Source organism: Parambassis ranga, chromosome 21, assembly GCF_900634625.1.
Source record: "Parambassis ranga chromosome 21, fParRan2.1, whole genome shotgun sequence".
NCBI classification, from domain to species: domain Eukaryota; kingdom Metazoa; phylum Chordata; class Actinopteri; family Ambassidae; genus Parambassis; species Parambassis ranga.
Window position 1 is genome coordinate 3,564,946 of NC_041041.1, and position 125,633 is coordinate 3,690,578.

Below are 125,633 nucleotides of genomic sequence, written 5' to 3' on the forward strand. Positions count from 1 at the left end.
CTGGTCACACAGGGTGACCGTGCCTTTGCTGTCTATGCCTCCACAACCTGGAACCCCCATCAGTGTTCTAAAAAGTGTTTTAAAAACTCCTAAAACTCACTTTTATCGCTTAGCTTTTTTAACCCCTTCCACCCCAAGCCCATTTTTTAGAAGTGGTCAAGGTACTAATTGAACCTGATTTTATTTTATTTTTTACTTGTTTTATTGTCCGGTTTTATGTTATTAACCTGTTTTTACTTTACTTCATCTTGGTTTTGTTTGTTTTGTTTTATTGTATTAATCCCTATACAGTGCTGTTGTATCTAACTACTCATTCATTGTCATTTTACTTTGCTATTTTTATATACTTACTTTGTAACTGCGAGATATGAAGTTATTATTATTAAATGTGCATAATGCTAAATAACTGTAGTCTTTCTGTGTTGTTGTTGCTGGTAATACAAACCAAACAGTTGTTGTCCTCAAAGGAGTGTCCTTTGTCTTTGAGGTGGAGGTGAACAGCTGAGTCTTGTCCTGAGGAGGTGGCTCTCCTGTGCTGAGCCATTCTTCTGTGGAGTGGTTGTTTAGTTTCTCCAATGTACAGATCAGAGCATTCCCCACTGCACTGGACTGCATATATCACATTGCTGTGTTTCTCCCTGGGAATCTTGTCCTTTGGGTGAACCAGTCTCTGTCTCAGTGAGGGCGACCGGGTAGAAGGTAGAAATAGGACTGACCTTAGAAACACATTCATGTGTTCATGTTCATGTTAGGCCTCTTATCTTTTTGAGTTCATGCTGTAGTGCGGCAGTGAATCTTAACAAGAAAACAAATTGTTTTATGAGATGTACGCAGTGTCTTTTCATCTTGTTTGCACTTGTGATGTTGAACATAGATTTCTCACTACATTCACCACTCATCGAAGTTGGATTGGTTTGACAGACAGAGAGGAGGAAGGCACCTGGAAATGGATAGATGGGACTCCTCTGACTCTGACGTAAGTCTTTATTTTACTAATAATTATATTTTCATATGAGTACTTTTTGTGGACAGATTTGGGGCATTCACAAAGTACCTTGTTTGTGTCATGACCTTGTGTTTTGTTTTCCTTGTTTTGAGTTTCTGTTTTACCTTGTGCTCACTTATTGTTATTATCCTGGTAGTTGTAGGCTTGTGTTTTGTTTTTCGGGGCTCTTGTTAGTTTTTGTTGTCCTTTGTGGTGTTTGTCTTGTCTTGTGCTTCCTGTTTTACTTTGATAGTCCTGTCCTCCTTGTGTTTTGTCTTGGGCTTTACTTCCAGTGGTATCACTGTGTTTACATAATTTACTCCTGTTTAAATGTGCTTTGATGTCAACAGTCCAAATAATGTCTATAAAATGATCTTAACAATTGATCCATTTCTGAAATCTTCCTAAAAATCAACTGTACATTTCTGTAAAGTCCTCACAGTACTGTGATCTAAAAGAGAAGTTAGAGGGTTCTGGGGCTGATTAGTATGCAATTTATATTTATCACATTTGAAATGTGTAACTTCCTGACTGAAGTCAAACCTAGCAGAAGTTTCAGTTAAGACCTTAGAGTCAGGACAAATATACAGCAGTCTGAGCTGCACAGCTGTTCTAGATCTGATCTGCTCTCCTACACGATGGAAGATATTTATGTTAACCTGGACGAGGCTAAAGGTGTCTCTTCAAACCACACAGGTAGGAGTTAACAGAAGAGGTGAGCAGATGTTATTATTTGTCATCATTACAGTTTCATTGATCTTTACTCTGTTCAGGTGTGAGGAGCTCCCATCGACGTTTCTATTCTGTCATTCTGTGTTTGGGGCTGCTGAGTGTTTTCCTGCTGGTTGGACTCATCACACTCGGTGTCCACTGTGAGTCTGCTTTATATTATAAGCAGTGTAAACACACTCTGACCTGATTGTGTGGAAATCCTGCCACTGTGCCTCGCAATTCAATTTATACCCTTTCTGTGGTTTTATCTGTCAGATGACAAACTCTCCTCCATGACTGAGGAGAGAGACCGACTGACTGCCAACCTCACAGCAAAGATAGAAGAGCTGGACAGGCTTCAGAGTTTACTCAAACAGAGTGAGTCTTCTGCATTTATAAAGATTTCATTTTTTTTAAATATTATATTTATTCATTTTTTTTTTTTTTTTACAAACAAGAGAAAAAACACCCAGTTGAACAAGACAACAAAAACTGCCAGACTTTAAGACAAAGTGTGCAACAAAATTCTGACCCATTCAATAAAGTTAGTGTAGTAAGAAGGTATGGCCATTCTATTCTCTCAATGGTTTGAGCATCTAGCGACAGTATATCTGCACCTTCACCATCTTTGTGATCTGTGTATAGAACATCAAGAATTTTGCGTACGTTGCAGAAAGAGTATCTACCCGGAATGAAGCCCGTTTGATCTGGGTGTACAGTGCTTGCTCTGCATTTGCCTAATCGTGTAGCTAAAATCTTAGTGATTATTTTCAGATCACAATTTAATAAGACAATAGGCCTGTAGTTGCCTGGATTTGTTTTAGAAGAACACAAACGTTGGCATCACCTAGAGAGGATGGCAGCAATTTACTTATAAAGGTTTGATGAATCATTCTTAATAATTAAGGTGCTAACATTTTTCCAAAAGCCTTGTAAAATTCAGGGCCATATCCATCCGGGCTAGGAGCCTTTCTGGTAGGAAATGCCTTTATGACCTCCTGTATTTCCAAAACAGTGAAATCTGAATCTAGATATTCCCTAGATGATGCGTCCAACTGTGGAAGGGTGGGTGATCTCACTGCCATCAAAGACAACCTGACTGAACGTCTCCAGACCAGTGCTGACAAACTCTCCTCCATGACTGAGGAGAGAGACCGACTGACTGCCAACCTCACAGCAAAGATAAAAGAGCTGGACAGGCTTCAGAGTTTACTCAAACAGAGTGAGTCTTCTGCATTTATAAAGATTTCATTTTTTTTAATATTCTATTTATTCATTTTTAATTTTTTTTACAAACAAGAGAAAAAACACCCAGATGAACAAGAAAACAAAAACTGCCAGACTATAAGACAAAGTGTGCCACTAGTATTGTACAGTAGAGTAAAATAAAAATAAAATATCATTATTGGATAAAGCATACAACGTTCCTCTCTTCCAGATCATGTTTGATAAGGCACTGAGCCAAGAAGGGTCTCTCCTTCCATCTGTATTACAGACACCATTTCCTTAAGCCAGTGATCCAAACTTGGGGAAGTGGTAGATTTCCAGTTGAGTAGCACAAGGTTTTTTTTTTAGACACAACAGAGGTCTAAAGGTTCACTGAAAGTGGTGTTTTAGAGCGATGAATGGTCGTGCCATGAGGAGCTCCAAAAAACACATCTACTCAGTGGGCATCCCTCTAGCGCCCCCTAAAGATTTCCTTTTTAACTAAAGTTCAGTCTTGTCTCTTCTAAGTCTGGGTCCTTAGTTTGTGATGCTTTACCCACAGGGTGGGCTTTGGTTTTCAAGGCGGCTACAAATCTACATGGACTCACTTCAGAAAGACTTGTTTATTTGTATTGTCTCTCATTTGATGTCTTCTAGAGAAAACGTGTCCCTCAGAATGGACCATGTTTGGTTGTAGCTGTTATCTCGTCCCTCCTAAGTCTGGTTCCTGGGATGAAGGCAGAGCGGACTGCAGAGGAAGAGGAGCTGATCTGGTGGTGATCGACAGCATTCAAGAACAGGTACAGTGAGTAAATGTGTGCTATTGTATTTACATGAATATTGACCTTCATACGTTCTAAATGTTGTGAACATTAGTCTTTCTCCTGTGGTGGGGAGTCAGGATACATTAAATCTTTAATGCCAGTGTCACCAACTAAAAAAAAGTAATTAAATAAAAAAAGTCAACTGGCACTATTGCAATGATTGCAATATTTTATATTTTTTAAAAAGTTTTCCACGCAGTATAGGTCAGTCAGTTTGTTAACAGGCAGCTGTTAATTCCTGGTGGTGACAGAGTACCAGCTGCAGGGTCTTCAGCTGGAAACCATCCCTCACCGACGTTTCGCCCCTATAATCTCCAGAACATCTCTGGATAGTGGGGCAGTGGACAGGGACGTCTCCCTGCAGCTGGATTTTGGTGTTTAGGCTAACGCTGGAGTTCCTCTTGCCTCCCCCAACTCTTGTCATTTCTTCTCAGCCAGAGCCAGAAGGTTCCGTTCTCTGCTTCTTCTGAGAGATCCTTTATGACCCTCTTGGCCTTGGCTGATGTGAATCCAATGTCCTTCAGGAAGCATGTAGAACAATGATTGTTCTCTTTCATAGCATTCGTTTCGTGTCTCACTATGGGAGAACGCCCCCTGCGTGATCCCGACAGAAGCTTTAATTACACTACACCAGCCCTTGGGGCTGGTATCAGTGACGTCTATGTCAGGAGGGACCGCCCTCCTCCTATATAATAGGCTGACATAGCTTCAGTCGCCTTTCAAACACCTCTTCTCGCTTCTCACAGAAGCCTGATGACAACTGTGTTACTGGGTGCCTAGCTAAACTGCCCACTGATTCGAGTGAAAACTCGGTCACCGGGCGCTTGGTCCCACACGACACGGTTGCTTCACAGCTGAAGAATAGTAGAAATACTATTCCACGCTATCGGTGAAAGTAGAAATACTCTTGCCTCAAGTAGCAATACTTGTCACAGCCGAAGTAGCGATACTTCTGCTAACAGCGGGTGCGTTAGCATCGTCTGTAGGTAGCAATACCACTATACAGCTCACGCTAATAATACCCACAGCAGGTAGCGATACCTCATCACAGGCTAGCCAGGAAAATAGCCATATTTCCCTGAACACAACCAGTAGCTGCACAAGCTAACGCTAGCGCCCTTGAACCCTATGCTAGTCATGGCCACGGCTAACAACCCCGCTGAAGTCGGGAAAAGCCCAAAGCTTTGCCCCTGCGGCAATAAAATGTCTAGCTGGGACACTCACCCCGTGTGTGCAGCATGTCTGGGCGTACCTCACGCGCAGGCGGCTATGTCCTCCACGGACGATTGTATCCACTGCGCTGCTTTCCCACGCAAGTTGCTCCGCCGACGGCTAGCTCGCCAGGCTAGTTTGTCCGGCGGTGACCCACTGCTGTCGGAGACAGCCTCGCCGCAAGGCGGGGTGGATATGTCGGGTGGGGCGGCTGAAGCGCTGCCGCCCGGGCTGAGTTGGGCAGACGCAGTTAACCAGACTGCAGACTCCTGTTTCCCGTCAGAGGAGGGATGGGAGAGCCTTATCCGTGTCGACCCGAGACGAGACGCTGATGACGAGGAGGGAGAGTCTGCCGACTCCGAGCTCCTGTTATCAGACGGTGACGAAGAAGAAACTAACTTCAGCGTCACCGGCGGGGCTGCAAAGCCGGGCGTCGCGATGGGAGAAATCCCTTCGGCGCTTTCTCCCCTGGATCTCGACATGCAGGACATGTGCAAACGTGCCGCTGTAAGGCTCAACATCCCGTGGCCCACGGTTCAAGCCGAGGAAGTCAGGTCTCGCTTTGATGGCAAGAAGCTGCCCAAAGCAAAGAAGACGGGGAAACAAGTGCTGCCAATTTTCCCAGAGCTGCTTGATGAGATAGCGGCTACGTGGAAAGCTAAACCATACAGCGAGAAACACCCCATCTCGGGGAGCTCCCTGTTGGATTGCGAGGGGATGGAGGCTAACGGCATCCGCCAAATACCTCCCATTGAGCCGCTGGTAGCGACACACCTTCACCCGAAGACGTCCCTGTCCTCCTCGGTTTCATCTTTTCCCTCCAAGACAGACCGCTTTCAGTCCAGCCTCACTGACAAGTGTTATAAGGCGGCGGCTCTGTCGACCAGAGCTCTCAACGCCTCCTCTATCCTGACGGCCTACCAGGCGGAATTAGAGGAGGACATGACGGCTAAACCAGATAACTCCCTGTGGGAAGAAATCTGCGTCATTACGGACCACGTCCTTCGCCTCCACAAGGTGGCTATCCAAGCCACGGGAAGAGCCATGGGTCTTATGGTCCTGCAAGAGAGAGCGCGCTGGCTGGGGCTCACCAACCTCACGACTAAGGAGAAAGAGGAGCTCCTCGACACTCCGGTCGTCCCTCATGGGCTCTTCGGCTCGGCTGTTGCCTCCATGCAGAAGAGATGTGAGGAGAAAAAGAGAGATGATGAGGCGCTGAAACTTTGCCTGCCGAGGAGGGCTCCACCTGTTACTCCCGGCACTTCGCGTCAGTCATATGCTCAGGCTGTCTCTCACCCGGCTCCTGCTTATCGGATCCCCAAGGTGTCCAAGACGCAGGCAGCCCCTCCAGCCCCTAAAAGCGCCGGCAACCCATGGGCTAGGAAGCAGTCTCCCCATGCTCGGCAAGCCGCTCCACCACCTCAACCCGCTACCGCGACGGTGAGGAAGAGGAAGCGGCAGGCCTGACCGCTTCTCCCCAGGTGGAGGGCCGACCCAGGCTGCCCCCCCAACGGGTCGCCCTGCCCTTCTCCAGCTCAGTTCCAGAGCGGGTTCTGCGGGACGTTGCCCGCATAGAGTGCAGCACTTGGGCCGGTGTTCACGTTCGAGTGCCCAACAAACACAGACAGCATTCTCAGTGTTGCACAAGCACTTCTGTCTTGCACTCTGTAATAAAACAGTCCAATGCGCATCCAGGCAGAGAGCCGAGGGCGCTGTTGACTATGACTATGAAAAAAATGCAGAAAAAAGATATGTTAAGACACACAACTATCTTCTCTGCTATAACACAGCCCGCGGGGACCAACATCCCCGCGGCTGTGACGCGGTCCGCCCGGGCACCTCCATGCAGCAGGCAGGAGTCACCGGGGCGGATGGGCGTTGGGTGTTACGCACCTCGACCTCAAGAGGGCGCCAACGTACCACATATGACAGAGTTGCCGGTCAGCCCGCTTTCTCTGCACACAGAGAATTGGGCGGCCTGCACACGGTCAGAATGGGTGTTGAGAACCGTTCAGAAGGGTTACAGACTTCAATTCAGAGCCGTTCCACCTCATTTCAAAGGGATGATTTTTTCTCATGCTCAGGGAGAATCCGCAAACATTCTCCTAGAGGAAATTTCCACTCTGAGGGAGAAAGGAGCAATAAGAGTTGTCCCGCCCGAGGAGGCCCACAGCGGGTTCTACTCGAGGTATTTCCTGGTTCCAAAAAAGGGGGGGCAGGGGATGAGGGCCATCCTGGACCTCAGAGCCCTGAACCACTATTTAAGGAAATACAAATTCAGGATGCTGACACACGCCTCTCTGCTGCGTTTCGTGCGGGCAGGCGATTGGTTCACATCTGTCGACCTGAGGGATGCATATTTCCACATTCCAGTGTATCCTCCACACTGGAAGTTTCTCAGGTTTGCCTTCCGAGGGACAGCATACGAGTTCATGGTGCTGCCGTTCGGCCTGTCATTGAGTCCCAGAGTGTTTGTGAAATGCACAGAGGCAGCTGTAGCCCCACTCAGGGAGAGAGGCATCCGCGTGGCCACTTACATAGACGACTGGCTTGTCGCAGCCTCTACACCCCGAGAGGCGGCCCACCATACAGATGTTCTCAGGGAACATCTGGTGAGTTTGGGGTTTCGCCTGAATATGGAAAAAAGCATGTTGACACCTTCTCAGTGCATCACCTTCATAGGCCTGACTTTGGACTCTCTCCAAGGCAGAGTTTTCCTGTCTCAGGACAGGGTGGTGGCAATGAAAGGATGCCTTGCACTGTTTCACAGGGGCAACACAGTCACACTCAGACAGTGTCAGAGGCTGTTAGGCCTGATGGCCTCGTCTGTGGTGGTGATACCCCTGGGATGCCTGTACATGAGAGGGCCTCAGCGTTGGGTAGCCTCCCTTGGCCTAGATCCTCTCCGAGATGGTCATCGACGGGTGAGGGTTTCTGTGGACTGCTCACTGGCTCTGCGCCAGTGGAAGAGCCCAGGGTTTCTGACCCAGGGGGCTACCATGGGAACTGTTTCGGCCAGGAAGGTGATCTCTACAGATGCCTCTCTCACAGGCTGGGGTGCTACACACGAAGGGAGGACAGTGAACGGGAAGTGGGGCCCTCACATGCGCTTCACCCACATAAACTGTCTGGAGCTGATTGCTGTTCATTTGGCTCTAAAACATTTCCTCCCCTGGCTGCGGGGACACCATGTCCTAGTGAGGACAGACAACTCCACCGTGGTAGCCTACATCAACAGGCAGGGAGGCTTGAGATCTCTGCGGTTGCATGCGCTGGCACACAGACTGATAGTCTGGAGCAATGTGCACTTTCAGTCACTGAGAGCGACTCATGTTCCAGGCGTACTGAATTGCGGGGCGGACCTACTCTCCAGGGGGATCCCTCTATATGCAGACTGGAGACTTCACCCAGAAGTGGTGAAGCAGATTTGGCTGCGGTATGGACGGGCGGCAGTGGACCTTTATGCGTCAGCGGAGAATGCCCAGTGTCCGCTGTTCTTCTCCCTGCACGACCGAGTGGCTCCGCTGGGGATCGATGCACTGGCACACGAGTGGCCACGTGCTCTCCTGTATGCTTTTCCCCCAGTGGCTCTCATCCCTCCAACTCTGGCCAGAGTGAGGGAGAAGGGGCTGGTCGTAATCCTGGTGGCTCCGCACTGGCCAGCGAAACACTGGATGGCGGAGATTTACCAGCTTCTGGCGGGCACGCCTTGGCAGCTGCCATTACGCAGGGACCTGCTATCCCAGGCACGAGGGGAAATATTTCACCCTCACCCAGAGAGGCTGGCTCTGTGGGCCTGGCCCGTGAGTGGTTTAACCTGAACTCAACAGGACTCCCAAACAGTGTCATTGAGACTATTCAATGTGCTAGGGCCTCATCGACTAGGAAGTTGTATGGGCTTAAGTGGCAAGTGTTTGAGAGCTGGTGCTCGGAGTCCCAGGCCATTCCTTTTCAGTGTTCTGTGGGGGTGATTTTATCCTTTCTGCAGGACCTCATTGAGAAGGAAAAATCTTTTTCAACCATCAAGGTGTACCTGGCGGCAATCTCTGCTTGCCATGTTGGTTTTGATGGTAAATCTGTGGGTCGACACCCTCTGGTGTGTCAGTTCATGAAAGGTGCACGACGTAAATTGCCGGTATCTAGGTCTCTTACGCCGTCATGGGACCTGCCCACAGTGCTGGATGCTCTTTCTGGTCCACCTTTTGAACCACTGGATCAGGTGGACTTGAAGGTGGTATCTCTTAAGACAGCGCTGCTCCTGGCCTTGGCCTCGGCTAAGCGCGTCGGTGAGGTTCATGCCCTGTCTGTGCACGAGGCTTGTACCCATTTTTCACCAGGGGGCGAGAGGGTCAGTATGCAGCCTAACCCAGCCTTTATCCCAAAGGTGGTTGGGTCTCTCTCCCCAATAGAGCTGGTTGCTTTTTATCCACCGCCTTACTCCTCTGAGGAGCATCGGCGTCTGCATACGCTGTGTCCGGTCCGTGCACTAAGGACCTATCTGGACAGGACTCAGGGTGTTAGGCAGAGTGACCAGTTGTTTGTGTCCTGGGCTAAGCCATGTGTGGGCAAGCCAGTCTCAAAACAGCGGCTTTCCCACTGGATTGTGGAGGCTATTGCTCTGGCTTACACGACCAAAGGTCTTCCGCCTCCTGCTGGTCTGCGTGCGCACTCCACTAGGGGCCTTGCTGCTTCCTGGGCTCTCTTTAAGGGGGTTTCAGCCCAGGAAATTTGTGCAGCTGCAAGTTGGGCTTCACCCCACACTTTTGCTAGGTTTTACAAGTTGGATGTTACAGTTCCAACCCTGGCACATTCAGTTCTTGGGGTAGGGTTTTCACGGGGTACAACCCACTCTTCGTGAGGCCCCTCTGGGACAGTTGTCATTTTTACAGGCATGTCTGGCAATCCGGGAGTCAGTATTTCTCCCATAGTGAGACACGAAACGAATGCTATGAAAGAGAACTGGAGGTTATGGCTATAACCATGGTTCTCTGATTAGCATGAGTGAGTGTCTCACCAGACCACCCTCCTTGCTATGGAAGCGAGGAAGAGGTGAGCTTGTTTGAATGGCGACTGAAGCTATGTCAGCCTATTATATAGGAGGAGGGCGGTCCCTCCTGACATAGACGTCACTGATACCAGCCCCAAGGGCTGGTGTAGTGTAATTAAAGCTTCTGTCGGGATCACGCAGGGGGCGTTCTCCCATAGTGAGACACTCACTCATGCTAATCAGAGAACCATGGTTATAGCCATAACCTCCAGTTTATGCTGTAAATGCATTTGTCAGTCTTCCTCTTGAAAGCTTATTTGGCTCTAAACCTCTTTCAAAAATAGAATTAGTAGACCAACACCGCTGATGTGAAGATGCAGGGTGAGGGCAACTGGGTAGGAGGTAGAAATGGGACTTAGAAACAGTGCAGGTTCATGTTAGGAGTCATCTTTTTTATTCCATGCTGTAGTGCAGCAGTGAATGTTAACAAAAAACAAATTGTTTTATGAGATGTACAGTGTCTTTTCATCTTGTTTGCACTCCTGATGTTGAACAGAGATTTCTCACTACATTCACCACTCATCTGAGTTGGATTGGTTTGACAGACAGAGAGGAGGAAGGCACCTGGAAATGGATAGATGGGACTCCTCTGACTCTGACGTAAGTCTTTATTTTACTAATAATTATATTTTCATATGAGTACTTTTTGTGGACAGATTTGGGGCATTCACAAAGTACCTTGTTTGGAAAATGTGAAAAATATTAAAATGTCCCAAAGAGCTCAAAGTTTGATTTTTAATTTTTTTTATCACCCCAGATCTGATTTCTGGGTTAAATTTAACAGTGTAGTGCTTCTCTCTTCAACTCTCCAGGGATTGGGCTCAGAAGCAGCCTGATAATGGCAATGGAGAGCCACGGTGGGGTGAAGAGGACTGTGCTCATATTAGAACTGAAGAGAACTCTCATTGGAATGATGTGTCATGTGCAGCTCAGCTGAAATGGGTCTGTGAGCTGTGACTTTGTTTGAAGGTCATACATATGTAAGTGTTTCACAGTTAGACTCAGATTCATGACTTTTCAGAAATTCAGAAATCTATTTTTCCCCCACTGGCTCTGAAATTCATCAATCTGAACATGATTCCTTTTTCATGGGAAAATTGAGAAGAACCAGTTCAAATGTGTTTAGAGCCGTTGATATGTGATGACCTCAAATGGTGTTGACATGATGGCTTTAAAGCCATGAATGGCCTGGCCCCCTCTTATATACAGGACCTTTTAATTCCTCCTGAGCCTGAACACAGCCTGAGTCCCTCCTGTCAGTCCCCAAATCCCAGCCGGTCACACAGGGTGACCGTGCCTTTGCTGTCTATGCCTCCACAACCTGGAACTTCCTGTCAGTGTCCTCTTTTAAAAACTCCTAAAACTCACTTTTATCGCTTAGCTTTTTTAACCCCTTCCACCCCAAGCCCATTTTTTAGAAGTGGTCAAGGTACTAATTGAACCCGATTTTATTTTATTTTTTACTTGTTTTATTGTCCGGTTTTATGTTATTAACCTGTTTTTATTCTGCTTTACTTTATCTTGGTTTTGTTTGTTTTGTTTTATTGTATTAATCCCTATACAGTGCTGTTGTATCTAACTACTCATTCATTGTCATTTTACTTTGCTATTTTTATATACTTACTTTGTAACTGCGAGATATGAAGTTATTATTATTAAATGTGCATAATGCTAAATAACTGTAGTCTTTCTGTGTTGTTGTTGCTGGTAATACAAACCAAACAGTCACCAAACAAGTGGATTCATGGTAAAGTGGGATCATATTTCCTGAGCTGATGTCACCAGTCCAACTAACGTTCCTGTATCCATCTACAGTTTATCTTTTTATTAGGTCATTTTCGTTAAGACTGAAACCAGGCGTCTGGACTTGTAGACTTTACACAGGACTGTGAGCTAAAACAGAAGTTGGAGAGTTCTGTAGATGACTATTCAGCAGATTATATTTGCCACTTCTGAAATGTGTAACTTCCAGTTTCAGATAAGACCTTTTTCAAAATAAATGTACAGCAGTCTGAGCTGCACAGCGGATTGTTGAAGTAATCTGCTCTCTTGCATGATGGAGGACATTTATGTTAACGTGGAAAAGACTAAAGGTGTCTCTTCAAACCACACAGGTAGGAGTTAACAGTAGAGGTGAGTAGTTCTTATTCTTTGTCATCATTACAGTTTCATTGATCTTTACTCTGTTCAGGTGTGAGGAGCTCCCATCGACGTTTCTATCCCGCTGTCATTCTGAGTTTGGGGCTGCTGAGTTTTTTCCTGCTGGTTGGACTCGTCACACTCGGTGTCCACTGTGAGTGATTTTTTTTATTTATTTATTTCTTTTTGCATGGCAATGTTTTTAACGTTGTGGGCACGAGATGGAACCACTGACTGAGGCAAAGCTATACTGAGAGACACAGGAAGTCCTGTCTGTCTCAATAAAACTACTGAACTCTGAACTGTAACAGTCACTCAGACACTGTACATTCATGTCAGGCTCTTTACTATGTAAAGGTTTTTATACAGTAGTAAATATGTTCTTCTTCAGGGATTTAAATGCTATCTAGGTATTTAGATATTTATTCTATATTTCAATTTCATTTTTCAATGTATCTTTGACTTCTATTTGTCTGTTTCCTCTCTGGGATAAATAAAGTAATTCTGATGATTGTGGTTCTGATATCTGTGCCATTCTACTTGTGCCAGATCATATAAGAAAGCCTGTCCTAAAGTCATCACACACACTGGAAATCGTGCTGCTGTGCCTCATGATTCAAACTGTTTTTTGCCTTTCTGTATCTTCATCTTTGTCAGATCACCGTTTGGGTGCAGATCTCACAGCCATCAAAGACAACCTGACTGAGGAGAGAGCCCGACTGACCGCCAGCCTCACAAACCTCACAGCCAAGCTCCAGTGTTTGACTGCACAGAGTGACTGGGGTGCTGTATATGTTTCGTTAACACATGTTGTTGTAAGGTATACTTATAGTCAGTTTAACTTTAGATATGACTTTAAAACTGAAACTTTGTCTGACAAGTTGTACACATTGGTTAAAAATGAACTTTGTTCTTCTCGCAGCATTTTTTTATTTTACCCTGCAGCTGGGGTTATTCTCACTTCTGCTTTTGAAAAACTTTAAGCTGATCCGTACATAATTGTCAGCAACTTGGTATTAAAACTTGTTACTAAGCAACTTGCACACTTTTTGCTGAAAAAAGAAATGGTCACTTGTTTCAAATCTTTCTGTTTTTATTTATATTTTTCAGACAAACATTGTCCTGCAGGGTGGAGGTTGTTCAGATGTGTCTGTTACTTCTTCTCTGCTGACTCTGCTTCCTGGGAAAGAAGCAGACAGGACTGCAGAGAAAAGGGAGCAGATCTGGTGGCCATAGACAGCTATGAAGAGCAGGTAGGTTATCAGTTTGTCACTGATGGTGTCCATCACTCTGAAACAAGACTAAGCTGGAGTCTAGGTTTTATCCTCCAAAGCAAACAGAAGCTTTTTTTATTAACTTCAGTCATAAGTTTGTTTTTCTTGTGGGTGCAACTCCTGTTGAGTTCTCTTCACAGCGTGCATGAGGAACTGATTACAAAAGTACAACTGTGTACAGCTGTTGTGGGTTTTTTAAATGTTCACACAGTAACACCATTTTAAAGAGATTGTCTTTAAAATATCTCTCTTAATCCATCCTAGCTTTCTATAGGTGAGAATCTCTCTTCTGGTATGTACATTAGGTTTTTTTTTCATCCTAAACAGGAGTTCCTCACTACAACCATCAACCAGACATCATGGATCGGTTTGAATGACAGAGACCATGAGGGCACCTGGAAATGGTCTGATGGGACTCCACTGGACTCCACTCCAGCGTACGATTATTATGTGATTCAACGTTCCAAAACTTAAAAACAAAGATAATTGGTTAATGTTGTTTGTTAACCTCACAGGTACTGGAAACAAAAACAGCCTGATAATGGTGATGGAGACCCGCTGTGTGGTGAGGAGGACTGTGTACACATCGTAGCTGATGAAACGACTAAAAATAACTGGAATGACCTGAAGTGTGATGCCAGTATCCGCTGGATCTGTGAGAAGATGGCGAAGGAGTTTTAAAGCAACATGTGTATTAATACAGTCAGACTTCTCACTTCTCCTTTATTTCCACTGTCGCTGCACATTTCTAACACATCTAACACATTCTTAAATGTCAGAGTTCTGAGAAAAGAAATCTTCTTTTGTTCTGATTATATATGGAATGTGAGGAGAAAGGATTTATTATTCTTTATGCCACTAGATGGCGGTATTTAAACACATATTGTTGTAAAAGGTAGTGCTGCACAGAATCGAAATAATGATGATGATATTATTAATAATATATGAATTGCATAAGATTTAATCAATCAATTTTTGTTTTGTTTCACTTGTGTCACATTTGCCTGTGCTGTTTTCCTTTAGTTAAACATAAATATTCTTATATTTTCCCTTTTGGTTATTTGTTTGTTTTTGTGTATGTTAGCAGGTGTATGTGTGCGTCCATATGTGTTGTACATATAGGAGTACTGTGTGGCCCTTGTGGACCCTTTGACATGATTGGGGGGTCCAGCAGGAGTCTGGGAGCAGGGAGCAGCAGCACAGAGGAGCTGATAGAGTCCTGAGCCCGGAGCCAGTTTCTATTGTCCGCAGTAATTGGATTTGGTCTGCTAGGAGAGATGGCTGCCCGTGAGAGGCTGCGATCATTAGGTGTGAATGAGACACTTGGTGCCGGGGCTGAACACACACACACACACACACTGTGTACTGTGCTGGACGTAATACACACACACACACACACACGTGTCCACACTAATCCAGATTTATGACAAAAAGCAAAAAGCAGCAAAGATCATTTTTTTGATGAAAGACGTCTTCCTCGCTGCAATGAATAGAAATGATAGATCTCTTTATTAACTTCCACTCATGACTTCAATTGAGTAGCTGCATCACTAGCTTAGCTTATCTGTATTACCTACCTGTCAGGCTACCACTCCTCTAATGTCTCAGCTCCTGTACGTTGTAGTTCCAGCGTCATTTATTAATCATAAATGTCTTTTATACACCTGTGTGAATCATGTTTGCTAACCCTTATGATGTCATAAACCCCCGCTTGTCCACAGCTGGCTAAACCATAGACATCACTGGTATCCGTTCTTGGACTTGGTCTGTGTCTACCTGCCTCTAATTTGAAAATAGGTGAAGTGTTTGTAGAATTTAGGTAGACATGTGAAACCCGCAGCAAAAGATGGCATCCACCTGTCACTTAAAGCCACCATGCTATACAAAACAGCCTTAGTCTAAATATGATCTAAATGGATGGAGTTATGTTGAAATTGACATGTTTTTTCTGCTGTAAACCTGGACGTTTTAACATGGATGTCTATGGGGATTGACTCACTATTGAAGACAGCCCCTAGAGGTTGTAGTGTGAACTGCAATTTGTTAACACTTCTGCATTGGCTTCATGTCTGAGCCCCCGCTGAGTGAGTATTCACTCACTTTTTGGAACGAGCCCCCAGTGGCCATTACAGGAACTGCAGCTTTAAAAAATAAACATGTCGGCTTAGTTTCTTATTTAAACTCATGTTTCATCCAAGTTGTATTAGTTCTCATTTTCCATGGTATTAATAAAAAGGCACCGCCCTTTTCCGCAAAGGGGTGTGGTCAAACTGAGCTCATTTGCATTTAAAGTTATAGATACTGAAACAGCTGGTTAAAAGGCCTGTCTCCCACCTGTTGATAACTGGGACATGCTCCACTGACCCTGTGCAGGACAAGCAGGTTCAGAAAATGAGACTTGTTTAACTTATTAATAAAAACATAGCACCTTTAAAGCTCCTTAAAAAAAGAAGAAGAAATAAAGCAGGCAATGAATCTTAGAGCACAAGACTTGTGCTCTAAGTCAACCCAGTTAACCCTTTCATTTAATCTTAAACTGTGATACACTGGTTGCATCAGAGCTGAGCAGATTATTTGCATATAAAAACATTGTGTGTTCATTTATTTATTGTTTTATTGCGCGTGCATGTAATTTGACGAGGGAGAAACATTTACTGAACACACACATACATGCGCTGCGTTTCCATGGGAACCAAGCAGCCACTCTGCTCTTCAATGGCAGGAGAGTGAGTCGAGGTAGACGGCTATTGTGTTGCGTGTGTTTGGGGGGTCAGGGTGGTGGTTCGAGAGGGGTTAGGGGGAGCAGTATTAAACAACGCACTAGACAGATGAAAGCGCAGCACATCCTTAAATCTAATCATAATTTAGTCATCACGGCAGGATGGCATGATCAAAATAAAGAAGGAAAGAGGCAAGACTGACAGGACGGAGCAGAGTGCATGAGTCAAGGGAAAGGGGGCTGTGAGATTGCTCTTAGATGGGAAATGATGGAGTCTCGTGGACAGATGGTCTTATTCTTAAGGCTGATGCTTATTTGTGACATCAGTCCCCATATTCAGGCACGGCCACTTAAGTCTAAAAGGATTTCTTCAGATGCAGCAGCACCGCTGTAAACAGACAGTATCCTTTCATTCATGCAATGCAAAAGGACGACAAATGAAGGTAAACGGAAAAAGCAACTCAAACAGCTGAAATGTGAAACATGTTCCTTAACAGAGAGGAAAAAACAGGACGATTTGTTCCATGTCTAAAACTGGAGATGTTCCTCAAACAACAAAAGAAATCTGAAATCTGCCAGACGTGCAGGAGGGCTGTCCTGCCACGATGCTGCAGAGGAGCCCATCAGGGTGGCCTGGCCCTCCTCTTCTTCACTTTTTAAACAAATTCAGACAAAGAGGAAGAAAGAAGAAGAGAAGGGGGGGGGGGGGTCAACTGGGGTTTTTTCTAACAAGCTCTTAAAAGCTCATAATGATATTTCTCAGATTTTTGCGGCTGATAATCAGTCATTTGTGCTGATGTTTAAAATTAAATTTACTCTTTGACAAAAAGCACAGAGACAATGACTGTATGTTCCTGAGCTAATTCAAGAGTCTCTGACAGGATTTTTTTTGGTACTAACATCATAAGTGTGACATCACACATTGTTTCATTTTGCTTTTCAAAAGCAGGTCTTGTTCTTTGCAGATAAGCTGATTTGATTGACACACATGTTGGCCCTGCTCTTCTTTAAACTTGGATGATTTAGTTATCCAGATCAGAATGATGATAATATTACAGGTGTTTGGATTCACTCCAAGGCTGCTTTTTGTGACTTTTCTCAGATCATTTTGTGGATTCATACATTTTATTTCAAACTAAAAACACATTTATTAAAGTGATCTCAACAAATTCAACCTCAAAAATCACATGAATCACATGATCTCTATGGCATCGTATCAGCCTGGTATCAGAATGTTAGCCTGCATGTGAGGTCCAGCACTTCCTCATGAAAAAAATAATGAACACATCCAGTCCAACACGTGCTTTTAATTTTGTGTGATTAAATGTAATGTGTTTCTGGATAGGAAACTATTGATTCACAAATATGTGTTTTTTAAGAGGCCATATATTGATTCATCCCTCATATGGATGAGTAGAGTTTTGTGGTGTTCCTCTCTCTGTTTGGAGTGACACATGGGTCACCTTCAAGTAGCCCATTAGCTGCAAACTATTCTCCACCTCTGCTTTGTCCTCGTCTCTCCACTCCTCTCTTCATCTCTGTTAAGATTTCTCTGTGTCACCACCTTTCTTTTGTAAATGCACTACCTCCTGCTGCAGGGTGTGATATTGATCATGCATTTTAGGTTGTTTTTTTTTACCCCATTTCATGAAAATGAAAATAATGGAAAGGCCCAGTGTGTAACAGAATTGGTTTAATGCAGAGCTAAGAAACACGGAGAGTGGTTGTTAGGATATCTAAAAAGCACCTAAGACTTCTTTGGTCCCTGCTCAGTTTAAAGAGTAAAACAAAAGGTTTTTTTAAAAAAAATATAAAATACACATGCACACACAGTTTGCTTCACACTAACAATGCTGCAATTTTAATTAACTGATTAAATGTGAGGATAGCTGGTGTTTATCAAGTGTTTCATTGTGTTGTGTGTTTGTTTTTAATTATTCCATTGTGTCATGTGTGTGTTTTATACATGTACTTATTGTATGGAGACAAGCTTTAGAATAATGCTGAACATTACATTAAACATGTAACACTAAATATATAGGCCTAGTGTTTAGTGTGTGTAGTCTTTAAAATTACTTAGTTAATATGACCATTTAATTTTTTATCATTATAATTATAGATTTTTTCTTAAATATTACTATGGTTATTAATGTTTTGACTTAGATTAGTGATTTATAGCTGCTTGTATAGTATGTGATGTGAACGCACACCCGGAACCTTTCCCCTGTTGCCTCCGTTTCACTCCGAGGACTTTATTGCTGACGGACTGCCGATGACATAATGGTAAACACAGAAAGGTAAGTCTCAGTTTATGTTCTTACAGCGAGTGTGTGGCACCAGTTTCACCAGCAGACAGAATCATTGCGGATTCAGTGCAACGTGATGGTCCAGATTTAAGTGAGCGAACAGTTTTATCTCCCAGTAAAATGACATTGATCAAGGATGGAGAGCTAACGTTAGCTGCTAGCTAACTAGCCCCCGGCTCGCATCACCTCAACCAGGGAAATAAAACGGGCCTCATTCAGTCAGCTTTATTAGCACATAATCGATTTTATATACTTATATATTTAATGGGTTTTTATGATAAACATGGTGTCTTAACATGCTAGCTTTTGTAGCAAAATAAAGAAGCTGACCGTGGCTTCACCTCTGCCAGTGTTTACCGCTGAGATGCTGACTGTGTGTTTATGTGTTTAACGGAACAGAGGTACACACAGATAGCAGTGCTCGGGTGTAAATCGTCAACACAGATAACTGTTGCTTTGTAGGTTTTGGTGATATAAATGTGGAAACCTCTTTACAAATACTATGCTAATTGATAAAGACTAGTGATGCATTCAAAGACCTCATGAAAGCTGTTTACTATTTACACTTTATGATGTGTTGAAGGGGAGTTTTAAATGATAGAAAGTACAGTTTGTTTCAGCAAAATCTGCACAAACCCTCATCACAGACTTCTGAACTGCTGCCTAACCCGCTTCTCAACATGTATGCAGACAGAGGAATGTAAACATGTGTAATTATTGAAATAAATAAATGCTTTATTTAGTGAACATAGTTTGGATACTTATAGTGTTTTCTCCTCCATCTCCATGGAGTTTTTCCAATGAGGATCTTGCAGGAGTTCCTATATGCTGACTTTTGTTTGCACTTTTGTTGAATGCTTCCCCCTCACTCTGCAGTTCAGCCCATCCCAGGGATCTCAGCAGGGTTTAGGTCAGGTGATTGTGGTGATGCAGCACTTGGTCACATTAGCCTGGAGCCATGTTGGCTAAATTGTTCCATGTTAAAAAAGAAAAGATGGTCCCACTAATGACAAATCAGGTGAGATAGGATGCTGCAGTGATGGTCATGCTGATTAAGCGTGGTCTTGTGTGTAAATAAAAGTGTCACCTGCTAACCACGCACTTACCATAACAATTCACCACCTCCTCCGCGTCTGTTTATTATACGCATCATGGGGTTTCCTGGCTCAGAATGGGCCTTTTGGAGTTGACTATGACACTGAGCATGATGGTTCTCTGTAAAGACAATAAGCCTGTGTTGCTTTGTTTGACGGAAATCTTTGCATTTTCCTGTATTTTTTTAGCTTAACCAAAGTGATTTTGTGATACATTTCCTGGCTGTTCAGGCTTTTACAGCATGTGTAAGTCAGGGGGAGTTTCAGTGGGACACTCGATGAGTAACTAAACCCGATGACGATGCACAGTTAGGTTAGAACTGTGTCTGCAGGCAGATGATGTCACTGTAAATATGTTGTGATACGGTCACACCAGGTGTGACAGTAAAAATGTTTATCATCAGTTTTACACTGAATACCTCAGCAGAGGTTTACAAAATGTGTAAGTATAGAGTTTATTATGATATCGGGAACACAAACATTTTAAGGAAACATCATCGCAGGAGGAAGTGCAATTAATAAATACAAAATTACTAAAATACTGATGATAAAATCCAACAAATGATGATAAATGTGTACATATATTCAGCTATACTAGGCGTCTAAACGCAGTGATGTAATGGCATTTAAATAATTTAGATGTGGAGAAAAGTAAAAGAGGCTGTGCTGTGGAGGACAGGAAAATCAATGAGAGCGAGACAGCATAAATGAGAAAGAGAAGCATGCTTATACATTGTGTATATAGGGAGAGAAAGCCACAAAGGAGCGGAGAGAATCAGGAGAGACAGGCGGTCGGGCAGATGGATGGGAACCCCACCCAGGCCCGCTTCCTCTCTGTCTGCTCAGTTCAGTGATAAGCAGCAGAGGAGGAAGTCAGGGATTATTTCATCTGGACGTGGTGAGGAGGATGATTGTCTTCTATTATCATGGAGGGGTCAGTGAAGCCTTGGTGTCAGGGGGATGTTGGTGAGTTTGATGCTTAAAGTTAATGTAAAAGCTTTATTATTGTCTCAACTGACTTTTCTCTAGAGATGTGACTAAAGCATGCAGAGGGAGAAGCGGGTTTAACTGTAACTTCATCAATGTCATCTGTGTTTCTGTTCGTCCAATTTACTTCCTCTTTATTGTTTCCTCTTTCTCTTTTTAATACTTAACAGACTTCGTCTGATGACCATACAGCCACCTTTTCCACACGAGTGGAGGATTTTACAGCTTTTTTCCTCAAAGTGAGTGTATCTGGCTGCATTACAGAGTTTGCCACCCAGATTGGATCATATCGGAGAGTCCCAGGCTGCTGCCAGTCTTGTCAGCTCTGCCACGAAGCCGCAGTGGCTCCACCTTCCTCGAGTAACAGCAGACTTTGACTGTGACTGTCAAGGAGCTAGAGGAACCTCACTGAGGAGAAACTCAGGGCCCTGTCTTGAGGACTTGGCTTCAGCAGACTGTATGGCTGTCTCTGTAGTTTTTCAGAATAATTAAACAGAAGCCCTTTGTGTTTGTTGGACATGTGGATGCTGCTAAAAAAGATTTTGTGCCGATTTTGGAAAACTATCTAGCTGTGAGGTTTCTGGCTCAGGGGACAGCCATGGAGGGTCTGGAGCAGCTTGATGTGGTGGGCGATATCAGCCCGGCCCTGGAGGCCACAGAGGACTTCATCCACTGCATGGATAGGATACAAAGTCAGGGACCGAGCCAAGCTCAAACGGTGAACCTCCAGCCTCCAAGGCAGCCGAAGCAGCTGCAGGAGGTATCCAGTGCTGCGTTGGGGAAGCTGAGCCCCACTGGCGTGTGGAGCCTTCTGGCTGGAGAACAGCCGGAGGTGGGCCCTCTAGGCCTGGCCTGGGCGGACAACTTTAGTGTGTTAGGGCTGGGGATGGGCTTGAGACACGGCAAGAGAAGCAGAGCACGCTCCACCAATGACCTGGCAGCTCACTCCAAGGAGTGCACCAACAACACCTCCAACTCTGCCTCCAACTCGGCCTTTAAGAAGGGACACAGCCGATCCAGGTCAGACGTCAACTACCGTCCGTCTGCCTACACCGACAACGGACTGCCCACAGTGGACTGCAACACCCTGAAGAACATGATCCTCAACCACCAGCAAGAAGGTGAGTCCACAGTGTGCTATCACATGACACTTTATGACTTTGTGTGTGTTATTCATTGTAATCAGCTTTATTAAAACAGGACTGCAATAAATTATGAAAAGGATGCGAAAGGCATCATTAAATAGAGGTGGGTTTAAAATCAGATGGTAAATGGCCCAAAACACCTACTGCAGAACTTTAAATGAAACTATTTAGTGGTCTATAGTGTTGTCCAATTTCATAATATCTCTAGTCAAATTAAGACTTTGCAGGAAACAAACACAAACACATCCTCACAAAAAATGCCTGATTTAGTTGATAATGCATGTGTCAGATACAACACATGGTTATGTTTATACTAATGGAAAATATGATCGCATTCCACGATGTCATGGGTGATCGATGGGTGTTAAGTTCAGTTTTCTTCTTAGTAAGTTTAATTATTATTTCTGGCTGCATGTGGCATTAAATTAAGGTTAGGCATGAACATGTAGAAATGTGGCTGGAGAAATATGCTCACATGATCCACATGCAAGGAGTGAAATATCTACCTCATGTCATGTTTTCTTGGTGAGGATCTTTATATCCAGGTTCTATCCAGATGTTTAATCTTAAAGTTTTTGTTAAATCCAACAAAAAACCACAATATAAACACACATGAGTTTAGAATTTAGAATTTTTACATCAGTATTCCCTACACTGAGGAGGTCATAGACATTGCATGTGCTGAAACGTGTGTGTTGTGTGCAGATTGTTTTGAACTAAAAATGCATCTGGGCGTGTTGTGTGAATGCAGTTAAACCCTTTCAAACTAAAAGCCACGTAGTATCAAGCTCCTTTCTTTTGTTAATCCATTTCCTGCCTGCTAATGTGTGAACTATAATTTGTTACAAACTGTGTCCTTGTATGTTTTCTTATTTGCGTGAACTGACCCTTTTAATTACATTGGATTTGCCTAATTGGGCCTGTGGCGAGGAGAGTCACTGTGACTCATGGGGGATGATGTCATGTCCTCTCGTGACCAACCTATTAAACCTGAAGTATTCCTAATTCTAGCCTGAAGTCCATTACCTGTCATAGACATGGACACCTCCTCCTCCTCCTCCTCCTCCTCCTCCTCCTCTTCCTCCTCCTCCTCCTCCTCCTCTGTATCGACTGTCCATTCACTGAAAAGCTTTCTCAGCCTTTGAGAGGCTTTGGGAGGACAGAAGTCCTGGACTATTTGTGCTGCAGATCGGGGCGTGTGCTGTACTTAGGTTGAAGCATCCTCAGAGAAAGCAATAATGATAGAAGATGATGATAACTTGAAATGACACAGCTGTGCTATGACAGTCTGTATTCAGGCAGAGAGCCCAACACACACACCCACACTATTTGTTTGTGTGTTTTGGCTATCTGAAGGCCTAAGGAGATCCTAAGGGATCCTAAGGGATAATAGCCTGTAATCCTGTCAGCAAATGGACTCAAATGAGGCGAGAGAAGAGGCAACCCAATTACCCAGCCCCTGATACTGGCAGGATTATTTAGTATTAGCATATGTGTGAAAAGACATCAGGCTATTTAGTTTGGCTCGATGCGTATTGAAAGGAGAGAAGCAGGAAAAGGACGGTAATAAGCAGAAGGCAGAGTGATTTAGCTCAGCCTCGCTATGTCTCACATTAGAAAAAGTGGCCTGTTTGCCTTTCCATTAGTGACAGCTGGGGATGTTTAGACGGCAAATGGAAATGATGATCACTATTATAAACATGCATATGTGCTGCTTTGTTGAAGTTCTATTGTGTTTTGTATCAGTGTCTGCACTCTGAAAGCCGCATTGATCAGAGAACATATCACCCTTTGCTCTGGAAACTGTTGCTGAAGATTAATTGAAAAAACACTAATGTGGATAGAAACTGTTGGGTCTGTTCTCACTTGTAGTTTAGTTGCAGAAAACTATTTTTTAGCTCTTGGCGCTTAGTACCGTAAGATACAAAGCACTCACTTATCGGCTTCAGTTTTTGGCTGATGCTGCCCGGTTATTAACTTGTGGGTTGAGTGCAGCATCAATAATGTCAGCAAAAACTGGAGAGGGGCTTCTGCTTCTGTTTATGTTTTTATTTGTCTTTCAGCTGAACAGCAGTTCCGGTTTTATTTGAATTCATGACGTTGTTCCCTTTAACACCCACGAAACGGCAAATCCACATCATAGTGATGGAAGACTTTGTAATGTGGTGCAGAAGTTTGTTGTGGTTGACTTGAAGGCACCGGTCCCGGAGAGTAAAGTCTTAATTCTGGTGGAAGGCTTGTGTGTGTGTGTGTGATGTCAGAACCTAGTACCAGGTAGAGATGAAGGCAAATTGAACAGAGCAGTTTATCCCGTCACAATGCCTCATTCTCATTTCGACCCTCCCAAGCATGAAGACCGGCCAATCAGCCTCACTTGATTCAAACTACGCCTATTTGCATATTCATTTGTTCTTTTAGCAAAAAACCTTTGTTATTATGCAAAGTCCAAGACCTGGAGTGACACCATGTCTGCTGCTGCTGCGATAAGATTGATGAGGCACCAGACTCGCTGCCCTTAAGTTAACAGGAGCTGTCACTGTGTGCGTGATTCAGTTGAAGAAACACAGTGCAAAATCTGCCAATTATGCTTTTTATGGAGGGGGTTTGCAATTAAACCTCTTTGTCAGATTGATTTAGAGTTCGAGTGTAAGTGATTGTTGTTATTTCAAGTAAACTTGTCTGGAACGCAAAGACTAGCATCAACATATTAAGGTCTAAAAGGGTTTAAACATTCCCACTTTAGAAAATTGTATGATTCTAGGCTTAACCGTTCCTGCAACAGCAATAACTGCATTATTCCCTGATGAAATGATGCAGAAGCCTGAACATTAACACTTAAAACCTTCAAATGTAACTTGTTATCGCTTGTGGCTTCTGACCCGCTCTGTGCAGAAGGTGATTCTTTCTGTTCCTGTTCCTCTTTCTGTTGTAGCTGCAATACAGTGTAGATATTTGCATCTGTAGGCGATGTGAAACTTTCTAAATGTTCACACTAAGGCCATTGTGGTATGTGGTAAATTTCCTCAAAGCGACACCTCAGAATTGTGCTTTGTATGCACTTTAAAGTGCAAACAAAACTCTAATGTTGCTGTTGTTGTTCTCACAGATTAGACATCATAATCATTAGGGCCTGATCCATACATCAAGAAGCCGATATCAGCTTTTTCTCTGATGTCAATATGCACAAATATGATGGCAGAAATGCAGATTATTTACTCCACATAATACCTTCTGTGTCATATAAGTCATGTTAGTCAGTCAAATGTTTAAATCGGGAAATATTTTTACATGCTATTTATAAAATAATTTGAAAAGACATTTGTGCCTTGGCCTTTAAGAGTGTTGTGTCCATCAAGGTTTAATCAATAACAAATATTTTGTCATATAACTAATTTTCTCCTAGCAAAGACTTCCATGTTTCGGAAGTGTTTGCCAAAACTACCACTGAAGATGTGGCCATTTTCTGATGGACAACTGGAACTAGAAGGCAGAAAGCAAAAAAAAGCCAAGGCAGGACAACAAGTGTAGCATTAGATTTTGTTCACTACATCCCATAATTTTCCATTTTATTTTTGTCTGATAGTTTAGATTTGATCATATTTGCAATCGTACCAATTTACAGACATTCTTCAGGTTGGGCAGTGAATGTGCTGTAAACGCACATAATAAACGCTGGCCCAGTTCTGTGTCCAGACAGAGGTCGGGCCTATTGTCTACTCGAGTCTGAACTTTCCTCAGTCAAAGAGAAAATGCACCATAATCACAGAGAGGAGGAGGAGAGAGGGTCGGAAATGAGGGTAAAACAGACTTTACGAGCAACAGACGGTGAAAGATCGGAGGGACAGGGCGAACCTCTGTATAACAATCCTGTTTCTCCCTGTGAGCCGCCACATCCAGGTCTGAGCTGTGACGTTAAAACCTACATTTTTGAATCCAAGACAAATATATTTGACCACATTTTTGGTAAATTTGTAAACATCATAACATCAGTTGGTAGATAAAAATAATTGTATTATAATCATATGGATCTGTGACAAGGCAGCAGAACCTACAGAGAAGCTCTGTGAAGATGTTACGAATAAATAGCTTACCCTGATTCCTCTTCTCTCTGTTCCTGTGCAGCTGATAAAAGCAGCAGTAGCAGTGTGGTGAAGCAGGGTGAGATGGAACAGCGCGAGGGGCCCCGGGGCCGTTGGACACCCTGCCACGTTGAGCTGACGCCTTGCGAGCTCCGGCTGTACACTCTGGACAGCAGTGCCAACCGCCAGCTGGGCACCGCCTACTCACTGTCACACTGCCAGAGTGTCATCTCTCCAGCACCCTGCAGCCAGCCGAGTCAGATCGCCCAGCCCGTCGACCAACGCACGCTCCAGGCTTTGTTCTTCAACAGCACGCGTCTCCAGCTCAGGGCAGCCAACCAGTGGGAAGCCATGGAGTGGAGGCGGCTGATGTGGGAGAAGGTCCAGGCTGCCAGACCCGTAAGGCAGGAGAACCGTCAGTACAAGGCCGGAGTGGAAAAACAACAGGTCGCCAAGTTTCCCGCACCCATGTCACCCTCCTCATCGCCCTCTCCGTCTGGGCTTGACACCAGGCCTGATGGCGACAGCAACACTCCCACCTCAGCAGAAGCGTCGCTCTCTCTTCAGTCTAATTCTGGCCTCCTGAGCAGACCCACCACCTTGCCTTTATTCACTCAGCGCTGCCAGGACGTCCTCAAAGCTGGCGTGCTACATCAGCTGATGGATCAGAACAACTGGCGGGCCTTCACGTTTGTCCTGACCCGATCTGTTCTCCAGGCCTTCCCTACAGAAGGCCGTGGGTCTGTATCTCAGCCGGTCCTCCAGTACTCCTTGGCAACCTGCTTGGCCGTGCAGTATGACCAGGAGCCAGAGAATGGAGAGCCGTGGAGCGACAGAGGAGAATTTTTTCAGGCGGTTTTTGCTAAAGAGGTGCTCAGACTCCGGGTGGACAGTCAGCTCCAAGCCCAGGAATGGGTGGAGGCTCTGCGGGAGGCGGTTGGAGCACAGAGGCCTGCACAAGATGAAGGAGGAAAAGAATCAGGAGAAGGGCCTCCCAGCCTCCAAGGGGTGCTGTTGAGATCAAAACCATCCAGGGACCGGAGGCAGAGGGAGGCCCAAAGAGCCAAGCGCCAGTCGGTCACCACCAGTTTCCTGAGTATTCTCACCTGCCTGGCTGTGGAGAAGGGGCTCACCGCTCAGAGCTTCAGGTGTGCGGGTAAGTGGCTGGTGAAGACACACACACACACACACACCTGTTGAATAAGATGAATACATGGCAGTAGGAAACTGTATTCATGTTTTTCCTGTAGCCTAATTAGGCTCTGTGCATATTTCCAACACAAAAACTTCAGTGCAATCACAACCAACCTTCCCTAATTGGCTCCCATGCCGTTGTCACAGGTGTACTGGGTTTATTTGTTTGATTCTGAAACAATGGATTGGACCTTCACCCTGCTGGTCTGCTTTCCAGGCTTGTTCTAAATCACGGCCTGCTCAGAACAATATACTGTATGATCAGGTGTGATGGCAGGAATGCCCACAGACCCAGTGGTGTTCATGTGTGGAAGGAGGAGCGGGAGAACCCTTTAAAGGTCGGGTAGGAGATTTTGAAAACTCAGTGAGAGTCAGCCAGATTTTGAAAGTAAACACACGCCCCTTTCTCTCGGAGCTCACCCCGAAGCCACGCCTCCCAACCAGTCTGTGACTTCGGCCATCATGCACGTACCTCTCTGGTGTGCGCAGAGCAGGAAGAGAGTGACAACCAGCCAATACTCTGCGCAGGGTCCACCCAGAGGATTGGCTGATGTTTTTAGCCTTTTATAGCTTCCACAGATGATTCATATTCTTCGTTTTAAAGTGAAACTGCCAAACTAACTAAGAGAAGTTACACTAATTTAACAAAAAGTGCATCAGAAGGAAATCTCCTACCCTACCTTTAAAGCATTTTTTTGCCCTGTGTGTCTAATTAATAGTTTTAATGGGAGTGAACTGGGTGCCGTCTTGCATCTGTTTATGGTGCATTTTGTGTGTGCATAACATGTGCACACACATGTGTATTGCATACATTACATAAGTGTTGCCTTTTTTGGACTTAAATGTTGGAGATGTATTTATATTGTTGTACTACATAGGTGATAGTGGGTGACTAGTTTGTTATGCTTCAGTTTAAAGGGAACATTATGTAAAACGTTCACATGTTTGTCATATTTGTACGTTAATGGACAAGTATTTACTGACATCTAATAGTAAGGTTCAAGGTGGCAACCAACTTAATATGCCTCCTCTATTTCCAAGTGACTGATACTCTAATAAAAGTTGTCTCTGTTTGGTTTGTCTGTTCTGGGCTACTGCATAAACAACAACAGTACAACATGGTGAGCTCTGTGGTAGAGGAACTCTACTCTCACCCAGTGGAATCAGAACAAATCATAGTTACAGATAATTATGCCTTAATGAAAACATAGTTGAATGCATTGAATTCTTTTTTTTAATTTTAATATTCCAACCAGCATGATGCATATGTTTGCTGCCACATATCTGAATAATATAATTGTTATTGTCCATCAGTATCTGCCTCTTGCTGGAATGGACATGGATGAGATTTGTAATGGACATAGATGCACCAAAAAAGTGGCAGAAAACACCCAGCTGTCATATTTGTATTGCTGCCAATTGGAGCTTATGCTGGAGCTACTAAATGTTGTTCTGTTTCCCAGTGAACACTAGGTGTATTTTATAAAGATAATATTGTACTAAAGGTGGTTGTTGGACAAGTTTTATGATCCTACCTGGGTGTTTTTCAGTATGTAGTCTATCTAGAATCATTACAGCCTGCCTCTCCTTTATTATTATTCCTGCTAGTCTTCAGGCCCTTGGTACAGCCCCATAAATGGCAGGCGGTGCTTTTACTCTCCCTGGGTGTGAAACATGGGCTTCCTCTCTCTCAGGAGGGCTTTGAATAATCACTGCTCACCTCCCTTTTTATTTGTAACAACTGGCTTATTAATGCAGGGCTGTTTGAAAGGCCAGCTGAAACAGGAACAAGGACAGAGGCCGTCTGGGGGCAACTGATGATAATTGGTAGGCTTAAAGCACCGGAGGAGAGGAAAAATGGATGAATGAATGAATGAATGAATGAGAGGGAATGAAAGCGGCCTGGGGATGCAACAGTGGTCAGCCGTGGTCGTAGTTGTTTGTTTGAAGGGGTTCTAGGTAGAGCTGGATGGACGGGACAGCTGGATACGTCCATTTTCTATACAGAGCACACCTCTGCTCGCTCGTTTCCCTCGTTTTGCTCCCCCATTTTTTTCTTCTTTTTTTTTTTTAATGCATTCACACTCGTAGCCTGTCCCTCTTTTTGTCTCCCTTTTCTCCTGCTGTCACCCCCTCATTTATTTGACTGTATCCCTTTTGCTGTCTCCTGCAGTGTTGCTTAGCAGACCCTGAAAAGTTTTTTACACCTTTCAAATTTTAGATTTTAATATCTAATTCTAAGTTTTGTTGGTCATGTGTTCTTTATAGTTTTTCTTTTTGTCCTCTCTGCTGCCTCTCTCATTGAAATGTTTTTTTTTTTTGTTGTTATATGGTGCTTAACAAAGAGAGAAAATGGAGAAATGGTCGGTAACGCACAGCCACAGGAATTTCTGGTAGAGAGGAGGAAGGATGGGGCAGCTAAATCTTACATTTTCCTTGCATAAACCGTTGGCTTTTAATAATCAATAACAAATAAATATTTAATAACCTGCAGCTGGAATTTTAAGATCAATCTGCAAACATTTTGTTTATAGTTTGTGTATTTTCTTTAATCATAAGATTAAGATTAAGAAACTTTTATTAGTCCCACAATGGGGAAATTGCATTTTTGCAACGGCATACAGACAGCTAGGGATAAGTTAAAAAAAGATATATACATTATAAAATAGACTACAAATAAAATATAAAATAGAATCAAAAAAACAGTTTACATATTAACAGTTATTGCACAAAATAATGACAGACTGCTGCCCCCTGCTGGTATGGAGGTACAGAACACAACATGCTGAATTGGTCTCGACCCTCACACAGATAGCCTTCATCTATGGTTCCTTGATGTTGGTTTGATGTGTGTGGATCATCTTACACTGTTGGGCACACATTGTCACTTTAGATCTAAACACAATACTGACTGATCTTTAGATCCAGCCATCAATGGTATACACTATTGACCATCAAAACCCGGCTGTATGCCTAATTCATCAAAAACATTGATCGTCTCTTGTTACATTAAAAGGAAATCTGATTATTCGTTTAGTGGCCACCACTCTAAAGACATCTCTTGATGGTTGCGCCCACAGCGCCTAATGTTCCGTATGCTACTTTAGTTTCCACTGTTGTCTCTTTGAACTTGTTTCAAGTCTGCTCCTTGCATATGCATGCTACTTCTATCCATACATATCGAGTGATTAGTTATTTAACATCAAAATGTGAAATGTATTCAACTAATTACATATGGGAATTGCTGCTTTTTAGGTTCCTTTTGAAAGAAAATGGTGTTCTTTTGAAGACTGTGACTCCCCATCACCTCATAACCCCTCACTGCACACACACACAGACACACACACACACACACACACCGTGCAGAATGTGTCCTCAGGTTTTGGTGACCCCCGTTGTTGAACTGGAGCACATTCTCAGGCCCCCACAGACTGAGAATCTGTCGGATGGGGAGGGCAGGGGGGACTTTGGGTGAAGTGGGAATCAGCAGATATGAGGGAATTGTGGGTCCACATCAAAAGATGGACAGTTTCTGTCTCTCTCTCTCTCACAGACACACACACACACACAGACACACCTTCTTACTCATAGTACTCTCCATTTGTCCACATTTTCATTTGAGTGTTTGGTCGGTGTGAATGAGACACATCAAAGCTCAGGATTCTCTTGTCTTTTCAGTTTTAATTCACACATGTACATAACACACACACACACTTACACACCAGTGTCCTGTCAGAGGTGTGGTGGTTTGAACCAGCGGCGGGCAGATGAAAGCGTGAGTCCCTTTTTGCTGTGAGGTCATCACTCTCTCTCTTTCTGTACCTCCATGTCTCTCTCTCTCTCTCTCTCTCGCTCTGTGAGCAGGTCAGAGTGACCCCCTCTCACTACAGAGAGCCGCAGTACAATCGGTAGACCTTTGAGCTATGTTTGAATTCCCATTCATCTTTCCCTGTGTCCCTTTTTCTCTTCATCCCAGAAAGACACATAAAAGATCAGAGAGAAGAAAACACAGTTGTTACTCTGCTGATAATGGAGGAAGTGGTTAGCAGCTGAAACGGTTAATAGTTGCAATAAAAAATAAGAAAGTAGCAGATAAGGGTTAAAAATATTAAATACTATACAATGTTCAGGATCCTTCCTGGTCATGGTCTGCATTTTATTTTACTGTGTATTATTGTAGGATGTAAAGATGCATATTTTCTCTTTCTCTTTCTTCCTATATTCTTTAATAGCGCTCTAAAGGAATTAAGTTTAAAAAGCTTAAATGAAAATTTTTAATGCAACACAATGGAGGTTAATGGGGAAATTGCTTGATCGTTGGGTGCACAATGGGAGCCTCCGGTGTAATAATTTATTCACATGCTGATGGAAAAGGAAGCGGCATATCCTGGAAACATCATTTACAGATAAACCGCTCTATGACTTGAATAACTTGGCTGATAAAGCATAAACTGAGGAGTGGACTGCTTCACTAACACAGCCCAACATCAAATTAGCTTGTGACAGAGCAGCTCTGTCACTTCCGAATACACATATATACACTTGTCCATGTTACTCATTCATACAGACACACTGTCACTCATTTCATCCACACGTTCACTTTTAACACTCCTGATTTATCTTCATACATTTGTAGCGCGCTCACTCACTCACGCCATGCAAACACACTTTTTTTATCACTTTATCAGGAAGGACCTTTCTCACTGTTATGAATTGATGATAAAATGATTTTATACACATTATTTTAAGGGGCCACCCAGTGGGGAAAAAAAAGAAGATAATTATAATGTACAGGTCGTACTGCAGAATATAAGATGAGATAAGATAGGATAGGACCTTATCGATCCCTGCAGGAATATTTAGTGGTTACAGCAGCAAACGGTTTATAAAAACAACTCCTGAAGCTGCTGAGACAGCAGCCGGATGTTGTTCACATTCACATTCACATCTGCTTAAGTCCCGGGTAAAGATATTGATGGCAATTTCCAATAAACTGCTGACAATCAAGAAGGTGGAAAAAACCTTTAGAGCGAGTCGTCTGTCAAAAACCTCTACATATTTTATTATTATTTTTTTCTAACTTTCTTTCTGTTATACACACATTTATTTATATATATTTATACACACTTAGGTAAGAATTAAGAATTAAGAATACCTTTATTAGTCCCACAATGGGCACTCTCCGTTGGTGCCTGTATATGAGACAGGCTTTCTGTGTTATATGGTGTACGTGTGTACACAACAACTAACTGCTGCATGTGTTGTGCATTCAGACGTTGCCCTTCTCATGCTCTCTCGGCCCATATGTGAGCCATCTCACAGCAGCTTGTGAGTTTTGAGGTTGTTTTGCTGCTTGTTGAGGTTTTGGTCAGGAGCGGGTCAGCGTCAGATTTATACACTTTGTGTTATTTTGTCCTTTGTCGCCTTCCACAGTCCCCCCGCTGCATTTCCTCTGAGGCTTTGCTGCCTGTGTTACTGAGCAGAGCAACATTATAGAGCGCCTCTTCTGTGGTGGATTTGCCGCCATGTGTCTGTACGTGTGGGTGTGTCCTCCTCTTGCGCTCATGATATAGAATTTGAGGTTAAGGTTAAACGTTGTTTTTCAGTTTGTGGCTGCATACGTATCTTTGTTCCTCCGGTCCCAACGGCAGCAAACCAAATTGGAGGCCACGGTTGGCCATGAAGCCGGTCTGGTGGTCAGCCGTTTCCTCGAAGTGACACAGTGTTTCTCTGACTGTTGACCATCACATCAGCATGCTGGCTCCCGACCAGAGGACTGTGGTTTTTTTTAAAGAGCATCCACCCCAACAACAGCATGAGCTCATTGCTGTAATTAGCCTACCTACATGTAGATGGGAGTTACACATATGTATTCCATCACAGGGCCTTCAGTGAGATAAGAGGGTATTTTTGTCCCTTTTTTCCCCCACCATGAGCAAAAGTTACAGAAAAAGAAGTAAAAAACAAATATCCACTGGTTGGAATGTTTTGAGATTATTTACAGATTATTGGTGGCACAGCTCTTCAATCATTTTTAAAAGCAGTTCCTAATAAAAGTACAGTTGTGGCTTCATGAATTGAGGCGATTGCAGCTTCCAGTCCAGTCTGCACTTTTTGCAGTGTGTCTCCTTCTCCTCATTGCTTCCTGTCTTTATGTGCACTTGTCAATTAAAGACTAAAAAAAATCTTATTGACTGATCCAGAGGTGCACATCTGTGAAGGATAAATTATTTCAGGTGGCACCAGCGCTGTACATACATTCATAATTTATTCATAATATTGAAAGAGTTGCAAACTTGAAGGCCAAAATAAGTGACGTTGTACAGACATTTTTACTGTTTGATACAGAGGTCGTCTGTTCAGTCTGTGTGGCGCCAATGTGAGTTTTTATTTCTCATTTTAGGTCAGATAAAGACTGCTGTGAATGCTGATTAGACCATTGTCTGTCTTTCAGACGTCAGATGGTTGTTTGTGATAGCCGGACTAACTTTTTTTCATCTGTTCTCTTTTGATCTCATTCATTCTTCTCTTCTTTCGGTCCATCCTCTCCATAACCTTCTACTCATTTGATTTTTTTTCTTTTCAGCCTGTGTTGTTTTCTTGTGTGGAAGCACAGCTGACAAACATGCTGACACACGTCCCTCTTCTTCTGTCTTTGCTTTTTCTTTCCAGTAGTTGTAAGCCTCTGCTTTTCCCCAACACCTAGATAACAATCTTGTTTTTCTTTTCTTGTCTGTCTCTGTTCGTTTGCTGTTTTTCCTTCAGGCCCCGTGTCCTCTCAGATAGTGTGGATAAGGGACACCTGTTGCAGCGCTGCGGTACTCAGCTGTTTGGGTGTGTGTGTGTGTGTGTGTGTGTGATCACAGAGCAGGTCCGGGTGTTTGGGTGACGAATTAACTTTAAAGAGTCTGGAAGACAAAGCAGGGTGGAGAAGTTATAACCGGCTGAATGGAGCAGAGGATTCGTGGGTCTTTTAGGTCCACAAAGGTTTTTCTTCTTGAAGTCTGCTTTGTTGTGACTACCGGAGCTACCAACACAATGATCTTTTTTTTTTGCCTCTGTGCTTCACCATGCTGAACTTTCTGCTTTGAGGATTTTGACAAAAAGACAGCTTCATTATAGCCATTTTCATACACATACACATATTTTGGTGGCTATAAAAACATAAGGATTGCCTTTAATACTTGGATGAAAACGCTTTGCAGTCAATGACTGAGTTTCCTCTGTTGCGATGCTTTTCAGGCCTTTACTGTAGCTGTCTTCAGCTATTTTGCTAGCTTAGCAGGTAGCATTCACTTCAGTCTCTCTCTGATCCTCTGGAAGGTCATAATCATAAACATTGACCCAGAAGAGTTCACCATGTTGTGTTGTGGGGTTCAGAGTTGTGTCTGTCTACCTTCAGTCTTATGAACAGCACCTGGTGACTAACTGAGCACCAGTACACAACCTCCCAGTTCTTTAGGGTAGATGTGGCTACAAGTTTTGGGCAGTTATCCATCTGCAATATGAAGCCTTGTCCTACAGGTTTTGCAGCATTTGGCAGAATCTGAGTCAGAGTATTGACTTGTATACTCCAGAATCCACCCTGCTGCTTCTGTCACATCATCAAAACAGCAGTCACTTCACCTTGCAGTTTTCCCATAGCAGGAATATTCAGACACATCAGATATTATATTGCATTGCATTTATATTCAGAAGGTGTAAAGAGTGCGCATAAACTTACCTCATTATTTTCCCTCAAGGTTGTCAGCGTCCAGTCGGTCTATCCAAAGGGAAAGCAAAGGTCTGTTACTACAGCGGCTGGTACTACTGCCAGAGCTGCCATCAGGACAACTCCTTCCTCATCCCAGCACGCCTCCTGCACAACTGGGACACCAGCAAGCACAAGGTGAGAAAAGGCACTCACAAATAAATGGAAACACTCACTACTATGCAGTCTTATATAGATATCTGTGGCCCCGTTGCTGTTCCAGGTGTCTAAACAGGCGAAGGAGTTCCTGGAGTTTGTGTATGAGGAGCCACTGCTGGACATCCAGCAGCTCAACCCCTGTCTGTATGAACACTCTGAGGCTCTCAGCACGGTGCTGCGTCTCCGTCAGCAGCTGCAGTCGCTGCGGGCCTACCTGTTCAGCTGCCGAGCAACCGTTGCCGAGGACCTCAGGCGAAGGTATGTTGGTGGTTTCTGTATCACTGGGGTACCAGCACTTCTTAATGCTTGGGATGCATTTTTGGGGTTTACTGACCCTTTAAAAAAAGGCAAGTAATGTTCTTTAGGGTTAGCAGATGAGATGCTGAATCTGAATCACAGTGAACATCAGCAACTTGTGTCATCAGACTCACACTGACCGATGCACTTAAATATTTGTAGTAAGCCTGTGATCTGTGTGTGTGTTTACACATGCGTCTGAGTTCATGTGTATATATTTGCCGTAACTTTTATCTGCATGCTTTCCTTTGTGTATATATACATTAAAGACATGTATGCTGTGTGTGTGTGTGAGATGGTCGGAGGGGATGACTGTTTATCTGAGTGGGGTCCCACACTGAAAGCCTTGTCTTTGAGCTGATGGATGCTTCTCGCCCCGGTGTGGGTCACGTATCTATTCTGATCTAAAAGATAGAGAGTCAGCAGCAGGTCATTGTTGTGGGTCTGTGATATTATGTGTCTATAGCCTGTGCTTTGTTTGATGATTGGGTGATAAATCAATGAGAGTAGCGTAGTTTTAGGTTGTCAGATATGAATTTTTCTTGGTTTTCTGAGACTTTTCTGACTGAATATTTGGATCGTTGATGGTTGAACTGTGTGTGCTTTCATCCTGCTATCAGTCATGCAGAATATACAGTACAGGCCATGATTTCCTGCCGGTAATAATCTTCATCTGAAGGCTGACTACAGTATCAGTAGTGCAACATAGTGTTAACGTGGCTTTCTACTTTTTGAAACTGCTGGTATGTCTGTCAGCCATGAAAAAAGCACATTAGTTGCACTCTGTTGGAAAGCAGAGCAGCATCACGGTGTTCAGTGTTTACTTCGGTCCCATTAGCGAGTGCCGGCCGGTGCCCCGCCACTTCCAAACAGAGCAGGATTGATGAGGGCCATGGCGCTAAAACCTTCCTACAGTCATCAGTCTGCTTCAGAGGGGGACCTGAAGAGAGAGGTCTGCTGCTCTGCAGGCAGAAAGCTGCACACAACCACACGAGGGACTCACATGTTGGAAGTTAGACGCACTCTGTGCGGATCTTTGTCCTGTGTAGCAGAGGCTGAATTTGATAAGGTGTGATTAAACTAACAGGTGTTTGTGGCGAAAGAGGCCGTTTACCCGACACTTGATGAACCCACAGGGGGAATGTGCTCTAATAAGACAAAGCAGCTGGTCTGTTTACTCTGGATAAATCACTTTTTTTTATTTCGCTGTTTTTAACCAGGTTAGTCCCATTGAGATCAAAGATCTCTTATACAAGGGAGACCTGGCCAAGACGGCAGCAGCATAGTTACAGTAAAAACAATAAACAACTTGCAGACAGACAGAATGTAGACTGCAGAGATCTCACCAAAGCCTTAAAAAACTTAAGTCCTTCCTTTTTACCTTGGCTTTTAGTTAATCAATTGTTTGATTCTGTTGATTACTTCGGTTTTATTGGGTTGTTTTTAGGTTTTATTTTCATTTCCTCAGTGTTTCCTCACACTGCAGACCTTGGTGAGAGTAATACCAGCTTTTACTTGGTCTGTGTTCTTATCCTGTTCTTATTTCTTAGGAATATATAAGTTAAATTGTGTTCGGAGTGAGGGTTTCCAGGGGATTTAACTTCTTTTTTTAACTTTGTGTTGCAAAGGATTTTGTGTGAAAGGTGCTATATAAATAAAGTTTGAGTGGTTGTTGTTGCTGTTTACTGTGCGTTGCTTGTGGGAGTCGGTGCAGTTAACTGTTTGTAGGACACTGCTTGGTGTTTGTGGACGTGGCGCTGAATAATGTGCCGATAGTTAACAGCTGCTCAGTCGTTTCTAGATTTCTCTGTGCTCAGCATTAGTCTTTTACTTTTGCCAGTTTTGCGATGATATTGAGTTGTTTACGTGCATTATTATTATTTTTTTTTTATTCATAAACGTGAGCTAATTTCTGGAATTCTTTAGTGATGTCTGATTGTGTTTGATAGGACAGACCTGTGGGTGTGTGGTGGTGCACTAAATGGGTCTTTGGAGTCAGAGCCTATCCGTAATGACTCTTAGAGTTGAAACCAATGTCGGTAAAGAAGGTGAAAAGGCTGTCCTGTGTGTCTGAAGCTCCCTTCACAAACCGCTGACATCTGGCTGTTAGCTGTAGTAGGAAAGGGGTGGGGGAATTGATCGACTCCAGCGCCGGTCAGCAGTGATGGAAACATGACACTCAGGTGGACCTTCCATCTCACCTTCAGTCCTCCAGGGTGCATCAGCACGGAGTATGATGTGTTTAAAAACCGACATATTCACAGTGATTTTAGTGTCATTGTGATGCTGATATGCCTAAAGATTGATTTGTGATTGACTGCTTTGCTTGTCTTTATTAAGAAATTGTGTTGTGGTAGTTAAAGAGTGTGAGTGGTCCTTAAATGTTACAGCTACCAGAAAGTTGTATCAGCAACACTCAACACAGACTGATTCTGTAGTAGGTTTGTCAAAGATAAGATTTTCTTGCTTTGGTTTGTATCTTTGTATTAATAAGTTTTTCTACCACACACACACACATTTTAGAACACATTTTCTACATACACACACACATATATATATATATACACAGGTCAGACCCTCCTTCAGCACACATTATAATCACTAACTGATAACAGAATTCTAATGAAGGGTGTGTCTGTGGGAGGGGAAATACACATGAGGATATAAAGGAATAAAATGTACAAACATTGTCAGTTGTTGTTGTGTGTGTACATTTGCATGCATGTTTGAATGTGTGTCTGCCCTTTGTAATCTAATCTTAAAATGTGTTAGTACTCAAGTGCTTTTATCAAGATTAGCACACACTTTCAGGGGTGTGTTCCTCTGGGTGTGTGTGTGTGTGTGTGTGTGTGTGTGTGCTGTCTGATGAATGTGGTAACCATTGGTAACGTGCCAAACAGAGTAGTCTGTCAGCAGTGCCTATCACCATAAGGTGTCTGGATCTCACACACACACACACACCCTGTGTTGTAGTGACACTCATCACAGCTTTCAGCAGGTTTTAGCATGGTGCCGTCCGTCTTTGTGGTCTGAGAGCAGGCCTCACAGCACACACACATATATATCTATCTATGTTTCTGAGGACACAAACACACTCTATCCCCTCAGCCATCACAGCTAAAAACAGTGATGTGATGTTGCCCTCACATACTGAACACATGCAAACACCTGAGCCGAGCTCTCCTGTCTGTGCTTAATGTTAGGTCACACTCGGGTTAATATTGTTGCATGGTTTGTCAACAGGAATGGAAACAGGTTAAACATTAAATGCAGTGTGGTCATTGTTTGCTGGCCTGGCCTGCACAGAGACGTTATTCATGATGGTGCATCATACAAATCTGTTTGTTATGAGAAATAATTTAAGACATGTCAACGAGCAGTGTTAGGGTTTAATGCCTTCTTCTGCTCCTTCTCCTGATTTTCCTTCACCTTCTCCTACATTGATTTTTGTTTTCGTCCCCTTCTCTTAGTCTTTCTTCTCTTTCTCTATTTCCTCCTCCTTCCCCTCTCCTTCTATGGCTTCTCCTTGTTCTGGCTCTTTTACCTTTTCGTTGTTCCTCTCAGGCTCCTCCTTTTTCTCCTTCTCCTACATTTCCCCTATTGTTGTCATCAGTGTCATGGCTGTCATCTTCGTCTTCCTGTTTATCTTTTCTCTTTTTCCTCCTTTTACCCTTTTCTTGTTTTTTCTTACTCTTCTCCTCTACCTCCTCTTCCTCCCTCTCTTCCATCTTCTCCTCCTCCTTCGCTGTCTAGCATTCAGTTTAACCACAGTCTAAGGTGAACAGGTGTTCAGGAGCCACAGCTGAGTGTATATTCATAGATGTGCTCAAATTAAATGAGGCGGAGGGTTAAGGTTACATCCTCATTTTAAGTCATGAAGGTTATTGTATTGTAAAAATAACAACGTCTGAACTTTGTGTGTTTGTGTCTCCACAGGATTTTCCCCAGAGAGTACCTGCTACAGCACATTCACCTGTACTCCATGGCTGACCTGCAGCAGGTACACAGATACCTTTAAATCTTTTAAATCAACAAACACCTTACAGTTGCTCAGTTCAAACAGGATCAAACATGATTGGCCGCTCTTTATGATCATACATTGTTTTTTATGTGTAATAAGGTCCCATGCTGGTCCACTTGGGGGGGCGGGACTTGACGTCTCTATTTGTGAGCTAAACTCCCTCATCAGGAAAGATGACTCACACATTGTTGCCTAAATGAAACATACCAATTATTCTTCAAGCCTCTCCTTTGTTTGGTTAGCAAGTGTGGATATCCTAGCAGTGATAAGAGCAGGTAATACCTTCTAATAGCCTCATTTGGAACAGGGTTAACTCTTTCAGGTGTCCAGGACAACAAAGGTCTTATATGGAAAGAATTCATATCTGGCTGATTTTCTTATCATATTGCTAAATTCTCTGCCCTCCTCTGAGAATTGAAATGATTTTCAGTTTCAGCTGGAAGTGGAGGAATTGTTCTCCGGCCTTTCAGCAGCTCAGTGTCGAGCTGTGGAGCTGAGTTGGGGGTCAGAGGAAAGCGACCACAAATGACTGAAAAGTTCTTTTGTTTGTCATTATGTTCATTATGTTGTACCCTGCCCCATTTTTTTTCTTTCATGCCGCTCTGACTCAGAGCTCGGCCACAGACTCTCACGGTGAAAGGGATTGGACCCCCTCCTTCCCTTCCTCCCCCACCTCCTCCACTCCCACACTCTGGGTCTCTCTGCTTCACTAATTGGTCACATTCAGAATCAACAGGCAGAAAAACAAAGCGTGACATCCCTCCATTCTTCCCAACATCCCCTTGGCCTCACACACGCTCAGCACACATGTGTGTGTGTGTGTGTGTTCCCCACTCTCTCTTTCCCTGCTTAAACTCTACAACTCACTTGTAAACCTCAAACCTAGTGCTGATTTCAACAAAAGGTGTTCTTTGGTAGTCTGCACAGCTCTCTCTCTCTCTTCTCTCCTTCCTCCTCCTCGTCCTCCTCGTCCTCCTCGCCCTCTCTCAGAGATTCTCAAGCACTCTGCCTCTTAATTGGTTTTCCATATTAACAAGCTTGTTTCTTTTGATTCACCTCCTGAATAAAATGACGCTCTTAATCAACATGGCTTTTTTTGTTCCAGCTTAGAGGTCAGTGAAGGCGACCCTGGCTAAAGCCTGGACCTCACTAGTCTTTTCACCTCCCGACAAATAGCCTCCACCCATATCCCCCTATTAGGAGCCGGATGGTTTTGTAGGAGCCATATGTGTTTGTCTAGGGACACTGCCCTTTTTAAGGATGCTTTGGGGCTAACGTAGTAAAGGGAAAGTGTTAGTGTGTATGCCATGCTACAGGCTTCCCACAGTGACACCCTGGCATTCCCTGTATGCCAGGCATGCCTCTTCACTCACACTTGTCCAGACACACAGAGGCCTCTTGAGCAAATGTAAGATGTTCTTCTCAGAAAGATGTCGGCTTTAACTGTAGGAGGAGCTTTCACCATCTAAAGCTTAACACTAAATTATCTGATTAGGAGCTAATAATAGATGATAACATAGACTAAAACAAAGAGGTATGTGTGTAGATTCTGTGTACATATGTAATATAGTACAGACTGTAAGATCTGAGTGCTGCTTGATCTGCATGAAGACACATCGTCTGATGCTGACAGGCGGGGGGAACAGTGGAATTGTCAGTGGTCAGCGAGAAATTTTGAGAGATTTAATTTGAGAATGTTGTTTGAAAACCAAAATTTGATTTCCAGCTGGCAGTCAGAAAGGGAAGAGGGTGGGGGTGTGGTTATGGGCTTGGTGGATGGGGAGAGCTGGGTGTCATCTGTGTAGCTGTGCAGTTGGAACTTTGTGTTTTCTAAAGATATGACCAAAAGAAAGTAAGTAGATGATGAAGATGAGGGGCCCCAGGACGATGCCCTGTGGCACACCACTACTCACAGAAGTAAAATGTTACTTCATAGCTGAATGTGAGGCGTGAGACATCTCAGGGGACTAAACACTAACTGTATTAGGTGTATTATTGGCTGCTGTCCCTGTTTTTAGAGTCACCTTCATGTGGCTAATTGAGGTAATTCACCTCTGCTTATTCAGCCTCAGAGGTCACCCCCTGCAGGACACCTTCTCTCGTCTTGTAGTGCGTCCAGCTGCCATCTCTTCAAGCAGCACACACCCATATCGTGACCATTTTAGGCACTTTTTGGTGATAATTGGGGATTAGCATGGGCTATCATAGCAAAGATAAAGGTTTTCAGCTGTAGCTTCTCTTCACTGGTTCCTTCTTGGGCCACTGTTGGCTGAGTATTGTCTGTGTAACTCAGAACCTTATGCTAGCTTCTGCTTGATCATCAATAATAATCACTTATCCTATCAGTGTAGTTCATGTTGTGGCTGATCTTTGTAAATATTGGGGGAAAATAACAAAGTGTAGAATAAATTTTTTTTTACATTTCTTCATTCCGTCATGCTGAAATAAGACAGCTTGATGTCTTCTCTGTTCACCTGGTGAATTTCTGGTGAACACTCAGAAATGTGGTGAACCCCTGACACACCATACACACTTTGGCATCCAGCATACATCAGTGTTTCTGAGTGTGTGTGTGCCAGAGAGAGGAGAGGGTGTTATCCAAACAGAGCTCGCCCTGGTCTTTCCAGCCATGTAATCCCAGCTGGCTTTCTAGTTTCTCAATGGAGCAGCAGTTGTCTGTGTGTGTGTGAGGGAGGGAGGGAGAGAGAGAGAGAGAGAGAGAGAGGGCAGGGCAGGCGAACGGCTGTTAAACAGCAGTTTTAGGGGATTAGGAGGTTTTGGAGCACAAAGACTCTGCATGGAGCAAAGAAAGAGGTCGAACTGGAGGGGGAGGAGTTTAAGAGGATGGATAGAGGTGAAAAGTGTGTGTATGTTTTGGGAGGGTTTTTGGAGGGAAAGAGTTGACCCTTTTTAGGCGAATCTAGGAAGGAGTCCTGTAGGCTGAAATAGCACTTTCAGACCGTTTCATAGTTACTGTTAGTTTTAGCTTCTAATTCATCTTTGAAACGTGTTTGTTTCTGTTATTGGTGTTTTTCCACTGCAGAAACAGGCGGTGCAGCCTTTTACATATTAGACTGAAACATTTCTGGATTTGATCTTCAATGTTATTAAAGTCTCATTTTCAGGCCTCAGACGTTCCTGCTAGGAGTAGACACCTTCATCCTAACAGATGTAGATGAATGTGCCCAAAGCCCTCTATAAAACAACCTGTGTTTCAGCAGTGGAAAAACACCATTAAGGCTCAGGAACTAAACTCAGGAGCTCAGAACGTCCCGTTTGCTCAGTCCTGATTGTGTTTGCATCAAATGATCATTCAGATGACCAGAAGACTCTGATGTTTGAGTTGCATTTAGTGAATGAATGTAAAGAGGATGTGCGAAAACATCAAAGTAAACAATCTGCAGAGTGTTTGATGGCCTCTGCTTCACAAGGAAGCTGCAATTAAAATATATATTCCTCCTCACTCATTGCTGAGACAGACATTAGCACGACTCTGAGCGACCATCAGAACTCTGACAGATTTATTGGTCCAGGGCATTGTTGTCCTCTTCAGACTGGAAGTTCTAGTCTGAGTGATTGTCCCAGCGTGGCCCTGCTGGCCTGATGTAGCTAATAAAATGGTCCCTGAATATTTATAGCCAGCAGCTATTACAGCGGGGATGTGGGAATTTTAGCGAAACTAATGAATTTAATTCAGTCGGGTTTTATTTACTTGTAGGTTTCTTTATATTACCCTGTCCCCCTCCCCGTCCAATGAGCTGTCACTCTCCATCCATCCATCTTTCTGGCCTTCCTGCTTCCTCCACCTTCGTCCCTCCAGAGAACCAGTCAGCCACCAGAGCTGTGCTGCCAGTCGTTTGATTCTGCCCAGTCCAATTATAGTGGGCCTTAATTACTGAGCCTGTCAGCCTCCATCAGGAGAGCCATTTGTCATGTGGACTGGGCTGGACTGGACTGAGCAGGCCTGCTTAGGTTTTGGGTGTGGGTGGAGTGGGACACATACATCTGTTTACCACTCTTAGTACCTGCAGGCTTTTACAACATATATGTGTGTCTGATGAAGGCCGGTGACCCATGTGGGTGTTAAATTCTCTATAACGACCATCTCTCAGCACATTGTACACAAGCGCCCTTCTTCACTGCCGAAGTTTGACTGTGTTTTTGGCTGGCAATGCTCTACAGTGGGTTCTGGGTCTGTGGTCTGTGCTGAGGCGTATATTTTGTGACCCAATCTATCCCAGAATTCTTGGGAAAAGATTTGAGGAAGCCCTTGCTCTGGTCTTGATGAATGAAGACACAGCATTCGTCTAAAAGCATCCCTAAAACTCCTGAGTTCCTGGGATGGTTCTTGTTGTTTTGAGAGAATCTTCGCTTTCCTCCATGCTGCCTTGAAAGGATCATCAGCCGTGTGTTAGTCGATACAGGTGTTTACACTGCTGGTGTTCAAGGCATACGTTTAGGCTTTCAGTGCATGTTACTACAATCATTGTGTTGTGGACTTCTAAAATCGAAGTGACCTACGCTCAGCATAGGACTCTTCAGAAGAAGAAGAAGAACATGTCGAAACTACGACCATGTACTTGTTTTTTTATAAGCAGAGCACCTGTATATACAGTATATAATCCTTATGATGCTGTTTCAGTGGCTGGTGTGAGGGATCCTGTTTATTAGTCTAAAATAGGACATTTGTTATAACACAAAGTAAATACGGGCTCAGTGTGAAGCCTGTTGAGCTCAGTGTAAAGGGTAGCAGTGTTTGGCCCTGCTGTATGATTTAGTGTAAACAGGTTTACTGTGTGTGTGTGTGTGTGTGTGGGTTTCTTCCTCCTCTCTCCATCTCACGTCCTTGTCGTCTAACAAACAGCATGAAGGAGGTTATAATTGGGAGGTCCAGAGCTCTGCCAGGTGGAACCACTTGTATCTGAATACAGGCCCTCGCTCTCTCTCAAGATCTCTCTTGTATATTGTGGCGACTCTTTCTCCTTCTTCATGCTCTGTTTTCCTCTTCCTCTCTCCCCGTCTGCCTCATGTCTGTGTCTGTGTTATTAACACAACACTGCTGCAGCCATATTGAGTTTTCGTGTCTGTACTGTCCCCACCTCAGTGTTGTTGTTGTGTTGCCATTAGAAGGCGCTCACTGTATACCGTCTCCTCCCGCATAACAGAGGTCCACTTTATGGTTTAAAAAGATTATAGACTGTAAACAAAGAAGCATGAACCCACTGTGGCATCACCCACATCGTGCTCACAGTTTGAAACCACCCTCAAGTGGCCATTTGTGGAACTGCAGGCTGTGGTACCTCGCAGAGGTTTCCACTGGCTACCTGTTGATGATGTTGTGTTGTTGTTGTGTCCACCCAAGACTCATCTCATTCTGAAAGGCTTCTCGGGCAAAAAATGGCTGATTAGTCACCTGATGGAGGTTTTTACCACCATAAAGAATCAAAGGCGCCTCCTCTCTGTATGCCCTTGCCAGTGTTCACTGTCAAAAGTCGGATCATTTTGTTGATCCTGTTTGAACTGAGCTGTGAATCTCGCACACTATTTATTTTATTCATATGATCATTGTGTGCTGTGAAACTCTTGCTGTGAAAGCACCATTACATGCAGGTGTTTCTGGTGGGAAAACGTTGCCTCTTCAGTGATTCTTATTTTATTTTTAAGGTGATTGATGGAAAACTGGCTCCCTTCCTGTCCAAGGTGATCAAGTTTGCCAGCTCGCACGTTTTCAGCTGCAGTTTGTGTCGAGAGAAAGGCTTCATCTGCGAGCTCTGCCACACGGGACAGGTCATCTACCCCTTCCAGGAGAACGCCACCCGCAGGTAGGACAGTGAAACAGTCACGGTTGATCTGCAGGGCCTCCTTTTCTTTTAAGGTTAAAATGCGCTTTACCGTAATATATTATGTCACCCTGGACGTTTATGAATCTGAACTAACCCTTCACTGTTAAACTCATGTGTGACGTGTGAGGCTGCTGTTTGTCAGTAACACTGCTTAGCTTAGGAGCTGTGTGTGCGTTTTTTTAATGACACAGTCCAGACCCTCATCTTCATCAGTGACAGACAGCAGACAGATAAGAGCTGATTCTTAAAGACTTTGGACACACACACACACACCTTAGTTGTTGATCTGTGTTTTATGACTTGTGAAGGAAGTGTGAAGTGTTGACTGATAGCAGCTGTATCTGCTGTTCTTACTGGAACAGAGCTGTAAAGATTCACAGAGCTGCACGCTGTGTTGATTCAGTGTGTGTGTGTGTCAGACTTCAACTGTTTATTACAATCATGTTTGAATGGGAGTTTGTAGCTTAAGCCCTCTTCCTTCACAGACTGATAGGAAGATGTACCCATCACTTTATACTGGTTAAATGCAATTTCCCCATTGTGGGACTAATAAAGGTTTCTTAATCTTAATCTTAATGAAACAACAACAACAGTTCAATTCAGTTTTATTTATACAGCACTGTTTACAATCAAAATTGTCTGTAGAAACCCAGAGCCCGAGCAAGCAGACAGTGTCAGGAAAAACTCCCTTTTAACAGGAAAAAAACAGCAGAACCAGGCTTACAAGGGAGAACCACCCTGCTGATAGAGGGAGAGAGACAGAGAGGATGAAGAGGAGGTAGGGGAATAGAGATGGTGGTGGTGGTGTTGAGGAGATGCTCAGTGGACCCCGGTCTTAAAGGTAGGGTAGGAGATTTCCTTCTGATGCACTTTTTGTTAAATTAGTGTAACTTCTCTTTACAATCCGATAGCAACCGATTAGTTCGGCAGTTAAAACGAAGAATATGAATCATCTGTGGAAGCTATAAAAATGCTAAAAACATCAGCCAATCCTCCGGGTGGACCCTGCGCGGAGTATTGGCTGGTTGTCACTCTCTTCCTGCTCTGCGCGCACCAGAGAAGTACGTGCATGATGGCCGAAGTCACAGACTGGTTGGGAGGCGTGGCTTCGGGGTGAGCTCCGAGAGAAAGGGGCGTGTGTTTACTTTCAAAATCTCCTACCCTACCTTTAAAGGTGGTGTCGGCCTCTAGAACCCAGATTGGCAGAAAAACAGCCAATAACTGTTCCGGGTTATACTCGCTGTGGTGAACTGAGACTTCCTGATGACTCACATGTGTCTTCGTTGTGCAGGTGTGGCGGCTGTGGCGCTGTTTTCCACGCCGAGTGTCGTCAGAAAGCTCAGCCGTGTCCTCGCTGCGTTCGCAGAGAGCTCCACCACAAGAGGCCGTCGTCTTTCTGGTCGCCTGATGACGACAGTCCAGGATGTTTTCACCTGCCCTACCAGGACACCTGAGACAAACACACACACAGTGAGAACCAGGCCAGACTCTGGACAAAGTGCCTGACTTTTTGATTTGTGTGTGTCCAGAGCACAAACTTGGTTGGTACCTGCCAACACACACACACACCTGAGCTGAGCCCTGTAAAGAGCAGGAGGAGACCTGCCTGAAGAACTGCTGCATCAGGCTTTAACTCATAGAACTGCTCACACAAGTCGTCCCTCTTCATCCCTGCACATCTCCCAGGAGTTAACCTGTTAAATCACAGCTGATAGACTGAACAAATGAGGTTTGTCAATAAAAAGAACATCAGTGAAGTTGTGTTCTGACTGAAGAAAGGAAGGTTTGCTGCTCTTCTTCTGGTTTGTGCTTGAAATGAGCAAACTTTTGGAACTTTGTTTACACTCTAACCCTGATGGATGGTATGACAGTCTCACACTGTAGCTTTGAAAGGCTGTAAAGGGTTAACCGTCTTCTTCTTCACAACAAACAGCTGTCAGCTTGAATTCCAGTGAATTAAAAAGGTGTTGCTGTAATCGTTGACCTGTTCATACTGACTGTTTCAAAAACAACCTGCAGCTCTCGTTCTGTTTAACAAGAAGAAACTTTTCTCTGACATTAACCTGTTTTAGCAGAGGAGGAACGTTTTTAACCAATCAGATCACTGCTGCTAACAAACCTAAAACACACCAGCAGGTCCCCCACAGTAATGTTTGGATACGAGCACAAAGTCTGTCAGGATGGCCGCTTTGTGTGCTCAGTAAACAGGGTTACTCTCTGTCAGGTGAAGACCTGCTGCAGAAAACAGGCAGCTAAAGGTCTGGAAACATGCTCACAGATCGATCTGATATTCATGAGGCTTCATCAACATGTTATCAGTGCTATTTACACAAAAACTGTAAAGTCAAAATACTTTGAAAGCTCCTCTTGAGGTCTCATTTCACCTCCATAGAAAATGGAATATTTATTTGTACAGGAGGACTGCAGCTTTGTTATCTTTAAATGAGCAGCGTGGACAAGAAGAGAAATTACAGCAAACAAACAGTGTAAATATCTGAATGTCATCAGCACACACCCATGATTTGACCCGCACTGTGTCCCAAACATCATGATCAGTTCATCACCTGCAATACGACTAAATAAAGACATTTGTAGTGAGATCGGCTTACCTTCCGAGGCAGCTGGATGCTCCTGCAACAGGCCGTCAGCTGCTGCTGTGAAGAAGAACAGGTTACAGTCAGGAGGAGACTTCAGATCAGGATGTGTTACCAAAAACTCACTTTAAAATAATAATAAAAAAAGCTGTGATTGATGCGTAGAAGTCCCTCCACCTCCATCTTTCCTCTCACATCCCTCTCTCCTCAGACTTAAGTTATTTAACATGTAGATGAGACAGACGTTCGTTTAAAAAAAGGGACTGTAAAATAAAAAGGGGCAATAATAATATACTGTAACTTATTCTTTCAGTGTTGCCTTTTTCCCCTCTTCTCTTCCTGTGTGATTCTACTTCCTGTTGTGCTTTATTCATGCAGAATCTATCCAACATGATGGTGGCTTTAGCTTTTAGTATCTCTATGCAACCTAGACGGCCTTTATGACCCACTGCTTTCCTAGTCTCACTGCGTTTTTATCCAAGGAAGATTTCAAGCAGCGTTGTTTTTTTGTTTTTTTAAGTTCTAAAAACCCCTAGCACTCTTCTTATCATTTGCAGCATCTGCAAAGTTTATGTTTGTTAAAAATCAACAAACGCGGATCAGTCTGAATTTTCGTGTGGCTGGAGCTGCAGGTCCTTCCTTTTTTTTTTATCTGTCCTTTCTCACCCTCCTCACCTGTCAGCTTGTTTGAGCCATAAAAAAAACTAAACATGCTAACATTGAATCAGATGTACTATGTGGGGATTATCAGCTGCTGACTGGTTTTATTCAGGAATATGTATTTTTGTGATAGACTGACAGTTATTCATGTTTATGAAGCATGCAGGAGACTGAACGTAAATATTAGTCAAATATATGGCAAGAAAAGTGCACTGATGTGTGTCCAGATTTCATTTTGAAGGTTAAACTTGAAGAGTTTAAGTTGTGACATAAAAAAACAAGTGTTTGACTGTGAAAGGTTTATTTTACTGTGGAGCCCAGCAGGTGTCAGAGAGATTTATTTTTAAAAATTGTTATTTCTCTTGGTCTTTTTTTTTTTTTTGAAAACAAAATATCCATAATTATCTTTTTTTTTTAAACGGTGCTTTTGTTGTGTCCTAAAATGTGATATTTTGTATGTAGTTAGCAGTTAGATCCATGGTATCACATTAGCTGGTTAAGCTAGCCAGCTGTAGTGTATGTTTTGGGAGTGATAACATTGAGTACAAACTTAGCTTAGCCAGCTAGCTGTGTCCTTGGTGGAGGTTATGTCATGATAACAGTCATGTCCTAATATTGTTATATGTGACTATTAGGCTGTACACTGCACACTTAATAAGACTGAGGATGTCATAATCTGCAGATTAGAAGCATGATTAGTAATTTATTTTTGTTAAATTACAAAAAGTAAATGTCCTCCGAACACCTGCTGAGCTCTGAGTGTAGGTACACTTTAATTTAATTTGATTGTCTGATGAAACAATGTGTTTATTTGCTGCTGTTCATTCATACAGGTGATGACGTGAATGTTTGTGTTGATGCAGTTTTCTCCACATCTGTGTGTGTGATCGGTCATTTCTTTGTCCACCTGTTTTTTTTAGGTTTCAGGCACATTATGATCATGGCAGTATGTTTTTGTACAGTATTTAAGCAGAATAACTGGACTGAGAGTCTCATATGCAAGTTTTTTTTTTATCATGTTTATTTTTAATTGCAGCCAAACTCTTATGCAACATACAGGGAGTCCATTAGTGTTGGGTCTGTTCAAATTTGTCCACTTGCCACTGATGCCAATAAAAAAAATTAACAGTAAATTAAGTTTGTTTGTTGGGTTGACTTCAAATTTTTAAAAGCCCTGAAAGAAACAGAAAGATTCATACTTTATACAAAAAACACATCTAAACCTGAGCCCAAGTGTTTTATCACCTAATATATTCATTTAATTTATGCTTTCTTCAAAAAAAGACCACATTTATATTTTAATTGGATGTTTCTATTGCTAACAATTGATTGTTGATTTTTATTTACATATAGAATAAATTGTTTTGAAATACTTCAGTTTTAGCTTTGTTGGAAAACACACAGTAGTAAATATGAAATCTGATGATTGTTTTTACAGTTACTTTCTGTGATAAATGTTTTTTAAAACGTTAAATGAGACTTCTGATGACTCCCTTCTCTCTTTGTTGTACAGATGCAACAGCTGTGGCACTGTTTTCCATGCCAAGAGTCATCAGAAAGCTCAACGGTGTTCAAAGCTGCAGCAGATATGTCACTGGATTATTGTTAAAGAAGGTCTTCTCTATTTCCACGGTGAGTTTCATGAATATCTACTGCAGGATTGGGGGGAAATTTGAAGTTAAACTGGCACTAAAATCCCATAGACTCCCATTGAAAAAATATATTTTAAAAAATCACTATAAATAATACATCAAAGCTGCAGCACATATTTCACTGGAGTATTGTTAAAGAAGGTCTTGTCCATCTCCACAGTAAGATGCATGAATATCTACTGAAGGATTAGGGGGAAAGTTGAAGTTAAATTGGCACTAAAATCCCATAGACTCCCATTGAAAAATAGAATATTTTAAAAAATCACTATACATAATCCATCAAATCTACAGCATATATTTCACTGGATTATTGTTATAGAAGGTCTTCTCTATCTCCACAGTGAGAATCATGAATATCTACTGCAGGATTGGGGGAAATTTGAAGTTAAACTGGCACTAAAATCCCATAGACTCCCATTGAAAAATAGAATATTTTAAAAACTCACTATAAATAATCCATCAAAGCTGCAACAGATATTTCACTGGATTATTGTTAAAGAAGGTCTTCTCTATCAACATATTGAGAATCATGAATATCTACTGCAGGATTAGGGGGAAAGTTGAAGTTAAATTGGCACTATAATCCCATAGACTCCCATTGAAAAATAAGGTTTTATAAAAAAAAATCTATGAATAATCCATAAAAGCTGCAGCAGATATTTCACTTGATTATTGTTAAAGAAGGTCTTCTCTACCTCCACAATGAGATTCATGAATATCTACCTCAGAATTATGGGGAAAATTGAAGTTAAACTGGCACTAAAATCCCATAGACTCCCATTGAAAAATAAGGTTTTATAAAAAAAAAATCTATGAATAATCCATCAAAGCTGCAGCAGATATTTCACTGGATTATTGTTAAAGAAGGTCTTGTCCATCTCTACAGTGAGATGCATGAATATCTACTGCAGGATTGGGGGTAAATTTGAAGTTAAAGTGGCAGTAAAATCCCATAGACTCCCATTGAAAAACAGAATATTCAAAAAAATCACTATAAATAATCCATCAAAATTGCAGCAGCTATTTCACTGGATTATTGTTAAAGAAGGTCTTCTCTATCTCCACAGTGAGAATCATGAATATCTACTGCAGGATTGGGGGGAAATTTGAAGTTAAACTGGCACTAAAATACCAGAATCAGAATCAGATTTATTGCCATGTAAGTGAAGGGGGTTCACATTACTAGGAATTTGCCTTAGTGATTGGTGCATACAAAGAACATATAGCAATTAACATGCAATAAGATAAAAACTAAGATAAAATTAAGTAAATAAACTAAAGTAAGGCTAATTTTACATGACAGACATGGCGTAACAGACATACAATGAACAGAACATAAAATACTGTGCAGATGAAATGGTAAACATAGACCCTTATATGATCGAATGGAACAGTGTAATAATGTAATAATGTAACAGGTACCACATGGATCGGTGAGGTGGTACTCGTGTGCAAGTAGTGCAAGATGGAGTAAACAGTGCAAATAGTCGTCATTGTGCAGTGACTATACTAAAGTGACCTTCTGAAGACAGTGCAGAGCAGTGCATTAATTACAGTTTAACAGTCCAACAGCAGAGGGGAAGAAGCTGTTCTTGTGGCGTGAGGTTCTGGTCCGAATGGACTGTAACCTCCTGCCTGAGGGGAGTGGCTCAAAGAGTCCGTGTCCAAGACCATAGACTCCCATTGAAAAATATATTTTAAAAAATCACTATAAATAATCCATCAAAGCTGCAACAGATATTTCACTGGATTATTGTTAAAGAACTATAAATAATCCATCAAATCTGCAGCAGATATTTCACTGGATTATTGTTAAAGAAGGTCTTCTCTATCTCCATATTGAGAATCATGAATATCTACTGCAGGATTGTGGGGAAATTTGAAGTTAAACTGGCACTAAAATCCCATAGCCTCCCATTGAAAAATATATTTTAAAAAATCACTATAAATAATCCATCAAATCTGCAGCAGATATTTCACTGGATTATTGCTAAAGAAGGTCTTCTCTATCTCCACAGTGAGAATCATGAATATCTACTGCAGGATTGGGGGGAAATTTGAAGTTAAACTGGCACTACAATCCCATAGACTCCACTTGAAAAGTAAGGTTTTATAAAAAAAAATCTATGAACTGTTAAAGAAGGTCTTCTCTATCTCCACAGTGAGAATCATGAATATCTACTGCAGGATTGGGGGAAATTTGAAGTTAAACTGGCACTAAAATCCCATAGACTCCCATTGAAAAATAGAATATTTTAAAAAATCACTATAAATAATCCATCAAAGCTGCAACAGATATTTCACTGGATTATTGTTAAAGAAGGTCTTCTCTATCTCCATATTGAGAATCATGAATATCTACTGCAGGATTGTGGGGAAATTTGAAGTTAAACTGGCACTAAAATCCCATAGACTCCCATTGAAAAATAGAATATTTTAAAAAATCACTATAAATAATCCATCAAAGCTGCAACAGATATTTCACTGGATTATTGTTAAAGAAGGTCTTCTCTATCTCCATATTGAGAATCATGAACATCTACTGCAGGATTGGGGGGAAATTCGAAAATAAATTAGCACTAAAATCCCATAGACTCCCATTGAAAATTAAGGTTTTATAAAAAAAAAATCTATGAATAATCCATCAAAGCTGCGGCAGATATTTCACTGGATTATTGTTAAAGAAGGTCTTCTCTATCTCCATATTGAGAATCATGAACATCTACTGCAGGATTGGGGAGAAATTCGAAAATAAATTAGCACTAAAATCCCATAGACTCCCATTGAAAAATAAGGTTTTATAAAAAAAAAATCTATGAATAATCCATCAAAGCTGCGGCAGATATTTCACTGGATTATTGTTAAAGAAGGGCTTTTCTATCTCCACAGTGAGATGCATGAATATCTACAGCAGGATTATGGGGAAATTTGAAAATAAATTGGCACTACAATGCCATAGACTCCAATTGAAAAATAAGGTTTTATAAAAGAAAAATCACTATAAATAATCCATCAAATCTGCAGCAGATATTTCACTGGATTATTGTTAAATAAGGTCTTCTCTATCTCCATATTGAGAATCATGAATATCTACTGCAGGATTATGGGGAAATTCGAAAATAAATTAGCACTAAAATCCCATAGACTCCAATTGAAAAGTAAGGTTTTATAAAAAAAAATCTATGAATAATCCATCAAAGCTGCAGCAGATATTTCACTGGATTATTGTTAAAGAAGGTCTTCTCTATCTCCACAGTGAGAATCATGAATATCTACTGCAGGATTGGGGGAAATTTGAAGTTAAACTGGCACTAAAATCCCATAGACTCCCATTGAAAAATAGAATATTTTAAAAAATCACTATAAATAATCCATCAAAGCTGCAACAGATATTTCACTGGATTATTGTTAAAGAAGGTCTTCTCTATCTCCATATTGAGAATCATGAATATCTACTGCAGGATTGTGGGGAAATTTGAAGTTAAACTGGCACTAAAATCCCATAGACTCCCATTGAAAAATAGAATATTTTAAACAATCACTATAAATAATCCATCAAAACTGTAGCAGATATTTCACTGGATTATTGTTAAAGAAGGTCTTGTCCATCTCTACAGTGATATGCATGAATATCTACTGCAGGATTGGCGGGAAATTTGAAGTTAAAGTGGCACAAAAATCCCTTGGACTCCCATTGAAAAATATATTTTAAAAAATCACTATAAATAATCCATCAAATCTACAGCAGATATTTCACTGGATTATTGTCAAAGAAGGTCTCCTCTATCTCCACAGTGAGATTCATGAATATCTACTGCAGGATTGTGGGGAAAATTGAAGATAAATTAGCACTACAATCCCATAGACTCCCATTGAAAAATAAGGTTTTATAAAAAAAAAATCTATGAATAATCCATCAAAGCTGCAGCAGATATTTCACTGGATTATTGTTAAAGAAGGTCAAGGTCAAGGTCAAAATCCCATAGACTCCCATTGAAAAATAGAATATTTTAAACAATCACTATAAATAATCCATCAAAACTGTAGCAGATATTTCACTGGATTATTGTTAAAGAAGGTCTTGTCCATCTGTACAGTGAGATGCATGAATATCTACTGCAGGATTGGGGGGAAATTCGAAAATAAATTAGCACTAAACTCCCATAGACTCCCATTGAAAAATAGAATATTTTAAAAAATCACTATAAATAATCCATCAAATCTGCAGCAGATATTTCACTGGATTATTGTTAAAGAAGGTCTTCTCTATCTCCACAGTGAGAATCATGAATATCTACTGCAGGATTGGGGGGAAATTTGAAGTTAAACTGGCACTAAAATCCCATAGACTCCCATTGAAAAAATATATTTTAAAAAATCACTATAAATAATACATCAAAGCTGCAGCACATATTTCACTGGATTATTGTTAAAGAAGGTCTTGTCCATCTCCACAGTAAGATGCATGAATATCTACTGAAGGATTAGGGGGAAAGTTGAAGTTAAATTGGCACTAAAATCCCATAGACTCCCATTGAAAAATAGAATATTTTAAAAAATCACTATGAATAATTCATCAAAGCTGCAGCAGATATTTCACTGGATTATTGTTAAAGAAGGTCTTCTCTATCTCCACAGTGGAATTCATGAATATCTACTGCAGGAATGTGGGAAAATTTGAAGTTAAACTGGCAATAAAATCCCATAGACTCCCATTGAAAAATAGAATATTTTAAAAAATCACTATACATAATCCATCAAATCTACAGCATATATTTCACTGGATTATTGTTATAGAAGGTCTTCTCTATCTCCACAGTGAGAATCATGAATATCTACTGCAGGATTGGGGGAAATTTGAAGTTAAACTGGCACTAAAATCCCATAGACTCCCATTGAAAAATAGAATATTTTAAAAACTCACTATAAATAATCCATCAAAGCTGCAACAGATATTTCACTGGATTATTGTTAAAGAAGGTCTTCTCTATCAACATATTGAGAATCATGAATATCTACTGCAGGATTAGGGGGAAAGTTGAAGTTAAATTGGCACTATAATCCCATAGACTCCCATTGAAAAATAAGGTTTTATAAAAAAAAATCTATGAATAATCCATAAAAGCTGCAGCAGATATTTCACTTGATTATTGTTAAAGAAGGTCTTCTCTACCTCCACAATGAGATTCATGAATGTCTACCTCAGAATTATGGGGAAAATTGAAGTTAAACTGGCACTAAAATCCCATAGACTCCCATTGAAAAATAAGGTTTTATAAAAAAAAAATCTATGAATAATCCATCAAAGCTGCAGCAGATATTTCACTGGATTATTGTTAAAGAAGGTCTTGTCCATCTCTACAGTGAGATGCATGAATATCTACTGCAGGATTGGGGGTAAATTTGAAGTTAAAGTGGCAGTAAAATCCCATAGACTCCCATTGAAAAACAGAATATTCAAAAAAATCACTATAAATAATCCATCAAAATTGCAGCAGCTATTTCACTGGATTATTGTTAAAGAAGGTCTTCTCTATCTCCACAGTGAGAATCATGAATATCTACTGCAGGATTGGGGGGAAATTTGAAGTTAAACTGGCACTAAAATACCAGAATCAGAATCAGATTTATTGCCATGTAAGTGAAGGGGGTTCACATTACTAGGAATTTGCCTTAGTGATTGGTGCATACAAAGAACATATAGCAATTAACATGCAATAAGATAAAAACTAAGATAAAATTAAGTAAATAAACTAAAGTAAGGCTAATTTTACATGACAGACATGGCGTAACAGACATACAATGAACAGAACATAAAATACTGTGCAGATGAAATGGTAAACATAGACCCTTATATGATCGAATGGAACAGTGTAATAATGTAATAATGTAACAGGTACCACATGGATCGGTGAGGTGGTACTCGTGTGCAAGTAGTGCAAGATGGAGTAAACAGTGCAAATAGTCGTCATTGTGCAGTGACTATACTAAAGTGACCTTCTGAAGACAGTGCAGAGCAGTGCATTAATTACAGTTTAACAGTCCAACAGCAGAGGGGAAGAAGCTGTTCTTGTGGCGTGAGGTTCTGGTCCGAATGGACTGTAACCTCCTGCCTGAGGGGAGTGGCTCAAAGAGTCCGTGTCCAAGACCATAGACTCCCATTGAAAAATATATTTTAAAAAATCACTATAAATAATCCATCAAAGCTGCAACAGATATTTCACTGGATTATTGTTAAAGAACTATAAATAATCCATCAAATCTGCAGCAGATATTTCACTGGATTATTGTTAAAGAAGGTCTTCTCTATCTCCATATTGAGAATCATGAATATCTACTGCAGGATTGTGGGGAAATTTGAAGTTAAACTGGCACTAAAATCCCATAGCCTCCCATTGAAAAATATATTTTAAAAAATCACTATAAATAATCCATCAAATCTGCAGCAGATATTTCACTGGATTATTGCTAAAGAAGGTCTTCTCTATCTCCACAGTGAGAATCATGAATATCTACTGCAGGATTGGGGGGAAATTTGAAGTTAAACTGGCACTACAATCCCATAGACTCCACTTGAAAAGTAAGGTTTTATAAAAAAAAATCTATGAACTGTTAAAGAAGGTCTTCTCTATCTCCACAGTGAGAATCATGAATATCTACTGCAGGATTGGGGGAAATTTGAAGTTAAACTGGCACTAAAATCCCATAGACTCCCATTGAAAAATAGAATATTTTAAAAAATCACTATAAATAATCCATCAAAGCTGCAACAGATATTTCACTGGATTATTGTTAAAGAAGGTCTTCTCTATCTCCATATTGAGAATCATGAATATCTACTGCAGGATTGTGGGGAAATTTGAAGTTAAACTGGCACTAAAATCCCATAGACTCCCATTGAAAAATAGAATATTTTAAAAAATCACTATAAATAATCCATCAAAGCTGCAACAGATATTTCACTGGATTATTGTTAAAGAAGGTCTTCTCTATCTCCATATTGAGAATCATGAACATCTAATGCAGGATTGGGGGGAAATTCGAAAATAAATTAGCACTAAAATCCCATAGACTCCCATTGAAAATTAAGGTTTTATAAAAAAAAAATCTATGAATAATCCATCAAAGCTGCGGCAGATATTTCACTGGATTATTGTTAAAGAAGGTCTTCTCTATCTCCACAGTGAGAATCATGAATATCTACTGCAGGATTGTGGGGAAATTTGAAGTTAAACTGGCACTACAATCCCATAGACTCCCATTGAAAAATAGAATATTTTAAAAAATCACTATAAATAATCCATCAAATCTACAGCAGATATTTCACTGGATTATTGTCAAAGAAGGTCTCCTCTATCTCCACAGTGAGATGCATGAATATCTACTGCAGGATTGGCGGGAAATTTGAAGTTAAATTGGCACTACAATCCCATAGACTCCCATTCAAAAATAAGGTTTTATAAAAAATCACTATAAATAATCCATCAAATCTGCAGCAGATCTTTCACTGGATTATTATTAAAGAAGGTCTTGTCCATCTCCACAGTGAGATGCATGAATATCTACTGCAGGATTGGCGGGAAATTTGAAGTTAAAGTGGCACTAAAATCCCTTAGACTCCCATTGAAAAATATATTTTAAAAAATCACTATAAATAATCCATCAAATCTACAGCAGATATTTCACTGGATTATTGTCAAAGAAGGTCTCCTCTATCTCCACAGTGAGAATCATGAATATCTACTGCAGGATTGGGCGGAAACTTGAAGTTAAATTGGCACTACAATCCCATAGACTCCCATTGAAAAATAAGGTTTTATAAAAAATCACTATAAATAATCCATCAAATCTGCAGCAGATCTTTCACTGGATTATTATTAAAGAAGGTCTTGTCCATCTCCACAGTGAGATGCATGAATATCTACTGCAGGATTGGGGGGAAATTTGAAGTTAAACTGGCACTAAAATCCCATAGACTCCCATTGAAAAATAAGGTTTTATAAAAAAAAATCTATGAATAATCCATCAAAGCAGCCGCAGATATTTCACTGGATTATTGTTAAAGAAGGTCTTGTCCATCTGTACAGTGAGATGCATGAATATCTACTGCAGGATTGGGGGGAAATTCGAAAATAAATTAGCACTAAACTCCCATAGACTCCCATTGAAAAATAGAATATTTTAAAAAATCACTATAAATAATCCATCAAATCTGCAGCAGATATTTCACTGGATTATTGTTAAAGAAGGTCTTCTCTATCTCCACAGTGAGAATCATGAATATCTACTGCAGGATTGGGGGAAATTTGAAGTTAAACTGGCACTAAAATCCCATAGACTCCAATTGAAAAGTAAGGTTTTATAAAAAAAAATCTATGAATAATCCATCAAAGCTGCAGCAGCTATTTCACTGGATTATTGTTAAAGAAGGTCTTCTCTATCTCCACAATGAGAATCATGAATATCTACTGCAGGATTGGGGGAAATTTGAAGTTAAACTGGCACTAAAATCCCATAGACTCCCATTGAAAAATAGAATATTTTAAAAAATCACTATAAATAATCCATCAAAGTTGCAACAGATATTTCACTGGATTATTGTTAAAGAAGGTCTTCTCTATCTCCATATTGAGAATCATGAATATCTACTGCAGGATTATGGGGAAAGTCGAAAATAAATTAGCACTACAATCCCATAGACTCCCATTGAAAAATAGAATATTTTAAAAAATCACTATAAATAATCCATCAAAGCTGCAACAGATATTTCACTGGATCATTGTTAAAGGTCTTCTCTATCTCCATATTGAGAATCATGAACATCTACTGCAGGATTGGGGGGAAATTCGAAAATAAATTAGCACTAAAATCCCATAGACTCCCATTGAAAAATAAGGTTTTATAAAAAAAAAAATCTATGAATAATCCATCAAAGCTGCGGCAGATATTTCACTGGATTATTGTTAAAGAAGGTCTTTTCTATCTCCACAGTGAGATACATGAATATCTACAGCAGGATTATGGGGAAATTTGAAAATAAATTGGCACTACAATGCCATAGACTCCAATTGAAAAATAAGGTTTTATAAAAGAAAAATCACTATAAATAATCCATCAAATCTGCAGCAGATATTTCACTGGATTATTGTTAAATAAGGTCTTCTCTATCTCCATATTGAGAATCATGAATATCTACTGCAGGATTATGGGGAAATTCGAATATAAATTAGCACTAAAATCCCATTGACTCCCATTGAAAAATAAGGTTTTATAAAAAAAAATCTATGAATAATCCATCAAAGCTGCAGCAGATATTTCACTGGATTATTGTTAAAGAATGTCTTCTCTATCTCCACAGTGAGATGCATGAATATCTACTGCAGGATTGTGGGGAAAATTGAAGATAAATTAGCACTAAACTCCCATAGACTCCCATTGAAAAATAGAATATTTTAAAAAATCACTATAAATAATCCATCAAAGCTGCAACAGATATTTCACTGGATTATTGTTAAAGGTCTTCTCTATCTCCATATTGAGAATCATGAACATCTACTGCAGGATTGGGGGGAAATTCGAAAATAAATTAGCACTAAAATCCCATAGACTCCCATTGAAAAATAAGGTTTTATAAAAAAAAAATCTATGAATAATCCATCAAAGCTGCAGCAGATATTTCACTGAATTATTGTTAAAGAAGGTCTTCTCTATCTCCATATTGAGAATCATGAATATCTACTGCAGGATTGTGGGGAAATTTGAAGTTAAACAGGCACTAAAATCCCATAGACTCCCATTGAAAAATAGAATATTTTAAATAATCACTATAAATAATCCATCAAAACTGTAGCAGATATTTCACTGGATTATTGTTAAAGAAGGTCTTGTCCATCTCTACAGTGAGATGCATGAATATCTACTGCAGGATTGGCGGGAAATTTGAAGTTAAAGTGGCACTAAAATCCCTTAGACTCCCATTGAAAAATAGAATATTTTAAAAAATCACTATAAATAATCCATCAAAGCTGCAGCAGATATTTCACTGGATTATTGTTAAAGAAGGTCTTGTCCATCTCCACAGTGAGATGCATGAATATCTACTGCAGGGTTGGGGGGAAATTTGAAGTTAAACTGGCACTAAAATACCATAGACTCCCATTGAAAAATATATTTTAAAAAATCACTATAAATAATCCATCAAAGCTGCAGCACATATTTCACTGGATTATTGTTAAAGAAGGTGTTCTCTATCTTCATATTGAGAATCATGAATATCTACTGCAGGATTGGGGGGAAATTCGAAAATAAATTAGCACTAAAATCCCATAGACTCCCATTGAAAAATAGAATATTTTAAAAAATCACTATAAATAATCCATCAAAGCTGCGGCAGATATTTCACTGGATTATTGTTAAAGAAGGTCTTCTATATATCTCCACAGTGAGATGCATGAATATCTACTGCAGGATTGGGGGGGGGGGGGGATTTGAAGTTAAAGTGGCAGTAAAATCCCATAGACTCCCATTGAAAAACAGAATATATTAAAAAAATCACTATAAATAATCCATCAAAACTGCAGCAGATATTTCACTGGATTATTGTTAAAGAAGATCTTGTCCATCTCCATAGTGAGATGCATGAATATCTACTGCAGGATTGGGGGGAAATTTGAAGTTAAACTGGCACTAAAATACCATAGACTCCCATTGAAAGATATATTTTAAAAAATCACTATAAATAATCCATCAAAGCTGCAGCACATATTTCACTGGATTATTGTTAAAGAAGGTCTTCTCTATCTTCATATTGAGAATCATGAATATCTACTGCAGGATTGGGGGGAAATTCGAAAATAAATTAGCACTAAAATCCCATAGACTCCCATTGAAAAATAAGGTTTTATAAAAAAAAAAATCTATGAATAATCCATCAAAGCTGCAGCAGATATTTCACTGAATTATTGTTAAAGAAGGTCTTCTCTATCTCCATATTGAGAATCATGAATATCTACTGCAGGATTGTGGGGAAATTTGAAGTTAAACAGGCACTAAAATCCCATAGACTCCCATTGAAAAATAGAATATTTTAAACAATCACTATAAATAATCCATCAAAACTGTAGCAGATATTTCACTGGATTATTGTTAAAGAAGGTCTTGTCCATCTCTACAGTGAGATGCATGAATATCTACTGCAGGATTGGCGGGAAATTTGAAGTTAAAGTGGCACTAAAATCCCTTAGACTCCCATTGAAAAATAGAATATTTTAAAAAATCACTATAAATAATCCATCAAAGCTGCAGCAGATATTTCACTGGATTATTGTTAAAGAAGGTCTTGTCCATCTCCACAGTGAGATGCATGAATATCTACTGCAGGATTGGGGGGGGGGGAATTTGAAGTTAAACTGGCACTAAAATACCATAGACTCCCATTGAAAAACAGAATATATTAAAAAAATCACTATAAATAATCCATCAAAGCTGCAGCAGATATTTCACTGGATTATTGTTAAAGAAGATCTTGTCCATCTCCATAGTGAGATGCATGAATATCTACTGCAGGATTGGGGGGAAATTTGAAGTTAAACTGGCACTAAAATACCATAGACTCCCATTGAAAGATATATTTTAAAAAATCAATATAAATAATCCATCAAAGCTGCAGCAGATATTTCACTGGATTATTGTTAAAGAAGGTCTTCATCTCCACAATGAGTTTCATGACTATCTACTGCAGGATTGGGGGGAAATTTGAAGTTAAAGTGGCACTAAAATCCCATAGACTCCCATTGAAAAATAGAATATTTTAAAAAATCACTATAAATAACCCATCAAATCTGCAGCAGATATTTCACTGGATTATTGTTAAAGAAGGTCTTCTCCATCTCCACCTTGAGTTTCATGAATATCTACTGCAGGATTGTGGGGAAATTTGAAGTTAAAGTGGCACTACAATCCCATAGACTCCCATTGAAAAATAGAATATTTTAAAAAATCACTATAAATAATCTTTCAAAGTTGCAGCAGATATTTCATTGGATTATTGTTAAAGAAGGTCTTCTCTATCTCCACAGTGAGAATCATGAATATCTACTGCAGGATTGGGGGGAAATTTGAAGTTAAGTTGGCACTAAAATCCCATAGACTCCAATTGTACTCAGATTTTGATTATTATATCTATATTATATTTGATTGTTATTTGGTATATTTTGAGTAATATGCATAAATCTGGGTTATATTGACTTAAAAACTAAGCTTAAAACCAAAACCATACTCCTTTCACATCAGGCTGAGATATGTGAGATCATGTGGAACAAATATGAAGGATATGAAGACTTTTTATAGATACAATATTGCTATTATAATTTTTTTTTTAGGCATTCATCACACCCAAACTATTCGCAATAGGACAAATTTGATTGAAAAATCTGATTCTATGGGAAAAGTTAACCCTATGCAGCAAACATCAGATTCCTACATGCAACAGAACTTGACTATGGGTGAAAACAAAACAGCTCGTGGTGCCAGGTGGACTTGAACCCTGGACACTTTAGCGGAAGCACAGAGCCGCCAACATCCCTAACTTCGACTTCCTAACTTTGGCAGCTATTCCGTATGTTCTGTTATCATACCATGTGTCTTATCTGAAGGATGTATTATTAATAAAATATGGCATTTTTTGTGAGAACGTGTTGAGAATTTTACATACGAAGCCTGAGACACTGCAATAAAATGACATGGAGGCTAGTGACCTTCCATCAGATCATCACACGGTCTTCCACAGAGGATATGTCTGCTTCAGTTACAGTGCAGCACAGAAATTCCTGACACCTGGATGAACTCCTCCTGCTGAGGAAGACCGTGTGATGTGAACAAAAGCTCCACTGATGGACCTGTGTGCTGAAACACAGCTTGCAAGGTCAAAAATGAGCTTCCAAATGAGCTGACAAATGATAACGTGTCATCTCAAAAGGAGCTGAGGGGACTCAGATCCATGTGAATGAAGGTGCATGTAAACTTGCCTGGCTGAATGTGGATTTGTGTGAGAGAGCCGGGCGCTCAGGAGGTTCAGGCCGTGATGTATGTCGAGCAGCGGGCAAATTGAAGCTGAGTGTCGACCGCGCTTAATTGTCATCGCCAATTAGTGTATTGTGGGACGCCCACAATGGATCAACTGTAGCGAGTAGAACGAAGTCCTTTGTGCTTCTCCAGTGGCCTGCGAGCCAGTCAAGACTCATTTAGGGCCCGAACAACGACAGAACAGAAATGCCAACGAAAATGAAAACAAAAGACAGTTTAAGAAGGAAAAGGGGGAAAGGAAAAAAGGGAGGAGGTAGAGGGGGGACAACGGTCACAGAGGAGGGAAGGACTGGGCCTCTGCTCTCCCAACATGAGAGGGGAGTGTGTGGAGCACACACACACACAAACGAGCACCCCCACCCCGACATTTAGCGAGCTGCAACACAAAAGCTGGCAGGGCCCCAGTGTTCCCAGTGACCTGGTTGTTCAGAAGCTTGTTTGGCCTCATGGAAGCTTTCAGCAGGTCTCAGCCGAGCGGAGCGTCTCCATGCTTTCACCGAGCTAAAGGGCAAATCTGTTGTTTTTTTTACTTTATTAAAATGTCTTTTTAAGTAACAGTAAAGCATATGATGCTATTTAAACTTAAACTGTGTACCCTCCTTGACACTTGTGTGAGTGTGCACTCTTTTGGCCAATAAAGTCTGCTGTTTTTTTTAAATGTGTCTAAATCAACAACACAAGTTCAGTGTCATCACAAAATCTGCCTCCTGTGATGTTTCAGACGTTTTAATGCGTCTCATTCTCTTCCAGGAATCAGTGATTTTACTATCACAGTACAATCAGCTGGCACACGACAGCAACTCAAATATCAGTTTGTTCTCTGACTCTGCATGTGGATCTCTGTGCAGTGGAAATATGTTCAGTAGTAAAGGTGTGTTTAGATTAAACACAAAGAAAGGGGGTGTGATGGCAGCCAAGTCAACAACGCATCACATGCAGACGCAAAGAGACACAGATTAGGTCAGCAGTTCAGAGGTATTTGTTAGATATAAATAGAAATAGAACTATGGGGAATGTACAAAACACATAAACACACAGTTAAAGATTAATCCAGAAGTTTCTAGCTGAGTTATTAGCAGCTCCAACAACCACAGGAAAACACTACATTCAAGCATAAGAACTGTATCCTATCTGCGAAGCACGGTAGTGGTAGTATCATGGCATCATCAATAATTAAATCTGAACAACATCAGTGACTCTCCGCTATAATCTGCTTCACTGACAGTGTTAATCCATCAAATTAAGTTCACTACAGACAGTGTTTCATTCCCTCTTTAAGGGGACTTACTTAATGTAAGGGAAAGGAATTCGTTAGGTTAATGAGTGTCCTCACAGGTGAGTAGAAGTTTGTGTGTGTGTGTGTGTGTCCGTGGTTACCTGATCAGCCAGTGATACAGGTCATGCCTCCTCATGTTCCCCTGAAGTCTTAATCAAACAAGGCTGGCACCAGGGAAAATCACAAGTAATCACACCTACATGAGTATGACACGCACACACAAACACACACAGGAGACTGATGCCTTCCAGGCTGACACATGAACTCCTCACTGTTTGCTTTTATCTATCAGAGTAACCTGAGTGAAGGTAAATCAGATGCAGAGGGAGACTCGTCTTGGCTGATATGCTGAGCACACACACCTTCCACCACTAAACACACACACAAACACACCTTTGGAGACCTTTGTCCCTCAGAGAGCAGTGTGTCAATCGTCCAGCATGGCTGAAAAAGAAAGAGTAGAGACAGAAACAGTGTTTCATTCAGCTGTCAGACATTAACTGACCACATTCCCACACATGAAAAAAATGTTTTTTTTATCTTAAAGTATCAAAAACGTTCAACTTTCTGTTACAAGTTTAATAAAACTGTTTCAAAGTATAGTGTCTGAAATGCAAAATAACATGTATTACATATGTGTGTATGTGTGTGTGGTCTTTTGGTGGCAAGACCTCATCCATCATGCGATACCTTCATGTTCTCCTGGTAAACTCCTACATCTTAATGCAGGAAGTCATAAATACAGCTCACTGATGCGTTCTTGTGCTGCAGGAAACTGGAGAGACTCTGTGCCACCAGTTACATGCATGGCGGTGGCTGCTGTTTACTGCCTCACTGCTCACAAAGTGATCTCATAAAGGACTAATCCAGATTAGAAACCACGAGTCTCAAGAGGCAAGCAGAGTTTTGACAAAGTAAAAGCTGTAAAATCAATAAGAAGTTGTTTTCTTCTGATGTTGGATTATTTTTGCTGGTGCATCAGCTTCGACACAAGTTAAATACCTGTGTCCAAGCTGATGCATCAGCAAGGCAAGTCACCATAATAATGATTACTTTTTTTGTCCATTAATTTCTCTGCCTTTGTTAAATTTGGACACATTTATTTTACTTTTATTATTTTTACATTTAAGCCCTAATGTATTTTCCTACAGTAAATATAATTGTATACACATAGGCTACATTTGACCTCTAACAGTCTGTCATATTTATGTTTCTTCTCAAAACTGTGGTTTTACATCAAAGTGTGCAGCCACAGTTCCAGAAAATGGTTTTAAAACGTTAAATTTAAACACTTTAGCCCACTTTTTTTCATTTTAATTATTAGAGAGAGAAAGAAGTGCGTTCATGGTGGGAGTCGTGACATTTCCGACGGCCCTGAAGGCACCACACGCTCTATGTGGTGAGGAGCTGCTGCAGCTTCAGACGGACTTTATTCCGTCCTGAGGCTCAGAGCGCGCAGCCGCCGCACGCTGCGGACTTCATAACACGGGACTAGTTTTCACCCTGAAGGACTCCTCGGATTAACGCTGTCATTTGTCTTTTCTTTTTGAAACTACAGAAGCAGCAGAGAGGACACATGTTGAAAATAAAAGTTACAGACCGGAGTGGGAGGCGCACGGTGGATTTACGCATCTAAATCCGGAGACTTTTAGATAATTTGAACAAGTAATCCGTGATTTTTTTTTTTTTTTTTTAGTTTTTTATGGATCGCTCTGACTGCTTTTCACCCACAGTGACTCTAATAATGAGACTTTTTATGGCGCATGCGACCTTTAGAGAAGAAACGTGGCTGGTAAAAATGTTACAGGGTCGTTAAATTTATTGGGAACGTGACCGCAGGAGATGAACTTTCTCCGTAATGATTGTGGGCGCTCTGTTGAATGATTGACAGCGCTGGCAGGTCGCTGATGAACTGGATTTACCACCAAGAGCAGTTTGAACCTTTCAGAAGTGGAAAGGTGTTTTTTCTGATCCTGATTCATCCAGAAGAAGAAGAAGAAGAAGAAAGTTTTCAATCCAGATTAAGATGAACTAAAAGAAGCTCCAGGACCCTCAGATTATTATTTTTTCGTTATTCTGAATTTTAGTATTTATTTCATGGCTCCTTCTGTGGGACACATGCAGAGCAGCAAGGTGCTGCTGCGGCCCCCTTTCCTGCTGCTGCTCCTCCTCTGGTGTCCTGGTGTCACATTAGGAGCCTCCAAGGACCTGGTGTGTGAGCCCATAACTGTGCCCATGTGCAGGGGTATCGGCTACAACCTGACCTACATGCCTAATCAGTTCAACCACGACACCCAGGAGGAAGTGGGATTGGAGGTGCACCAGTTCTGGCCCCTGGTCCGGATCCGCTGCTCTCCAGACCTGCTTTTCTTTCTATGCAGCATGTATACTCCTATCTGCCTGCCGGATTACCGTAAACCACTTCCACCATGCCGCTCTGTGTGTGAACGGGCCAAGCGGGGCTGCTCCCCTCTGATGAGTCAATATGGCTTCGAGTGGCCTGAGAGGATGAGCTGCGAGCAGCTGCCCCAGCTGGGTGACGAGACCTTGTGCATGGACCAGAACAGCAGTGAGACCACCACGCTGGCTCCACCGTTCCCAAAGCCAACCCCTAAAGGCAGGAGCAGACCCCCAAGTGCCCCCCAGTGTGACAGGGAGTGCCGCTGTCGAGACCCCTTGGTCCCAATTAAGAGAGAGACCCACCCCCTGTATGGCCGGGTCCAGACAGGCCCCCTGCCAAACTGTGCCCAGCCCTGCCACCAGCCCTACTTCTCAGCTGACGAACGCGCCTTCACCAGCTTCTGGGTGGGACTCTGGTCAGTGCTGTGCTTCATCTCCACCTTGACCACTGTTGCCACCTTCCTCATTGACATGGAACGCTTCAAGTACCCAGAGAGGCCCATCATCTTCCTCGCTGCCTGCTACCTCTTCGTTTCACTGGGTTACATCATCCGGCTGGTGGCAGGTCATGAGCAGGTGGCATGTGGTGCCAGCAGCCTCGGAGGTGACCAGCTGCACATCCTCTACGACACCACGGGCCCTGCTCTCTGCACCCTTGTCTTCTTGTTGGTGTACTTTTTTGGCATGGCCAGCTCCATCTGGTGGGTGGTGCTGTCCTTCACCTGGTTCCTAGCTGCAGGGATGAAGTGGGGCAGCGAGGCCATCGCTGGCTACTCACAGTACTTCCACCTGGCTGCCTGGCTCATCCCCAGCGTCAAGTCCATCGTGGTCCTGGCTCTCAGCTCTGTAGACGGTGACCCTGTGGCTGGAATCTGTTATGTAGGGAACCAGAGTCTGGAGAACCTGAGGGGATTCGTACTGGCTCCTCTAGTGGTTTACCTCTTCACTGGTTCACTCTTCTTACTCGCTGGTTTTGTTTCTTTATTCCGCATCCGGAGCATCATCAAGCAAGGTGGCACCAAGACAGACAAACTGGAGCGCTTGATGATTCGCATTGGGCTCTTCACGGTGCTGTACACTGTCCCCGCCACTATCGTGGTGGCCTGTCTTGTCTATGAGCAGCACTACCGGCCCGGATGGGAGCGCGCCTTGGCCTGCTCCTGCCTGTCTGAGCGCCAGCGATCCGGCCTGGGTCCAGACTATGCCGTTTTCATGCTCAAGTACTTCATGTGTTTAGTGGTGGGCATCACCTCAGGAGTCTGGATTTGGTCGGGTAAAACCTTGGAGTCTTGGAGGAGGTTTGTGGCTCGATGCTGCCCCTGCTGGCTGCAAAAGGCCACAGCGCCTCCGTCGATGTACAGTGAGGCCAGTACAGCTTTAACTGGACACACTGGAAGTGGGCTGGCATCAGGGATGTACCATAAAGCTGCTCCGTCCCATATATGAACAGAAGACGCTCATACAGTCTGTACAGTCTCATCTCACCCTAGGATCCAAACAGAATGTGGTTAAGGACTAAATACCAAGACAAGTGACAGGATCAAACTCAATGGACCAAAAAGATTCTGAGAGATAAAAGGGAAAACACAAACAGGGTAATCTGGATCCTTACTACCTGCTTATACCGAGCACTGAGATAGAAATCATATTTATTTATGTGTATACTGTACATATGTGCTGTAAAAAAAGATGTGTGATATGTTTAGTCTATAACCAACCAACGCCACAGGTTACGTGACACACCAGAGAAACAAACCCTATCTGAGCTGTTTAAATGTGATTTGAGTTGTATAAATGTGTTGTTGTGTGTCTGTGTGTGTTGTATATGATGAAAGAAAAGTTCTCTGATGACCTCTGTGTCAGTCAAATCTCTCAGAAGAGTTTCGTCCATAAACTGTAAACAGTGATGATACAGGATGTGAAAGGGATCTTGGTCTTTACCCCCATCTGCTGGTTCACAGTGGAGCTGCTCACCAACATGACCAACAGCATTAGACCACAGACCCTCTGAGATGCCAGCTTTAACAGCCTGGAACAAAAGCAGTGTTACTGTGAAAGATATGTTTTTAATTCTCATCTTTGTTGCCACAAACATTCTGCTGCAAAGATTTAATTTTGAGGACCTCTGCAGGTCCCTGAGCCTCACTTTGAGAAACACATTGTACTTTTCTACATAAAATGATGCTTGAATTACAGATGTCAAGCTCACAGCTAGTCACATAATCAAAGTGACGACTAACAGATCATCGTAAAAGCGAATAATTAAAGCAAAATAAGCAAATAATGAAAATTTGTAACACTTTATATTCAATATTTATTGATTTTGGATTAAAAACAGGCACATTTAAGACATTATGTAGGACCTCAAACTAAATCTAACAGGCACTTCAATTCATGGCCCATACGGACATTTAGGAAATAGTGAGAAAGTCAGGAGACTCCGGCAGATTATTGATGATTGACCACAAAAAAATCTTACATCTACAGAAAAAAAAATTATTGTACTAAAAATCTTTGTTTTTATTGTTTTGTATTAGTTGTAAATTGCACAATTTGCATTAATATTTGGTTAAAATAAGACCATTTGCAGAAATTTAAGCTCTCCTTGTGTTATTGTGAGTAATCACTCATCACCGTTTGTTGGCTGCATTCATGATATTTATACTTTACTAAAATCTGTACAATCTTCAGTGGAGATGTTGGCAGGGATCTGTGGTCCAATGTGGATTATCTGCTTGTAGCTGCACCATGAACTCAAGCCATCGTCCCCCCCCCTCACACACACACACACACACACACACACACACACACACACGGTGTATTAAAAGCCTGATGTATTGTGAATCTGAAGCTTTTCTCCCTCCTGTCACAAATTCTGATATTTTTATACATTGTTGTGTTGTTTAGAGACTTCCGTGTGTCCACATGCTAGATGTTATCTCTTAATTTATTAGTCTGACGTGTGTGAGTGAACGTGATGATGAATGCCAAAAATGCTAAAGACATTTAGGTTTATATGTTGAAGTGTACATCTGCTTTCACACCGATAGACAGAAGATATTAAAGGTATTGTAGATTTTGATCGGTATTGTGGAATTAAAATTGATCTGCTCTCAAGTTTTGGTGCGTCTCTTGTATGTCTGTGATTTTGGCCCAACGTGTGGGGGACACAAAGCTTTACCTATGATTTTGGATACACATAAAATAGTAAATTAGGAACTAGATAGAGCTGGGGGTTTGAGGTGAGAGGTATTATCTAGAAGTTCCAAGAAAGTCAAAGAGAGCAGAACAAGTTGAAAGAAAGCCAGTGAGAGATGTGTCTACAGAGCAGAGAGTAACTGCCAAGACACTAGAGCAGGATTTAACCAGGTCTGGAACTGACGTCTCAGAGAAGACAGCCACTAGGGTCTCCTGCCTGGTTGTAGACCAAGAAAAACCTCTGCAGAAAAGACACCTCCAAGCCAGACTGAAGTCTGCTAGTAACAACCTGCACCCAGACGACACATACAGAAAGTGTCATCTGATCAAAACACACAAAACGACAGCTCTCAGGCTGTTGTCAAACAAAAAAGGAGACACACAATTGACTATTAGCATCGAGAGGAGCTCATAATTTTGACCTTGTTATTGAATGACAGCTTCATAAGCAGGTGACAAATGTACAGTTCAGCTTGCTGAACAACAAAGGGTATTTTGGGTGTCTTCAATTGGAAGCTGTGTATATAAAGGTATTAAACCACTGCACAATCATGTAGCTACACAATATGCAGCTAGGGCTGGGCGTTATTACTTAAAATCAGTATCACAATTAATTGAAGCTTTTTCCTCGGTATCGATAAATGAATGATTGATTAATGTATTTTTTTATTACTTTTGTTGGGGGGGGGGGGGGATCTGTGCTGCAAGCTGCAGTGAAAGAGCCATGAGGACTACACACACACGTTTCTTGTGAAGTATGAAAAGTTTGTTTTTGTTCTTGTCACACCAACAGATTTTTCTGTTCTCCGGATAGTAACAAGCTATACAAAGCATTTTTTATTTTATTATTTTACAGCAACGTGACAGCACAGAACAGTAATAACCCAATCAACCGACATCGGTTAGATGGTCTAAATGTCGGTTTCGATATACTTTCAGTTAATTGCCCAGCCCTATATGCAGCTGTATAATTTATCTACTGATCAATCACCCCTGATACCAAACTGTATATAAAGTTAAAGGAAGTGTGAGCGCCAATACATGGTTAATAAGTGTCGGGATTCTATTTAAAAAAGAAGCAAAAAACTAAAACATTTATAATAAAAAGGATATAACAAAATAGGGTAAACATTTAGTTGAAATAGTCAAATGCAGATCCTTAAAATTGATGTTTAGTGACATGACGCCGAAGAAGAGACTGCTGCTGATTGGACAGGTTTAATCGCACATCGACCGATCACTCGAAGTCACACAAAACAATTTTCACAACATATCTTTGTTACATGATTAGTGTTTATTTAAAATACTCCATCTGCAAATGTGTTTTTTTTTCAATTAAAAACAAGACAAATTTCACAGCTAGTAGCCTACATAGTAAGCAAAAAGGAGGGGGGCATCCATCAGTCTCTCTCTTTTTTTTGTTTTTCTCCCCTCAGACTCTATGTAGTGTGTCAGGGAGGCTAAGACGAGCACGAGATTCTGTTGACGGGCTCTTTTAAGGTGGCAGGATCTGAGGGGCACAATACTGAGGCTGGACTGCATAGACCCCCACCCACAAATTATATCAATGTAACCGCTGTATGTAGCCGTTCAGTAACAGTACTGATCCAGGATCAGTGAATCCAGCGCCTGTGGGACACCGACTTTGACATTAACACCGATCACGATTTCCTGCCACGTGACGGGTTTTCTTACTTCACTGTGGAGTATTAATAGTCCAATACCTTGTAATATACGACATGCTAAGTCCAAAATTTACTGAAATATAATAGAACACCACTGGTATTATTGACAGCAAACAAGATGTCCAGCCTTCAGAGTGACGTTTGGTATCATTTACAGGAAGAATTTGTGATGCCTGTTAAAAAGGTGGAGTCTGGTGGTGTTTTGTTTGTGTTTTTTTTTATACTGTTAAGAATCCCAGGAAAAGATCGAGCCAACAATAAACTAATCCAACAGTATGATGTGTAAACCTGAGGAGTCACAAATCGTATTTCTCTTTCTCTCCTGACTGTAAGAATTTCACAGTCTAAGTATGAACTGGTTTCACACTGAAAATAGAAAACCACAAAGCACCGAGAAGCACTCCTTGCTTTCCTTTGGCAGCCATGTTTATCCCATGGCCACAGTAGTGTTCTGACCTGAGGGGCATACTGTGAGGGCAGCACAGTGGTGCAGTGGTTAGCACTGATGCAAGAAGGGTTCTGGGACCTTTCTGAGTGAAGTTTGGAGTTTCCCGCTGTACAGCGAAGCTAAAAAGAAATCGTAAAAATCGTGGCTTTAGGTGTGTGTGGTTGTTGTCTCTGTACGTTAGTCCTGCAGCAGACTGGCAACCTGTCCAGGGTGTACCCTGCCTCTTGCCCATTGACAGCTGGGATAGGCTCCAGGACAACGCGGGTTAAATAAAATTAGATGGATGAGCGTAGTGTGGAGCAAGTTTCTTTGTGTGAGCTGGCGAGACTCACTTTGATGGCATCATCAAAATATAGGTGGTTGTCCTTAAAAATGGATTGTTTCCATTTGAACAGAGCCTGGTGCAGTCCTGGTACCTTTAGTTCAAGTGTTCTTGGCTGTGTTTTAAAGTCAAAGTCACTCAAATCAAATCTAAGAACTTTATCTGCCCCCTGGGGGGCAATTCAGGAGCACAAAAGCAGCAACTAGCCAGGTTAAAAGAGCCTCCATCATGAGCTCCTAACCGATTTTTTTTACCCACATGATGAATAAGATCATTATATGCGTATCTACTGGAAATGTCATATGAAGAGTGAGAGAAGAGCAGACAGATCAACAAATGCCCGTTCAGCATTTTCCCTGATAAAAACTCAAAAACAAGAGTTGTGGCTTCTGACCGCTTGCTTTTGCCTCGCCTCAGCTACAGACTCGCAGTGTTAGATTAACTTTGTTGTTTTTTTTTAATCTTTTCCTGGGATTTGTCGACATAAACACAGAACACCACCAGCCTTTCCAACCCTAAGTTTACCCCCGACATATATCAACTCCTTCAGAGTCAGTAATATCTAACACTCTTGGAAACGAGGGACAAGGAAGAAATAAATAACATATTTCTAAAAACGTCAATTTACGTAAACACCTTAACTGCACCTCTGTGATGGAAATTACCGTATGGGCAGGTCATGACAACATTTCAGGTCACATGACTCTGCGAGGCGGCCATGTTTGTCCGGGGCTGGCTGTGGGTTAGCTGGGCTTTGAAAATCAGAGGGCAGCAGTCTGGCCTATGAGAGCACAGCATTGGAGCGTCGTATACCGATCAGGTTGTCTGCGCTGAAGGATCGTCTCATTGCAGCTCGGCTCAGGTCCTTGTACTTGTCTTCACATAGTCTGGAAATGGCCTAAAGGGACAATCACACGACACAATGGCTTCTAAGTCGTTCTAAAACTTTACTGCACATTAATGTACGGGTCACGAGGAGTAGAGTATCTCACCTCTAGTTTCTGGGCTCGCTGGTTGTTAAGGGGCTCCAGAGGGAAGCTGAGGTTGTTGTCGTCAGCCAGCTGGCGCAGGTCAAAGTAGTACTTGGCATAGACACTGGCTGGCACGTTAATATTAAACTGGAGGAGTTCAAGGAAGTGGCGCTCCATCTCATTCCTGTAGGGCAGGGAGACAGCAGAGGATTATTCCGGGAAGCCAGAACTTCGACCGAAACGACCAGAAACTTTAAGCCAAATTTTATAAATAGTTTTTTAATCAACTATTAAAATAATGTGTAGAGTCATACATTTTCTTCTTTGTAAACAATCTCAAATACAAAAGTAATCTTGACAGGCCTCGAAAGGAATTAAAACTTTATCATTTCAGAAACCGGCTGTGTTCCTGTTCAGGTCTCACTATGAAAAAAGAACCTGGAGGTCTGTGTATGAATTCTGATCAGGCACAGAGATACAGAGAACAGTCAACAAGTCGACAGAAAACATTTCAACTCTCAAAGAAGAAGGAGAAAAAAAACTTCATCTGAGGCTTGTTGAAGAAATGAAGCCAAGGTGTATCAGTTATTTGTGTATTGACAAGGTGGAAAGAGTCTGTGGAGAAATTCAATCTTTTCCTCAAAGCTCTCTCTCTCTCTCTCTCTCTCTCTCACACACACACTCACACACACACACACACACACACACACGGGTAATCAGACATGTATCTCCAAGCACTTAGTTGGAGTATCACAGCTCATCTTTTTCCAGACTACAAACTCCATCATCCTTCCTCATCATCACAGTCACGAGAAAATCTAAGGGAGGTGGTCGCCAAGGAGACAGCATCCAGGATGCTTTGTTGGTCAGCAAAGGTGGTGTGAGCGAGTGTGAGTGTGTGTGTGATGTCTGGTCTCCCAGGGCAACTAATGGAGCGGGCGAGAGCCAGGGCCATTATGTAGAAGCAGTGAGAGCACTTGAGACCCTCCCATCCATTTCTCCCTCTCTACCTCTCTACCTCTCTCTCTCTACTCTTCCTCCCATCCCTCCATCCAGACCCAGCAGGGCTCACAAAGACACTTCAATGGCAGCAATGAAAACAGAGCTGAGAGAGTGTAGGTCAGACATATATGAGAGGAAAGAGTGAGGGAGTCAGAGAGGGATGGGGGCTCACAGACAGAGGACACGCATGGAGGCAGCGTACGCATCTATCCAAATCACAAAAAACAAGGAGGCACTTTCAACCTCTTTCACACACACACACAGACACACACACACACACGTACCAACAAGGAAAGCAATTGTAGGAAATAAAGCCCAGGTCCTCCAAGTGCAGCCCCTGGCCTCTTCACTGGTTATAGCCTGAGAGACAGCATAGATGCTGCAGCTTCCATCTATGCCAGCACTTCTTCTGTCGGCTCTGAGTGCATCTTTGTTGTTATATTCCTTTTTATTATGAGGGCAAGCTTGTGGTGGGAGAACCCAATTGTATAGTGAGGAACATTCTTTTTCTTTATCAGACCTGTCTCTCAGCCAGAAACAAGCCCCCCCCCAAAAAAAAAATGTATGAAATGTAGAAATTAGTTTATTAAAATAAACCGCTACTTGATTAGAGATTTAAATTTTGCAGTATTAATTAACAAATAACAGGCCACTCAGTAGTGGTACAACCAAATGTCCCGCCAAAACCACATGTTCCCAGGACTTTCTGGGGTGAGTGCTTCCAGCAGGTGCAGCCATTATAAGCACAACAGCACAATACATTCAGTGTCGCTACCCATTTTAACAGCATACTGCATACTAGTTCCTACTGATACGACAAATAAACTGCTTGGACCTTCCCGCACCTCTACTCCATACATTACAGGGCAGTAGAATGAGTTTGCTCATACAAATACCGGGACTTTATATTGGACACAACAAGGCAACTAAGTCATAAATAAAGCAGCTTTTGGTGATAATATTTGGGCATATAACGTAGTTTATCTCATTGGTAACCGCGTTTCACCTTTAATCGCCTATTGGTTTGCTGCGTTACCAGCTCTGTCTGTGCTGAGTTAGGGTGCACAATTTTCCATTATCAATAACGCTGCTCGTCTTCGCTGTGCAAATATCCGCTGATTCTGGTTTTCTTTCAACAGTCTATAGGCCTCAGACACTGAGGAGGAGCGGGCGGATCAGCTGCTGTCGGTGTGTGTGCATGTGCGCTTATGTGTGTGCGCGTGTGTGAACGGGGGAGAGAGAGTTGTGCGGAGTTCAATGATCGGAAGGATAGCTATGTTATAAATTCGTGTTGGCGAAAAAAAACTAGGGTTGGACGATATTGGCAAAAAAATTAATCACGATTATTTGTGGCATTTAGCCGATAACGATTAATTTGACGATTAATTGATGACAGTTGCACTTACATGTTTTTGACTCTAAATTGGCACAGTGTTCTAGCATGATACCGACAAATCATCAGTCAAGTTAACTACTTCATTCTAACAGGCTAAGCTGGTGATTAGGCACCAACCAGCCATGGAAATATGTATTGATAATATTGAGGCACAAACTGCTTCAAAATAATAATGAAGCAAACATTTAAAGTAACTTTGTCCTTCAAATGTTTTTATCTTAAGGTCACAAAGCAGCATGTCAACATTAAAATTAAACAGACAAATAGACAAACAAAGTTCAGAAAAGTCACATCAGTGATTATTTCAAGTTAAAAAATGTGTCTGCGCAACTGAACCTGTGACTGGAATATGTCCCACACTAGAGCATGTTTTCACTCAGACTGTAGAACAGCAGCAGAAAAAACAAACAAATAAACAAACCGGACAATTTCACATTTAAATGTGTGTCTGTGCAAAACAACCTACGTTACGTTCTTCCAGCGCTTCGTTTGGTCGTAAGGAGCACGATGACTAAACGTATCGCGGATTCTCGGCTGAGTGGAATTCTTTCCAATATCTGCTGGAGGAGACTTCGCTGTTGTAATGTTTCCTATCTTGCTGTGGAGTCCGTAAATAAAGATCGGAGTTCATTCATTTGATACGAGCAAAAATTCAGTTACTATAGCAACAACCAACGCTCCACGCTTCACCTAATGCATGTCGCGGCACTATATACAGCTGTAGTGTAGTGTTGTGTCCTCTTATGGTGACAGACGTTGAACTTATGTTAGGAACGTGCTGTTCCGCATTATTTAACTGAACACCACTGCCTTCCACCATTATTGTTATTGTGGGCTCACATGTGCGCGGGTGATGGTGAGACTACGCTGCAAACAAAAAAGCGTCATCATGACGAGGCACTAATCGCCGTAATCGATAAGTGGCAAATATTAATCGATTACAGTTTTTCTGACGAATAATTGCACACGATACGATTTTGCACAAGCCTAAAAAAACCCACTGAAACAATTTGTGGCAGAGGATTGTTCATTATGTGGCGGGCCGCCACGAATTAGTCTATGTGTGGGAAACCCTGCATGCTTATTTATTACATTTGACAAGTGTGGAACTGTAATTTCAACATATAACAAACAATTATCCCAACTCAAATTTGAACTCCTGCTGACCACTCTCCACATCACCATCTTTCTCACATGGTGAGATACAACTCACATGTCCTCCACCGTGATGTCTTTGAGGATCTGGCAGTAGTCGACATTCCACACGGCCTGGTCGTCCCAGACTTTGGAGGCCAATAAGATGGCTCCCAAGACGATGCGCTTCCAGTTGGTGGGGCAGATGTCCAGCTCAGCGTAGGTCAGCAAGCGCTCCAAGTACACCTGAGGGAAGAAGGATGTTTGAGTCAAAACATTGATTAATCTGATAAAGTTTTTAATAAAGTAGATGAGTATTTAATATTCCTCTCATTAGTCAGTCCTTTTATTATTCATGAAAAGTCTGTCTGTCCTCAGATGATTGATGATTTTACTCATTGTGATGACCAAAGTCTGTGTTATGCTGTTTGGGACAAGTAGGTGTGCAAGGGTTTACTGCCATCTGGTGGCCAGTTGATGTGATGTGATGTTGTTGTGTGCACTGCACTTCAGATGACAGGGCTTAAATCTCAGTTATATCTGTGAATACAAAAAGCTCAATAGAACCACTTACAAGTGTGACGATGGCACATTCTGCAGTCAGCTGTGCAGCACTAAAGAGCGTCCTGACGAAGCGGTAGATCAGTTTGTGTTCTGGGTCTACACGGGAGTAGTCATCTGGCACTGGCTCTCTCTGTGTTGTAGGAACAAACACACATTCATGTCTAAAGGAAGCTAGGAGGATAAGCAACAATGCTACTAATACTACTTGTGGTTGACGCCATCTTTTCTTTGGAATAGCTCTACATTAGCAAAAGTTATTAAAGTTGGCAGTGTAAGAACATTGATACACTTGTGTCGTTATCACATGTATATGAGGGCACAGAAACCATGAATACACAGTAATCACAAGAGAGGACAAGGCAGAGCTCATGACAGAAGAAGAGGGATTTAAGTGTTAACACACAAAGCAAAGTGTTGTGCTGGGACACCACAATCCTTCACATGGACACACAATGACATTAAAAAGAGTTGAAGGTAATGGTTAAGTGGTAGAAGTCATTTCCTGCATTTCAGAACAAGCCTAAGCTGTTCTACTAGATCCCCTTTGTGGGGTGCTTTTTCAGTTGTTGCACTCAGAATTTAAAATGTAGTAGTGTGCTTAGATTTGTAGAATTATCTTGAAGATAATTGTTGCCTTGCTTCAACCTTCTGAACGAAAATGACCTAGATGACTGAGAATCTTCAACAACATAGTTGTAGTGTACTTAAATTAATATAAACTAAAACAAATTAAAATGGCATTTAAAGGTCGGGTAGGAGATTTCATTCTGATGCACTTTTTGTTAAATTAGTGTAACTTCTCTTTACAATCCGACCGATTAGTTCGGCAGTGTGACATTAAAACGAAGAATATGAATCATCTGTGGAAGCTATAAAACGCTAAAAACATCAGCCAACCCTGCGAGGCGCACCTGCGCGGAGTATTGGCTGGTTGTCACTCTCTTCCTGCTCTGCGCGCACCAGAGAGGTACGTGCACGATGGCCGAAGTCACAGACTGATTGGGAGGCGTGGCTTCGGGGTGAGCTCCGAGAGAAAGGGGCGTTTGTTTACTTTCAAAATCTGGCTGACTCTCACTGAGTTTTCAAAATCTCCTACCCTACCTTTAAGATAAAATCAATCTCTAAACAGGTGTGTTTAAGAATTAATTTACTTCTAAAAACTCAAGATGCCACACAAGAATTGCTATAAATCACTCAAACTGCAGACTGACTGTAGACAGTAGTCAACTAATTAAATATAAAAATGAACTGTACTGCATAAGCAACAAGGTCTACCATGTCTATTGTTATGACAATAGTCATATGTTCTGTGTGTGTGTGTGAGTGTTCTCCCTCCCCGCCAACAGGGGGGAGCATTCTATTGGTTTTACAGCTGGATGACGTGGAGCTCGAGGATTGGAGGACACAGATGGGCTCTGAATTTAAAAACCCTCCACATCAGCCACCCGATGCTCTTGCCCTCCGCTCCACATCCCGAGAAGACTGCGTTCGATTTGTTGATTATACGTTGGACATTAGATTGTGAATAGTATTTTGTGTAATTTAGGTTTGTTGTTTGATTTTCGCTTTACCTAGAGTAATTGAATTTAAGTTATTACTACATACCAGACACATTCGAGTAGGGGTGAGAAGCCGTTTTTGTTTATTCGTTTTCTCCTGTTTTTTGTTAGGAAGTCAGGGAAGTCACCTGTATTTTTGTTTGAATCTCTTTTATTTTGTTTAGGAAAGACAGGAGCTGAGAACCTTAGTTGTTTTGTTTGTTATTTTGGCATTGCTCACCCTGAAGGTTTCTGTTGTCTCGGTTCGTTTATAAATAAATTTATATAAATTCCATTCGTCGTTGATATTTTTCATATACCTTGGGAACTGGAACAGGAGGGAAGAGTCACTTTATGCTACAACTAGGTTTCCCCTAGGCCGGTTGTAACATTATAGTTTCTCCATTTTAAACTACTCATGTCTTGTTTTCTTCAGGAAAACTGTAATATGATCGGGGGGTGTGGCAAACCAGACATCATCAATGAGCAGATGAGCATGTGTGTCTGCACACTTTGTTTCTTAGAGCCTCAGGCTGCATTCTAGTGACCAAACTACTATAATATTACACATGGCTGAAAAATAATCAGTATGTCAGATAACAAAATACCACGATGTGCTACGACATCTAGTCACAATCCTTTTCTGACTAGTCTGACCCACCGTCCTGCATCTGAGAGAAAAGAAATATAGCGCCCTCTTATTTTGTCAACAAAATATTAGTAAAACAGGGTCAGAAATGAGTCTGACAGAAGTCAATCATATTAGTGTTTAATGTGATTGATGGAAAAGACTACATAATAATATAATAAATGACTGTGCAAAACATCTGGCTTGAAGGAGCCCCTTCAGTTTTTGAGGATGCTTGACCACATTTCAACAAAAACCATCTTCACTGTACTCACTGATAAAGGGTGCAACTTCTCATCAAAGATGTCCAGCGACCTGTCTGAGTCCCTAAAAAACAAACAACGCATCTGTCAGTGCAACTCACATCCATACAGTCCTTGTTATGGCAGCATAATGTAACAACTGATTTACACCCACCTGTTTTTGATGTGGTAGTATATTGCTAAAGTGACACTGAAGACAGAGGAGAAAGACAGTTGGATTAGTTCTGAATTCCATAATAATATCATAGAGTGTGTGTGTGTGTGTGTGGTGTCGTCAAAAAAGATTTGACACATTCAATTAGAATACATTTAAACACATCGAGATAATCCTGATGAAGTGTGATTATCCAGGCTCAATAAAAATAATGTCATTACAGATGACGGCCCCAGACGAGGTGTTACAGCATCTGTTTTAGTCACGCATGCGATAAGCATTACTTCCGGATTACAGCGCTGTGATGTAACAGGATTTTCTCATGTGAAATGACTTCTGGACAACACAACACAATACAATACAATACAGTACAGTACAGTGTTTGTGTTTCTGTGTGTGAGAGAGTGAAATTCTCACCATTTAATTGTGCTTTTGAGGTTTGGCTGGCTGACGGTGCTGTCGTCTATGAAGATGGTGGAACAAGAGCTGTATTTCTTAGACAGCGGACCAGGTGATACCTTCAGACATTAAAAAAAACACACACTTAACAGCTTGTTAAGGGTAAAGGGTAAAGGGACATGGATCAGTTTTGGTAGGTGAATTTCTATAGATCTGTAACAATTGGTAAGGAGCTAAAACACAAAAAGGTCAACAGTGAGAAATGTAATTAAGAATAAATTTAAACATAAATAAAAAATAAACCTACACCCACAGTAGGTTAAATTACAATCTAAACACATCAAAGAAAAATATCTTAATACCTTTTTGCACAAAGATTCAGATACTCACATGACTGATGTGGTTTATGTGGTTGCTTTTCCTTTTATCTCGTACTATAAAGGAAGAAAAACATTCTGTCACATTCTGAAAACATAGATATGTTGAGTTTTGAAAGCTTCATTGACCACTGCTTTCTAAAATTAATGTAATTTAGCACCAGAGCCACTGTGTACATTTATCCAAAGACCAGGACAGCAGCAGAGTCACCGGGAGCGCTGTCAATAAGAACTGCAAACTATCCTACCGCAAAACCACATTTGGATGATCAGCACTCTCTAAAAAGTGCAGTCACATGTAGAATCATTTGACGTTAAAACTAATAATGATCTTCAAAACTTTTGCAGCAAAGGTTAAGAACTGGCTGAAGACAAAGCAAGAATGCACCCACTTCTGAAATGTATGTTTGGTCTGACTGCTTTTTGAATGTGTATAAATTGTATTATGTAAATGTGAAACAAGATCCTCATTTCTCTGTAAATTGTTAATGTGTTTATATTGGTATATTGTTGTTATTTTACCGTTCTTTGTTTAAAAACCCAACCAGGGACAAGAGTCGTGAATTAGCTTAAATGCTATATACTCTTTGTGCAAAACATCATCTGTTCAATATGTTCACTGCATTGTCCCTGATAGATAAATAAATCAATAATCACCCTATAAGTGCAAATTAACACAGTGACACACAGGAAAAGAATTCCTGGAAAACAGCATTGAAGCTGCAGCAGTCATCTGCCAGTTATGACACACTTTCGCTTGTGGCTTTCTGGCAAATTTACTCATTTGCTGAACAATTTTAATGAACTTACATGTAAATGTATGACAGTAAACTACAGTTCAGAGCTGAAACCTGAAACATCTGTAAAAATCTTCTAAACTAAATCAGGCATGTCAGATGTTGCTGTTCACAAGATCTTACAGAAGACAATTGACATGAATCACATCTCTGTGTGTATATGCGTCATGTTAGGATTGCTCACCGTCTGTCTGAGACTTGCAGAGGAAGATGGTGCTTGCTCGGGCATGGTCTGATGGATTAAACTCTGAGGCCAGCTCTGAGGAAACAACGAAAATGTATTCAATTAGTCTTAATATCCAGAATGGTAACAAACACACCTTATATGTGAGATGTGGGGATATTTAGCGCTCCTGACTAGATTAACAAAGCAAAGAGCTTACACACAACTAAAACACATCAACACATCACAATCAATTGTTATTGATTATGAATAAATAATGCAGAGAAATAAAGCTTCAGAGACAAACAGGAAGTGAAGCTCACAGACTGTAAGACCTAAAACCAAACAACATAAAATAAATCAACCAAACTGTGGACCTTGTAAATATGATTCATGTGAACTGTAGCTGTATCAGATGCTATTGTAGCAGTGTCTTTGTGGACACAATGCAAAGCGCATTACATAAAAGACAGGGGATTAAGTGATGGATGCATTTGTGAAGTGAGGACAGCAAGGAATGCAAGAAGGACTGATGGACTTACTTTGACCCTCACCCAGCCAACAGCTGGTCTCAACATACTGCGCTCACTCGCTCACACACACACACACACACACTACTGTTCATAACGACGTGAATGGAATGAACCCTGTGCATGTCTGGGAATCAATGAAGAGTGGCGACACAAGGACTAATAGTACCAAATTAAGCTTGGGCCCACATCACAGAGAAATATGCCTGATGTTTTCCTGATCATGTGACTAAATCACATTGTCAGGAAGAAACCTTGATGTTGCTGAACCTAATTTGCACTTCTGGCTTTGGATGACATTTGTTCGCAGGCACATCAGCTGCTTACAGAATGGTGTTTGTTCAGGTAGGTGCATGATCATCTGTAGGCCATGGAAATAAAAACATGATAATAACGACAACTTTTCTCTTTACTGCTCATTTCTGAGTGGTTACTGTGACACTGACAAGATGATGGGTTTGCTGTCATGTAATGTAATGCCACAACAGAATGATCAATATGACGCAGTACCTAACCAAACAGTGCCAAGCACGCCATCATCCTCAGCCCAGTGCTGGCAAAGGAAAAGGCAGTAAACAAGTTTGGCAGCTTTGGCAGTAGCCAAACAAGATGTGTGTGTGTGTGTGTGCGTACTTTCACTTTACATGTGAAAGACTATCAGGTTAGTATGTATACTAAACATTCCCCCTGTGTTTGTACCCACACTAGTAAAGTGTTTCTAACAATGACACAGGTAAGTAGGTGTGTGTGTGTGTGTACTTAACAGACAGCAGCTGTTAAGTTTGTGTGTTTGGGTGCTACAAGCAGGTCATTATTCACTGTCAGTGACAGGATTAAGACGAACCTCCCTGTAAACAAACACAGCTGAGATGTTTTTGGAAAATCAGGTTTAAGTTTTGTGAGCATGACAAGTGTGAAAGGTTATTAGCTTGACATTTACCATCAGGGACCTCTCTGTCGCTTATATGCTGCAGGTAGGGCACGGTGTTGTCATCGCTCACTTCAGTGCTGGTCGGGAACTCCTCCAGCCGCTCTGCCGGTTGTCTTGAAGGTAGTTTGGGGCTCGACTCGGGAGAGACGCAGCATGACACCGTGTTTCCCATTCCAAACTGGGTGTAAGCCTCACACTATTGCAACCAAGTCCAACTAGTGCAAATATCTGTGGTTAGCTAAAGTTAGCTTCCCACACCCTACAAACATTACCAGGCTATCGTCGGTGTACGCGCAGCACTATCTTTGAGCGTTAACACGCCGCTGTCCACCAACCCCCAGGAACTGCATTCCTGTCCATCTGTGGTTAAGCAATTAAACAGTCGGACAGCAGATAGCAAGAAATGCTCGCCTTGTTGTGGAAAATAATGTAGTCTTATCTAATATTCACCGTGCAACAACAACTAACAATAGTTACGTACATGTAGATGCTGCCAAGTCCATTCATTCATTCATTCAACATGCTAGAGTTTCACTGCTAAGTAGCTAACTAGCATTACAGCAGGCTAGCTAACTAGTTAGCTTGTTTCCTTAACTTTTCCCTACTCCGCATTAATTCTATTTTTTGCTATCATGTAAAGACAACTGACCCTACAAATCGAATGCGTCACAACTTCAAAAGCTCAAAGCTTGGCAAATACATTTTTATGAGACTTTCCAAACAATCCCAACGACGTCTTCGCACACTCGGCTCGCTGCGTCGCCAAATCTAGCCCGAGGCTTCTGCGGCCTCCAGCAGAAATCCAAGGTAAAAGGAGGAATATCCAATATCGGAGACAGGAAGTTATCAATGAAGTTAGCGTGACGGGGCTTTCTCCTTGATCCTCATTTAAAACCCGACTCTGGTAACTGGTCTGGACTCCCACATCAGAGCCTCCGCCCTGTCAGGATTTTGCTGTACGTAGACGCAGCCAGAGCCGCCATCTGTTGCCGGAGCTCACAACGGCACTACTTGGCACAGAGATGTGTAGACCCGCCCACTCAGGAATTATCTTCCCTCCTATTGGCTGACAAATCAAAACAAGAACCTTTACTGTCCGCTCATTGGTTAAATAGAGCTGTCCGTTAAAGACGATTTAAACCGATGAACTGTATTTACAACGCTACTATATTTGTCAGTCACCGATCCACACCCTTTTTTGACAGTGAAAACTGAAGCCCGACCCTCTATTGCGCTACCTACCTGTCAATCAAAGCATCCACAATCATTCAAACAACAAAAATATGTGTTATAAATGTATATATTATTGTAAATAATAATAAACTTGTATTTACAAAGTACAAAAATACATAAAAATCTTCAAGAGCAGTTTATTGTGACATAGAAAGTGTTTACAAAAAGAGTGATGTAACGTCAGATTAACAGCACTTTGAAATAATGGCTGGTATAATTTTATAATGCGACAACGTTAAAACAAACGGTATATGATGCATCATTTGGTAACCTTGTCTCTACAAGATACTACGGTATCTATATTGTAAAAGTGGCATTATATAAACTCATCACATTAAAAGTTAGAAAAAACATCATCATTACTGTTCTAGAAATTCTATATATATATATATATATATATATATATAAATTTTTATATATACTTTTACACATATGGATAGCAATCTGTTACATGCACAAATGAGGCCTGTGGATACACAAAAATCAAAACACTGCTATAGTTGGAAAGATACATCACAAAGCTGAAATTACTATATCAAATGAACATGAGAAGATTATTACCTTTTTTTTCAGCACCAGCACTGGATGTGTGAATTACAAGGGGTGGAAAATATACAGGTATATGTAAATATATATATATTAGAATACACTCATCTCAGTAATATCATAATGGCACCATTATTATATCATTTGAGTGCTATCAATGCTTTAGAGCCCTGGCACTGATCACAATAATTATTACTAACTATGGGTTCTATCGAATGTACCGTTTGCTCTCCTCTGATCAATCAAGATAGGCCCAAGGTGTGATTTGTGCCATGACACAGGGACAACACGTACAGTACACGCTAACCTCACTGCCAACATGATGACCACAGAGGTTTATTTGAAGTCAGCGTGATGTTAAGTCAAGGTCCATTTAATAGCTTCAAGAGCTGTCAGACCAAAGACCACATCTGAGAGAAGACTTATTATTAACATCACACACTAAATTTATGCCAACGAGTCCATTTAATGTGCTGATAAGCACTGTGAGATACACTTGAAAGCTCCAGGAGAAGCTATGAAATGGACCAAAATAGAAGTTAGTGAGTCGAGTTGTTGTTTTCAAGGGAGCGATCACTAACAGTAATTTTATCCCCCCCCCCAAAAAAAAAAAAATATCACACACGATTTCCTGTTAAAATGAGCAACATCTTGAATTCGAGATGTATCTTACCACTGAATAAGTGCAGGTTAACTGAAATAAATACTGTTAAAGTTGAATAAAGTTAACATAAAAAAAGGTTTCAGCAGAAAGAAAATAAAAAATTGTGCTTTCATTCATTTGTGATGATGTGAAAAATATAAAAACCAGAGAACAAAATTCTAAAATTACCAAAACTTGTAATTATTATGAGACTGATAGAAGTCGTGGGCCAAAACTGCTCTCAACAGACGCCCTTCTACAAACAAATACTGTCAATCCTAAACAGATACAGCACCCAAAAATATCCTAAAACATCTCCGACAAAGGCCTTTTTTTTTTAAACCGTACACTAGCTGCCGTGACCGTGGTAGGCCTGGTGGATTACATAAACACACACATCGATTGCTTTCAACTATACACGTATGACGTATGTTACAAATATGCAAAAATTGGTTTCATACAAGCCATAAGAACATTTTTCATATCAAAGAAACAGAAATACAGAAGATCTACACATGCTGTAGAGTCTATGTACAGTAATATAAAAAATAAACACACACACACAAATCTCCTCAAAACCACACACAGTCCCACAAGAGTAATCTCCCTCAAACAGAATGCACATCTTTATGGATTATTAGTGTCAAACTCAGCCAATATCTTCTGTTGCTTTCACAAAGAGTCCAATTGGCTACATACAGTAAAAAATGCCTCTGCATGTTGTCAGAATCTATATATAACACATATAACACAGAAATGATGACATGGAAAAGTGAACATGCTGATGCCTTCTGTTCAACCTGAATCTTATTTTTTAACCTTTTAGTCCTTCAGAGGATCGAGTACTAATATCTGAGGATGAAAATCAGATTAAAATCATCTTATTGTTTTTGTTCAGCTGGACTTAAAGGACCTGTGATTGACACGAACCCATCTTAAACAGAACACATGGTAGCTGCCGCTTCAGCATATGTTATCTAAAGTTAGCGCTCAGTTTGTCTCTTCTGGGCTACTGTAGTAACGTGTCAGCACAACATGACAATACCCTGTATGAGCAAAGGTTTGACCAATTAGTACACTGGTTACAGATGATTATACAGCAATATAATCTTGACCTTTTCTTCTATTTGGTTCTGTTAAATCCTACAAACTGGTCCTCCCAGGTCTGAACATAATCATCTTTTGTTAAAACTGCACTCCAGCCTTCTATTGATGTTACTGTAGCAGCAGCCAGAAAGGAGAAAAGCAACGTGAGTGAAAGGAAAACTGTACTGTACAACATGTCCTGTCTGATCACACACATCCAGTTCCAGTTCCGTTATGATCGGCAGTTGGTAGCATTTTTAAAAACAGTTGTCTGTGCTCAGTTAAATGGATCACAACGTGCATCAAGTAGAAATTTAAACTCATCGACTGAAAAAACTGAACTGAAGTCTTACATGACATCTTTTTTTTTTAAAGGTTATATTCTGAACATAAAATGTACCATAGAGTGTACCAGGCATAAAATATCACAACTTGAATGTATATAAAAGTAAACAAAAGTTTTTACAAGCTGGATCATGTTATCATAGTTCGTTATCGTAGTTCTGGCCAGTGAATAATCAAAATACTGAAGGTAACCATAGCAACAACAGCCATGCTCCTAGGCCATGTTGATGGGGGGATTTTTTTTGCTTACATAGTAAACACAAATACTCAACTGGAGTCCAATAAAATGTCCAACAGTTAAACCGAAATGCAACATAAACACTTGAGGGTTGGCCTAGACGTTCCCCTCTTTAATTTAACGTGGTCAGGCCAACAAGTGCTTCTTTTTTACTTTACTTAAGTTTACCTAAAAATAACAGTTGCAAAAAGATTAAGATGGCACACTGACTGGTTACCGAAAAAAAAGCTCCCAGAATACCTATTCCTGTACTGTGTCTTGGGATGATTACATCACCCATGATTAACTTTATAGTTTTAACTATGGGTGTCCAGCTACATATTAGATGCTAGCTCAGTGAAGAGACCAAAGATAATTGCGTAAACCTCTTACTGATGCACCCTTAAGTTGTTTAGCTGGGTTGTCTTGTGTTGTTGCACTTTTTATGTGTTACTATGCAAGTAGTTGTGAACTTCTGAGCTCGGTGTTGATCATTGGGCCAAGCTAGTCCTATTGTAACAGAGGATTGGCCTCGGGCTAACGTTTAATGACAGTGGTGTAAAAGTGAATTCCAACTCCGAGTCTGTGGCACGGCACAGCACGACCAGGCTTTGAGGGTAATATTTCCTGTGCAGCTCTGGACTTTGGCACTTTTCATGTAAAACAACTCAACAACAACCAGACAGACAGAGGTGTGTGTGTGTGTGTGAGGGAACATGTTAAGCAGCTGACTTTGCTTTACCTTCTTAAGGCTATTGCCAAATTGTATTTTTATTAGACTTGGAATTATTTAGTCGATCTGGATTGGGTAAGTCTGTCGAAATAAAAGAGTTAGATGGAAGGCCAGGCAGGCAGAATCAAACAGTCATAGTAGAGGAACTGAAGTGCTACTTAGCCCAGCTTGGATTTCAGGAGAAGAACTACTCAGATTTGTGGCAGTAAAGGTCTTTGAGAGCTTTAAGTTCTTCAATTAGTGTCTTGTTTTGGTTCTCCAGGACGGCCACTCGGTTCTCCAGACACTTAACATACTCCTTCTTCTTCCTGCGACATTCACGGGCTGCCTCTCTGCAGGAAGGATAAGAAACACGTTGAGTTTTTGTTTCTGTTTATGGTTGGTTTTTAGGGGTTGTGTAGTCAGTACTAAAGGCTTCTAACAACAGGCTTCCTCTCTAACATTTTGGACTGATTTGTTATCCATAAACTAGGGATGCTGTACTTGCACATTCCCTCTCTGTTCATACCTGTTCTTCATCAGGCGCACCTCTCGTTTTCTGGTAACCTCCTCTGTGGCACCCTGGGTGGGCAGTGCAGGGGAAGACGCCATGACCACCCCGGAAGCGATGGTGCTGGCAGGGGCTGCCCGGATCTGATAGGCCTGGACATCACCGGAGGTAGCTAGATGGCAAGGTTGGCAAGGTGAGTTTGTTTTTGTTTGTTGTTTTTGCTGGCAAACTACTCTGATAAAGAAGAAATCATTTTCTATTATGAAAGATCCTGGATTTCCAAGCTCACCTTGGACCACCACCTGGTTGCTGGGAACCAGGATCTGCTGGCCATCACTGGTCTGTGCATACTGTAGGATGGTGGCTCCTGGCTGGGCGGCTGCTGCTGCGTTGGTCATGGTCAGAGTCTGAAGGCCTTGGACTCCATCTGTACCGTTACTGGCCAGCTGAATGGCTCCACCCTGTGTGATGGCAACTGTGTGTTTGGTGACAAGGATGATAAAGAAGGAAATATTTTTAAAAAAAAAAAAGAAAAAGAAAAATGTACTGTGGCACAGGAACCGGCACATAAAGCTTTTACTTACTGTATTGGCCGCTGCTGGTTTGGTAGATGGGTGTTGGCACAGTGACGGTGGTGATGGAGGGCGTGGCGGCAGCAGCTGATGAGTCTTCCTCAGCCTTTTCCTCCTCGATACGAGGGACAGCTGGTGCGTCGGATGAAAGGTCGTTCAGGATTTTTCTGCGGGGAAAAGCACCCGTGTGAGTTACTGACAAACTAGTTCATGAGCGCAAAGGTCCGGTTATACTTTTCCTTTTACATGACATGTTACCTGTATGAGGGGCGCCGGGATAGAATCTCTCTGCGCTTCTGAGAGTCAGTCACACTGTCAACTGACTCCTGTGAATCTTCACTTTCTGCTATGGCAGAGATCTTGGGCAAACAAAGACAGTAACATATTAATACCAACACAAATCATTTCAAAACAGATGTGTTTGTGGTCTTCACCTGCACCGCCTGGACCTGTGGTGACTGGATAACAGAGGGCTGTGCAGCCTGGATGACACCGTGGACCTGAACTGTCTGACCGTTGGGAAGTTGTACCAGCGTGACCGTGGGGCCGGTTGCTGTGGCGTGTCCTGCTGTCATCGATACCTAAAATTCAGAGGACATGTCACTGTGTCGTCTGACATGAGCACTTTAATGCAGCGATGATAATGTCGACATTATGTTTTTACCTGTGCCAAAGTAGCGATCTGTGCTGGAGTGATCTGATGGGTTTCTGTCTCAGTCACAGCAGTCTCTACCCCCTGCTGAACCTCCACTGCTGACTCCATCTTCATTGGATGAGCTGAGGAAAAAGTATTAAGAAAAACTTTTATGCAACTGGAGCTATAACATCTATATGATCCTTGATGACCTATGATGACTAGTTTAGCTGTTTGGACCCTAACGCAGTTATTGCACCATAATAAACTAAATAAAAAGGAGCCACAGAAATCTAACTACACATGAAACTACACAGGAGGTAGTATAGTTGTTCTGCTGTATTTGTGTGTCTGTGCGTGTGTATGTGCTCTACTGGGTAAGGTCTGACTGTAGAGACTGATGGCAGCAGGAAGGAAGGAAGGACCTGAGGTAGTGCTCCTCCAGCCTGACACTGAGCTGAGCTGCTCAGTGCTGTGCACAGGGTGGGAGGTGTTCTCCATCAGGGATGATCTCCACCCACCTCCACAGGCTCAAGGGGGGAACCCAAGACCGAGCTGGCCTTCCGTATCAGTCAGCTCACTTTCTGACTAAATACTAGACCACTCCACAGAGGATGGCTGCTGCCACCACGGAGTCATAAAAGGTCCTCAGGCACTGACGGTGTGCTTGCTAGTGGCGAGACAACTGCTGTCTGTGTTTGTAGTGTATGGGTCACATTTATTGTGATTTACCTTCTACTGTGATATAGGGTTGGGCGATATTGGCAAAAAAATTAATCACGATTAATTGTGGCATTTAGCCGATAACGATTAATTTGACGATTGCATGTTTTTGACTCTAAATTGGCACAGTGTTCTAGCATGATACCGACAAATCATCAGTCAAGTTAACTACTTCATTCTGTTACGTGCCGGTATTTGTTGTGTGTATGTCTGTCTCTGTTTTCTGTGCAGGTTTCCAAGTGCTTCCAGTGAACCAAGTGGATCATCCACACCTGAGGCCACTTGGCCCTTGTCAGCAGAAGTATATCAACTGGAGGTGTGCACATGGCCAGGGCCAGTGTGGGCCAACTTGTGGACGCACCCACCATGCGTCTTTGCTCCATCCAGAGGGACTAGAGCATGATAATCAGCGCTGATCTTTTTAGTTTTGCTTTTGTGTTTAATTTATTATTTTGTTATTCATTTAAGTTAATAAATTTAATTAATAGTCACTGTTTCCGACTGCTGTCTCTTTCTCAGGCCTGGGTAACATTATTGTTGCTTCCCCTCATCCCCTGGACTAACTGGGGAACGTAACAATTCTAACAGGCTAAGCTGGTGATTAGGCACCAACCAGCCATGGAAATATGTATTGATAATATTGAGGCACAAACTGCTTCAAAATAATAATGAAGCAAACATTTAAAGTAACTTTGTCCTTCAAATGTTTTTATCTTAAGGTCACAAAGCATGTCAACATTAAAATTAAACAGACAAATAGACAAATAAGTTCAGAAAAGTCACATCAGTGATTATTTCAAGTTAAAAAATGTGTCTGCGCAACTGAACCTGTGACTGGAATATGTCCCACACTAGAGCATGTTTTCACTCAGACTGTAGAACAGCAGCAGAAAAAACAAACAAATAAAGAAACCGGACAATTTCACATTTAAATGTGTGTCTGTGCAAATCAACCTACGTTACGTTCTTCCAGCGCTTAGTTTGGTCGTAAGGAGCACGATGACTAAACGTATCGTGGATTCTCGGCTGAGTGGAATTCTTTCCAATATCTGCTGGAGGAGACTTCGCTGTTGTAATGTTTCCTATGTTGCTATGGAGTCCGTAAATAAAGATCGGAGTTCATTCCTTTGATACGAGCAAAAATTCAGTTACTATGGCAACAACCAACGCTCCACGCTTCACCTAATGCATGTCGCGGCACTATATACAGCTGTAGTGTAGTGTTGTGTCCTCTTATGGTGACAGACGTTGAACTTATGTTAGGAACGTGCTGCTCCGCATTATTTAACTGAACACCACTGCCTTCCACCATTATTGTTATTGTGGGCTCACATGTGCGCGGGTGATGGTGAGACTACGCCGCATTAATCTGACGATTAATTGCACACGATACGATTTTGCACAAGCCTACTGTGATATTTATAACACTATGAGTCACACATGGGTCAAAATGAGACACAGTTTAAAAAAAAAGAATATGAAGTTCAATGAGATACAACAAGCCTGTGTGGCCATTACCGGTGATCTGGTGTTAAATAAGGCTTTATGGCTCTTTGTACAGTAAATTATAGAGAAGCAACCAACACAGCTTTTATAGTAACAGAGGAAAATGAGTATTACAAAGCTCATGTTGTTCAGATATATATTCCTTATCTATTTACACACTTGAAGTGTTGCCACATGGTCACAACTTTATCTAGTGCCAACGACTAATTGAGAATTTCTCCTATGGGGGAATAATAAAGGATTATCTAATCTTAATTCAGAAAAATCTCTTTACTTGTTCTGCATTCAGAGCCACAGTGGACACAGAACCTTCTACTAAAGTGTCACAAATCAACAACTCTTCTAAATACCTTTTATCAGTTTCCCTCTTTAATAAGTGATATATTGATAACAATATGCTCCATTCACATTATTACAATATTTTCAGTGCAGCCACAAATAATCTGCATTAGAAGTATTTTGAAAGGGTGGTATGTAATTAATCAGCTACTGATTATAGAGACAAGTGAAGCACAAATTGAAGAGAGAGAGTTATTGTTGACTTGAAACTCTTTGTGACTATTGTTTATGTGCATATTGATTATTATAAGCAGCTTAACAGATGTGATCTCTGGCTGACTCAGGCTGCGCAGTGTGTGTGTGTGTGTGTGTGTGTGTGTGTGTGTGTGTGTGTGTGTGTGTGTGTGTTGATCTGGAACGTGTTGTTCACTGTGAGCTCAGTGATCTCACACTGTGCGTAGCGTCTCTCCGCTGCATGATTGGCTTTACACATTTCTCCCTCTGCTTTTCAAAAATCACTCGGATGCTCTGTGTGTGACAGCAGAGCCACATGGCCGGGCAACGCCCCCTCAGCGCACACCGGTCACATCCCAGGAGACAAGACGCTGTTAAAAACACGCAAGAAAAAACGACCGCAAACACACGATGATGATGTTGTGTTAAATCTACAGGCCCGAGTTCATGTTTCAGCAACCAGACGCAACAGCCCGCAACTTCACGCAAAATATGAGCAATGATTGAACTGGCGTTCAAAATATCAGCTGCTACAGAAATAAATAGAAAATAAAATTAATCTGAGCAGATTAGAGAGAGATTGTAAAAAAAAAAAAAACTACCACCGCTGGTGTTTTCATTGCGCCTTTTCAGCAGAAAATAGCGCAAATCTTTGCGCATAATGCTCCAGTCATGAAGAGCATCGTTTACCAGCATGAGCGTTTTAACAACACAGAAGTTCAATCAGCGTGTCTTTCTGCGCTGTTAACGCACAAACTGCGCCCCGGTTCACAGTTAAAGACGCACAGTTCCCTCCGTTTCTCCCGAACAGCCGCAGCCTCCCCTCCCTCCATCCTGCTACAAACACACCGCGGCGCCATGATCTCTTTGTTTCCTTCGGGCCGAACCCGACCAGACCCACACTTTCTACGACCGCGTCCCGTCTCCTCTGAGCACCGGACACGGTTTCGTCCTTACCGATACAGACTCCCTTCGTCACTCCCGGGCCTCCGGAGCTCCACTTTTATTCTGGCCGACACGTAAGAGCCCGCGTCAGGCTACACCTCCGTCGCGTCACCGGGAACAACAACACGGAGATTGGAGAAGGACGAGAAAGCAGATGGCGACGCTGACCGGAAATGAACGAAGTGCGAGCGGAGTAGGTCGGAAAATGCCGAGAAGTAACGAATCGTAACGACTCCCCCCTGCCTCGTAAAGCGCCTGGCGAAACGACAGAATCATATAATAAGCGGTTTATACGCAGTTTAATAATTATATGACAAAAAAATACAATAATCTGTTAGCTAAACATGCTAGTCTTAGAGTTATTAGAGCTAATATAACTGGAACTGTCGCTCGGTTTACTGTAAACCTGCAGATATAATAACATTCTCTCCAAAGATGCTCTGCAGGTTGTAATGATTTCTTACTGGAATGTTAAACTATTGTTAGTCACTGTGTCCTTTAATAGAGTGAACTGTCATGATACAATGACGCGTTCATTCATTCAGGCTAACTTTAGTGCTGCAATTCTCCCTGTTACCACAAGAGGGGAGCATAAGACCAGTCTAAAGATACCTGCAGGTATCTAAGATGTCTCTATATATAGATCTGTCTAGTATAGATAGAGATGTCTGTCTCTAGTGAGAAATTGGGTCTTAAAGGATAAACTGAACAATATTCGAGGACTTAATTTTCTCTAATGCATTTATGATATATTATAGATGTTGGTTTATTAGCCTACTTGTGACCCAATATTCTCAATTTTACACCTAACATGAAGAAAAAATTGATGAATATACAATATATCTAGATAAATATACAACATTTATCAAATAGTCTAGTCAAATTGTTTAGAGATGTGACAGATAACTGACTCATTTTATGCTGTTTGTGCATCACACACAATCTGACAGGATTACTGGAACCAGAATAAACCTGCAACCACAGCTTAACCTTCCCACATGGTGGCGCTGCAGAGCTATGCAAAATCTTCGACCATGTGCTCCTCTGTCTGCGCCTCCCCTCCTCCTCCTCCTCCTCCTCCCAGCATTGGAGAGAAAGGAGAGCTGCTGGTTTGTCATCACGCAGATATGTGGAGTTTATCAAGGCAATTCCTTTTATAATCCTCTTGATGCTCGTTGCCGGTGTTTTATCTGTTTAATAGCATTTTACTGCTACACGCCATAAAAAACACCCTTTTTATTGTGGCACCAAACACATTGTTTGGGGAATTGACCCTGCCCGGGTAATGAACAGCAGTGAATCTGTAGCCAGTTATAAAAAAAAATGGACGGGAGGTGGAGGAGGAGGAGGAGGGTCAAGGGACTGAGAAAGAGAGGGGGGGGAGACAATTTTAACCCAAAGAGGAGAGGAGGAATATTTTACAGTAGGGGGGAGGATGCCTGTTGTCTACGTCCTGTTAGCAGCTTTATTGCTGCTGATTTCTGGTTGGAGGTGGCATCCAGGAGTTCATAGTCATAATTTAAAAAAAAACAAAAAAACAAAGCAGTATTTTAAATACACAAGACAAGACAGACATGGTCAATAACGTATACAAAACAGCTCCGTGAATAATGAAATCATTATTTTGGAGTGCTGTATCATCATCCCCACATTAAACACGTAGTGGAAGGTGTCCATCTGTGCAGCTTCACAGACTCTGCCTGGTGTCTAGATGAGCTCCTAAAACTAAATTTGTACAGATGTTGAGAGTAAAAATGAAGCACAGTCAGAGGTTAGGGATCATCACACATAACAGAATGCACACATAGCTTGTTAGAGAAATTATAACAAGCTCCTCTTGGTTCCCATACTGGCAGATCGTCAGTTTTAATCATTAAAAAAATGACTTTTTTCGTCACAGCTGTGTTGTGTTACAGACATTTGTAGTGATGAACTGTGATAAATCAGATATCTGTTGTCACTATACAATTATGCAATACCACATTACACCACTAGATGGGATCGTGAGTTAATGTAGCATCATGTCTGCCTTCAGTCCAACATGAGAGGCTAAATAAGAGGGTTTGTTTTTAGCTTAGCACTTTTTTTCACACTTTTGCTTCCTCACACTTCCACTTCCTGGCCACCAGCGTCAGAATAAGGTGGATCAGGTCTGGAGGTCCTCTTCTGGTTTGCAGCAGCAGGTGATGGCAGATAACATGATGTTCATGTGCTGCTAAAAAAACAAGAGAAAATCCACCTTCATCTTCAACCTCTCTGGCTCCACAAGAAGCACGTCAGGGGTCAGTAATATGAATAAAACATGTAAAAGCAGCTAGCTTCATCTTTAATCATGATGATAACCACATTAGCCACAATGCTACCACTAGTATCTCTCACACACGAGTGTTCTGTGTTTCAGGCGGTCATGTTTTTACCACTTTGCATTGATTTCAGACCCCTGCTGCTCAGTTTCTCCAACACTTGCAGTGTTTCTGACACCTTCATTAAAATCTGTGCAAAGAAAGAACGCTACCTTTCCGGCATGAGGCTTTTTTTTTGTGTGTTCATGTGTATTAAGCATTTTATTTTTGGTCCAAATTGACATGACCATGAATCATGTGTGGGAAATATGTGTGCGAGGATAAAAGTTTGAAGACACAGAGGGACGTCTTCTCCTTGTAGAAATAAAAAACTGATTTTACATGCACACACAGACGCAGACAGACACAGAAAGAGAAAGAATCAATAGAGGCATTTGGTCTATTATCATAAACACACAGTGTGTGTCTCCGGTGTGTGTGTGTGTGTCTATGGGAAGAATGTTTTTATCTCCAGATGGTTGACTGAGACTTGGCTGGTTGGTACACAGAGTCAGAGAGAAAAAAGCGGGCAGAAGGCGTCTTTTCTACTTCAGCTCGACTGTGTGTGTTGGTGTGTGTGTGTGTGTGTGTGTGTGTGTGTACCATGTCTGCCAACCTGCCTGCCTGTGTGTGTGTGTGTGTGTGTGTGTGTGGCTGACCTTGAAGAAGGAGGCTCAGTTGGAGGAGAGAGAGGGATGAGGAGCCCGTCTCCCCCCTTCACCCCCACCACCCCCTGCTGTGCCTCCCCTCTGGGTAAAGAACGACTGGTTCCTCCTCCTGTCCTCTCTTTTCTTCTTCTGTCTCCCTCATTTCTGTCTCTCTTTCTACTCTTTTATCCACTCTCCTCTCTTCTCATGAGCTTATTTCTTCTTTCTTTCTTGTTCTTCTCCCTCCACCTCTCCTCTCCTTCCATCTTACTGCCTCACTTTCTCCCCCACCCCCCTTTGATTTCCTCCTGTCTTCTTTCTTTCTTCTCCTCTCTTCTTTCACATCCCTTCCCTTCTCTTTTCTCCTTGTTTCCTTTCTTGTGTATAAAAATATACTGTTTCCTCATCTCCACCTTCTCATTTTGAAATAGTACATGGTGGTGTTGCAGGTTGCCTTCAAGTGGCCACCTTCAGGGCTGAGTATGAAGCACATGCCTGTGTCAAAAACTGCAGTTCCTCCCACGGCCTCTGGGGGCTGGCTCCACAAGTGAGAGCTCCATATTAAAATGTCCAGCTTTAGAGCAGAAACATGTCTACAGCCTGGTTTTGGTCTCTATTGATATGTTTCCCTTCATAACACAGTACCAGGGGGACTCTGGGGCCATGCAATGCAGCACAGACAGTCACCCAGGACTCTGGGGTTTGGATCCCCCTGACACTGTGAGCTGTTTTGTTTTCATCCAATAGAAAAATAAAACCTTGACCTTAACTCTGCCGAACTCTTACTCTTATCCCTGCCCCCACCCCTCCTCCCTCTGCCCCCCTGACACTGGACTGACTTCAACAACAACCTTGTACAAATGACTCTTGCTGCTGCTGCTGCTGCAAAAACTTTGCACAATAAAGCAAAACAGACAATCTGCCACTGTATTACTGCACATTACAATCAGGCTTTGCACATTATTTATTGTCTGATATTTTATTAATTCTGTCACATTTTACACTGTAACTGCTGCTATTTCTGAATTGCGTTACCTTATATATTTATTTTTATTTGTTCATATTCCTATTTTTTATCTGTATGTTCTACACATAGAGTGAATTGACAATAAAAGTCTTTGAATCTTGAATCTTAAAGCACATTTTCCTGGTGAGGTTGGCCTGGTATTTAAAATCTGTGCTTGCAGTTCCTCCAGTGGCCACTTGAGGCTTGCTGCAAACACGAGTATAGATAATGTATTAGCTTGTTTTCGGATCAGCTGGGATTTAAGGAGGATGATGGTGGTGGCCTCCACACTGAACTTCCTGTACTCCTGTGTTGTGGTTTTAAAGCATAGTGTTGGCCTCGGCAGCGTTTTCTCTCTCCTGTAATCTTTTCTATTGATACAGCATTGATATCGAATGTTAACCAATAATCTGATATTGTGACGGCTCTAATCTCTTTGCATCACTTTGCCTCCTTCTCTCCTTTCCTTTCCTTTCTCATCCTGCTGTCTCCTCTTCTCTCATCTCTGCATGTCATCTGCCTTCACATTGAATAACTGTGGACCCCTCCAACACCCCCCCCCCTCCTTTCAGGAGCCAAGGTGCTCTGCATGAAAGAGAAGAAAAGGGGGGGAAGAAGCACATGTCTAAAGGAAAGGAGAGCAGGGAATCAAATGCCAAACTAAAAGCTTTTTCAAAAGCTTTGGAGACAGCAGGATGCCCGGGGGGTAATTTAAAAAACCTGCCACGAGGAACGGTCAAAGAGAAGGTGTGACAGGGTGTCTGCGATACGCTTCATATTCACAAAGACTCAGAAAACAGCACTTTGATTTCTGCACAACACTTTGCATCCGCATCTTTCACTGAATTTTCCCCCTCGCACATGAATGACTTTTTTTTTTTTTTTTCAGATAATGTTACGTGTCAAATCCTCACAGCATCTTTGTTTGCTGCTTCACACTTTCTGTTTACTCACCGGGGAAATGAACTTAACTCACCTTCATTTTTGTCCGTCTTTCCTCTCTCATCCCCCCGTCAGAAATCATACGGTTCAAAGAAAAAAAGGGATGCGAGCTAACATTTTGATATTTTCACACATGAATGGAGGCACCGCTTTAAACAGCAGTTCATCTGCTGGAAACTATCACTGATGATGTGTCGTCTCTTCCCATGATCACATTTTTTTTACAAAAATCTCAAAACAAAACAAAACAATAAACTGTGACAAGACGTTAATATAAAATAAGATAAGATAAAAATAAGATTTAATACATTTTTTTCTTTAACCCTCCCTTCACTTGAAAAGCCCCAGCAACACATGATTTGTGATGCCACCCATCTGTCACTCAGAGCAGGCATCCCCTCATTGATGTGTAACTTTGTGTTGTGTATATGGGTTTTTTATGTTTTGGTGCATGTGACCGTTTTGTGCTCTGCCGCCCAGTGGGAGGTTCTTTCCTTTCAGAGAGGCTAGGCGTGGCTTCCTGCTGGCACACCTGATTCTCATCCACTCATCTCTCCTGCTTGGCGTCGCCGTAGTTCGACGCTAGATCGTCCGCGTCTGTGGTAACTCTCTCGCTCCTAACTTTTTCTTGTTTTCTCCAGAACTCCGCTCAGAGTGAATCCCTGCTTCCTGCCAGTAGCTGCCGGCCTGCTCCAGCCAGTCACTCGCTCACCTTTGGACTAAAGACTCAATCTGCCTTGGGAATAATTAACATTTAAACATGGAGGTCTATGGGGGCCTCAAGTGGCCATCTAAAGCACTGCATGTCTTTGGCACTTCCACATTGACGTAATTACTTTTGTTGACCTATCATCAACCTATTGATTGTTTGTAATTATGGATGTCGCCCATTGGTTTTTGAAGGTTCCAGCTTTTTCCATGTTGGCAGCAACTGACTCCATCTAATTAATCCAATTTGTAAAGTGCTGTATAAAATGCATTAGCCTTGCACGTACCTTTGAGAAAATATGCATTGTCAAAGACTATAGAGTGGGTAACAGTCAAATTATTAATTAAATATTTTGCATATTTTTCCTTTTAGCTGTTAGACCTTGAATTTCTTTTACAGTGATGAAAACACACCTGGTGTTTACAGTGCTGCTGATGAAATTCCACATAAATATACACTGTATAATGTGTCCTAAAAATTACATTCATAGATGTTTTCATCATGTCATGATAAAATAAATATATTATGAATATGTATGACAGAATGATGACTTTCAGGATCTCATCATGGGCACAAAACGACCACTCGGCAGTACCCTAACACATATAACAGGAGAGTATGACACAGTGCACATGTCAAAGTTATACATGTTGTCACCTTGAGAGGTATCAAGCCGTGAAATTTAGGTCTCACCCCCCCTTCTCCCCCACGTTTTTCAGCGTTACTCACTCTGTCTCTGCTATTTAAACTGACTCATGGGTTCAAACGGTAGCAGACTGTCAGAGGTTTTACTGTTTACACTCCTTTATCTGTGCAACACACACACACACACCAACATACTTGAATCACAGTCTGACATTCTAAACGCTGTGTTTGTGTCGATGGAACACTGTGTGGGAGAAGCGTCAGCGTAACAATCAGCTCTTCCATATGAGGCACATTCTATACCGTACTCTCTCTGTGACCTTTAACAATGCAGAGGAGGAGACCTTTATTAATGGAGGGCATCCACATTTTCATTTCCACCTTGTCTACCTCCCTTAAATTTAGTTGTTACTAACCAGACAGCTGAAAAAGCTTCATCAGTTATATCCCATTCACTGTATAAACATTTCATTATTTAGGGCCTATTATAATCAGTCTCATGTTCATGTGTGGGAAATGATCCATGGAGAAGACTGCAGATACATCAAATGTCAGGGTTTGTGGTGTGGGAGGACTCAATTGCAGGACAGCAGGCAGAAGTCAGGCAAATTAAAGTCTCTTTTATTCAGTCCAAAGGTCAAGCAAAGGTGGCAGCAGCGACGCATGGAACAAAAGGCAAGGCTAATTAAGGCCCAAAAAACACTAAGACTAGAAACTGAGAAACTAAAGCTAAAAAACTGAAATACTCACAAAGCTAGAGACTGAAAAACAAAGAGCGATAACACTGGAAACAACTGGTAAACCGACATGGCCTGGCTCAGATCCAGGAAAACTGACAAGACTAAGACAAGAATCCGGGGTACTGACAAGAGTAACAGACAAGACAATCCGACAAAGACAAAGGGGACCACAGGACTTAAGTAGACAAGACCACGAGAGGTGAACACAATCAGAAAGGGGCAGGTAATCAAAACTGGCGGGAAACACAGGGGAAGTAAAACACAAGCGAATACACCAGGAGGACAAGACTTTCAAAGTAAAACATGAAGTACAAGACAGAACTACAACGCAACATGGACAGATACCACAAGGGACAACAAGAAACTCAGAGAAACAAAACACCAACCCTATAGCTACAAGGAAAATGATAATAACCAAACACAGGATAACTCAGAAAACCAAACCTATGAGAACAAAAGAATCACAGGATCGTGACATCAAATTATTGAAGAGATAACTCGCCCATCTTACCTGAAAATATAATGCACAACAGCAACAAAACCATTAAAATAAAATATATATATATTGACTGATTCATGGTTTTGGTTCATTTCTATAAGTGTTTAAAAAAGACATTGACAGGTGGATTTAGGACTAAAAAAAGTCTACAAGATACTACAAAAATATGTAATTTTCTAACATTAAGACAGCTGCTGAGCAACAAGTGAGGCTGATTTTGACTCCTATGTTACAGTAATCTATCAACAGTATGGCATGAATCAACCTATAAAGGCACAGATACAGATACAGTGAACCTACAATGAGTTTTTACTTCTGACATCTCTGGTGTTTTTGCTGCTTTGCATCCACAGAGAAGAAGCGGGCATCTCATTTTTCTGTCTGTGCATCCTAGTTTGTCCATTTAATGTCTGCCAGAGGAGCTCCTCATTTCCCCTGAGCAGAGCCTGAGTGCATTGCAGAGGAGGAGTGGGAGGCGAGCAGCAGAGGCCTGAGCAGGCCTATTTTTATGAGACACATAATAAAGATATGGAGATGAAGCATCTATATGCTACCTGAGGACCTTCTCACTGCTCCCAGTCTGGCCCGACAACCTCTTCTTCTTGTTTCTGCTCAGTGGCTCCCATGGAGAATAGAGAGTGAACAGGCTGAGATGAATGAGAGTAATAACCTTACTGTCAGGAGAGAGAGAGAGAGAGAGAGGGAGAGCTGTGGAGGGGGGGTCATGATGGTGTAAACACAGAGCGAAAGCTTGCAGGTCTACGGTTCTATTTTTACTATGGCACAGTGGGAGGAGGAGGGGGGAGAGAGGGACGCAGGGAGGGAAGAGGAAGTGGTATGAAAATGTGAGTTCTGCATTATTCATGGACCCAGTGGAGGAACATGGATGGCAGCTGGGACGCCTTTAACACGCACATTTGTACTTATGCATATGAGGATGCTCAATGGCATAATAATAATAATAATAATAATAATAATAATAATAATACAGCTTGACTTCACTTTTCTGTAAGGTTCAGTCTCAGTGTTCTCATTTGTCAACAAAGCTAATGTCTAGATAAGAGGGAACGAGGGACTTGAGCACATAAAGTCTCAGATGACATTTCCTCAGGAGCTGGTGGACACCAAACCAGAGGAACCAGGAGGATGATAGATTAACATCAACATTAGACTTGTCAGTGCTTTACAAACCCATACATGTGCCTGTTGTGGAGCAGAAACACTGACATTGTCCACAAATAGAGGTAAAGGAGCCCAGAAGACTGTAGGTTTCCCTTGTTTGGTTAAGTTTGGGGGGAAAGAAGGGGAACATTAGAACCTAACTGATATCTTCCACCTTGTTTAAGTTGTACCACACACTCTGTTATTGTACAGCAGCAATTAACAAGACCTGTGGATCTCACTGTAATGGGGATTAGGTGGAAGAAGGTGTGTGTGTGTGTGTGTGTGTGTGTGTGTGCACTCCTATCTCCTCCCTCCACAGTACATCAGCTGGAGCTGTCAGATCAGCATCAGGTCTTGCCAGTCAGATTAAGGATGTTACAGCAGCAGCACCCCGTCCAGCAGCCGAACAGCTGCAGATAGATTACTCTCTCTCTCTCTCTCTCTCTGTTTATCTCTCCTCTGTCTGAGCTTCAGACTCGGCCTCTCTGTCTTCAGTGTCTCCGCAGCAGGACACTGCTGCTCTGCCAGCTCAGGTCCCAGGGTCGAATGGAGGAGAGCTGGGCCGAGTGGGGAGGTGAGGGGACAGGTGGCCACACTCTCCCCACAGCCAGAAATGAATCATTGTTAATAATAAAAAGGGCCCACTGTAGTAAACAATACATTTATAACTCCAGCGTCAGATGCAGCAATAACAGAAAGTGGTGAAGAGTTTCAAAGGGTGGAAAGATAACTGTGTATTTATGCTTTTTTTTACACTCATGCAAATGCCTCATTTAGTCTGGATTAATTAACCCCCTACACTCTGCCAGGCTCACAGGTGGCTCTCTGTTCATCCAAACCCACAAGTTTCCAAAAAACTGGGCCGAGGACGGGACAATAATGCAGAAGATATTGGGAACAATATAATGAATTAATTTGGTAGAGAATGTTTGCAGCCTCTTTGAGGAACAGTTTCCAGTATCTTTATTTTAGAGTGTGCCTTTTCATCACCATCATTATCTTCAGGTAATCAATATATTAGTTATAGATTACAATACCTTAAAGAAAGTAGCTGGCTTGACACAATACAATCACATGAAAATACTGAAGTGCTACCTCATAGAAAGAAACATAAGAAGGAGAACATGACATACATGTGAACATATACACAACCCCAAAGAAAACCTTTTATTTTCCTTTTTAACGAGGATTCGTGCATCTTCCTGCTCCTTCAGGCACACTCCTGCCTCACCCCAGAGGTAAAGGAGTAGCAAACACCCAGCAACATGGCTGCCTTCGGTAGGAAAACTGTAAAACAGGTGATTATCTGCTTAAATTAAAGGCTGTTAGACTCAACAGTGACCCTCAAACCAGAGAAGCAGTGGTCAATTAACATGCCTTTAGTTCCAAGGCCTTTGCTTCCTGTGTTTTCATTTCATATCTTCCTTCACATAGAAATGTCAGGAAACCTTATTCCAGACCACATGTCGGTGTTCATGGAGCACTGCTTCTTCGGTGGGTTTTGAACCTTTTATTTTAGGCAGATAATCGTCTGTTTTGCTCCTGTTTTCACTACATGTTGCTGTTTGTTTTGCCACTCAGTCCAAGTGAGGCATGAGAGGTCGAGTGGGGAAGTGATGCCTGCTCATATATAACAATCACATTACAATAGCAGTAACACTTTTATGTGGGATGAATGATGTGCAGTATTGCGGAGCAATATGTAAAACAATGAGTACACAATAAGACAACATTGTGCACAGTGGTTTCCAGCAGCATTTATCGTTTTTTCCATTAAGTCACAGACTCCCAGAATCCTTCTCCCTCTCTCTCTCTCTGCCTCTGTAGCCTGATAATCTCCCAATGTTCTGTTTATTTTCAAGGCATCCTGCAGTAAATGTAATACCTCTGCATCCTATTTATACCACAAACCCATGGCTGAACCTGACTGTCATGTGAGTGTGTGAGAGCTCAGTGTGTAACATAAAGCTGTTGTGATTCCTGAGGCGGCATTGTGAGGAAACCTGATATTCATGCCCAGTCGGAGGGGCTGAGGACTGTGCAGAGTTACAGACACAGAGGGTTTTACTGAGCGTGACACGACCCTGTGAAGGTCACTCATCCATGGTAATAATATGGCATCTCTGAGCAAACACACACACACACACACACACACACACACACACAGAGTGCAGGACAGCGATACAAAGACACATGAGGATATCAGAGTATCAGATATGAACATGAATAAATCCATAAAGTTACTATGAAATATGAGACGTATGTGTGACCCAGGAGGAATACTTCACGGTCAAACACACACACACACACACACACACACACACACACACACACACATGGGAATAGTCTTCTTGGAACAGTACTGGTGGGGGGAGGGGTGTTTGGTGGTGGTCCCAAACTAAATCTGAATAAAAACAACAGACGAAGAAGAAAAGCTTTCAACTTTTCTTTTCACGTCACCTGGTGCTTGTTTTACCTCGCCAACCTTTAGGACACCGCTGGGAGAAACATATCATTTGACATCAAGGTGACACACATCGTCTTGCACCTGCTCTGCACCTGCTCACCGATGACAGCGACGTTGTTACTCGTCCGGAAAAAAAAAATGCGATGGAACCCATCGTCAAACCGTTGAGGAGGCACATACACTAAGCTGTTCCCTCATTTGTTTCCCTCATCTTCCTGTCAGGCCGCCGTTCTCCCACTGTTGCATGAAGGTGACACCTCTGATGACCTCGCTCTCATCTCCCGTTACTGTCCTTTGAAAGTGTAGAAATACCATCCTCGTCTACAATATATCAAAAAAAAAATTCGATCTTGTTCTTAGGTGGTCCTTGCAGTCTGGTTGTCATAGTAACAAAGACATGACCGGGGTGTCCAAAAGTCCAGATGTCCAGATGATGAAGTGTCCCTTGGTAAGACCCTCACATTTTACAAGCACTTTTTACAGGTACAAAAAACACATCGGCTAGAAATATTTCTTCACTTTTGTCCTTTTCCTGTTGATGACAGCGATCCCCCCCAGCTCCGCTCATACTCCACCTTTTTGATCAAATTTAGCTTAGCTGGATTGTTATTATGTACATAATAATACAGACGGATAAAAAAGCTGATTAGATCAATGATAATCTACGGATTATCTACTGCTTCTGGATGAGAGATGAGATTACCGTCACTGTTATGAAACTGCATGTAAACAAACTGATCTAACGTCATCTGTGCGATCAGCTCCTCAAATCAGGGATCCATTTAGATGTTTAATTAGTTTAATTAACATCAGACAACAGTTGTGTATTAATTTTGTTGGATGGTCACGTTAAAGAAAATGTTATTTTAGCAACACCATGGATGATGTTACATAAAACAAAGACACACAAACAAAAAGATGCATAATCAGTGGTGACAGACACACACAGGCCTCTGATCATGGCTGTGTGTGTGTGTGTGACTGGAATAGCAGGTGACTTGTTTTGGTGCTGAGCCCCATATGTGCCATGTAGAAGGAACAACGTGTAAGTGTGTGTGTGTGTGTGTGTGTGTGTGTGTGTTTGTCTAGCTAATCATGTGTGGCTGAGTGCACTCAACAACAACAACACCCCATCACCAGACAGACAGGCTGGCCGGCAGGGACCCCTGTCCACCATCTGTGTGTGCATGCATGCATGTGTGTGTGTGTGCGTGTAAATGACACAGACAAATACACACACACACACACGCCACAGACTGGTGGTAGTGATGGTCTGGTCTCCACCTGTCCCCCTGTCATTACGCAGGAGGTGATGGAGGGGAACAGAAAGAGAGAGAGAGAGAGATATGAGGGAGAAGGAAGGAAAAAGATGGAGGGATGAACACAGAAAAAAAACAGAAAGAGCAGAGAACTCAGTGTGACAGAATCACAGGTGAAAAGAGCCAGAAAGAGACACTGAGAGACTGCAGAGCGGACCTGACGTGACAGAGATGGGACGGGATGAGGATGGACAGACGGAGACGTGGACAGACAGCTCAAAAAGGAATGATGGAGGAAGGTGAAAGCACAGAAGAGGAAAGAAACAAGAAGCAAGAACAGACAGACGGAGGATAAAAAGGCTGGAATCATAACAACGAATACAAATGAAGATGATTTATAAGTTGGTGCAAGTTTTAGAATCTTAAATCTTAAATAAAATCTGGAAAGAACCAGGAAACACAACAAAACCAGTTTCCAATCATCCCTCCATGCTTCTGCTGATTCTGCCATTTTTAGAATCTGAGCCACTGTAAAAATACAAACAGCCATTTTTCTCTCTGACATAACCAGAACAGACATTTGCCTTGAAGGATAATTCCAGGCTGGAATTATTTCTACCTGGAATAATGAGCCTGAGTGTAACCCGTGCATCGTACACACACAGGTGCACGTCTGAACGGCGTGCAGTTGAATATTAACTTGTAGAAGAATTCCAGGCCTCAGTGAAGACTTTTGTGCAACATGGGGAAAGACGGGAGATCCAGGAGGCTTAGGACAATCAGGCTAATGTTACACATGGATTTTTGTTTGGTTGTTATTGTGGGTATGTGTCAATAAAGCTGTGAGGAACTATGAAAAATGTCTGAATCAGATGCAGCCTCTCTGTTTACTGAGCAGAAGCAATCGGAGGAACAGGACCCACATTCAGGGACCAAATAAGTCACCAAAAATAAAGGCAACAAGGCACAACAAATGATGGAGCACAGGTGGCACGAAATGAGGACAGGGCAGCCAATCACAGAGGAGGAAAAACGTCCATCCATCCATCTGTCAGTGGGCATAAAGCAGGGTGCAGCATGGACTGTCTAAAGCAGGGCCAGGTGGGAAAACAGGAAGTACAAGAAAGAACCAAGAGTCTGAATTCACTCCTTTATTTTTTGTTTGCCATGTTGTGCTGTGTGAATGTGTCCCATCCCTGTATAGAGCACTCAAAGTTATACAGCATCACCTCTACTGCAGGGCAGGGTGTTTTGTTCCAAGATGGCTGCACCCATGAGTGAGATATTTTGACCTCACAAAAGTGGATCCATGTTATCTATCTGTTTAATGGAGTGAACAAACCAGCACTGAGATCAGCCAGAGGGTGTCAGAAGTGGATATCTGCACGTCCACCATACCCCTGTCCATGTCTGCATTTAGGTTTAAAACAAAAGAAATCCATGTGCATGTGTAAATATGACCTTTTACAGCCATAAGCCATTTGTAATCAACGATGGTGTGTGGATTACCAAGCACAGCATCTTTAATAGAATCGAGGTGATAATAATAATAATGACACTGATATGCTGAATTAATTCTGTTTTCTCTTAATGTTTTCTCTGGTGGAAGAAGTGAATATGCTTCTTACATATTGGCGTGATGAGGCAGTTCATTGTCCATCTGTCTTCTGCTTAACTCCCTCCATCTGGTGCAGCTACACAACAGCTAATTCTTTGTTTTCTCTTCTTCGATGCTGCTTCGCTCTGAGATAATGTGCAAATATGAGACCGGCCCCGGAGGTTAAACGAGTACAAACAAGCACAAATGTTGCATTGTCAGCATTAAAAAACAGCTATTATATTATATTATTATATATTATAGCATTGACAATATAATGTTAAAGAACATGTGTCCTGTACAGCAATACAAAGGTACAAATGGTTGCAACAACACAACATAAAGGACAATGGTGAATGTCTGCTAAGGCTGACCTTCACTGTATGCTTACATAAGAAGCTATGACACACACACACACACACACAGACTTCCAGGAATCCTCCATCCCTCCAACTCACCGCAGTTCAGATGTCATATGTGTGTTCTCCCCAGATCAAAGGGAGGTCATGTTAATTAGCCAATTTCACACTCCTCTGCCAACACACACACACACAGACACACACACACACACACAGACATGTTAATTAAAGACTTTAGGTCGCAGCAGTGAGAGCCAATCACTGCTCATGGTGGAGGGTTACACGCCTGTTTAAGACGGGCTGTGGGGAGATGAAGTCAAGTCTGATGGCTGTGAAAGCATCGATGAGGGAGAGCAGAGTTCAGGGTAATAAGAGCATGTGAAAGAGAAGGTGACCATTTCACTGACTTGCACTGAAAGTGGCGGTGCTGGAGGAGGGTCAGGCTGACGGAGTGACAGCGCTGTGATGAGTTTAAGGCGCGGAGGCTGATTGGCTCTTAGATTGAAAATGAATCGATTGTGACAGCGTGGGAAAGTGGAAGCGACACCGAAGAACAGAGAGGCAGAGCCAGCCTGCACAGACGGAACAGATCCTCCTTGATCTGCTAACTCGCATAATGAAATATCTATGCTGAGGTGCAACAGTAGGATAGTAACAAAATGAGAAAAACTGGAGCTGTGCAGCTTCTGTGGTTCTGATAGCTGGAATAAAAACCCCTAACAGAAGAGCACCAAGTTAGAACCACACAGCTGTTGGTCAGCAAATAAAAGAGGGTTAGCATAGTTAGCACAGGCTGCAGCCTAATGCTACACCCATGGTTTCCATAGCAACTATAAATCAATGTATAACTCAATGTCCTGCATGCAAGTGACCCATCAGGCAGCCCCTCTAAGGCAAGACTCAGCTGGTAACACTTTTAATATGAAGATAAAAAAATGAAAATGTTTTCTTTAAAGGTGGTAGGAGATTTCATTCTGATGCACTTTTTGTTAAATTAGTGTAACTTCTCTTTACAATCCGATAGCAACCGATTAGTTTGGCAGTGTGGCATTAAAACGAAGAATATGAATCATCTGTGGAAGCTATAAAACACTAAAAACATCAGCCAATACTCCGCACAGGGTCCACCCGGAGGATTGGCTGATGTGTGGTTGTCACTCTCTTCCTGCTCTGCGTGCACCAGGTACGTGCATGATGGCCGAAGTCACAGACCGCAGCTCGTCTTCAGGTAATGCACGTCCATGTGATTGGGAGGCGTGGCTTCGGGGTGAGCTCCGAGAGAAAGGGGCGTGTGTTTACTTTCAAAATCTGGCTGACTCTCACTGAGTTTTCAAAATCTCCTACCCTACCTTTAAATAAAAGACCAGATTGTGGTCTTCTAAAAGCTTTTTCCAACAGGCACACCTCAAAAAAGAGATCTCATTATTGAGGTTGTCCTATACTTGGGCAATACAGTACAGTATTTGTTTTTTTGACCCAATCAAGGTGTTTTTACACACTTCACATTCACCCTTTGACACAAATGTCTATGGCGCAATGACCAGAAGTAACTTCAGGCCACAAGGACACATCAGCATGCAGCCAGGACCGAGGATGAAACCGTCAACAACTCTACCACCTCACCTCCCAAATGAAATGGACTTTATTAGGTTAAAGCAGGTTAAAGAAGAGTCTGAGAAACACCCGACTGAGCAGAACAACTTATTCTTTTTCACTGTCTTTCTTTAATGCAAAAGAGGAAGTAAGAAGACATGAGGCATGAACTGCTGCCAGTCAGACATGGGCAAAGAAGATGTAAAGCCAGCCACTCTGTGACGTATCAGATCATTGAACTGCTGCAGAGCATCCATGAGCTTTTTCAGGTAAGTGCATAATGCATGGAGAGCATCAGCCCTGTGTTCATATTTAATTGTTATTCACTGAATTGCAAAGAAGAAGAAGAAGAATTGATATTATTTTCACACTTTCCTGCTGCTGCACCACAAAAAACGAGGAGCTAACACCCTGATCCCCCCTCACAGAGTTAATCAATATCGCAGAACAGTTCAGCCCTTCAGCCACCTCAAATCTCCATTTTCTCTGTTTCCCTTCTTAACAAAGGTTCTGTGAAAGGATTCGGATTCAATAAAACGCCACTGAAACCACCCCTCTGATGAGTGTTTTTAAACAAAGGCGCCTCATCCTGCATGTTTCGGAGACAGTAAATATTCCTGCTGCATGATGCTGTTTACACATGTGCATATGAAAGACTCTGGAGATTTTGGCCATCTGTGCATTTCTTGTGTCTCTGCAGGATCCACACCTGGTTACCATCCACCCACTCACACACCCACAACACCAACACACACACATGCACACAGTGTGTCTGACACACGAGCTCAGGCTTTTGTTAAAGTGTATTTTTTTTATTTAAGCAGATGTTTCTTCTGCACAATATCTCACCATCTTCATGCAGTAATCTATAATGGTCCAATTATATAGTGGTGCACGGGGTCATGTCCACAGGAAAAGGGCCAAATTTAATTTCTAACACAATCTGCGCAGACACACACTAAAATACCAGAGTTGTGCTTGACAAAAACATCACTTTAACCTTTCACCATTTGGCCTCATTTATAAACCGGGGCAGATGTGATGCTTTATCTAAACTCTACACAGGAACTACCTACCCTCGGAATACGTTTTTCTAGTAGCAGCCTTAATATTGACATCTCAAGGCATTGCAGTGAGATTTATTTTGAAATAAATCAATATATGATGGAAATCTGGTCGGCATGCAACACAGACAGATATAAACTACAGCCTCAGGCATGTATACTTAAGGCAGCGGTGGCTCCCTGAGGGTGGCCAGATAAATGTGATGGGGCGAGAGGTGATTAATAAAACTGGAGAGAGAAGCAGAAAGCTGTCTGTTTCCCAAACCTCTAAACAAAGGGAGGACCGCTTCCATTAAATATCATTTTTCCATTAGACTCTATGGTGATATATAAAGCAGACCATGAGTCGCTATGATCATCATGTTTTGTAAAGAAACAGATCCAGTTTGACCTTTTATTTTCCACAGCAGCAAGCTTTCAAACCAGTAAACAAGATGAAAACGATATGAATTCACAGTTTTATGGATTTTTTTTTGTTTTCTTATCTGAAAGCAGTAGAAATAATAAAGACACAAATATTATCAACCGGTAGTGCTACACACAGAGGGAAGGCATTGCATGCCAAAATGATCAAGATGGGCAAGAGAGTTTAAAAAACTGTGCAGTATGGAAACAGATAAAGGCCTCACTGCTAACACTGCTAACACCGCTAACACTGCTAACACTGCTTATGCTAATTGTCCCATAACTAACATTATGAACATAAAAATGCCTCCTGAAACATGATAGCAACTTGAGCATTTAGCATCAATGCTAGCAGGCTAATCTCTAGTCAAAATGCTATATTTAGCATGCTAACATGTTCAACAGCAGTTATGAACACTCTAAATGTTACACTTGCTAAATACGTTGTCACTGTAGTATGAGAGCTCTCTGACATTAACCATTAAAGGTAGGGTAGGAGATTTCATTCTGATGCACTTTTTGTTAAATTAGTGTAACTTCTCTTTACAATCCCATAGCAACCAATTAGTTTGGCAGTGTGGCATTAAAACGAAGAATATGAATCATCTGTGGAAGCTATAAAACACTAAAAACATCAGCCAATCCTCTGGGTGGACCCTGCGCGGAGTATTGGCTGGTTGTCACTCTCTTCCTGCTCTGCACGCACCAGAGAGGTACGTGCATGATGGCCGAAGCCACAGACCTCGTCTTCAGGTAACGAGCGTCCATGTGGTTGGGAGGCGTGGCTTCGGGGTGAGCTCCAAGAGAAAGGGGCGTGTGTTTACTTTCAAAATCTGGTTGACTCTCACCGAGTTTTCCAAATCTCCTACCCTACCTTTAAAAGAGTCTTATTGGCTAACCTACAACCTCGGCTCATTAGGTTGCAGTTTGACCAGCAAATAGCCAACGAAGCTAATATGAAATAATCTCTATATTGGTTATACCATGTGTTTCACTCGTAACCAACACCTTTAGCCCCACCTCTGCTAAATATTTAGTTCAGGTCAGATAGACTGAAATATAATATAATCTGGTGGTTATTATATTTTGCATCCTAACATGCTAAACCAAGCTGTAAGCATTACCACTGTAAACAATATAGCATTCTGCCATTTATGTCAACGCTAACAGGCTGGTCTACGGTTAGATAATTGTAATATTTAGCATGCTAACATGTTCACTTAAGGTTATTAATGGTACATATTATCAATGTTAGCACTTTGACATTCGTATTTCTGGTTGATGCACAGCTGTGTGTAAGTAAAGACAAACAACTGATACGATGTTTGAAGACTATTGCATAAAATAGACACATTAAATTACAATAAAACTACCTAATGTTTGATATTAAAAGAGATTCCTGCCGCAGACATTTAAAAATCATGCCATCATCATCTGATCCAACATTGTTTACTCTGTTTATAAAACCTCCTGATCTCATGACCTTATATAAAACCTATTGGCATTGATAGCTTCACCCTCAAACATGAAATTATTCTGGGACTATGAAAGCAGCAGATGAAGCAGTGCTGCTGAATTCCAGGCGCGTTCCCTCATCGATCCTGCTCGCTCCGCTCTGTCTTCACTCATATTGCTTATTGTGTTAAATTGAGTGTAAATGGACGGCGCTGTTCTATAACATGAGAGGTCAGAGGTCAAACCCTCAGGATCCCAAACAGCCTGAAGCGGCTGCTGCGACCTTTGACCCAACGTCCTTGATAGAAAATGCCTGGAGGATGGAGGACAACAAAGGAGACGCCGACAACTGATCACATTCAAAGCACACAAAACAATAACACATCTGCACATTCACGCAGTAACACAGGCTTAGAAATGATTCTGTACTCTCAGTTTGGCCTTCCAGTCTACCTCAAACATTCCAATAACGCTCTTCACAGAGAGCACATCTAAAAGGCTGGCTTTGCATAACTTGTTTCTTTTATATCAGATCAACACTCTCAGGGTGAAATCATTATGAAACACACATCAGAGAGGCTTTCAAGTCAGAAACACACTAGAAAAAACACACGTACATTCGAGTGATGTGAATACATGATACCATCGCCCAGGAAAACACAACAACAAGTGACTGAAGTCTGATGTTGACACACAAATGTGATCGTCAGTCCTGATTTTTGAATCCAGTTTGAGTCACTTGACCATGTGACATGATGAAAACAGACAGGTTTTAATACTTTTTTTTTACATGTGGTGTCTGTCGGGCTTGTAAACGATGCAGGAAAGTAGCACAGCAGCACCAACAACAGCTCCCAGACCAGGACCAGGACACAGGCCAGAGCAGACCCACAAAGGAAAACACAACGACCGACCACAGATCAATGAAACGCACATTTCGATTAGACATCTGGGATTTCATTCTTTTTTAATAGGTTTTTATAATAATAGTTGTCTTTAAAGAAGACAAGGCCTGTCTGCACTCTCTGTGTGTGGGAAGACAGTTCACACTGCGGCCATTTTCTTTTGATGTGCCCACTTCCTTCCTGTTCTTCTGTCACTCTCATTTCCGTTTGTCCCAGTCTGAGCCACATGTGACCGGTCTTAAACGCTCTCACACCTTTTCTGTCGTTGATGAAACAGACGACGTGTGTGAGAGAATGATGTGACTGTTCAAAGGACGGCAACATTCACAGATATAAGTCTGACAAAAGACACTTCTAATAACGAAGTTAAACCATTTCATGTATAAAATACACACATTTCTGTGGTATAATGACACATATGTGAAGCCTTACAATAACAAACATGTGTCTACTATGTGTTGGCTGAGAGCAGCTCAGTTTTCAGTGGCTTTCTGACCCCGTGTTGGTGTCACTTTGATTTACGTATCGTTTCATTCAGCCTGGCTCTTTGGGCCAATCGGCTGCTCAGACCAGCAGGATCTCTCCCAGTGCTCCCAGTGGCTGCTCTGGCTGAGTTTCCACATGCAGCAGCATGAGTGTTGACATGATGTAGGACTCCTGTTTACACATATTTACACCATCTAAAGCTGATTGAATGTATAGAAGTTTTACAGCTGCTTCTTTATGTGCCTTTTAAACACTGAGCTCACCAGCAGCGTGAGTCAGAATGCAGAACAAGGTTAGCGAGCTGCAGCGCCATCAGACTGGTAATTACTGAGGATGCAGCTACACACACACAGACACACACAGACACACACACAGGCATCCGACATCTGCAGGCAACTGGTGCCATGGCAGCTAACAGCTAATTGGATCATTGTCTGCAAAGGAGAGAGGAGGAGCAAGGGATGACAGAAGAAAAGAGAGAGGAAGGCTGGCAGGGGGAGAGAAAACCAGATTAATGAGAGCAACAGCTCTCAGAAGACTGCCGGGCAAGGTGAAACTCACCAGGGAGGAGCGCTGGAGAGTCATCTGTTCTCTACCGGTTATGCAAAAACAATTTTATCACCACACACACACACACACACCTGCGTTTTTTTTATAACATCTATTTAATGTGATATTCTACTAAATATGTCATGTGACCTGTCATCATTCAGTTAGAGGAACGCTCTCACAATCACCATTTTCCAGGGATTCTGTTGAGATTTTCAGCCTCTGGTGGCCCATAGCTTGAAGTTTATGGCACAGTTATAGCATGTCTAACTGGAATCGGTTGTATACGGCCGGCAGCTGTTCTCATGGAGGGAAGTCATGTTGATTTAGATAAAGAACGAGATGGCGCGGACCAAAACACAAGGAGTGACTAAGAGACTTTTTTACCTTATCTGTTTGTTTAGAGGCCTTAAAGCCTTAAAATGACTGACTGCTCAGTCCAAGAGGTTCAGACATTCAGAGGGGAAAAAATGCTTAAACTAGAGGGAGCCCTATAGCCCTTCCTTCCTAAAAGTGTGTTTAATGTTTTGATTCCTGACCTCTTATCCTGTTTTTAATGCCAAACCTTAACCAGGAGGTTTTCATGCAAACATCCAACCACAACTAAAAATGACACTCGGGAGAAAACAAAACAGCTCGTGGTGTCAGGGGGACTCCCGAGTGAAAGTCTGCCGCATTGCATGTCCCACCACCCTACCTGCTTACTTGGACTTTATCCCATGTATCAGTCCCATGATCGGACAATAGTAAAAGTAATATGACTTTGACCAAATGTGATGTGTTTTTATGAGAATGTGTTGCTATTTTAGCTGGGTGGGTATCTAGAGTGCATCACTTGATTTATGTTGAACATATCTTTTAAAACGAACCTTTGCGGTCACCACAGTTAATTACACATTACAGGAGGTGTACCACAGGGTTCAGCTTTAGGTCCTGTTTTATTTTGTTTTTAAATCCTTCCAAGTGTCTCTTGTGTAAATTACTTCTTGAACCCCACTGTATAGAAAAATGGTTATTATTTTATTGCTTTATTCCTTTCCAGTTTAATGCAATGTATTTCTTAATAATTGCTTTTTTTGGTCTTTTTCATGTTATTTGTTTCACAACTTGCTGCACGTTCAACCCCATCAAAGCACGGTGTAAACCCCGTTCTTAAAGATTATCTTATTAGATTATATTATCATAGAATCATTTATTTAGATGAATCACACACACACAGTGGTCTTGTAATGAATCGTGCCTTTGTGTTGTGTATGGAGTGAATGAAGGAATTACCTCGACCACTTGTGTTGATCTTTACTATTGAGCTGAACAAAAAGGGGACAAATTAGTGTGTGTGTGTGTGTGTGTGTTTTACTGGGAGCTGTAGGGGAAGAATGACTCATATGGACAGTCTAGTGAGACAATGAGTATCGCTGCAGAGGATATCACTCCACATGTGTGTGTGTGTGTTGCTGATTGAGGAAATGTCACTGAGCAGTGAGAAGGAACCAGGCCAACTGCCACCAGAGCGCTGGCGGTCAGTTTGGACGGACTGTCACAGCGGCTCCCCTCATGTCCACGTCGCCTCCTTCTGCCTGCGCTAACAGCACACTGTCTGGATGATCAGTGTGTGAATGTGTGTTCACTGGCCTATATTTGACATGGGTATAGCCTTATAGCCAGATGGTAATGATGCCCCACTGGCCTCCATGTGGAACGGAAACACTGACGCGTTGTGAGCGCTGTGGATGTGAAGCTACGATGAGCAGTGACAGGACCAAAGCTTCTGCTGTCACCGCTGGACACAGCAAGGACAGGCTGACAGCACACACACACACACACAGCTGACACATACCAAGAATTTATCTGAGATTTTATTCTGATTGCAGAGGCTCCATTAGTGTTTTTTTTTGTGACACAATCAATGGATGACCTGACTCACTGGAATGCGATAGGGTTTCCGCTAAACTGCATTTCAGTCGAGCCACGTCTGGACTGCTCATAAGCTGCAAGTCAAGATGCACATCTTTCAAGTGTCTGTGTCAGTGATCCTGACCTTTAAAATCAAACATTTTCCTTTTTAAGTTCTGTCAGCGTATTCATTTCTTATTCTTTGTTCTGAGGAGTTATCAGCTCAAAAGCTCTAATGTACGTTTTTTTAAATTTGAAGTCAACATGGCTCAAAATCTGAGCCTGACATTAGAGGCTTAAGCTGCAGCAGGCATGCAGGAATTTGAGCAACAACCCTGGAGTCCATTTTATGTCACTTGGCAGACGTCTCCTGACCAAAATTTATGGAGAGCCCTGGCAGGCAGGCTGCACAGGGAAAGGCAAACCTTGTTCATTTTCTTATACCATCCTCATCTTAATGATACAAAGCTGGTTCAAAGTTGATTAAAAAAATGTTCCTGTCAACCTCAAAGCGACCCTAAAACCTTTGTGTCTTCAATTTAAATTAAAAACCAACAGAGGAAAATATAACATATGACATAAAAGATGAGTTAAATCAGAGCAGAATGATCATGTTATGTGAAGTAAACAGGTTCACGTGGCTGTCATCAGAGAAGAAAACAGTCAGCAGTCTGTGTTGGTTTGTTATTGCCTGAGTGTTGTGAGAAGAAGAGGAGGGCCATCAGGTGGAGCTCCTGACTCAGGTGTCCTGTTCTGGTTGTGAAGGGCTGATGGGTGTTACAGTCACTTCCTGACATACAGCCACCGGTAGAACAGGCTGACTAACTCTTAGTCTTTAATCTTCATCATGGCTAAGCTGCTATAGCCCTACACTGCCGGGGGACACAAACATGATCCACCGAGCAGCTCCCCCACCTCCTCAACACCACCACCATCTACCACCTCCTCTCCTCTTCTTCCTCTCTCTCTTTCCAGATCTGCAGGCTGAACTGTACCGACCCTCTGACAAACCCAGTGTCTACTGTCAACATCTGCCTATATCATTTTCTATGCAGTGCCAGTATGATTAACTTGAAGAACACATCTCATCTCAATTCAAATACAGGCAAACAGGTGGAGCATAAGTGGAGCTGAGGTGAAGCTTCCAATGTAAGTTAGCCACCATCTGTCAATCAGAGCAGTCATGCCCTTAATTATGTGAAGTATAAATAATAAATAAAATGTATAAAAAATGTATCACTTCTTAAAATGAGGTCTACAGGGATCGGCTCACTTTCAGGGAGAACTGCAGTTAATTCTACTTCTGCTCAGGCTTTATGTCTTAGCTTCAGATGCTGCTGCTTCGTTTTTCAATGGAACGTTTTAGCGCACTTACATGTACGTGTTTACAGATCTGAACACATGAACATGACGATGCACAGCTCCTGCTTGTACTGTACAGAAATCATCACACACACACTGAGCGTGTTGTTGTTGATGTGCTCTTTGTACCGGTTCTTTCACAGCAGATTCTCCAGTGTTGACCTGAGACCTTGACTCAGAAGAAAATGATTGTAGGTGTGTGTGTGTGTGTGTGTGTGTGTGTCATGCTTTGTCTTCCTTTTTTTCCTTCCACAATGAGCTTCTGCAAGACGCACCAGGTGTAGAAACAACACATCTCCTCCTCCTACAGACACACACACACAGATGAAACAGAATAAATGACCAGAATCAGGCTTCTATATTAAATATACTATACTGGCAAAACTTTAGCACAATCTACATTAGTAATTACTGAAAAATCATTAAAGTGATGCTGTTTTATTTATAGTATATATTCAATTCCTCAGGGGACAATTAAAAGGTCTCACCTGAACACATTCATTTCCTTAAAAGATGACCTTCTAAAATCGTTCAGAGCAGGTTTGTGGGGTTTCTACTTGTGTCTCTGTGCATATAGAAAGCTGGAGGAGGACAGAGTCTCATTGTTCTCCTCCAAATGCTTCTTTTCAACCATCCTCCTGTGAGGAGAAACAGTAGCTCTGCAGTTCCCTGTTGTGTTTTTTGTTTCATGTTTGATGATTAGAGACTGACAGAGGGGACACAAAGAGCTGCAGGCTTTCAGCTGCTCGGACAGGACGGACCCATCATGCCCCCTCAGCTGTCTTATCAAAGGCAGCAGTCTGATTAGAGTCATTAGTGTTGTGATTAAAGGGAAATGTCAGTGTTTCTGTTCAACCTGGATCTCAGTGCATACACTAATGTCTGTGGATATAAAAGGCAGGAGTAAAGAAACACCGACCAGGAGTCGGAAGGTCTGCGGTTTCCTGGATATAATCTGATGCTTAGAATAATGAGAATTCCCTCATAAGAAAAATTAAAGTTTCTTAATTATGCTTGCCTGGAGACAATTTGCACATTTTTGCATGTTTGAGCTGACTTGCTGTGCACTGACTCCAGGCTAAGCATTTACTGGAAATAATGAACTGGAAGTGAACCATTTTCTCCAGGTTGCTCTCTGGTTTCTGGCTCGTCAGGTTAATTGATGAACGTGTGTGTGAGTGTGTGTGTTGTGGTGTTGTGTGACGCCGTATGCTACACCATGGCATGTAAAACACCATAACCCGGATCACTGCTCTTCGTCCCTGAAACAAACACAATGTTACTGGTATTAAAGATTCATTTACTTCCATCTTTGTACAGGAAACAAACATGTTTCATCATTACTAACACATGTCTGTGTGTTATTGGCACCAAAAGTCACCATATAGACATAGTGTCTTTGTATGGTGACAGTCTACAGCAGTGGCGTAGGAAGCATTAAAAATGTGGGGGGGACACCTTCTGTGGGTGGGTGGTGAAAAAAGTACATCAGTATATTATCAAATATAATATAATATGAAGTAGTTGTGATTTCCTGTGGATTTTAACAGGTTGTTAAACTATTTTACCTACAGAAGTAAACACTTAATGACTATTTCAGAGGCAGATTCAACAAACACTCGGTGACAAACAGAAACTAATTCCAAGTGAAACAACAGTTTTGTCAAACATACTGGTGCTACTACAATAACAGCCTCCATATCTGAGGCCTTCTCTCATTTACAGGGACAAAAAACTGGCAAATCCCATAGAAAAATGAACCAAACTGCTTAATGCAGATAATACTGAAACACTAAAAATACTAACTTACAAAAAGATGCATGTCTTTATTTTTATTTGCTTATAAAACTGCTAGATTCACAACAAACCTTGTGGATGTGTTTATAATCCCTGTTCATATAATGCTCCACTGTGTCCTGACGGTCCATCACATGTGTTTTATTCTTGCTGATAAGAATAGGAGCAGGTGGCTGTGTGCACTGACAGGCGAGGCTGAAGCTTGCAGGCTAACAGGAGCTAACCTGGCCTCATAACAATATGGGTTAATGCTGAAAACAACTCTAACTCTCCGTGTCTTTGTTAGGAATCTCCTCATGTCCATTGTGTGTGGGGAGGGAGCAGAAAAGGCAACAACATGTCGTCAGACAAATAATACCGTCTACTGTAACTGACAGTAAACAGCAGCTTCCTCCCAACTTTTCTAAGTTGATTTAACATCAATCTAACGTCACCTGGGGCCATGTGACAAACAGTCAGGCTTCAGCATGAGCTGGACTTTGTGGGATGACACTGACGTCACCTCCTCCAGCTTCGAGCAGCACTGACGGTTCTCTTTACGGTGTTTTACGCTCGCTCGAAGAAAGCCACTGGCTTTGTTAGCTCCGTTACTATAGTAACGGTATTGCAGCGCTGTGGTAACCAGGAAAACATGGCGTGGATTTCAGCGGTGAGGTAATTCTCTTATGAACCAAGTGGAACGGAGTTTTTCACGAGCAATCGAAACAGCGTTAGGTGGAGTTTCCTACTCACTAAATGTGGGGGGGTCAAACGGGCCATTTTAAAATGTGGGGGGGACACGTCCCCCTCTGATATAATGGTAGCGACGCCTATGGTCTACAGGATAATATAGGGACCACCATTGATATAATGCATTCTCTGGTCCGTACCCTCATCACAAAACATCTAAACCTAATTCTAGCCTTCACCATAAAACCAAGTCTTAACCTTCAAACAGCCTCTTGTAAGTGTCTAAAAATGTGAGGACCAGTCCAAAATGTCCTCACTTTGCAAAAATGCCCCCATTCCAATGGTCTAAAATGGTCCGGATCTCCAAAGGATAGCTATACAAGTCCACACATGCATGCATAAATTCTTTGGTGCCAGTAAAATCTCTAAATTGTACACTATAAATGCCTATTTGGTGAATCAGATGAGTATTTTAGGACAGAGTGTGCAGTTCTGCTCTCTGTCAGCACTCAGTACCTGAGTCTGAATCTTGTAGTGCTATTGAATTACAATCAGGGAAGTTTGACTGGCTCTGCAACACTGTGGATAATCCACCGCTCAAGTTCTGCCCAGCACTTTCCCCTCCAGAGGGAACTGAGGAATAAGAAAGAATGTAGCAGACAGCAGAGAGAAGAAGGAGGAAGAGGAGGAGGAGGAGGAGGAGGAGGAGGAGGGGGAGGAGGACAGGGTTTATTCTGGTAAACACTGTCTGAACTGATGTGCAGTGAGATGGAAGAGGAGAAAATAGAGGCTGCTGTTGGAGACAATGTCTCTCTTCCCCCCTCTTTCTCTCTCTCCCAATCTGTGCATGCACTGAATAATTTAAAGCTTTACAGTACAGCCACTGATAAAGTCAACCAAACGACAGAAGCTCTGACTGAGGCGGCGGTGGAAACATCGCTGCTCGATATTCGACTCTCCGTGATAAGCAGAACATGCAGCGCTCGCCGTCTGCACAAAGAGCACAATTTCCTAGATTACTGTTCCAGATACAGCTGTAATGTTACCATGTGTGTGCTTACCACTGTTTCCTTATGAAGACAACAAATAACACAACATTTTAATGTGGTCTTTCAACAGGCCACACAACTTCTCATAAAATATACTGAGATGGTGTCATTCAGTTTAAGCATTTATACAAGTAAACATCCAATTAAGGCAAATTAGGGACATTCATCAATGAATCCTAATGACCTAAATCATTAAGGAATTGTGTTTAATTTTAACTTAAAAGGTCAAATTAATCTGGGGATTTCAAAACTGTTTAGCGCAGCTCACTGGAGCAAGCCAGAATCATTTTTGTGAATTTTTTTTTTGTGTATTTGAAAGTACATTTCTGAGACTGGAGGAATGAAAATAAGTAAAAAAACTGACATACAACACTGTGAAGACCAGACCGTGCAGAACAGATGAAGCCACAACCAGAAAAACTACAGCTGTGATTCTTAAAAAAGTAGTAAACTATTAAAAATAAAGTCTTACACAGGCTGTATTTGTTGTTTGGTGCTGCTCTCTCTCTCAAGTTGAGTGGGTTTTTCCAAATTTCTAAGGGTGAGAAGTCAGGGAGTGAGTTAGGTAAGTTTTAGTTTTATTTGTTAGGTTATTTAGAAATAACATCAGTAGTCAGAAGTTCTTTTCTACCTTATTTTGTTTTATTTACACTACAAAAAATCTCTGGAGTCAACCTTTATATTGTACTCAGGTTTCTCCTAGGCCGGGGCCACCACAGGGTCACATGCAAGGTTAAGACTTTTTGAAATGAGATTTTCTAGAAAACATATTTTCAGAGCGTAGCTGCCCCTGAAACCTTTCCTCAGTCATTACATTTTAACCAGTGTGGTGAAAGATTCATTTATTATTTAGATTCAGACAGTTACCAGACTGAATATATAAAGATGGAGGAAGCTTCTGTGATGTTACCCACAGGTGTGTTCAAAGCTCAGTGTTGAGGCTCAGGCTGAAACTCCCAGCGAATGCAAAATACAAAAAAAGCAGGCAGACATCAAGATGCTCTGTGTGTAGCCTTGTATTTAGCTCTGTTCATGGTGTTTTTCGTTTTTGGCTTTGGTCATGAAAAGCCTTATTAAAAACCAGGTGAAGTGTCTGCGTGACTGTGAAATCAGGCAGAAAGCCACTTGCATTAACAGAGTATACCTCTAACCCCTGAACAGCATTTCAAGAAATCCATTTTCTTGTTTACACCTCATTCAATAAATCAGAATTCTGCAGAAAACCAGAGATAACCTGGTTATTTAAATTGTATCCGTGCACCTGTGTGTGTGTGTAGGATAGAGAGAGACAGAGAGAGAGAGAGAGGCCACTGAAGTGGAGTTTGGAGGAAGCAGAGACTGACAGGGAGACAGAGATTAACTGTGATAGCGGGCTAATGTGTGTTTGACCTCCTGAGTGGCTGTAAGCAGCAGATAAGCTAAAGACTTGATTGTCTGTGGACCTCTGCAGACTCTCGCTGTAATTAGTTCATCTATCTGAACATGTAAAGACCAAATTTACACAGCCCACTTCTCTCTGTTCCTGTGACCTGTGGGAGTCCAGACTCCTGACCTTTGACCTCTGCAGAATAAGCCACTGGAGTCTCAGAGAAGGGCTTCTACCTTCTAATTTTCCGTAAATTAACATCGCTCCATGCAGATGCTACCACTTATTAACTGAATGTTGATGCACAAATCCATCGAACCACTTCTGTCTGGTCTGCTGCATCAGGCCATGAAGGGTTAAACACCATCACTGCCAACTCTATCTTGAGGCTTGTGTTTGAAACTCAGGAAGACAGAGTCACAACTAATCAGGGTTCCCACCTTCAGAAGCTGGCAGGAACTGTATTGAGTTTGGCAGCCTGAAACGAGCCGGAGCAGCAGGAAACCAGTGGCAGAGAAACACACCTGTCCAAGAGCAACACGGCGGGAGCTCCCGGGTCCTTTATTCACCGCAAACACATCACAAGGGCACAGAACTCATCCGTGGATGCTGGTGTTTCAGAAAAATGGATCAAACCAGCTGTTATCATTGCCTGTTAATGGAAAACAAAGCATGTAAAGATGAAAGCTGCTGATGTTTGGCCTGGTCATTAACCATCGTGTGGCCGGTCTTTGTGCTGATCCATACAGGTGAGTAAACGGCTTTAAACGGTTTAAATACTCCATGAAAAAGTTAAGTCTTATTTAAAAAGTTGAGTGATTTCTGGCACAATCTGTCTCTCAGGCAAATAAACAAGATTTTGTTGTGGATGGATGTTTATCTAGTCCAGATGGTCGACTGCTGACTAAATAATCTGCTGCAGAGGGATCAATATGCAACAACCCACCATTCTTCTTTCTCTCCCCCCCCTGTGTGTGTGTGTGTGTGTCCTCTAGTTTCAAATCTAATTCAACCAAAACAATATTTTGGAGCATAAGCAGCTCGGATGGTTCAACATTCATCTGCTGTTACTTAAATATTTTAAGTCTGATGATCCAACATCAAGTATTATTGTTAAAATCTGTGCCGCTACACTTACCGCCTGCTTTATGATGACCGTCTGTTTGACTGCTTATTATATTTCATGAGCCCCTCACAGGGCAGCATCTCAGTGCATGTGAGCATATATATGACCTGTTGAAGTTCCAAACCAGCATCAGGACAGGGGAAGAAGTTTGACTGGGGGAACATCCAGAGAACGGTCAGACTTGGTTTAACTTAAATAAGCCGAGGTCTGCAGGAGAGCAGCCCTGCACATCCAACAAGCTTGGAGCAGGTGGGCTACGGCAGCAGAAGAGCACACAAGAACAGCAACCTGAGGCACCGATTCTTGGGTGTGGGTGTGACCACTTTGAGTGACAGGCAGGTGGCAACTCACACTATGAGGTTCAGGCATCCATGACTCAGCTCACACCTCCGCTCCACCTCATTGCCAGTTACAACTCCAACAAGCACTCATATCAACAGCTCATCAGAAGCCTATGGTAGACAGTCTGTAGTTTTATAAAACCTTTGAACGCACCATGTAACAGGGGTCAAACCGTCTGAAGTTCACTCCATTAAAAAGGCCTGCTGATCCCACTCTAATAAAAACAGATAATTCACTGTTAGATTAGTGTGTACCAACCCTGCCTCTGCACAACACAACTGATGGTATCAAACACATTAAGATGGCACAAAATTACCACTTAACTCATGACAATTAATTCATTTAAAACTATTCCACGTGACAACTTAAATGGAGCTGAAAGAGGGAACGCCAAGAGAATGCAAAGCTGCCATTAAAGCAAAAAACAATCTAAGATATAAAATATATTCTGGTTTGTTCAACACTTTCTGTTGACCACATAGCGCCATATTTGTTCCTTCACTGTTTTACAATGTGAAACTAAGCAGGTGGTAGTGTGTATGGTTACTTTTACTAAATGTGAATCTTAATAATGTTGGACTTGCTAGAGAAAACGTGTTTTTTTCACTCCTAGCATTAGCTAATAGGACGTCGGGCCCTGGCATCATGCTAACCGTTCCTAGGGATACAAAATGTGCAGTGCTTTCCCTCTAAGTGAGGCCTTTGGGATTCTTCTTCCATTGTTTCCATCTTTCTCTCATCTTTACTCATCATTAGTCACTTTGGAGTTGCTGTAGTTGTGTTCACAGCTGGGGTGATATTTTCCTCGCTGGTGGACACTGTGGCCTTTTAGAGTCACTTAAAGGAGCTGACACGGTCCTTCTCGGAGATAAGTATAGAATATGCTTCGGTGCGGGACGATTCACCACATCTCTGTTTATTTCTGCTGCTACAGAAAGCTGATGGCTGCTGTTTTTCTGCGAACCCTTACCGACACTACAGCGACTAATGCTGCTGAATAAGATTATAAACAGCTCACTCGCCTCCCTTCTCCACCTCTGACAAGAAGTGAATAAGCCTGCAAAACTTCAAAATGCCCACACTAATCAGCATTGTGAATTCCTATTTTCTAGCCAACACAGCCCACTGCTGAGAAACGATAATAATCCTGTGTGTTGGCTTTGCTGAGCTGAGACGCCTCCATCCTAAGCGCTCTGTAAGCAAAGAAAACAACAGCAGGAAATGCAGAAAGTCTGTACGAGCAGAAAAAAGAAGCGCTTAGGATGATTTAAATCAGACAGACAAATACATGCTTTCCATTTTAATGACTTAATTAGCTATTTCTATGTAAGAGGAACAACCTACAGAGCACACAGGCTGTATATGAGCTCCACATCTTCTGCTTAATTGATCCCCAATTAGCCATTAATTATTTGATTACCTCATTTAGTGGTTTCTGTCAGCTCAGTCACTGACAAGTTAGCTCTAATTAAAGACCGTGCAGCCATTTAGAGCGAGGAGGGGGAGCTATAGATATTCATGAGATTGTTTTAATTTGTAATAAAGACCTAAATTATTACAGTGAATGTGAGCCGCTCTGTTGTCGCCCGCTCTCCATACGTCCGCACTCTCGCCGGCGGCTGGACAGAATGTGTCCATCTGCCTTAAATTGGCTTCTATGAAGGAATAATGTGGCACCGTGTTCCTCGTAATCACAGCTGGGACGCGGCGCAGCGGCGATCTCTACCATTTTACTTTCTGTCTGCATCATATATGAAGCTGAAGCACAGAAGACTTGGACCATTCATACAGGGAGCTGATGGTGCACCTGAGCGCTGCAGAGAAGATTTAGGCAGGATTTAATGGCAGGTTGC

At 41.9% G+C, this 125,633-nt stretch overlaps 5 protein-coding genes across 7 annotated transcripts; 3 read left to right on the forward strand and 2 right to left on the reverse strand.

Annotated features, from left to right (window-relative positions):
• Window positions 1-11,958: 11,958 nt before the first annotated feature.
• On the forward strand, window positions 11,959-14,297 carry LOC114426440 (CD209 antigen-like protein E). Its single transcript, XM_028393844.1, has 6 exons — window positions 11,959-12,099; window positions 12,177-12,278; window positions 12,782-12,907; window positions 13,235-13,377; window positions 13,726-13,835; window positions 13,914-14,297. The coding sequence occupies exons 1-6, from the start codon at window positions 12,039-12,041 to the stop codon at window positions 14,077-14,079; spliced, it is 708 nt and encodes a 235-aa protein (XP_028249645.1). The 5' UTR covers window positions 11,959-12,038; the 3' UTR covers window positions 14,080-14,297.
• Window positions 14,298-18,367: 4,070 nt separating this feature from the next.
• Window positions 18,368-47,344, forward strand: plekhm3 (pleckstrin homology domain containing, family M, member 3). 3 transcript variants are annotated; one of them, XM_028393241.1, is made up of 8 exons: window positions 18,368-18,414; window positions 20,675-21,625; window positions 25,772-26,884; window positions 34,665-34,810; window positions 34,896-35,089; window positions 39,065-39,128; window positions 44,814-44,971; window positions 46,284-47,344. In XM_028393241.1, the coding sequence occupies exons 2-8, from the start codon at window positions 21,103-21,105 to the stop codon at window positions 46,444-46,446; spliced, it is 2,361 nt and encodes a 786-aa protein (XP_028249042.1). In that variant the 5' UTR covers window positions 18,368-18,414; window positions 20,675-21,102; the 3' UTR covers window positions 46,447-47,344. The 3 variants fall into 3 exon arrangements, with proteins under 3 accessions (XP_028249042.1, XP_028249044.1, XP_028249043.1); XM_028393243.1 differs by lacking the exon at window positions 18,368-18,414 and adding an exon at window positions 18,444-18,514; XM_028393242.1 differs by lacking the exon at window positions 18,368-18,414 and adding an exon at window positions 20,305-20,483.
• An 18,362-nt stretch (window positions 47,345-65,706) lies between these two features.
• fzd5 (frizzled class receptor 5) lies at window positions 65,707-69,774 on the forward strand. The gene has a single exon (XM_028393245.1). It carries the CDS (start codon window positions 66,355-66,357, stop codon window positions 68,101-68,103), a length of 1,749 nt encoding a protein of 582 aa, XP_028249046.1. The 5' UTR covers window positions 65,707-66,354; the 3' UTR covers window positions 68,104-69,774.
• A 1,356-nt stretch (window positions 69,775-71,130) lies between these two features.
• Window positions 71,131-84,178, reverse strand: ccnyl1 (cyclin Y-like 1). The gene is made up of 10 exons (XM_028394107.1): window positions 83,167-84,178; window positions 81,718-81,792; window positions 80,750-80,793; window positions 80,378-80,478; window positions 79,961-79,996; window positions 79,819-79,870; window positions 77,388-77,507; window positions 76,893-77,059; window positions 73,303-73,465; window positions 71,131-73,208 (listed from the first exon to the last, which is right to left on the reverse strand). Exons 1-10 carry the CDS (start codon window positions 83,327-83,329, stop codon window positions 73,092-73,094), a joined length of 1,038 nt encoding a protein of 345 aa, XP_028249908.1. The 5' UTR covers window positions 83,330-84,178; the 3' UTR covers window positions 71,131-73,091.
• A 1,581-nt stretch (window positions 84,179-85,759) lies between these two features.
• On the reverse strand, window positions 85,760-93,501 carry LOC114426503 (cyclic AMP-responsive element-binding protein 1-like). Its single transcript, XM_028393948.1, has 8 exons — window positions 93,356-93,501; window positions 89,687-89,799; window positions 89,457-89,603; window positions 89,281-89,381; window positions 89,035-89,189; window positions 88,740-88,925; window positions 88,469-88,622; window positions 85,760-88,292 (listed from the first exon to the last, which is right to left on the reverse strand). Exons 2-8 carry the CDS (start codon window positions 89,789-89,791, stop codon window positions 88,148-88,150), a joined length of 993 nt encoding a protein of 330 aa, XP_028249749.1. The 5' UTR covers window positions 89,792-89,799; window positions 93,356-93,501; the 3' UTR covers window positions 85,760-88,147.
• Window positions 93,502-125,633: the final 32,132 nt, after the last annotated feature.

What these genes read in the sequence shown, in the direction of transcription:
- LOC114426503 (XM_028393948.1), bottom strand. Translation starts at nt 89,791, where the DNA reads ATGAAGATGGAGTCAGCAGTGGAGGTTCAGCAGGGGGTAGAGACTGCT. An exon ending in TCCCGGCGCCCCTCATACAG is followed by an intron (nt 89,190 to 89,280) that starts GTAACATGTCAT and finishes TTTTCCCCGCAG; the next exon opens with AAAAATCCTGAACGACCTTT. An exon ending in AACCAGCAGCGGCCAATACA is followed by an intron (nt 88,926 to 89,034) that starts GTAAGTAAAAGC and finishes CCAAACACACAG; the next exon opens with TTGCCATCACACAGGGTGGA.
- fzd5 (XM_028393245.1), top strand. Translation starts at nt 66,355, where the DNA reads ATGGCTCCTTCTGTGGGACACATGCAGAGCAGCAAGGTGCTGCTGCGG.
- plekhm3 (XM_028393241.1), top strand. Translation starts at nt 21,103, where the DNA reads ATGGAGGGTCTGGAGCAGCTTGATGTGGTGGGCGATATCAGCCCGGCC. An exon ending in GCCGAGGACCTCAGGCGAAG is followed by an intron (nt 35,090 to 39,064) that starts GTATGTTGGTGG and finishes GTGTCTCCACAG; the next exon opens with GATTTTCCCCAGAGAGTACC. An exon ending in CCATGGCTGACCTGCAGCAG is followed by an intron (nt 39,129 to 44,813) that starts GTACACAGATAC and finishes TTTATTTTTAAG; the next exon opens with GTGATTGATGGAAAACTGGC.
- ccnyl1 (XM_028394107.1), bottom strand. Translation starts at nt 83,329, where the DNA reads ATGGGAAACACGGTGTCATGCTGCGTCTCTCCCGAGTCGAGCCCCAAA. An exon ending in CTGCAAGTCTCAGACAGACG is followed by an intron (nt 80,794 to 81,717) that starts GTGAGCAATCCT and finishes CTTCCTTTATAG; the next exon opens with TACGAGATAAAAGGAAAAGC. An exon ending in TACTACCACATCAAAAACAG is followed by an intron (nt 79,871 to 79,960) that starts GTGGGTGTAAAT and finishes TTTGTTTTTTAG; the next exon opens with GGACTCAGACAGGTCGCTGG.
- LOC114426440 (XM_028393844.1), top strand. Translation starts at nt 12,039, where the DNA reads ATGATGGAGGACATTTATGTTAACGTGGAAAAGACTAAAGGTGTCTCT. An exon ending in TGTCTCTTCAAACCACACAG is followed by an intron (nt 12,100 to 12,176) that starts GTAGGAGTTAAC and finishes TACTCTGTTCAG; the next exon opens with GTGTGAGGAGCTCCCATCGA. An exon ending in CGTCACACTCGGTGTCCACT is followed by an intron (nt 12,279 to 12,781) that starts GTGAGTGATTTT and finishes CATCTTTGTCAG; the next exon opens with ATCACCGTTTGGGTGCAGAT.